Source organism: Schistocerca cancellata, chromosome 4 (assembly GCF_023864275.1).
Source record: "Schistocerca cancellata isolate TAMUIC-IGC-003103 chromosome 4, iqSchCanc2.1, whole genome shotgun sequence".
Classification (NCBI taxonomy): Eukaryota; Metazoa; Arthropoda; class Insecta; order Orthoptera; family Acrididae; genus Schistocerca; species Schistocerca cancellata.
Window position 1 is genome coordinate 632,014,865 of NC_064629.1, and position 144,179 is coordinate 632,159,043.

At 40.0% G+C, this 144,179-nt stretch overlaps 1 protein-coding gene and 1 pseudogene across 1 annotated transcript; both read left to right on the forward strand.

Moving 5' to 3' along the window:
- The first annotated feature begins 45,931 nt into the window (after positions 1-45,931).
- On the forward strand, positions 45,932-111,803 carry LOC126183831 (fas apoptotic inhibitory molecule 1). The gene is made up of 5 exons (XM_049926088.1): positions 45,932-46,068; positions 66,315-66,440; positions 89,210-89,432; positions 103,229-103,278; positions 111,411-111,803. Exons 1-5 carry the CDS (start codon positions 46,060-46,062, stop codon positions 111,561-111,563), a joined length of 561 nt encoding a protein of 186 aa, XP_049782045.1. The 5' UTR covers positions 45,932-46,059; the 3' UTR covers positions 111,564-111,803.
- LOC126185603 (5S ribosomal RNA) lies at positions 54,416-54,533 on the forward strand (annotated as a pseudogene).
- Positions 111,804-144,179: the final 32,376 nt, after the last annotated feature.

The following is a 144,179-nucleotide window of genomic DNA, read 5'->3' on the forward strand; positions in this document are numbered from 1 at the left end:
TGCGCTGTAGCTGCTGATCCTGGAGCCGATATTAATAGAACCTGCACACAATGTGCTGTCTGCACACAAACAAAGAAAGCAATTTTAACTGTTTCAATACGTGTGGCAGTAACGAGCCTGTTTTCACGGACCTGTAAGTGTACTGCACTATACTCCTATACACTGAGGAACTCATCACAGAACATGCACCAAAAAGCGCCTACATTAGGATTCTCCAACTTATAACAACTCAGGCGAAAATATGGAAAGCTGGTGATATAACGTCGCTGCAACTAAATTCCCTACATATTCCAAGTAAATTAAATTTTTCCCTCCCCTCGAATGAAATGAACATAAGGAATAATATCAATAAAACTGAGATATTTACGAATTAAAAAAAGTTAGGAAGTATAGATTTAATTTATGCTGCTGTGCACTGGCTTCCAGGCAACTACATTTCTCAATACGCAGTGACAGTGTGCTATGTAGTTCACAAATTCTGGACGGTTACGTTTATTTTTCTCACTATGTTGTCGATCTCTTAAAAGACTACAAAAAATTATATTTTGGAAAGAGCTGAAATCAGTTACAACAAGAAAATAAAATTGTAAGAAGAATGAAAGTTCAGAATTACTCTTACTGAAGTAAGGTGCTCAATAGGCAAGCTGCACGAGCAACTAGGCACACGCAGTTCACTTGTAGTTTTAAATAATTTGAGAAACATCTCAGACATTTTCTGACCATTGTCGAACGTCCGTGACCGATTCTGTGACGCTGCTTCAACAGCTCACTGATGTCAGGAGCAATAAAAAGTTGTCAAAATCACTGCTTGAATAACATTTTGGTAGTGCACATGAGCGTACTGGTTTCGGAGTGTTGTTGAAATAAACCCCTTTGTCAGTAAGAAAGCCAAGTAGCACTAATTCCAATCATCGCTTTGGTACGACTAAGAAAGCAGACATCCAAATCTACTACAGTATTTCAAACGACTTCCGTTATAGTTCAGGAACAGAGGTCAGTAGAATAACAAGCCCTTAAGATGTGATGGGACTCAGTTTTAACGGTCGTAGTGCCGTTCAAACACTATTAATCACAAGACTGAATGCTTGAATCCAAAGTGCAAACGACGGGGTCATCAGTATGCGGAACAATGGAAAGCCGTTTTATGGAGTGGAGAGTTATGGTACTTACAACAGGCTATGTAGACTTGTTACTTGCCAAGCTGATGGTATTTACACGAGTGTTCTGCTGATAGTGAAATTCAGTGGGAGTTTATGGTGGCCTTGAGTCGTTTCTCCTAGTTCGACCATGGAACATCAGTTACCTTTGAAGAGAAAAGACCAGAAGTATTAATAAAGACATCCTACTGTTCAAATGTGTGTGAATTTCTAAGGGACCAAACTGCTTAAGGTCATCGGTCCGTAAAAAATATTACTGCAACAGACTGAAATTGGACTTTTTTGTATTAGCATGTTAATGAACCTGTCCAAAACGCAAGGATCGTTGTATTTTGGCTTTAAAAAAGAATATAGATTTGTCGTACACGCCTGCTCAACGACTTGACCTAGACCCCACTGAACTTTTTTATATGAACCAAAGCTTCGGCAATGCGAAAAATTAATTTACCTAAAGACTTAACAACAGATTTTCACCATGCTCAAGAAGAATGGGAACAATCTTCATTTGGTATACAGAACTTAGTCTTTCCCACGGGAAAGGGGAAGTATGTAGGGCAGCATCCGAAGCTAAGTCGCCGAGCGTGAGAGCCTATGAGGTTGTGTGGTATACGATTTAGTGTAGCAGAGGGACATCATTCTCCAGTTCGAGTAAGGCCAGTGTAGTGTCTGCAATTTTTAAAGGTTATTCGGGATTAGACTTTGTCATAAGAACTGATTGTAAAATAATAATATGAGAATAATAAGTCCTTACGGATGCCTATCTACCTGCTAAGTAACATTGGTGGGGGTGTTGCACCACCTGACGACGAAGCGTGTGGAAGCACGGGGAGAGAGCCGAAATAAAATTTAATTAATACTTTTGATCGTAGATTCAGCTTTGTCTTCAAATTACGAGCCGACTGATATAGGTCACAGGAGAATCGGCCCAGTAGTTTAAAAGTCAATTAACTGACAATTAAATCGTGTCAAATGAATTTTCCACGGCCATTAAGGACCTCTGTAAGCTTGCTTAACAGCAGGATGCCGAGCTCGTGAAGGGATTATAATTTTTTGATGCCTGGCTTCATTAAAGTAGAATTTGTACAATATGGCGTATTCCTGAAAGCCAGTGTAGCCATTAGTATGAATTTCATTCTTCCAAGCTGTAGACTGCAGGCACTGCCTTGACGGGCCGCAACAAATTCATAAGGAGCCCCTGTTAAGTTGGCCACGGAGCTCCTTTTCTTGCCGGTGGAGGCATACAGAGTCGTTGGATCATAGTGCACAAAAATGATGGGGGGTGCAATCAACGGCCCACCTGAACTCACTTCTTAATAGGAGCAGGTTCGTGGGCATCGCCAGCTAGCAAGTTGCCGCCATTATGTACGGGTGTGCATGCTTCTTGCATCGGCAGCGGCTATTGATCGCGCGGCTCGCTACAGTACGGTCAGTAATTAGTTCCCGACGCGAAGCAATAGCGCGTGTACAAAATCGTAGGCGCGGGAACGCATCAAGTTTCCGTAATAGCAAAAGAAACCACCCATGCCTGGGTCAGTCTCCCCTATTCTCATGGCTGTTAGTGTTTCAATTATCTCTCTGCACACTCTCTAGTAATTAAGGGGTTACACCATTCATCACAATGACCGTAAATTGTTTCATTTTTAATTGTTCTTGTGTCTTGACCTAAAACAAGACTCGTTCCCGCCAGTTTCTTAGCTTAATTTGTGTGTAGTAACCGTTACCCACTTGTAACATACTCCTTCTTATTTAATGTATTATTCCGGGACAATATATGCAACATTTTACCAGATCTGTCTGTTTTAGGCTTGGTCTTTGGCTTCGCTCTATTGTCTATTTTTATTAATATTAAAATCCCAGTTACACGTGACTGAGTCAGGTGCCGGCTGCTGTCGGGACAGCAATAAAGTCGCAGGTTAAATTTAAAGTCGTCAGCTAATTAGGGTAATCAGAATCAATTTAATCATTGCTATCACACTTCCAGTTAATTTCACCATCTCACTCTATTGGAAGAATCTCCAGCCACACCCAAACAAGAAGCAAACAGCAGCAATTGACGTCCTATGGCTGTACGCCGTTCAGTGTTTTCATTTATGTACATGCCTTGCAACGTGCTGTACAGAAGAGATCTCCACACCCTCGTACTGTTACGTATTTATGGAGAGCCTTGCAGGATTCATGGTGTCAGTTCCCTCCACCACGACTTCAGACATTAGTCGAATCCATGCCAAGACGTGTTGCGGCATTTCTGCGTGCTCTCCGACAACCACGAGTAACTAGTGCGTCATGGTGACACTGCACAAGCTAAACCGTGACACGACATCACACAAATAAGTGATCACAACATACAGGGTGTTTCAAAAATGACCGGTATATTTGAAACGGCAATAAAAACTAAACGAGCAGCGATAGAAATACACCGTTTGTTGCAATATGCTTGGGACAACAGTACATTTTCAGGCAGACAAACTTTCGAAATTACAGTAGTTACAATTTTCAACAACAGATGGCGCTGCGGTCTGGGAAACACTATAGTACGATATTTTCCACATATCCACCATGCGTAGCAATAATATGGCGTAGTCTCTGAATGAAATTACCCGAAACCTTTGACAACGTGTCTGGCGGAATGGCTTCACATGCAGATGAGATGTACTGCTTCAGCTGTTCAATTGTTTCTGGATTCTGGCGGTACACCTGGTCTTTCAAGTGTCCCCACAGAAAGAAGTCACAGGGGTTCATGTCTTGCGTATAGGGAGGCCAATCCACGCCGCCTCCTGTATGTTTCGGATAGCCCAAAGCAATCACACGATCGTCGAAATATTCATTCAGGAAATTAAAGACGTCGGCCGTGCGATGTGGCCGGGCACCATCTTGCATAAACCACGAGGTGTTCGCAGTGTCGTCTAAGGCAGTTTGTACCGCCACAAATTCACGAAGAATGTCCAGATATCGTGATGCAGTAATCGTTTCGGATCTGAAAAATGGGCCAGTGATTCCTTTGGAAGAAATGGCGGCCCAGACCAATACTTTTTGAGGATGCAGGGACGATGGGACTGCAACATGGGGCTTTTCGGTTCCCCATATGCGCCAGTTCTGTTTATTGACGAAGCCGTCCAGGTAAAAATAAGCTTCGTCAGTAAACCAAACGCTGCCCACATGCATATCGCCGTCATCAATCCTGTGCACTATATCGTTAGCGAATGTCTCTCGTGCAGCAATGGTAGCGGCGCTGAGGGGTTGCCGCGTTTGAATTTTGTATGGATAGAGGTGTAAACTCTGGCGCATGAGACGATACGTGGACGTTGGCGTCATTTGGACCGCAGCTGCAACACGGCGAACGGAAACCCGAGGCCGCTGTTGGATCACCTGCTGCACTAGCTGCGCGTTGCCCTCTGTGGTTGCCCTCTGTGGTTGCCGTACGCAGTCGCCCTACCTTTCCAGCACGTTCATCCGTCACGTTCCCAGTCCGTTGAAATTTTTCAAACAGATCCTTTATTGTATCGCTTTTCGGTCCTTTGGTTACATTAAACCTCCGTTGAAAACTTCGTCTTGTTGCGACAACACTGTGTTCTAGGCGGTGGAATTCCAACACCAGAAAAATCCTCTGTTCTAAGGAATAAACCATGTTGTCTACAGCACACTTGCACGTTGTGAACAGGACACGCTTACAGCAGAAAGACGACGTACAGAATGGCGCACCCACAGACGGCGTTGTCTTCTATATCGTTCACATCACTTGCAGCGCCATCTGTTGTTGAAAATTGTAACTACTGTAATTTCTAAAGTTTGTCCGCCTGAAAATGTACTGTTGTCCCAAGCATATTGCAACAAACGGTGTATTTCTATCGCTGCTCGTTTAGTTTTTATTGCCGTTTCAAATATACCGGTCATTTTTGAAACACCCTGTATACAGCACGCCTGGGAGAGTTCTGTTAATCCGTGTGAGCAGGATGGCATGGCAAACAAATTTAAATTGCAATACGCATGGCCAAACCGTTGGCATATTACACTGAAGAGCCAAAGAAACTGGTACACCTGCCTAATACCGTGCACAGTCCCTGAGAGAACGCAGAAGTGCCGCAACTCGACGTGGCATGGACTCGACTGATGTCTGAAGTAATACTGGAGGTAACTGACGCCATGAATCCTACAAGGCTGTCCATAAATCTGCAACAGTACGAGGGGGTGAAGATCTCTTCTGAACAACACGTTGCAAGGCATCCCAGATGTGCTCAATAATGCCCATGTCTGGAAGTTTGGTGGCCAGTGGAAGTATTTAAACTCAGAGGAGAGTTCATGGAGCCACTCTGTAGCAATTCTGGACGTGTGGGTTGTCATTTGTTCTGCTGGAATTGTCGAAGTCCGTCGGAATACACAATGGATATGAATGGAGGCAAGTAATCAGACAGGATGTTAACGTACGTGTCACCTGTCAGAGTCGTATCCAGACGTGTCAGGGATCCCATGTCACACCAACTGCACACGCCCCATACCATTACGGAGGCTGCGCTAGCTTGAACAATCCCCTGATGACAAAATGGCTCTGAGCACTATGCGAATTAACTTCTGAGGTCATCAGTTGCCTAGAACTTAGAACCACTTAAACCTAACTAACCTAAGGACATCACACACATCCATGCCCGAGGCAGGATTCGAACCTGCGACCGTAGCTGTCGCTCGGCTCCAGACTGCAGCGCCTAGAACCGCACGGCCACTCCGGCCACCCCTGCTGACATGCAGCGTCCATGGAGTCATGAGGTTGCCTCCATACCCGTACACGTACATCTGCTAGATGCAATTTAGGGTGTATGCCTTATCTGTATCACTGTGTCACATTTCATACTGTTCCCAGGGCATCTGTTTGGAAATTTTTGGAAATTTGTGGTAAGGTCTTATGGGACCAAACTGCAGAGGTCATCGGTCCCTAAGCTTACGCACTACTTAATCTAACTTAAACTAACTTCCGCTAAGGACAACACACACACCCATGCCCGAGGGAGGACTCGAACCTCCGTCGGGGGGAGCAGCGCGGACCGTGAAAGGCGCCTAAGACCGCGCAGCGGGCATCTGTTTGTGCACGCATTATCGACTTCCCGCGTGTTGATTTGTGAACTGAAACGAGGCTCGTCTGACCAGGCAATATGTTGCCAGTCATCAACAGTCCAATGTTGGTGTTAACGGGCGCAAGCGAGGCGTAAAGCTTTGTGTCGTGTAGTCATCAAGGGTACAAGAGTGGGCCTTCGGCTCCGAAAGCCCATATCGATGATGTTTCGTCGAATGGCTCGCACGCCCACACTTATTAACGACCCAGCATTGAAATCTGTAGCAATTTGCGAAGGGTTGCAATTCTGACTCGTTGAATGATTCTCTTCAGTCGTCGTTGGTCCAGTTCAAATGGTTCAAATGGCTCTGAGCACTATGGGACTTAGCATCTGAGGTCATCAGTCACCTAGAACTTAGAACTACTTAAACCTAACTAACCTAAGGACATCACACACAATCATGCCCGAGGCAGGATTCTAACCTGCGACCGTAGTGGTCGCGCGATTTAGCAGCAGTAACCGATCCAACAACTTCAACAGACACTTGTTGTCTTATACAGGCGTTGCCGATCGCAGCGCCGTATTCTGCCTGTTTACATATCTCTGTATTTGAATATGTATGACTATACCAGTTTCTTTGGCGCGTCGGTGTAGAAGTTGGCCACAGTCAGGGTGAGATAGACTGGGAGTTGAAAGTTGTCCATTTCATGGCCTTGGGGTAGATTTCAAGAGAAAGAAGACATTCAGCAGCAGTAGATACAAGGTTTTCGAGGCATTCCCGAGATCATCTTGCCATAAGTGCCCAAAGATCTCCAACCAACACAACATCTACTCTGGCTATGGAAATAACAGTAGTGTTTGGGCCGTACATATCTCTTCAGAATGGTGTATCTACAGCTTCGAGAGGCTCCTCTGTATGGTCGACGATCAGCCAGATGAATTCCCTTTACACAAAAGCAGCGCGTGACTTTATGAATGTGATGAAGTGCTTTGCCCACAGTTAATATACCCAGGTATATTGTGTTAATTGTCCTGTTTACGGCTCAGTCACGATCTAGCACGCTCCTAGCATTGTCACTCCGTTAAAACATTGAGAATATTATGGAATGAAACTGAAACGAGGCGTGAATGTTTCCGCTCTCGGCAGCATGTTAGGATCACGTACGTCCCTACGCTTCTTTTTTTTCCCCACTGTCACGAGTGCTGTTTATATCCGTGTTATCTTGCAATCGTATGAGCGGCTTTTTCATGGTGCATACAGATCTGACTTCCCTTTGTTAGACTGTGATAACATAACACCACAAGCAGGATCTGGTAGATGAGTCCATATAACACACGGGCATCACACGTCTAGAATGGCCATCTCGTTTCCCAGACCTAAATTCTTCTGAACATACATGTGACTCTTCGTCGAGTGACTGCAGCCCAAAAATCGCTACGGCAGGTCAATCCTTGCTTCAAAGAGGTCACATGTCCAGCACTGTGAGGCGTTGTTGAAAATCATTCTGGATGGCCTACTTTACAAAATGAGGAACCATCGTACCACCTTCTGTATTTCTCGAGTTATGTAAATGAATGTAGTTGTCTAATAGCATGATCATTCAGCGTTGGAAAGGGCAGCAACCTAACAGATAATTATATACCACATTTAATATTACTGCCGGCCGGAGTGGCCGAGCGGTTAAAGGCGCTACAGTCTGGAACCGCACGACCGCTACGGTCGCAGGTTCGAATCCTGCCTCGGGCGTGGATGTGTGTGATGTCCTTAGGTTAGTTAGGTTTAAGTAGTTCTAAGTTCTAGGGGACTTATGACCACAGCAGTTGAGTCCCATAGTGCTCAGAGCCATTTGAACCATTTTTTAATCTTACTGGCCGTAGAATATTTTATTCATTTGACGATTAATGTCAGAGAATACCTGTATGCCAACATTTTACCTACAATGCGATATACAAGTCTTGAGGCTTATGTTATTCACCATGTACTTATTTCAAAAGTAGAGCTGTAGCTGAAGGTGTCAGTTTTCCAGGAATTACCGCCAGAAGTAAACCTTCAAGTTTCAGAGATTATCTGGATCAGTTCACTTCAGAGTCAACGGACGGCCTGTACAAGCTGTCTGGCACAGCTGTAGAGGACCAATAGTGTCAATGTTTGTAGCGCTACTATACTCTGTGTGCCAGGACGCCCAGACACTGCAATAGTAGCCGAAACATCGGCAGTTTTGTCACATCATGAAGCGGTACCACTCACAGAAGAATCTTATGTACAAGAGACCAATGAAGTTGGCTCAGGAGATGTCATCCGCGCCGAAAAATAACGGTAAAACTCAAATACCAACAATTCCCCGATACCTCTGACGACCAGTCACAGCAGGAGAACATAGTCTGGCAGCTGCCCTACTAGCCGTCCAGATTATCGGAAATGTTTTTTTTTTTTTTTTTTTTTTTTTTTTTACCATGGGTATCTCTGAAACGCTATTCTACAGAAGCTTTGTGTCTATTTCCTACACACACACACACACACACACACACACACACACACACACACACACTTCCTGTGACTCACTCAGATGTAGGACTTCAGCGATTGACGACCATCATGCAAGTGCAGGCGTGGAAAGATCCGCTACATCTAGACATTTCGTTAGATGGTGCTGGATGTAACACTCACAGAAATGTCGTCGAATTTCAGCAGTGCCATTCCTCTGGAAACTTAAGAGTATCTCATCAGCAGCATACGTGTGGAAGACTTCATTCAGACATACAACAAGATCCCACCATGTGTATCGCAGCAGCACTCATTAACAGAAACCAATTCCTATTATCTTAACTAATGATGTAAACAATTACCTTATTCGAATCTTCACTTTTCTATTCGAAGATAAACGTGACATCAAACGGCCAACAGTATAGTTGGTAGTCTGTTACCAAAAACGTCACCTCTGTTTTGTAGATGGAATAGGAGTAGATTTACCTAATGAAATGCCGCTGATAACTACAGGGAACTACCAAAAATATTCTTTTGAACAGACTTTTCGAGCTTCCTTCCCACAAAGTCTCCTACAGAGGTAATGCGCAGTCTGGAGGTACTTAACGTGACGTCTACCTACGACTAAAAGCACAATTAGGGAATACGTCCCTCATATACAAATTTTACGCTTTTGAATAGTAATTGAAGACCAGTTCATATTAACTTGCCCTCATATTTATCTTATGCAGTTATGAATGGAGTATACTTATCTTTCAAAATTACTCTACGCGTTGAGAAACGCGTGGAAGATAACTTCCCGCTCTACGTATACTCATGCGCAGTTTGAATCCGTTGCATTCATCCAGTGTATTTTGAATAGCGAAAGTATGGAGAAGTGGTCTATTGCTATGTCAACGCGAGTTAAACAGCGTGCTGTTATCGAATTTTTAACTGCTGTAAAAGCGAATCCTTGTGAGACTCATATAGTGACAACGCTGTTGATAGGTCTACTGTAAATCGTAGGGTAATAAGATTTCGTGCTTGCGAGCCTGGAAAAGACATAATTGTTGATGAAACACACAGCGGACATCCTATCACTGCCACAAACGATAAACATCCCAAACTCGTCGACGATTTGATGCAAAACAACTAGCGAATCACTCAAAAGCGTATCACAAACCATACTGGAAAACCAACGAACGTGTCAGTTTCATTATTGAATAATTTGGTTACCGTAAAATCTGTGCACGTTGAGTACCACGCCGTCTCACAGACGAGAACAAACACGGTCGATTGGACCGTTGAGAGAAGTTTTGCAGCACTACCATGACGAAGGAGGTGACTTCCTTGGCCGCGCTGGGTAGCCTTGTGGTCTTAGGCGCCTTGTCACGGTCCGCACGGCTCTCCCCGTCGGAGGTTCGAGTCCTCCCTCGGGTATGGGTGTGTGTGTTGTCCCTAGCGTAAGTTAGTTTAAGTTAGATTAAGTAGTGCGTAAGCTTAGGGACCGATGACCTCAGCAGTTTGGTCCGGTAAGGCCGTAACACAAATTTCCAAATTTCCTTGAACATTATGACGGGTGACAATTATGGGTCCATCATTACGGCCCAGAAGAGAAAAGACTTAGTACTGAATACTGACATTCGCCTTCTTCCGAGGTGAAAAAAATTTGAAACACAACCATCTTCTTTAAAAAATAAAAAAGGCTGTGTTTTGGGATGTTCATTGAGTTTATGAGACCGATTATCTGGTACGAGGGCCAATGGTACATACAATCTCTTAAAATACCTACAACGTCGAGTTGGTTCTGTTAGAAATAGCCTGGCGTCAATAATCTTGCAACGTGACTACAGTAGTCCACACACCTCGCGCACAAATGAAGAGGGTCTCCGAAACCTGAAGTTTGAATCGAATGCACACATTTCTTACTCCCCTGATCTTGCCCCTTTTGATTTTTCTTTTTTTCCTATACTCAAAAGAGATATCACAGGTATTCATTACACCTCGGACGATGAGGTGAAGGCGACTGTCAATTCCTATATTCGAGAAAAGTCGGAAAAATTTTGAAGTAGCGTGATGAAAAAAATTGTTACACATTGGCAGAAATGTCTCACTCTTAACGGTGACTATGCTGAAAAATAAATATATGATTTTAAACATTACGAAGCTAACGGCCTTGCCGCAGTGGTAACACCGATTCCCGTCAAATAACCAAAGTTAAGTGCTGTTGGGCTGGGCTAGCACTTGGATGGGTGACCATCCGGTCTGCCAAGCACTGTTGGCAAGCGGGGTGCACTCAGCCCTTGTGAGGCAAACTGAGGAGCTACTTGACGAGAAGTAGCGGCTCCGGTCTCGGAAACTGACATCCGGCCGAGAGAGCGGTGTGCTGACCACATGCCCCTCCATATATACATCCAGTGGCGCGTATGAGCTGTGGATGACACGACGACCAGTCAATACCGTTGGGCCTTCATGGCCTGATCGGGAGGAGTTAAGTTAGTTAAACCTTACGGATTATACTTTAACACACTTTTCGACCGAACTTCCTAATCCTTTTTGTTCGTGTCCTAGAAGCACGTGTGCATTATTTTTCAGCCTAGCCTCGTATATTGCCATTTTTGTTTTATTATTTTTATGTTTTACCTAATATTAGCCTACAATGCAATAAATCTCCAGAGCTTCCGTGGCAGTGAAAAGGTAAAGCAGTAATCACATCAGTCTCCACAGTGCTTTACTAGGCGGAGTCCTATTACAAGTGGTACACCGTCGCCTTTCTCCGACCTTCGGACCGAATTACCCAGCTATTTATAGGCGGACCTACAGTTTAGCGTGGGTTCCGAAACACGGTGTCACTCAGCATTTTTTACATCAACAAACACTGCCATAGGTGAAAGAAGTGGTAAGTGACAGGTAAAAGTTCTAGGATTGAACAGGGATCGAACCCGACACTTTTGGATTGTGAGTGCTCTGGCATTTCACCACTGAGCACGATTTCATGCAAAATGACTGGCGAAACACTCAAAAGTGTATCGCGAACCACACTGTAACACTGTAATATCCAACGAACGTGTCAGCTTCATTAGTGAACGATGGTTACTCCAATTATATACAGTTACCTCTTCATGTGATTTGTCTTATTTTGAAACACTGTAGCATTTCGCATTCTCGGTAAAAGGTTTCATTCCCTCATTTTTTGTCGTTGAAGGGGTTGTACCAACGTAGCTGTTTTCTTATGAGAAGAGCTTAGCTCTCAGCTCTTCCTTCGTTCTTCTTTAATAAAGTTATGCCTCATGCACTGAAGTCTGGAAGAGCCCTGGAGATATCTGGGCAGAGTGAATCATAGACTGACCTGCATTATCAGACCATAGCAGGGAAGAATATGTCTCTTCCTTCAGTTTGTTCGAGCAGCCCTTCAGTTTATCCGTTATTTGGAAGTAATCCTCGTTTGCTTGCAATCGCATCCTTCTCATCAATGGCGTAATACAGTTTGTTGCCGAGTGTCACTTCCGGACTTTTAAAATTTATATATTTTATAAGCAGTAGTAGTAATAGTGTACTACTATCACGTCACTTATCGTGCTTTTTGTACATTGCTCCATGTACATTGGGTGGGACCAAAAGAAGGAGAACAAATCGCGCTCGGAATGTAGCTAGTGTACGCACTATGTACTTCGCTTACACCTACTTCTACGACCGTGCATTGAAAGCGTGTGGCAAAGGGTATTTTTGATTTTACCAAATATTATGGTTCTTCCACGTCCCATTCACGGATGGGGCGTGGAAAGAAAGTTTGCTTTTACGCCCCTTGTAACAGCGGTTATTAGTGTAATTTTATCTTTAGGTCCTGAATCGTTGTGCAGGAGACTAAAGAGTATTCTTAGTTTCCATCCTGAAACCCGATTCTGGGAAGTTTTTGTGAGGCGTGCAAGGTTTTTCTTCATAAACACTCTTTCGCCACTAACACCTCTACTGTGCCATTGGTATCTTTGCATGCACTTGATGTCCCTGTTGGTCCAGTCTGTGGTCAATCCCACATTTTAGAGCAGTATTTCAGTGCTTTTTATAATCAGCACTTTTTGTACACTACCTTCAGTGTACCAGTTTTGTACCAATGAATCGAAGCCTGAGCTCGTACAGTCATTTAATATCTCATTATTATTCGAAGTTCTTCGTGTAACATGATTCCTTAACTGTGTAGTCAACTTTACTTTCCCCTACATCATTAAGAGCTAGCTGCAAGCATTTATAACAGGCAGGTATTTTTCTAGGTCTAACAGGATATTACTACAAATTTTATACGAATGAACTTCCTCATCGATGAACATATCATCTGCAAAAATCAAAAGATCGCAGTTAACTCAGTGCACCAGGAATGATCGTATTGGACCTGCATGGAACACACCGGATACAGGTACTGCTTCTGCGTTCGTCTCTGCCTGCTTCGTTGTACCTGTCATTGTTTTTTTATTCCGTCGTAACCTGGTTAGGTGCGCGATGCGATCGTATTTTCTTCGAAATAGTCGGTGTTGGACCGAATCGATAATTTTTCGGAACTCTAGTAGGAACCCATATAGCTAACTCCAGACAAGAGATAGAAAACACAAGGTGTGAAGAGTGGAATTTGAATTTCGGAAGATCATTGTTTTCAAAACTGCTGGTTTTCTTTGGGAAGGTCATCCTGTTCAAGGTGTGTCATTATGTGTGTTCTAAAATTTTCTTACACTTACATGTGAGTTAAATAGGAAGGTGGTTTTGTAGTTCAGTTCTGTTGTCTTTGTTGTAGATGGATGTGACCTATGCTTTTTCCCAATCACTGGGAATTGTTCTCTCCCCCAGGGATGTGCACCAAATTATATTCAAGGACGGAGCTAACTCTCTTGCGAATGTATTACCTGAACAGTGACTCTGCCGGGGCGCGCTACCTTATTTAATTTTAGCGATTTCCACTATTCCTCAGTTTTTGAACTATGCCGGCACTACTCGTCTTTGCAGCCGTAATGTAACAGCATGGAGGCAGCTTCTCCTGATTTTTTTTTTTTTTTTGAGAAATAGCATTCGAAGACATAACACAACATTTGGGATTTCGTTTCCCCATTATCTCCTTTACTTCCAACTTCGTCAATAAACGTCTGTGCACTAATTTTTATGTAACGGACACCTTAATTACATGACCAAAATTGTTTAAGGTTTTGGTAGAAGTCCTGCGACTACAAGATGTCTCACAATTCTAATTACAGGCTTCTAGGGTTTGTAGGAGGACTTACTATATAAAATTCTGATACCGAATCCATGTTCGAAAATGTACCCTTAGGATGTAAAATACGTTTGAAGATTGGCTCACTTTCAAATCTCCCATTTCAAGGTACGCACGCAGCGGAGATAATGAGCTCTGACCTGTGTGCTCCACAGGAGTCCAAGACATGGACAATGTTTCGAGTATTCGTCGCCAAGTTCTCTTGTATGCGACGAAGCAAGAACGCACCCAACGGGGCGGAGGGGAGGGGAGGGAGATCCACGGGGTCTGAATGCCCCCACCCCACCTAAATGAAATTGCACACTATCTAGCTGTCATAAATTTAAATTGGAAGCTATAAAGGGGCTATCAAAAAGTTTCTGTTTGAGAGCGTTGCTGCAGGGTACATGCAACGTAACGCGAATTCGATGCGCGTATATAAGCATCGACATACAGGCAAGGGATTCCTCTGGCATTCGTGTTCTTTCGGCATGCGTGAGGCAAATATGGAAACGTGAACTATGGTGATGTTATTACCAAATACATGTATACAGGACCAACTTGATGTTATTTTCTTGACTGTCGAAAGACACGGCGTTTGTCAAAAAGGTATCTTCAACCTGGTGCGTCGGTGGGACGGTTTGCCTGAGTGGCATACCAGTTCTGGACTGTACGGTCTGCTAACGGAAACTTTTTGATCGTCCCTCATATTTTCATTTTCAATCATACGACGAAAAAGAGATGCACACTATCGACAGACAACAAGGCTATCGATAGATTTAATAAATTTAAACTGCCGATATATCGATTACACTATCGGTTTTTGCCTGCCTTGCTTTATCCAACACCAACTACTGTAGCCGGCCGCGGTGGCCGAGCGGTTCTAGGCGCTACAGTCTGGAACCGCGCGACCTCTACGGCCGCAGGTTTGAATCCTGCCTCGGGCATGGATGTGTGTGATGTCCTTTGGTTAGTTAGGTTTAAGTAATTCTAAGTTCTAGGGGACTGATGACCTCAGAAGTTAAGGCTCATAGTGCTCAGGGCCATTTGAGCCATTTTGGACCAACTACTGTGCATTGTTGTCCTAACTTGAGTTCAGTTTTCGTTTCGTTAATCAGTTCAATTCTTACTTAAGTGCTGCCGTTTATTATGTTTGTGCTGTATGTTCTTCAGATAGTTTTTAATTACGGATAAGATTGTAACAAGAAAGAAGAAACCCCGATTTTTATTCGTCCACTAGCAGTATGATAAATTAAAAATATGTATGCACTAATTTCCTATCTGTAGCAGATAAGTGTTAGCTCTGGAGTCGTTATTTGGAGACTGGTAGAGCTAAGGGTTGAAATATTTCAGTATTTCACAAGGGAACGGATAGGGGAACAACATTGTAAATAATATTATTCTAAAATAAGTGCATAAAAATACACCTAGATTTGCCTGTGTCGCCCAGAAATCTCGTTGATCAACAAAAATATCGCCCAAATGGAGGTGGTTGCATTTCTATAAAAACTGGCTAAAAATGCTGTCATTATTAACCTAAATCTGGTCATCCATGTGGTACTCAGTTATGAAAACCGGTTTCGATACGGAACGATGGGGAGGAGTCTGTAGAGAGCAGAAGGGGTTTGTATTTACATATCTTGTGCACTTGGATGGGCTAGGACTCACAAGGTCCATTCCTTCACGAGACACGGAATGTAACAGTCTATCTCTGCTCAGCTGCAGATTAAATCGCTAATGGTGCTGCAGGGCAGGTTGGTCAAAGACAGTGCTAGGGGTTCTATCAGTCTCTAATTTTATCCTAAGACTGCGAGAGTGCTCTCTGACTCCCATTTGCATAGAGGTAGACCAATTATGCGCTATGGTCGAGGTGCTAGACGTACGTAGAGCACTGTGTGGTATACTTTGATGATGTATATGTTCGAGAATTAACAATGAATGGATGTACTACACAGTCACCTATCTACATTGGCAATCATACTCGCAAAGTTGAGAATCGGCAGTTTAGCGACGATACTGACATTGGGAAATATGCAGTCGCATCATTGATCGGTGTTGAAATTACTGTAAAATTGCTAAAATTGTTTGCACTATCAACTGCGATGCTTATTATTACAGTACATCGACGGTGTCTTTTCCATTCCATCCGTCCACTGGTATGCTGTTGGTTACCACATAATGATTAACTGACATCGTTTGTTTGAGATGGAGAAAGAGTGTTGGTGGAGGGGCAACACCTTCTGGGGATGGCTAGGACCGAAACAGTGATAGCGTACGTGACTGCAATATGAGGAATCAGTTGAAATGGAATGCAGAGCCATCAGCCATTCTGTCACTGTGACAGTTGAGTTTAAATGTAGAGATCATCAATCACCTTCGGACTGCAGTTTGGAAACGCTCCACAACACCGCCAAACTCTTCCAGTTTCCTTATGTTGTAACTGTCTTATCTAAAATCATCCAGTGTGTGTGGTGTGTTAGGGTAGCAGTAGTAACAACATGATTTGCACCCTGCGACGTCTGGTTTTCTGTGAGAGGCAATGTATCAGAACGTGCTATTGTCAGTTTAGGACCTGACACAGACCTCGAAGTCGTGGCAGAAAAAACAAAATGTATGGCAGTGTACAAAGCGTGTTACAGCAGAAAAAAAACACTGTTTCAAATAACGACACAGGGTCACAGAGAGCGTCTCTTGCAACTTATAGTATAGTTTGTGGGATACGGTCATCCCTCTACAGTACAGGCGATGGAACTTTACACTGGTGGATCAATACCTGCATATTTAATAGGAACGTCACATGTGCTCGATGTCGGCACACAGACAGTATTTTTTTTAACATATGGGAGGAGAGTAATGCAGTAAAAATCTTATCGAGTTCTCTTCGGATGAAGTTAGTGGAGCTTTTATAGTTCGTAATTTTTCTCTGTTGGATGGTACAGAATAACGATAGCATGTTGGGGTGATAGATGTGAATGGGCCCTGAGGGACACGGATCTGCTTCGGACTGCAGTAGCTGTATGTAGTTTGGGGACTCGCAACAATGTAGTAGCAAAATCCTCGTCCTTCTCCCAGTTCCCATACTGTCTTTTACATTACCTCGTGTTGCAGGAGCTGGCTATGTTTGGCGCTGACCTTACGCATTGTACACTGTTGGTGGGGCTACGACAACATGTTCCCATTTCCACCGAATGGACGAAACACGGTCCTGTCGCACTAACTCAGGTCACTCTGTTTCTACACGTGTTGCAGAAGGTGGTAGATATAGTTCTCTCTGACGTCTGCTCAGTTCCGACCTAAAATGAACTATCACCTGCGCAAAGCCACAGAAATGGCAGCAGTTGGCGAAGGCATAGGGGCTATCTAAAATTTTACTGCAGCAGACAGGTTCGAAAAAGGTGTCTCCTTTCGAGATATGAGAGTGTCAGAAATATGATTCACTTGTGGCTGTAATTATTAAAGGAATTCTCCATCGGATACAATGCAGATATGTGGTTGACTGGAGAGACTTGATTCCAAATCATAGACATCATTTCTACCAGAAAGCGTAGCACTAGAGAACTGGGAAACTAGTGTACATTTCTTACGACCTCAATCAGCATACCATCTACTGTTAGTGATCCTTCTCAATCAATCATCACCTATAACTCAGTGGATATATCGCAGAACTTCTGACATGGCATCAAGACAGAATGCGTTAAAAATACTGGAGAAATATCAAGCAGCGGCATGACGGAGTTGTAAAATCACTTCCTAAATTTGGTAATTTTATTACGAGGTTGCACCATCGGTGACGTGTAACTCCATTGTTGGTCTGAAAATATACGCTCTGGCGATCACTGTCTATATTCAGAGTTGCGGTACTTGTCTGGAAAAACCACTTGATTCGGAGGTAATGCCATACCTCGATTTATATAGCCGGTATAGCTTTTAACATGGATACTTGTCTGCACCTTTAGAACCAAGACCGCGTCTGACAGTAACATATAGTAGTTGTTGCGATCGTGTTTTTTAACATCTGGCGGTTTGTAAGACGATTATGCCTCTCTTTCTAAGACACAGTGGTACCACTCGTAAGAAAAACTTACGAAACATATCCACCCATCGCTGATTTTGTACATCTACATCTACATTTACACTCTGCAAGCCACCCAACGGTGTGTGGCGGAGGGCACTTTACGTGCCACTGTCATTACCTCCCTTTCCTGTTCCAGTCGCGTATGGTTCGCGGGAAGAACGACTGTCTGAAAGCCTCCGTGCGCGCTCTAATCTCTCTAATTTTACATTCGTGATCTCCTCGGGAGGTATAAGTAGGGGGAAGCAATATATTCGATACCTCATCCAGAAACGCACCCTCTCGAAACCTGGCGAGCAAGCTACACCGCGATGCAGAGCGCCTCTCTTGCAGAGTCTGCCACTTGAGTTTGTTAAACATCTCCGTAACGCTATCACGGTTACCAAATAACCCTGTGACGAAACGCGCCGCTCTTCCCTATCTCCTCCGTCAACTCGATCTGGTACGGATCCCACACTGATGAGCAATACTAAAGTATAGGTCGAACGAGTGTTTTGTAAGCCACCTCCTTTGTTGATGGACTACATTTTCTAAGGACTCTCCCAATGAATCTCAACCTGGTACCCGCCTTACCAACAATTAATTTTATATTATCATTCCACTTCAAATCGTTCCGCACGCATACTCCCAGATATTTTACAGAAGTAACTGCTACCAGTGTTTGTTCCGCTATCATATAATCACACAATAAAGGATCCTTCTTTCTATGTATTCGCAATACATTACCTTTGTCTATGTTAAGGGTCAGTTGCCACTCCCTGCACCAAGTGCCTATTCGCTGCAGATCTTCCTGCATTTCGCTACAATTTTCTAATGCTGCAACTTCTCTGTATACTACAGCATCATCCGCGAAAAGCCGCATGGAACTTCCGACACTATCTACTAGGTCATTTATATATATCGTGAAATGCAATGGTCCCATAACACTCCCCTGTGGCACGCCAGAGGTTACTTTAACGTCTGTAGACGTCTCTCCATTGATAACAACATGCTGTGTTCTGTTTGCTAAAAACTCTTCAATCCAGCCACACAGCTGGTCTGACATTCAGTAGGCTCTTATTTTGTTTATCAGGCGACAGTGCGGAACTGTATCAAACGCCTTCCGGAAGTCAAGAAAAATAGCATCTACCTGGGAGCCTGTATCTAATATTTTCTGGGTCTCATGAACAAATAAAGCGAGTTGGGTCTCACACGATCGCTGTTTCCGGAATCCATGTTGATTCCTACGTAGTAGATTCTGGGTTTCCAAAAACGACATGATACTCGAGCAAAAATCATGTTATAAAATTCTACAACAGATCGACGTCAGAGATATAGGTCTATAGTTTTGCGCATCTGCTCGACGACCCTTCTTGAAGACTGGGACTACCTGTGCTCTTTTCCAATCATTTGGAACCTTCCGTTCCTCTAGAGACTTGCGGTACACGGCTGTTAGAAGGGGGGCAAGTTCTTTCGCGTACTCTGTGTAGAATCGAATTGGTATCCCGTCAGGTCCAGTGGACTTTCCTCTGTTGAGTGATTCCAGTTGCTTTTCTATTCCTTGGACACTTATTTCGATGACAGCCATTTTTTCGTCTGTACGAGGATTTAGAGAAGAAACTGCAGTGCGGACTTCCTCTGTGAAACGGCTTTGGAAAAAGGTGTTTAGTATTTCAGCTTTACGCGTGTCATCCTCTGTTTCAATGCCTTCATCATCCCGGAGTGTCTGGATATGCTGTTTCGAGCCACTTACTGATTTAACGTAAGACCAGAACTTCTTAGGATTTTCTGTCAAGTCGGTACATAGAATTTTACTTTCGAATTCACTGAACGCTTCACGCATAGCCCTCCTTACGCTAACTTTGACATCGTTTAGCTTCTGTTTGTCTGACAAGGGGAGGCCGCCAATTGTGAAATTCAGATTCGATTCATACTGCGCATAATAAAAGCTCATGACCAGAGGTGTAATGTGGCAAAGCACCAAGATGCACTTCTCAGCCGTTGTCGAGAAAATCGACAGTTAAAAGAAACCGTTGCGGTGAAATACTCCCCACGATTTATGAGTTCCTACAGCGTCGTGGCGCAGCGGTAAGCGCTCGGGTTCGTAATTCGAACGTTTGACTTACACTATACGTATTCGTTTCGGAATATCGTTTCTACGTCTTCCGTTAACTACACGTGTAAACATTATGAAGACAATTAACAACATTTGTGAAATACAACTTTGTTTGCGGAAAACATAATCATGTTCGAAGTCGCCAGTTTTTCCACGACAAACGGCTTCCAACAACTTATTATATGCATAATTGTTGCAACTGATTGCCGGGAATTTTATATATATATTTGAATTACAAAAAACAAATACTAAAAAAAAATTGCATGGCGGGAGATTCGATTCGGCGACCTTCGGATTACAAACCCGAGCGCTTACCGCTGCGCCACGACGCTGTGGGAAATCATAAATCGTAGAGAGTATTTCACCGGAACGGTTTCTTTTAACTGTCGATTTTCTCGACAACGGCTGAGAAGTGCATCTTGGTGCTTTGCCACATTACACCTCTGGCCATGAGCTTTTATTATGCGCAGTATGAATAGAATCTGAATTTCACAATTGGCGGCCTCCCCTTGTGAGAGGTTTTGGCTGCCTTTAAACTTGGAGTGAAGCTCTCTTTGCTTTCGCAGTAGTTTCCTAACTTTGTTGTTGTACCACGGTGGGTTTTTCCCGTCCCTCACAGTTTTACTCGGCACATACCTGTCTAAAACGCATTTTACGATTGCCTTGAACTTTATCTATAAACACTCAACATTGTAAGTGTCGGAACAGAAATTTTCGTTTTGATCTGTTAGGTAGTCTGAAATCTGCCTTCTATTACTCTTGCTAAACAGATAAACCTTCCTCCCATTTTTTATATTCCTATTAACTTCCATATTCAGGGATGCTGCAACGGCCTTATGATCACTGATTCCCTGTTCTGCACATACAGAGTCGAAAAGATCGGGTCTGTTTGTTATCAGTAGGTCCAAGATGTTATCTCCACGAGTCGGTTCTCTGTTTAATTGCTCGAGGTAATTTTCGGATAGTGCACTCAGTATAATGTCACTCGATGCTCTGTCCCTACCACCCGTCCTAAACATCTGAGTGTCCCAGTCTATATCTGGTAAATTGAAATCTCCACCTAAGACTATAACATGCTGAGAAAATTTATGTGAAATGTATTCCAAATTTTCTCTCAGTTGTTCTGCCACTAATGCCGCTGAGTCGGGAGGTCGGTAAAAGGAGCCAATTATTAACCTAGCTCGGTTGTTGAGTGTAACCTCCACCCATAATAATTCACAGGAACTATCCACTTCTACTTCACTACAGTATAAACTACTACTAACAGCGACGAACACTCCACCACCGGTTGCATGCAATCTATCCTTTCTAAACACCGTCTGTACCTTTGTAAAAATTTCGGCAGAATTTATCTCTGGCATCAGCCAGCTTTCTGTACCTATAACGATTTCAGCTTCGGTGCTTTCTATCAGCGCTCAATATTATTTCGTATCGCCAGCAATCAGTTATTGGCGGAGTTTTACACTCAGTAATAGGGGTGGATGATAGGTTTGCCTTGAGCATCAGGCTTATAAAGTATGTGTGTGTGTGTTCCAACATGTACAAATGAAATGACTATGCCCACTCGTAAGGAAGGTATGGATTTGAAATGGAATACTGTGATAGCAAAGGGAAAAGTATGTCAAGTCATAAGAATGGTACAGATATTTCTATTTCCAGGGCCACAACCATTAGTAGGATGTATCTCCGACACTTCGCTCATTGTCGAGTGTCGTCCAGTGAGTCTGCGATCGTACACTCCTGGAAATGGAAAAAAGAACACATTGACACCAGTGTGTCAGACCCACCATACTTGCTCCGGACACTGCGAGAGGGCTGTACAAGCAATGATCACACGCACGGCACAGCGGACACACCAGGAACCGCGGTGTTGGCCGTCGAATGGCGCCAGCTGCGCAGCATTTGTGCACCGCCGCCGTCAGTGTCAGCCAGCTTCCCGTGGCATTCGGAGCTCCATCGCAGTCTTTAACACTGGTAGCATGCCGCGACAGCGTGGATATGAACCGTATGTGCAGTTGACGGACTTTGAGCGAGGGCGTATAGTGGGCATGCGGGAGGCCGGGTGGACGTACCGCCGAATTCCTCAACACGTGGGGCGTGAGGTCTCCACAGTACATCGATGTTGTCGCCAGTGGTCGGCGGAAGGTGCACGTGCCCGTCGACCTGGAACCGGACCGCAGCGACGCACGGATGCACGCCAAGACCGTAGGATCCTACGCAGTGCCGTAGGGGACCGCACCGCCACTTCCCAGCAAATTAGGGACACTGTTGCTCCTGGGGTATCGGCGAGGACCATTCGCAACCGTCTCCATGAGGCTGGGCTACGGTCCCGCACACCGTTAGGCCGTCTTCCGCTCACGCCCCAACATCGTGCAGCCCGCCTCCAGTGGTGTCGCGACAGGCGTGAATGGAGGGACGAATGGAGACGTGTCGTCTTCAGCGATGAGAGTCGCTTCTGCCTTGGTGCCAATGATGGTCGTATGCGTGTTTGGCGCCGTGCAGGTGAGCGCCACAATCAGGACGGCATACGACCGAGGCACACAGGGCCAACACCCGGCATCATGGTGTGGGGAGCGATCTCCTACACTGGCCGTACACCACTGGTAATCGTCGAGGGGACACTGAATAGTGCACGGTACATCCAAACCGTCATCGAACCCATCGTTCTACCATTCCTAGACCGGCAAGGGAACTTGCTGTTTCAACAGGACAATGCACGTCCGCATGTATCCCGTGCCACCCAACGTGCTCTAGAAGGTGTAAGTCAACTACCCTGGCCAGCAAGATCTCCGGATCTGTCCCCCATTGAGCATGTTTGCGACTGGATGAAGCGTCGTCTCACGCGGTCTGCACGTCCAGCACGAACGCTGGTCCAACTGAGGGGCCAGGTGGAAATGGCATGGCAAGCCGTTCCACAGGACTACATCCAGCATCTCTACGATCGTCTCCATGGGAGAATAGCAGCCTGCATTGCTGCGAAAGGTGGATATACACTGTACTAGTGCCGACATTGTGCATGCTCTGTTGCCTGTGTCTATGTGCCTGTGGTTCTGTCAGTGTGATCATGTGATGTATCTGACCCCAGGAATGTGTCAATAAAGTTTCCCCTTCCTGGGACAATGAATTCACGGTGTTCTTATTTCAATTTCCAGGAGTGTATTATTTAATTTTAAGTACAGTGATAAAATATATATGTAGCCGGTTTTATAGGAGGATTCTGTCTGGGAGTGCGTGGCGGGAATGATTCACGTTTCCGACTAACGGCAGGAGCTGCCCGAATGGAAAGGTCTGTTGGGATGCAGGAATGTAGCTGACTTAAGCGTGTCGTCCTGTAGACGACCGAATAGCGAACTAATACTTAGTATGTGTTGGACAGCTTCCGTGATCGCTTGGAAATCTGAGAAGATTCAGTGTGGACGTGTGTTTATGCTGGACCATTATTCCCTCCCATGTAAATTGTCTGGTTGACTACTTCTGCTCATTTAGCGCCTTTATTTAGTTGAGAGAACATCGATTGTAGTGCGTGCATCTAGCAGGTGAAAGACGAGTGTAAGACACGTTTGCTGGTTCTCTAGACGCGAGAAACACCTTAGTTGACTTTGTAAATTATGGGGATGATTTGGAATCACCGACATCGGTATTCGCGAGTGGAAATTTCAGTTCCCTCCATTTTTTTCGTGGTTTCACTTAAAGGTTTTCACAGACGGGATACGTTTCTAGTTACTCAGCGGTTTACAGCACCCTGCACCTCGCTAAAGTTTCAGGTTTATAGAGAAATAATTTCCGGTCTATATCTTCGGAATTATACTCAGCAAGCGATCAGTAGCATACTGCTATGTGCTTCATATCAAGAAGTAAATGGTATAATATTCTAGCAAACCATGTGAAAATAGATGTGTTCTTGTAATCCAAGAGTCTTGAGATGGATGTAGAAAGCAAGCAAGCAATCAAATAGGTTGGGGCCAGAAACAGTGATGCCTTTGTGCTGAGGGGAACCAACCCAGCCTTTGTACAACAGTCTTCGCGGTATATTTACAAGTATCTGGTGGTCGCTACTGCATGTCCTATCGTGAGGGAGGTATAGATTCAGCACATTGATAGCTGTAAGGGGATGAAGGTTTTTCTTACGTGGAAAATTATGTGTGCTATAGATACTGAGATTCGTTCCACAACCACTGCCGTAAAGGAGAGACATATCCAGTACATTGCTCGATGTCAGACTGTGGTAGCAATCATAATATTAAATTGTAGTTATGCTGATAAATATGTGCCTGTTTCCCAATATTCTCGTGAGTCTGGAGATGGCTGTAGAAAGCACAGCACAGCAAGCAAGCACGTCGGGGGTGGAAACAGCGTCTCAGCGGACGACTTTGTTCCGAGCTGGGGCTTGCCCATTCTCTGTACACCGGTTCAGAGAGTCCGAGAAAGCTTCTCGCTTATGATGATTTGGTCTCACAGCTCCCCTGGATGGTAACAGAACAATAGGTTAATGCTCAGGAAGGGCTGAACATCAGGTTAAGACACCCAAAGCACAGTGCCGAACATTAGGTTATGCAACATGTTTGCCCCTATGTAATTACTTCTTACAAGACCTACATCTTTCCAAACAGCACAGAATAATGAGCAAGAGAAATCCAACCCCAAAAACAGATTTTTTAAATAAATAAACAATCTATCTTTGAACTTCCTGTTATGAGATCCTTTCTCTCCACCACAGAACTACCAATTTCGATACATTCCATACACTGCTTTCAATCCCATAAATTGTTTAAATAAACAATATTTCACACATTTTCTAAATTCTTTAAACAATATTCCATACACTGCAATCGACGTTCTCACAAATTCTTTAACTAAACAAATAAACTATATTCCATATGCTGCCATATAAATAATTAAGCAATATTCTATACATTGTCTAAATTGTTTAAACAATATTCCATAAACTGCAATCGAATTCCCTGCAAATGACCAATCAACTGAGTCTTTCTCCCTCCAATTTCCAGGGGTGGGGAGTGGTAGGGGTTGCCAGAGGGGTGGTTAATTAATTGATCAATTTAATTAAGTACTCAATCAAATTGATGAAAGTGAGAGGGGCTATTCTTATAACTCAGACCTGAAAATGTACCTGTAGCAACAAGGAGGAGGGGTTGGGTTGAAGGTTTTCTGAGGGGTTGGCTGGGGAGGGGGGGGGGAGCAATAGGTTAAGGACCTGTCAGTCAAAAGGAAGGATCCTTTTAACAGAACAATAGGTTAAGTATCTGTCAGTCAAAGGAGAACAATAGCTTTGCCCCTGAGTGCATACCTGCCCTTGATGTAGGCAACCCACACTAACAAAACGCAATGGTGCTCTTGTTGTCCCACTACTCTCCTGACACTAAAAGCCATATTAACATTGGAAGGCGCCTAGCGATCCTCATTTTGAATTATGATTCTGTGCATAAAGATGGCCCTTAGACAGTCTATTGTGAAATGTCTTATTCACAATATACTTGGAGTCCACCCCCGGTAGCTGAGTGGTCAGCACGACAGAATGTCAATCCTAAGGGCCTGTGTTCGATTCCTGGCTGGGTTGGAGATTTTCTTAATACAGGCTCTGGGAGGTCTTCCACTGCAGTTGGCCCTGTACGTCGTCACACGTAGCAGAGATGGCCAGAGCAAGTGACCAGAAAACCACATTGCGACTGAAGATGTCACTGTTTCTGAAGTTCGTATTTTGAACGGTTTTCTTGCATTCATATTTATTGGTTACATTTCAAAAGTTTATAGAATTATTTTCTTTGATTTATAGGAAACAATGGTGTTTTCATGAGGTATGCGTAATTTACACATTGTGACTGAACTCGTTAAAGTAACTAATTTACTTAGTTTGTCCTTTGTTCCAGATTTTAGGGTAATATGGCAAAAAGGACGTTAGATTTGAGTAATGAAATGAATGTCGAGGAGGTAATAAGGTTATTGACAGTTGATGATGATGAGGATCCAGTGCTAAAAGCATATTTAGGTGAAGAAAGCAGTATTGCGTCAGAAGTAGAAAAGAATTATACGGCTACTGAACCAGAGTATACTGACAATTTTGACGATATAAATTTGTGGTAAGGTTCTATGGGATCAAACTGCTGAGAACATCGCTCCCTAGTCTTACATACTACTTAATCTAACTTAAACTAACTTGCACTAAGGACAACACATACACCCATGCCCAAGGGAGGACTCGAACCTCCGACGGGGGGAGCCACGTGAACCGTGACAAGACCCCTAAGACCGCGCAGTTATCCCGTGCGGCCTGACTATGCAGAGGCTTTAAGGAAGAATAAGAAGACAAAATGGACCAGGAAGGCACGGAATAGAAAGTGCAGAGGACCTGAATATATTCTCACTTACCTTCCAGGGGTCACAGGAGCAGATAGATCGGGCCAAAACCCCAGTTGAGTGATGGAGTCACTTTTTCACTAACAGCATGCTTGAAATTATTGTGAGATACACCATTCAATACATGGAGGGCATCAGGGGGAATTTTGCTCGAACGAGGGACATTAGGCCAACATGTGTGAGTGAAGTTTGGTCGTCTATTGGTTTACCGTACGTTGCAGGCATCTAAAAAGGAAATCGTCAAAGTTAGGAAGAGCTCTGGGGTCGCGAAAACAATGGAATTGAAAAATTTGACAGGTCATGAGCCTAAGACGATTTAGAACAGAACCTTGATCAACTACTTCGCTACGTTGATCGCAATTCCCGAGAGCAAAGGATAAAGTATTACAGGGTCCGTCTGCGGAGGTGCAGCGTCGGTCGTCTACGTTTTTGTTAACGCTATCGTTCAGTTCACCTACCTCGATAGGATTCTGGCCGATGTCCCTTCACTCTGTGGTAGCAGATACGTGCCAGGCAGCGTAAAAAAATTGGTTCAAATGGCTCTGAGCACTATGGGACGTAACTTCCGAGGTCATCAGGCCCCTAGAACTTAGAACTACTTAAACCTAACTAACCTAAGGACATCACACACATCCATGCCCGAGGCAGGATTCGAACCTGCGACCGTAGTGGTCGCGCGGTCCCAGACTGTAGCGCCTAGAACCACTCGGCCACCTCGGCCGGCGCAGTGTAAAGCAGCGTTGATGAAACCACCACATAATACCTACCACACAGAGGCTGCGTAACTCTAGTTGAATGTCAGTTCCTGAAAGTTCATGATTAAAAAATCTGGCATTCGGGGTCTTCAGTCTACTTGCAGAAAAGCGTTTAAAATTAGATTACTCTGCTTTTTATTTATATTGAAACACATGAAATGGCTATCAAGTCCGCATTTAATACGGTAAAACGTTATCATTCAAAGTTCACTCTCCGTGTTACAAGTATTCACTCGAAAAGCTACCAGAATTTTAGTAAGTCCAACCGTACTAATTTTCACATTCTACCAGTCACAGACCCACAACTATTCGCGAGTTAAACATTCGGGCGTTCCAGTGGTCTTCTTCGTAAGAAGTGCTCGCCAAAATATTCCGTACAGAGCAGTAAACACGCCACGCGGAGTTGTTACTACAAGCAGAAAGTTCACCTCTCAAACTATTTAATTTAGAAACACCAAAGTTTCATTCAAATGTTCGTAACTCCAGTCGCTTCAATCACGATATTTTCGAACCGAAATTAGCTCACTATTTCCTCATCTTACAGAGTATTTTTAAGGAGCGATCTGTCAGCGTGTTATCCGTAGACCGGATAGCAAGCGACTCTTCTCGAGGTAGTCTCCTATATGCCCACTCCTCTTTTCGCACGGGAACAGCTTAATTCTGATTGGCTGTTGATCTAACCGACCAATCAGAACGTTCCTTCCAGATCATTCAAGCGGCAAATCTTGCCTTATCCAATTACTAATTTGATAGTAATTAATGCCAGTAAAACTTCAAGTTCTTGTATTTTGTTTAATCAAAATAAACGAAGTGCGAAATATTCTTCAAATTGATAAATAAACTTATCCCGCCTCCAACTTCCATTCTGGCTACTTTTATACAAAAGTAAGCACACATCGACATACGTTACCTATCCTCTCAATCATCCTCACGCACTCACACAGCAAAATATAATCAGATAATAATTTTGACTGATTTTTGTATTATATGCCTCACAGTGACTAAAGTTTTAAAAAGAAAATTCTAATTAATTGATTTTTATGCACTGATAACTTTGGAATGGCTTCAAATGATAATGAAAGTCAATCTGTTATTCTTCATAACATGGTTTTAAAAAGCAAGCATAGGTTTTAGGAGTTTTAGGTAATTCTCTTTATCTCCAAAACTATGATTAAATAAAAATCTGTAATTTTGACAGCATCATTCCATTAATAACAAAAGGCTGTGTACCAAATTTGAACAAAATCGAATAATAACTAATATGGATTATTTAGATTCGTAGAGGGTATGAATCTTCGTATCGACTGAATGTTACGCTATGCAGTTCTCATGGCAGGCAGCGTCAGCTGTGCTGTGAGCAAAGCGAAAAAAAACGTAGCCATCCTGCAACCACCTTACTAAACGGCTGCCTGCCTTACTGCAACGAATGTCATCTCGTGATAACTTGCTGCGTTACAGGTCCTATTAGTGAAATCTTTGAATTATTTGTGGAGAATTGTCAAAAGAACTATTCTCTTGGAAAAAAACGTCACCAACGACGAAATGCTTCCAGGTTTCAGAGGAAGAAACCCTTTTTGTCAGTATATTCCCTCAAAACCCAACAAGTTGGGAGACAATATGGTCCTAAAAATTTGTCAGTATATTATATAAGACTTTCAGTATACTAAAGATTTGTTCCCGTAAAGCAAGCCCAGTCTTATCTGAAATGCGTAATGCATTACTGAATGAATAAATGTCGTGCGACTAGGGCCTCCCGTCGGGTAGACCGTTCGCCGGCTGCAAGTCTGTCGATTTGACGCCACTTCGGCGACTTGCGCGTCGATGAGGGTGAAATGATGATGATTAGGACAACACAACACACAGTCCCTAACTCAAGGCATTTTTGCAGAATGATTGAAATATGCAATTGCTAAACCCCTCTTTAAGAAAAGGTGACAAAAGAGATGTCAGTAACTTCTGACCTGTTTCAGTGCTGACATCGTTTTCAAAATTTTTGAGGTGATGTATTCTAGACTAGTATCTCATCTTAGTGACAATAATATCCTCAAAAAATTACAGTTTAGGTTTCAGAAGGGTTGCTCTACTGAAAATGCCATTTACATGTTCACATACCAGATTTCATGAGCATTAAATAATAAAATAGCACCGGTCAGTATTTTCTGCCACCTATCTAAGGCATTTGACTGTGTGAATCACAGTATCCTCCTGAAAACTGAAGTTTTATTGGACTGATGGTATAACCAAGCAATGGACAATGTCATATTCAATCAAAATGATGCAGAAAGTTGTACTTAGGAATACAGCCAATATAGGCTGGGGACATGATTCTGACTAGGAAGAAGTCACGTATGGGGTTTCCCCAGGCTCGACCTTACGTCCACCATTGTTCCTCATATACGTACACGGTGTTCCATCTAATATACAACAAGCAGAATTAGTTCTTCTTGAAGATGACCCTAGCATTGTAATAAATTCAATCATACATACAGAAACAGAAGAAATGGTAAAAGACGTTCTTAAAAGTATCATTGACTGATTTGTTGCAAATGATCTCACCCTCAATTTTGAAAAGATACAAGATTTTCAGTTCCGCATATCTGGAGGCACTGCACCAATGATAAGTGTAGCATATGGCGAGGAAATAAAAAATAGGATACAAACTTCAAAATTCATAAGTGTCCATACTGATGGGAATTTAAATTGGAATAAGCATATTTTGGAACTACTAAAACGACTTAGTTCAGTCACCTTTGCACTTAAAATCATTGCAAATCTTGAGGAGAGACAAATCAATAAGTTGACATATTTTGCCTATTTTCTACCAATAATGTTGTATGGAATAAAGTTCTGGGGTCACTCATCTTTAGGAAACAAATTCTTCATTGCACAAAAATGTGACGTAAGAACAATACCTGGTGCCAACGCACGATCATCTTGTAGAGATATGTTTAAGGAGCTGGGCATGCCGACTACTGCTGCACAGTATGTTTATTCCCTCACGAAGTTTGTTGTAAATAATCCACTGCAGTTCAAAAGGAACAATGCTGAACATAATTACAATACCAAAAGGAAAAATGACATTCATTACTCCACATTAAGGTTGTCTTTAGCAAAAAATGGAGTTCACAATGCTGCAATAGAAATTTTTGATCACTAACTCAGTGATCAGTGTCTGACAGACAGCAAAGTCAAATTTGAAAAAAGAATTTCTATTCCTGTAATGTGATAAAGGTGGTGAGTAGGACTCACAACATATGTATATCTTTTTTCTTAAAAAAAAAACTTAGAAACATTCATAATGTAACCATATGTACAAATTAATTTGTGATGTGAATGTGAAATGACTCGTTCCACGTCATTACGATCTATATTTCTTTTAGCATCGTTGAGTAGAAAAGTATTCATTGCTCAAAAACGTGTAATCAGAATAATTGCTGGAGCCCACCCATAGTCACCCTGCAGACATCTATTTAAGGATCTAGGGATCCTCACAGTAACCTCACGGTATATATATTCACTTATGAAATTTGTTGTTAATAATCCAACCCAGTTCAAAAGTAATAGCAGTGTGCATAGCTATAACAGCAGGAGAAAGGATGATCTTCACTATGCAGAGTTAAATCTGACTTTGGCACAGAAAGGGGTAAATTATGCTGCCACAAAAGTCTTTGGTCACCTACCAAACAGCATCAAAAGCCTGACAGATAGCCAACTAACATTTAAAAATAAATTAAAAGAATTTCTAGATGACAACTCCTTCTACTCATTGGCTGAATTTTTAGATATAAATTAAGGGGGAAAAATAAAATAAAAAAACTACTTAAACATTAGTGTCATGCAATATTTTGTGTCATGTAACATCTTGTACAGACATCTTTTATTAACCTGACACGTTCCACATCATTACGAAGTGTCGTATTCATGATCTATAGAACAAATATTAATCTAATCTAAATCTAATCTAATCTAGTGCAAAATGATCTATGGAACATGAAACTAACTAACTCAAACTGTTCGCCCTTGTGGATGCAAAACTGACCTACATGTACGACTTGAAAGTGTACGCTGGTACACAGTCTGGAGTGAGCAATAAACCACCTGACGTCACCAGACGAATAGTTCAGCCCTAATTGGGAAGTGGACGAAATATCACGTCAGACAATTTACCGATTTTGCGCCTGTTGATGAGCTGGAAAAGCATGAGCTCGCCTACATTGGTACAGTAAGGATAAACAAGAGACAATTGCCTCAGCCTCTCTGAATGTGGAAGGAAGGTAGCAATATGACAGTATGTTCTTGTTCTATGATGGGAAAGCTCTGATATTTCACATTACAAGAGAGCAAAGAAATGTGATCCTTGTTTCTTCCTTTCATGATGACAATGCTGTTGAACCTTCATCTGAACAGGCGAAGTGGCCAGAGATCATAACTTGCTACAGCTGCACAAAACATGGAGTGGATACTGCACACCAAATGTGTACAATATATGATGTATGCATAAATAACAAGGTTGGCCTATGGTAAGCCCTTATTCGATGATGAATATGGCTGGGATCAACTCCTTCCTCGTCTGTGTAGGCAATGATATAGAGTCATTGCACAGAAGGGTGTTCCTCAAAAAATTGGCTTTCCCAGAGCTGCAGAGTAGGAGCCAGAAGAGACATGGGATCCCCTCCAGCCTCCAAATCCACTTTAGGAAATTCAAGTTTGGTAATGACAATCATAAAGACGGACCACCTTTCAAGAGGCGTAGGTGCATGCCCGGAACGACTGAAACTGGTTTGAGGAGGCTTACCATGTCCAGTTGCGCCAAGCCAATCTGAAATAAACACGCAAACAACGTCTGCGATGGATGCAAAGTTGAAATCCTTCCAATTTTTTTCTGAGGGGCCTAAGTCCATCGAATCTGAGGAGAACTGAGCTCATTAGGATCAGGCTGAAGTGCCTACCTCGTTTTTTGTGTTTTCTTTTAACATTTAGGGTCACCATTCAGTCCAAATTTTGAATGAAGTACAGTGGAGAGCTCGAAAAATGGTTATTTTTAAAAGCCTGTGTTTTGGACAGTAAAAAACTCTTTCTTTCAGTTCTTTTTTTAATCTCTTACCACAGATCCTAAGGAAGGTAACTACGAAGAAACATCCCCCAGATCCAAAAGGGATTGGAAGTTAGGACTGTTAGAAATTGTGTGCTTTTTTGGCACATTGCAAGCGAACGAAGTTACAAAAAGGTTGCGACTGACGGAAGGCTAAGAAGGATGTGCTATTTGCAATATGCTAGAAACTCTACATTCCAATAACGAAGCTGATCTGATATTCTGTGCACTCTTACTTTGTTCATTAAGCAACGGTGCAGAACTGTTCATTTCCCAAATTAAATGATCCTAGCTCTTGTTTGAGAAATGAGGTCACCCTCTTATCCATTTTCCTGGGCAAGTACGCTTTTGTACTTAATTTTATGCTCTTTTCACATTGGTGAACACTGTTGCAACAATCGCGCCATAATCACTGATCCTAGTCGCTATGTGACAATCCTCGAAGAGAATGAATATATTCGCCACAAACGAGATAATTGCGATGTATTTGCATCAAGGGTAGTGTTCCAGACTAATGGTTCTAGACCGTTTTCAAGAAAACCTTTTATAATAGTTTGGTAGTAAGTTTTGTGCCATTTGCCACTTACAATACCTTGCACGTACACTATCCAACAAGGTAAAAATTCAAATGAAAATTTTTTCTGTGCTGCACAAGGCTAAACTATTGGTCAAAATTCGCCACTGTGTACGTTTTGCAGTGTGAGGTAAGTAAACAGGCTTATCAGTTATTAATAAAAGATGTTGATAATGAAGCACATACTACAACATCTCATTACTTGTAGAAGGTATAGAATACAAGTACACACAGTAAGAACTTTAATGAATCCTTCTTTATTTACCGCAATTTACTTCTCAACAAAAGCGCACAACACAGGCACGTTTTTCACAGCTAGACAGTAGTAAAACGAAGATGCAAAGGATATACAATATAATGTTCGACGTCTTGGTCGTTGACTGATACACTCGTCACATTAGCCCCCCCCCCTTCCCCGCCCCCTCCCCCCCCCCATTTTGGAGAGGTCCACTCTAATAAACGAGACACTGTTACTCTGGAAACCTGTAACACCCTGGACCTCACGGTACATGCATTTGGTATATCTGCCAGAACAGGTCTGAGGGGCGGGAGGGGAAAGGATATCCGGCACGAGAGGCTGAGGAAGATTGGCCGAAGGATCCACGCACCAGGGGGGGGGGGGGGGGAGGGGAGGGGGCTTGTAACTCGGTAAACGCCGGTTTCAGGTGGTCAACTGAGACTGTGACATGATTTTCGTTTTCATCAACTATGAAGGTCTTGGTAAAAATGTAAATGTCGTGTGACTAGGACCTCCGGTCGGGTAGACCGTTCGCCGGGTGCAAGTCTTTCGATTTGACGCCACTTCGGCGACTTGCGCGTCGATGAAGATGAAATGATGATGATTAGGACAATACAACACCCAATCCCTGAGAGGAGAAAATCTCCGACCCAGCCGGGAATCGAACCCGGGCCCTTAGGATTGACATTCTCTCACACAGACCACTTTTTTTATCTCATTTTGTTCGTTTTCGTTCGTTGCATCTGGTCGGGGCGGACGTCGCAAGACACCCGTTTCAGTTCGTCGTTGATTGATTAACTCAGTTTTTTCTTACAGAGGGCAGCTAACCAAAAATGGTTCAAATGGCTCTGAGCACTATGGGACTTAACTTCTGAGGTCATCAGTCCCCTAGAACTTAGAACTACTTAAACCTAACTAAGGACATCACACACATCCATGCCCGAGGCAGGATTCGAACCTGCGACCGTAGCGGTCGCGCGGTTCCAGACTGTAGCGCCTAGAACCGCTCGGCTACTCCGGCCGGCGGCAGCTAACCCCCTGACGTAACACGCTGAGTAACTGTGCCGGCATCCACTCAGCTACCGGGGGAGGACAAGGTCTTGGTGTTACGGGAAATCACAGTAAATGGTCCTAAATAAATAGGAGCCAATGGCGGCCTGACGGTGTCGTCCTAATCCATACCTGAGGGCAAGTGAAGAGATCTTCACAGAAAAAGATTGGTCGAGAACGGTGCCGCAGTGGGGGAGGAGAGAGTAGCACGCGCTTTGCTACCTGCAGCTAACGCAGAAATTGGCCATACTCGCCTGTTCCCCAGTCACTCAAATGGGATGAAGCAAAAAATTCATCGTGCACCTTAAATGATTCGCCGTAGACTAAATGCACTGAAGAACACCTAATATTGTCATTTAATACGCTGCGGAGTCCCAACAGAACCATAGGCAAAGCAACTGCCTAGATTCCACCGTGGAACGCCAAGGCAGCCTTCAGAGTACGATGCATACTTACTACCATCCCATTCTTACAGGGATGGTAGCTCGTAGCTTTAAGGTTTTGAAATCTGTCATACGTAACAATTCACCAAAAAAAAAAAAAAAAAAAAAAAAGTTGGGAATCAAATTGACGGCCTCTTTCAGATGTAAGTGCTGTAGGAATACTGAACAGTGCAAACAATGTGGAGATGATACCTCGGGCAACGGTGCAAGCAGAAATGTCAGACACTTGGCATGCCTCCGGCCACCCTGGGACGCCTCCCGCCACCTCCTAAACCTGCCACTTAAGGTGACGACGAAACGCCTCCGAGCGGTGTCAACATGAATGTGGGCAGAACGACCTGTAGGGGTGGGGAATGCATCTACAAGACAGGTCGTCTGGCGACCAATTTTGTTTTTCTGGCATGGTATACAATTACGCGCCCAGCACTGCCAATCTTTCCGCATTCCTGGCCACACCACTTCGGAGGCCACGAACTTAGCAGAAACGGTGACGTTAGGATGTGACAAGGCGTGCAAAACATCGAAGATGGTGCTCCGCCAACTTAATGGAATAAACGGGCACAAAACATTTTGAGAAGTGTCACACCGTAGATGCGACTGGGAACCCTGTATTGGCATACGTTCAGGTTTCAGACTAGTGGATGCGGGATCGAGCTGAGACTGTTGTAAAGATGCATCAGAATCTTGGTCTTTTGCGACAGCTGTCTAATTAATACACATCTAAGATGTAGAACTGCGAGATAAACAATCCGCGACAATGTTGTCGGAACCAGAGATGTAGCTGGCATCAGCAGAATATTAATATTACGCAGCAAGGAGCTCTCTGTCAAATACACTCCAGTTTTTTTGCTGTGTAGCCAGACCGTTTTAAAAGAAGACCAGTGACTGCCACACTAATGATACTAATTGCTGGAGTACTGCCGCAACAGCCGTATGGCTGGCATCAACAAAAAGAGCCATCTGGGCACCGGAATTGGGGTAGACCAATAAGACAGTCTTCACCAAAGACAGTTTCACGGACTTGAAAGCCTCGTCGGCCAGACTCGTCCTGGGGACTTTTATGACACCGAAGGTGTATTTGCCCTTTAGCAGGTCATTGATAGGTTCTATAATTTCTGAAAACTTCGGCAGGTGTCGCCGGTAATAATCGGCCATACCCACAAACCTTCGTGACTCCTTGAATGTGATGGGAAGAGGCATCTGCAAAATATCTGAGACCCTCTGAGGAGTTGGGGAAGTATCATCTCCTGATACAAGATAACCCAAGAAATGCACTTTGTCCTTAGCAAAATACACACTTTCCTTGTCAGTTTTAACGCCGTATGCGTCAAGACGAGAGAAAACTGCATTCAAATGGGAACTATGATTACTCATACAATCAGAAAAAAACATCGTCCAGATAGCAAAAAACGTGGCTTAAATTGTGTAGAATCTCGTCCATAAAACGCTGCCACGTCTGAGCGGCGTTACGAAGACCGAAAGACATCACGTTGTGTTGAAATAGCCCAAAAGGCGTCGTGACAGCGGTGTTGTGCTTTTCTGTCTCTGCCATTAGAATTTGTGGAAAAGCCTTAGTGCAGCCTATGACGCTGAACACAGAGGCACCTCCTAAAATGGTTGTGAAACCCAAAACGTTCGGTATTGGATACCGCTCTGGCGTAGTGCGGGGGTTCACTCCCCTACAGTCATCGCACAAACGCCAAGACTTTTCCTTTTTGAGAACCATTTGTTAGGGGGCGGCCGACGCACTGTTTCGTCTATTAACATTACTTCGGAAGAGGCTTTAGCCGCCCTTAACTTCTCCGGAGGTAGTCGGTGTGCGCGGAAAGCGAAAGGTTATCGTGTGAGTGTGGTGGACGGTGGAATGTTGCCGCTGACTCAGTGCCAATACCAGGTCCGTAATCGCAGGGAATTTCTGAAGCAACTGCTGCGCAATGTTGTTGGTCGGCTGGGCAGGATCAATGGGTGCCGCCATTAAACCTCGTAATTCATCCTGAGCCTCATACAGAGCTTTCTCCACATCAGCGATCCGCTGCTTGAGTGTATCATTGCGGTCAGCTAGGCTTTTTACAGATTCTTCTTCTTTGAGGAAAAGTTCATTGAGATGAGTAATCTCCTGCTGTAGTGAAGTGCATTGCTGTTGAAGTGAAGTTCGCTCCGTATAGTTTTGGGGAAGAGGTAACACAGACTTCTTGCGGTGTGCGCTCCGCAGCGAGGCGTGCACGGAGTGAGTAGAAGTTGTTGCGACGCGGGAGACGCGGAAATCTTCATGCCTTCCGATCCCGCAAGACCGCATCTGGTGTCCGACGCGGGAGGGTGCCTGGTTACAGCCAGAGACTGCACAAGAAAATGATTACGGAGGTCCGTAGACAATGAAAAACATTTAAGAAAATCAGCACTCAGCATGGGGCCAGACACGTCGGCTTGTAATAAAAGCCACGAAGGTGAAAAACTATCGGCCGGCCGGTGTGGCCGAGCGGTTGTAGGCGCTTCAGTCTGGAACAGCGCGACCGCTACGGTCGCAGGTTCGAATCCTGCCTTGGTCACGGATGTGTGTGATGTCCTTTAAGGTGACCATCCGTCCCGTTTTTTCGGGACAGTCCCGATTTTTGTGTGCTGTCCCGAATTTTTTCAAAGGTAATTCGGGACACCTGTTTGTCCCGAAATTAACAATCATGACCCAATTTGTCCCGAATTAGACATGCATTTCACCTGTATCGGTATATTTTATTATTAGTTTTAGTTATGGTGGGAAATTGTTTGACAAGAGGGTACGACAAATTGTCGAAACCGTTACCAAACTGTTTCTACTGTGCAAACACGTGTTGGCCGCAGCTCGAACAGCTAATGGGCAGTCAGAGACCACGGCAACTGGGAAAAAGTCGCACTCGAACGCATTGGCGCAGTCGAAACGGTTGTAACCGTAACGTGAACAGAAGAAGGAAGAAATCTGCATATTTTCTGATAGCCATGGAAGAGGCAGAGGAGGTTTTATGGCAAACATGCAGACGAAATACAAAGTAACTCGAACAAGCGAACAGTAATATACGCTCTCGTTGACTTTGGCGTCTCCAACGCAGTGTATGCTGGTCTCTAGAATACTACCATTTGTCATCTGTGTGCACCATATTATATCAGATTCAATTTTGTGTTACGTCGTGTTATGGTATATTACGTTTGATAAGTTTAGTTATTTTTCCTCGTCAATAGCAATAACAATACTTCTTCGCAAGAATGAGTTCAAAGAAGCGCAAGTGCTCTTTCAATGAACAATTGCAGAAAGAATTTCCATTCAACAGTGACATCAGTTCTTCGGACTCAAAAGGAAATGTGAGGTGCAACACATGAGCTTCTAGTTTCTCACTAAGTCACAGTGGACGTGGTGATATACAACTACATTTAAAAAGTGACAAACATAAAAGAGCAGTCTCTGCAGCAGCGTCTTGTGCAACATTAAAGTCATTTTTTACATCAGAGAAACTTTGTGGTCAGGAGGAGAGGTTAGTTGCAACTGAGGGAGTTTTTGCGTATCATACAACTCAGCACAATCATAGTTTCAGTTCTATGGACTGTACATCGAAGCTTCTTCAAGCGACATTAGAGTCTAAATTTGCTTGTGCACGTACAAAAACAGAGGCAATAATTATGAATGTGTTAGCTCGTCATGCATTAGATATGTTGCGACGTGATTTAGAAAAAGTGACATTTATTTCACTTCTGACTGATGCATCTAACCACAAAGAGATTAAGGTCTTTCCTATCCTCGTCAGATATTTTGATTACAAAACTGGTGTAAAAGTAAGATTATTACAATTAAAATCGTTGCCTGGGGAAACATCTACTATTGTGAGTGGCTATTTAACAGACTGCCTCAGAAAAAAACAGCCTAGAAGAAAAAGTTGTTGGACTGTGTGACGATAACACTAATTGCAATTTTGGAGGTGCTGAAAGGAAAGGTCAGAATAATGTGGAACTCGGTCATAGACTGATAGGGGTTGGTTGTGCTGCTCATATACTGCATAATACTGTTCGAGCAGCCTTTGATATTTTGCCTGTAGATACAGAAATGGTAGTTTCCAAAATACTTCTGTATTTCAAATAAACACTGTGAGAGTTGAAACTCTGAAGGACTTTTGCAGCTTTGTTGAAACAGATTTTGCAATGATTTTGGGTTATGCTCAAACAAGATGGTTAGCACTGTTGCCTGCAGTTGAGTGAGTCATCAAAATGTTTAAACCACTAAAATCATACTTCCAGTCTGAAAAAAAGTGTCCATTGTTACTTCAAAACTTCTTTCAAAACCCTTTGTCTGAAGTATGGCTATACTTTGTACACAGTCAGGCTTCACCATTTCATGAAGCAGTTAAAAAAGTTAAAGGACAGACAGTCACTATATTTGAAGTGGCTGATTGTATTAGTAAGTTGAAAACTACATTGCAGTCCAAAATTGAAGACCAGTTCCTTCCCTCAAGAGTTAAAACAATTCTTGAAACTCTTGAAACAGAGGTAGGTCTGCTTCCAGCAGAGGTAACGAGTTTTCATTGTGCTGTATTATTTTTCTATGAAACTGCTCTATCCTACTTAAAAAAGTGGACTGAAAAAAGTTTCCACAACTTGGACTGCTACAATTGGGTTACCTTGAATCAAACACCTGTATGGGATGACATTGAAAGAACTTCTTCTCTAGTTAGCGAAACTGTGCCATATGTTCAGTTTGCAGGAAATTTAATGTATGATGAGTATGTCAGTGTCAAACAGTTTGTCACCACTGAGAAAATCATTGAATGGACTGCTAACAACACTGTTCCAGGTCAAAGATGGGTTGAGATTATTTCTCATTTCAGCCAGAATCATGTGCCATTCTCAAATGTACTCAAGCTAGTGGAGTTTCTTTTCTGCCTTCCTGGCACTAATGCTGCTACTGAAAGGGTATTTTCCCACATGAACAATATATGGACAAGTGACAAAACACAGTTGGCTGTAGAAACCAAGAAAGCAATGTTAGTAAGTAGAATAAATTATGATGAAACTCGTGTCGAGTTTTTTCATATGTTGTTGAAAAACACAGACTTGATAAAGAAAATTCACAGCACCGATAAATACAATTGCCCTGATCACTAGGTATTAATAAAATGTAAATGTGCTTTTCTTTGTACCAAATTTAATTGATTTTTGTATTTATTACATTTAATTGAAACCTTCTTCTCATATAATAAATAAATAAATAAATATAGCCTATGTTGCAAAATTTTTAATGTGTCCCGGATTTGGGCCTAGGAAATATGTTAATGTCCCGAATTTGAGTCTCGAAAAAATGGTCACCTTAGATGTCCTTAGGTTAGTTAGGTTTAAGTAGCTCTAAGTTCTAAGGGACTGATGACCTCAGCAGTTAAGTCCCATAGTGCTCAGGGCCATTTGAACCATTTTTTGAAAAACTATCCCGCAGATTCAGTGTCATATGCCTCCAGCCAAATATCTGAATTGAAGATCGATTTGCAGCCGTTAGTACAGGGACGGCGCAAAATTGAGGCTTGTCCTTCGCGACCCGAGGAACAACACTCATCTTCAAATCTGTGTCGACCAAAAATTTCATTCCAGACGTCTTATCCAAGACGAACAATCTTGAAGATTCAGATTTAGCAGAAACTGTGGCATTATGCATTTCAGGTAGGCGCTTACTGGTTGTAGAACGGACACGCGTGCCTATGCGCGTCCGTTGTTTTCTTTGGGAACCCGCACGGTTGTGAACGTCGAAAGCATTGCGCCAAAAGTGTCTATGGAACCAACACCATTCGAATTTCCGTGGCGGCTGCTCACCGCTGCGCCGCATGCTCCTTGGGCTGCCATCTGCCAGCGTGGCGTTGAGTCTTGCCACATCAGTGAGGATTTGCTTCATAGGTGTCTCTGGCGGCTGCTCGGCCGAGTGCCTAGCGCGCGAAACATTACTCGGCGCGCCAGATGCGCACGGCTCGGGGCAGTTCTCCGTAACGTCACCAATCGCTGCGCATGAATTAACCGTTTTATAACATGCAAGTGCCTTTAAAGCCAGTTAATCCACAATTAGGTCAGGAAATGCGGACTAAACTCCGCGAACAGCCCGCGGGAGACGACGTAACCAAAATAATTTCATTGACTTTTCTGAAAGGAGTTCGGGACACGCCAGTGCACGAAGCAGGCATAGTAGCTGGGAGGGCGATTTACCGTTACTAAAATTGCTGTCCACAGTCTTTTGCAAACAAGATTCTGAGGACACTAGGAAACGCTGATAAACAATTTTTCTGAACACCGAAAAAGAACAACGATGCAGAGTATCCTCCACTCAGGCCCGAGTATAAGAAGGGGTGGGGGGGAGGGAGGCAAACCGGGGTATCTGCCCCGGGCGGCAATTTCATGGGGCGCCAAAATCATATTCTCGAAGAAAAAAACCTTGTTTCACAAAGCGCCTAAAAACACGTGCCGGCCTCTGTGGCCGAGCGGTTCTAGGTGCTTCTGTCCGGAACCGCGCTGCTTCTACGGTCGCAGGTTCGAATCCTGCCTCGGGCATGGATGTGTGTGATGTTCTTAGGTTAGTTAGGTTTAAGTAGTTCTAAGTCTAGGGGACTGATGACCTCAGATGTTAAGTCCCATAGTGCTTAGAGCCATTTGAACCATTTGAACAAACACGTAAAAACGCCTAACCGGAGACTAAACGCAGGGTAACTAAATCTGTGATTCTGGCAAGGTTAGAGAAGTTAACCAGAATAAGTTTTGACAATGGCAAGAAAATTTTCAGAATTCGTGTTGACAAGCTTGTTTGTTAGAACGAGGAAGGAGAAGAAACGGCGACATCACAAATTATATAGAAGATTATGACGATTCCTAATTTTTATCAAAATTTTGTACTGCTACCACTTTTCGATCTTATGTTTGGGGAACTGGAGCGTATGAATATGTTAAAGTATTTCGTGACATAAAACGTTTTGCTTGTGGTAGGCCTAATAGGCGTTTGATATTGGTACTTATTGAATTATACTCTGTCGTGTTATTTATGCAAATGAGGTTCGCAAAACGACCATTTGTGCCAAAACAGTCTCGCTTATTTGGCGTGTGTCACAACTGCTGCAATATTAGAAAGGCCTATTTCGTTTTACCTAGCAGACAGTGGCAAAATATACGTAACCAAATCGAGAAAGCACACTAGTCTTGGGTACTATCCTTGTTAACAGTTTTTTTCAGTATTAGACAACTACATTTTGATTTTTCATGTAGCAAGACGTTTGACGAACTTTGATGAGGTAATAGATCCTTTCGGAGAAATGAAAGCACGCTGTGTAAAGCTGTAGCGAGACTAGATAGAAAAAATGCTGGGATCTAAGGATTGAAGAAATGTGTACTGTCTTGCTTGTCTCTTGTCTTTACTGGTAATATGATTCCTATATTTACTTTTATGTCACACAAAAGAGGAAGTTACTAGCTAATAGGCCATAAAGAGTGAAAATTTTCTGAAGAGTTCTTATTCTCCAGGCCACAAATAATCTAACCCAGTACTAATGTTTTTTTTTTTTTTTTTTTTTTTTTTTTTTTTTTTTTTTTTTTGAGAGAGAGAGAGAGAGAGAGAGAGGGGTAGGATGTCAAACCAACCGACTGGGAGCAGGAGATGCACCACAGGGCATTTTAATTTCCACTGTCCCGAATATAAGTTTGATAGCTTCCATTACAAAATATACACATTTGAAATACAGTGACGTACGATACAAGAATACTGTGTGAAAAGGAGTTGCATTGCACTTTTGGCACACTTAAGACCAAATAATATTTCTCACATTTCCACGAACATATGTGTTTTATATATCAAACTCTTCAGAAAGATGTGCACTACAAAATGAAAATTTTTTGAAAATTCGATCGAGAGGAGTGTTGGGTGAGACGGGCGGGAGGAGGGGGGGTGGAGGGGGGGGCGCCACTGTCAAGTTTTTGCCCCGGTTCAGAGTTATCGTAGATCCAGGGCTGCCACCACTCCAGGTTTCCATTACATTAGCTGTCCCATGTGTAGTAACTATGGATGAAGCACATCCTTGTACAAGTACTAATGTAACGCCTTTGAGTGAGGACATCATCACTTCCTTGTACGATCTTTCCTTTTCAATGAGATGTGAAACTGAACGATATGTAATTTTGAAGAAAGGACGTCCAAGCGCCGACGTTACACCTTTCTTCAGAAAGATGAGTTCAAAACACGTACATTCCAAACTTCATGGTTTGAGCAGTTTTGCAATAATGCTGTCTCAGAATGCGTAGCTTACACGAAAACCTTAAGAAATGAAGGTAAATTGATAGACTTTTTAAAATCCATGAAATGCACGACTAATTCACAACCTGAAGCTTACAAGAATAGAGTTGAAATGATGGATTGGCAACCCATTGATGTCAACAGGGCCGGCCTTAGCATCCAGGTGCCCCGGGCGAGTCGTCCAGTTGGCGCCCTTTATTGTATAAATAGCGAACCTGGCAGTGCTTTGCAACACGGTATTTGACTGTTTTCTAGAAATCGTCTTAAATGGTTAATGGCGTCATCTTATGATCATAACATGGTTTTTTCCATCGTAAATTTGAGTATTTTATTTTTTAAAATGGAAATGAAATCCAAATAATCTGAGAGCCCGCTAAGACGCTCCATGTGAGTCTTGTGTAGCCTGTGACGTCAGTCCAGCATGCTGCTGTCGCTGCCGTAACAGTCAGTATAGCTGTGATATATTGTTTGGGCATTCACGTTTTGGGAAATTTTCTAAAAATATTGCGTAGTACTGCACTGTACAGCTACAAAAACTCCAGAAAATTGTTTTTGCGTGTTCCAAACAAAGAAAAGATGCGTAAAATGTGGTTGAAACAGGCTCGTATATCCCAAATATTTCTTTTCTTTTCTGAAGCACCCCTGTACTAAAGCGAACAAAACAAAACAAAAATTATTCAAATTGGTCAAGCCATTTCTTTGTTTTGGTGAGACTCACAATTATTCAGCCACGAAAACATGACCGCTGCCTCCGACTCTTACTGACAATTACTGACACGCGGGTGCAAATCGTAGCGCTGCCAACATATGCAGTCTAACAAACATTGTGTGGCGCTGTATTATTTCAGTACGTTAGGGGAGAATTCTCTATGAATGAAGTGCACGCATTGCATGATCTATTAATTAATGTACATGAGTCATTAAGTCACAAATATTCGATATAAATACATTCGTATTAATTAAATCATAATGTAATGTATATTTCACAGTCTGTATTTTCTTTTATTTGGAGCGACCGGTAGTTTCTGTTGTGAACGAGAGATGGTGCGGCTGCATGGGCTCTTCCTTGTTGCAGTTCTTGAAACAAATAAGAGAGGCGCTTTGGTAGAGCCCGTGCTAGCCCGCGTCAAACATGGATGGTTGCAGACAATACGAAGATTGCATTCAGCATGATTTCTCTTCTGCTACCCCGAATTCATCGCGCATTCGTGAGATTAGTGACGTATGTTGAATGAGACTGAATAATATTTTAGTTTCGCGAAATGGGTGATTGTAAATTGTATTTTTTTTTTTTACATGCGTTTAGTACGTGGCGCCCCTTGGGCCCCGGCGCCCTGGGCGACCGCCCGGGTCGCCCCACCCTAAAGCCGGCGCTGGATGTCAAAATATAAATAGGTGTATTTCGAGGTGTTGGATAAAAAAGCTGCTGTTTCTTAACTTAGACGATACTACTCAGTTCGCCAATTATGCTCAGTATTTCTTTGTAGACGGCGTGGATTCATTATCACAAACGTCGCTCGCAGTTTCGCGTAGAGGTGGGAGACTGTATGTTCTTCTCAGCCTAAACAAACATTTCACTATGTCAGTTTGGAAGACGTAATCAAAAGAATGACTGAGAATGAAATGGACCAAATTCTTCCAGAAGCTTTCAGACTTGTTTGTCTGATTGCTACCATTCCTGCAACGAGTGCTTCAGTTTAAAGGAGTTTTTCTTGTCTTAAATGCGTAAAAATGTATTTGACGGACAGTATGGCCCAGGATCGCTAAACAGCTCTTAGTTATACGTCAGTACCAGTACCGCGAATACTTGAAAGCCGAGACACATGGTATGACGATGTCATCAAAATATTAGGGAAGAAGACGGATCGCTGGGTAACTTGTTTCGCGAGTAACAATGTTCAGACGCCCAATATACCATTTCATCTGTAAGTGAAAGTGAGTGTCATTATTATCATTATTGTCTTTCTTTTCTCAGACGTTACGTCTGGTCAAAAATGAAAAGTGACGCGGACCTTGATCAAGCGTGACTTCCTTTTAACTGTACGGTATATGTTACATTGCATTTAGCAACTTTCGGGTAATTGAACATGTATCAATAATTACAGATTTCTGTAGTTGTATATATACGTTTGGATGTAGCTGTATTGCGTTGATGTACTGGTGGATATTGTGTGGTATGACTCCTGTAGTTGATAGTATAAGTGGTATGATGTCAACTTTATCCTGATGCCACATGTCTTTGACTTCCTCAGCCAGTTGGATGTATTTTTCAATTTTTTCTCCTGTTTTCTTCTGTATATTTGTTGTATTGGGTATGGACATTTCGATTAGTTGTGTTAATTTCTTCTTTTTATTGGTGACTATGTCAGGTTTGTCATGTGTTGTTGTTTTATCTGTTATAATGGTTCTGTTCCAGTATAATTCGTATTCATCATTCTCCAGTACATTTTGTGGTGCATTCTTGTATGTGGGAATGTGTTGTTTTATTAGTTTATGTTGTATGGCAAGTTGTTGATGTATTATTTTTGCTACATTGTCATGTCTTGTATTGTTATTATGTCTTGTATTGTTATTATTATTATTGCCGGCCGGTGTGGCCGTGCGGTTTAGACGCTTCAGTCTGGTACCGCGTGACCGCTGCGGTCGCAGGTTCGAATCCTGCCTCGGGCTTGGATGTGTGTGATGTCCTTAGGTTAGTTAGGTTTAATTAGTTCTACGTTCTAGGCGACTGATGACCTCAGAAGTTAAGTCGCATAGTGCTCAGAACCATTTGAACCATTTTATTATTATTATTATTATTATCATTATTAGTAGTAATAGCGGTAGTCGCCGTCATCGTCTTAGTAGTAACAGTAGTAGTGGTGATGGTCGTTATGCCAATATCAGCCACTGGTGAAAGGGCGTTCGTCTTCTTCATGTTTAGCTCGGTTTGCTCGCTCACACGGAAGCAGGACGCTCTCCACACAGAATGTTGTATAACACAAGTTTGCCGGACAGGTGGGTGGAGGCAGAATTCTAAAGCAGAATATTGACCAGCCCTGAGAACGATCAATATGCGGTGGCCTACCTGTAAATGTTACAGTTGACCCACCTGGCTTGTTCATGAACACGCAACTCAATAATCGGTCGTGTTCGCCGTCTTGCATTGACACTGTGGCTGTTGGGGTGAACTGGAAGAGCTGTTTAAAACATCGAACACGGTGATGAGCAAGGTGTGTACCTTAGTCTGCAGTGTCATTCACCCTAGCAATTTACAATCTGTTGTAGCTAGACGACAGTTTCTTTACGAAAAGTCTGACTGTGAGCTTAATTTTCGTATTTGGTTGCATTTATTTCTCTTTCATATTGAAACGTTATAACACGTAAGAGATATAAATCTTATACCCTACGGCTGCTAACACACGAACTTTTGATGGAGACTTGGTTAAGCAGATGTTTGTAACGGATACACATACCGTACTGTGTTTTTTGTACTGTTATGTTAGCAATCAAGCAAAAAAAAAAAAAACCACACTTGTATAGTCTACATACTCTCATCTGTAGTACTTATTAGTAAAGACATACGTTTTATAGCGTTTCATAATCTCGTCCGTAATATTTATTACCTAGTAAAGACGTGCACTTTATTGAGATTCGCAGAGTGTAGGTGTAATTGTGGAAACAATCTCGTGACAAATGTGACACGTTCTGTCCTACATCCTGGCGATGCGCTATCGTCAAGGATCCATGGAACTCCAAAATAAATAAATAACTTTAGTAACTAAGTAATAGCTAAATAAAATAACTTTAGTAACGTATAAAGTTCCTCTAAATATGACGACGCAAAATCACTTCCTTCACACAGTGACAAAACTGTACTCATGTTTAAAATGTTATCACATGTATCGAAAGAAACTGTACCAGATTACCTTATATGACAACTAGTACTATTATTTCCCATTAAATCTAATTAAAGAAACACCTTTAGACCAAAGATTCAAAATATCTTTACAGAAAAATCTGTCTCTTCAGACTTAAGTTTACTAAACAGTAGGTAGATAACATTTTACTGGTAATGCTTCTTTTGCCATCCATGATATACCTGTTATTGTTTTAACGTATTAATATGGTATTTGACTTCATAGACAGCACAATAAACACACACAAAGGGAATACTTATTTCTCAGGACGACAAGTATGCTGCTTTCCGTATCTTTTTTTTTTTAATTGACGCCTTATCTTTGACACATTCCATAATGTTACTTTACAACAGATACCAGTTTAATTTATGAAATGCATACAATACAGGTACAGCCTGTCAGGCTAACTTTTTACCAGGCAGGCTATCTTTGTACTGCCAACTATTTTCCTTTCAGATGGCTGGTGTTCCACTTACTGGCATTGATTTCTTCTAGAAGTAACAGAAACAGTAAAACTTACTTTTACAACAGAATAATGCCAGCAGGTGGAACACCAGCCATTTGAAACAAAAATATTAAGTACTTCAAAGATACATTGAGTGGTTAAAATTTACGCTGATTGTCTGTAGTGGTGAGTTAATTAATTTAACTTAATACATTTTTGTTGCTAAGAGATTTTTTGTACTGATTGTTAAAAAGGAAAAAGTAGCAATAAAATGCTTCAATGCTTCACTTGTAAGCAGAAAGAAATTGATTCAGATTCTGGTCCAACCATGTTGATTTTTATTTTCCTTGATGACGGAATCAAGATAAAAGAAAAGTATCGCCCTGTGTGAATACTTGCTCTCTAGGACGAAAAATTCTGAACATATGATTATAAATTTATCATCAGTGAAACAAAGACATTAGTTTCAATTTTTTAAGATATGCTTTAGGAGACCAGTTCTTCCATTTTAATACTTTAATATTATAAACCATGTTAAATATGTAACACGTGTGTATAAAGAAAAGATTGGAACAGCCACACATAAGAAAAATTGTATTCTTATCTTGCTTTTTGACACCAGTTATTTTCATAATATACAAGACACCAGTCGAGGTAGGCTTACCGTACTTCCATTATGGAAGTCTATACTTCAAATTCTTCTCTGGCTATCATCATTTCTTTTTCCTGTCTTTTTCTTTAATGAGTTCTTATTAATGCATGGTGTTCCTTCAACTAGGTCTTGGCGTATTTAATTTTCTACCTTCATCCAACTGAACTAGTGTACACTCCAAATGAACTTGATGTTGATAAAATATTAAACTGTAACTTACCTTTTCTGTTTTTGAGGTCCTTGCATCCTTAGAATTTTCCCATATTGTTGGATGGTTTTCTGTTTTTTCAAAAATTCTAACATTACAGCAATTACTTTTTCTTTCTTTATGTTGTAATGCTGTATCAGCTCGTTTATTTTCATTGAAGTTACTATTCTTTATTTATTTTGTGTTCTGCTTATCCATGTTGTGAATATTTGATATGGAACATGTCAGTTTTACACGTCTGGTGTGGTTACAGTCTATGGTATTATGTAAATAGCACTAATCAGTTTCATATTAGAATATCTACAACTTAGGATCTATTCCAGAAAATTATATTTTACATATAAATAAATATTACATAAAATTAATCTATTAGGAAAAAATAAATATGTTTCCAATAATAAATAGGCAGAAACACATACAAGGATCTGGGAATGTGTCTGAGACTTACAGATACATGGCTACTATACACTGTGGCTCAGGAAGTCTTCAGTTATATAAAACAACCCACTACAATAGGAAATGCCGTAGGCTTTTTTGAACAAGAGCTTGTCATCAACTAAACACAATATTTGAGAAGGGATGGCAGTAAAAATCTTCAGGTTTGCATATTGGTCTATTCTTCTAGTATCATGACAATGATACTCACTATTAGGTTTAAAAAAGAGCATTTTTCCCTTTTGAAACACATCAGAGAGAATATGTATCATGTACTTGATTTCAGAGTTTCAAGTTCCTTAAAAAGATTGACTCCACTCATGATTCTTATGGCTCTTTTCTGTACGTATAGTGCTTTTGTAGCTAGTGGCTGATTTCCCCAAAATATTATACCATATGGCATAATGGCAGGAAAATAATCATATAAGTTGACTTAATGGTTCCGACATTTCTATAAGAGCAGTCAAGGCGTAAAGCATAAGCCACTGAACTCAGTCTTTTGAACAGACCCAGGATGTGGTTTGATCCATTTAATTTGCTATTAGTATGTAAGCCCCATTATTTTGAAGCATTCATGCTAGCCATCTGCTGGTCACCTAGTTTTCCTCCTATTTCCTCATCTTTAGACATTTGAATATAGTTTGTTTTAGTGTAATTAACAAAAAGACCATTTGTGTTAAACCAGTTCACAATATCCCTAAAAACCTTATTGGCTGACACATCAAGTTTGTCTAGTTGCTTATCAGTAAGTAGTATCAGTAAAAATTATGTATTTACAATTATCTGTGAAAGAGGTAGATCATTAATAAAAAAAAGTAGGGGGGCCCAGAATTGAACCCTGAGACACTCCACATGTGTTGGTATCCCATTCTGATAATATTGTGATACCTACTTGACTGTCCAGTATAACTTCTTGTTTTCTGTTAGGGAGGTGTGAATCAAACACTTTTACCTAGATATGTAGTTTTGTGTAAAAGTATTTAGTGACTGATACAGTCAGATGCTTTTGATAGATCGCAAAATATTCCAAAAATCATCATTTATTTGTTGTTAGACTCCAAAGCATTGGCAGCAAATGGAAATATTCTATCTTCTGTTGATAACCGCTTCTGAAATCTGAACTGACTTGCTGATGGTACTATGCTCACTAGGGTGCTTGCAATTGTAGATTGCATTACTTTTTCTAAAGCCTTTGCAAAAGCTGATCAGTAGTGACACTGGTTGATAGTTAGAAGTATTTGCCTTATCTCTTATTAATACAGTGGTTTTACAACTGATATTTAAGCCACATGGCTGAGTTTGCCTTCTTAAATGGTCCATTGAAAATTTGTCAAGGGATTCTTCTTACATAGTTGCCAAAACATTAAAAATTTACTAGTTATGCTGTGAACTCCAATAGAATTTTTACTTTTCAAAGATTTAATGAGTTTTTCAATTTCATTTATAGTGACTGTTGTTACTTGTATCTGTTGAATCGTGCTAAGTACACTGGCTTGCAGAAAATTCAAGGTTTGATTTATGTAATCTTCAACTGACACAATAAAATCATTTTTGCCATAACCCAATTTAATTATTACTGAACATTTGGCTGCAAGCAACAGTGAGAATGGCTTCAACAATACCAAAAACGTTTCTTTGTTTATGTAGTGTTTTTCTTCTCTGCACTTTATTCTTAAACCCTTACCATTCACCCATTATTCCTAAATAGCGAACATAATCCAACTGTGTATTTCTTTCAGTATATTTAATCAGTTGTGAATACAACCAACTATTTACTGCTACATAATTTTCCTGTTTCTGTGTAATATAAGACTAAGTCTTGGGTAGCATGTTTATTTTTTCACTAAATACAGTATTACATTGACAAAGTCTATTGATGTTATCAAATTGAGACTGGCTTTTAATGAGAAACATTTTATGGAAATTAATGTACAATGAGGCAATGATCTCCTTATCTTTCTTAGCAAGTTGAACTTTTATAAATGTATTGAGTTTCCAACTGGCTGAGTTTGCCCAAAGGGTGTGATCTTTCAATTACTTTCCTGCGTGGAAAACCAAGAACTTTGGGTTACACTGAGAGGCTGTCCTGAGCAGACATATTTGCTTAAATAAAACTATTTCTGTCTTCAGCCTTAAATTTAAGGAGTGAAGGTGACAACTCACTGAATAGTGGTGGTACAGAATTGTTGACAGGCATATGAACAAGACTGAGAACTTTGCTAGCTTTCAGATGAATCTTTCTTCAGAGCTATATACATACAGGAAGAATGGTCCATATTCAGAGATATGACAGGAATCATCATTTGAAGCAAAAAAATTCATATGGGCAAGGGCCCTATATTGAATGGTTTCTGAGACAGAACACATTTAATGAGCACTGTCATTTATTTTTTGTATTATCCAATGCACTACCAGGTTTACACATGTGTAGGAATTGTTAAACATTACAACAAAATATCCATTGAAATATATGGGTTGTAACACATTCACCCCCAAGCATCATCATACATATCACATTCCAGTTTTTGTATGGTTCATAATAAATGTTTGAATTCACCATAGTTTCAATGTATTTGTGCACTCTTGAGAGAATGCATTGTTTTGATTGCCTGAGTGTGTCTAGTTTCTCTAATAAAGGCAGCAGCATCTACAATGTGACCAAGCAGTTCATCTTGCTTATTCGAATTTCATTTGTACAGTTTAAACTTCATCCAGCCCCACAAATAAAAATCTAATGGTGTAAGGTATAGTGGCCTTGGTGTCCAATTAACTGTACTACCACAACCAATCCAGCAATTAGGTTAAATGTGGTTGAGATGTTCCCTCACTTAGCTGGTAAAATTTGTGGGGGCTCCGTCATGCTGGAAGTACATCGCAGTCCATGTGGCAAAAGGAACAACCTCAAGGTGTTCATCAAATAAATTTTCCAAAAAATGCAAGTAATTCTGCCCTATCACTTGCTCTTCTAAAATGACTGGACCTATTGATATGTTATCAGTCATGCCACACCACACAACCAATGATTCCATTCCATGTAAATGTGGCTTTATCATTGAATAGTACTGATGGAAGAAAGAGATAAAATTGAAGTTGTGTGGCATTGCCACTAATGTGAAGGTCATAGACACACTGTATGTCAAATGGGTATAAGTTTTTCATATGAAATGTTTGCCATACATGTGTTCATGTGACATTGATACATGCAGAAAGTTGCTGCGTACTGGTAGGAATACACTTCACCATTTCAACAATGTGATGCTGTTCCTGCACAGGTTTTTGAACTACATGTTCAGAAGAAAAGTGGAACTTGGGAAGAATACCTATTTCATCCAATGTGCTGAAAACTGGTAAACATTTTACGATAAGGAATTTGACACGTCAGAAAGCGTCGATGATACTGTTCATCAGCAGCAGGAGCACTAACATCACAGAAGCCATAAACATACAACTTACATTCATATTCTTCATCAGTGTACATGTGTGACATTTTGCCAGCATGTGTACAAACACAGTTAATCAATGCTTCTCCTTGACACACTCTCAATCCCTCTCATTGCTTCACTTGAAACACATCATGAACAACTATGCATTCAGCAGACTAGTTTAATGGCAGAAAGACATCTCGAGCAAAGAGGTTAAAAGCAATGAGGTATGTTAGGCTAGAATAAAACATCAAAGAGGTTGTGCAGTAAGACACATTTGTGAGCATCACTAGCCCAAAAACAAATGTACATTAAATGTGTTTTATCTTGGAAACCATTTGGAATAGGTCATATGTCTACATGAAGTTTATTGCTTCAAATGAGCATTCCTGTCATATTCCTGTATGCTGACCATTCTTCCTGGGACACCATGTACCAGGTGGCTATAATTAAAGTGCAGCTGCTCACAAATGTCCATTGTGGACCATAGTTATTGTTTGGCAGTGAAACTTGGTAGATATGATAATGAGTTAATGCAGAACTGATTTATGGTTCAAATGGCTCTGAGCACTATGGGACTCAACTGCTGAGGTCATGAGTCCCCTAGAACTTAGAACTAGTTAAACCTAACTAACCTAAGGACATCACAAACATCCATGCCCGAGGCAGGATTCGAACCTGCGACCGTAGCGGTCTTGCGGTTCCAGACTGCAGCGCCTTTAACCGCACGGCCACTTCGGCCGGCAACTGATTTATGCTGGGAAAAAATTAGTTCCAGTTTTGGTCACTATGTGCAAGTCTAGCACTGTACACTGTTTGTATGACAGCATGACAACCACACTGTCATTTGACAAGCCGTAACATGAGTGAGCAGTGCAGCTATCAAGAAGAGAGACCGTGTGCTGTTAGTGAAACTATTTTTGTGAACGGCAGCAATTAGTGCTACATTGAGAGAGTATTGTTGACTGAAAGGTCTGAGGAGGGGCCCAATATCTTTAAATGGTTTAAAGAAGATGATAATGAAATTCAAAAACACAGATGATCCTGTGTGACATATGGTAGAGGAAAAAAGAAGACATTCTATTCCAGTGCAAGTTGTTGACAAGGTTGCTGTTGCCGTAACTAACCAAGCAGCACATGTCCCGGGTAGTTCTAGTACTCATGCAGTGCCATGAGAACTGTCCATCCCATGGTCAGCATTATGGAAAGTTTTGCAGTTTATTTTACACTAGTGCCCATACAAGAACCACAGGGTGCAGCAACTGAAACCTTGTGATCCACAGCAACATTATGAATTTCCTTTTTGGTTTCTGGTGTGGACTGAAATTGATGACATGTCACTGGGCAATATTCAATGGAGTGACAAGGCACATTTTACACTACAGGGTGCAGTGAGTACACCAAAATGTCGAATTTTGGCTGCTGTTAAACAATATGTTGTGCATGAAGATCCACTGCACTCACCGTGGCATGCACTTATGTTGATTCACAAGCTCCTTTATTCTTGGCCTATTCGTCTTTTGAAATAACACAGACAGAGGTTCCATCAGGTGTACAGTAATGTCTGCATGTTATCGAGGTGTCCTTGTACAGCATGTGTTTCGTGCTTTGGAAGAGTGTAACTGATGGGAATCACTGCCTTCATGGAAGGTGGTGCAACATCTCATGTTGCTCATCCTGTGAAAGGCCTGCTAAATACAAACTTCAAGGAATGTGTTATCTCCATAGGTTTTCCAGATGCAATTGTGTAAGATCACCTGATCTGAATTTGTGTGACTTTTGGCTCTTGGGATATCTAAAAGAAGTGCATTTACCACAGATGTATTCTGTCCCTACCTGATCTGAATTCAAGTGTAGAGGATCATGTTGCTCAAATTCCACCAGAACTGCTGTGAGCAACTGTTGATCACATTGTTTTACAGATGCAGCATCTCCTTGACATTTCCAGTGCTCATATTGAACAAACTGTGCAGGTGGTGGTTAATAATGAATTCAAAATTATGTCTTTCTCACTTGTTTGACGTTTTCTGCTCATGTCCCTTTCCTAATCCATTACATACTAAAACATTTATCTATGTCTTTCTTGTATTCACAGTGCCAGATTTGCACCTGGTGTCCAAAAGTAGAATTAATTTCTTTCCAGTGTAAATCGGTTTCACATGAACACATTAGACTATCTACTCTACAATACTTATCGCACACACTGGACCTCTGTGACTAGCTGCACTTTAATTATAACTGCCTGGGATATGAAGTCAGCCGGGACAATGTCACAATGTGTGTGTGTGTGTGTGTGTGTGTGTGTGTGTGTGTGTGTGTGTGTGTGTGTGTAAGAACTTTCCTGCAACATTTATGTTCCACTGTGTACTTCCATTATCATATTTATCTTCAGGTTTCATTGGTTCAACCAGTTAAATTGGTTAAACTTTTCCCTTGTAAGCTATATAGGAGTCCACTGGAAAAAAAAGTCTTTTATGGAATGAGTCTATTACTCTTATGGCAACAGCCTTGCTACAGTGGATACACTGGTTCCCGTCAGATCACCGCAGTTAAGCGCTGTCAGGTGTGGCCAGCACTTGGATGGGTGACCATCCAGGCCACCATGTGCTGTTGCCATTTTTTGGGGTGCACTCAGCCTTGTGATGCCAATTGAGGAGCTACTCGACTGAATAGTAGCTGCTCCGGTCAAAGAAAACCATCATAACGACCAGGAGAGCAGTGTGCTGACCTCACGCCCCTCCTATCATCACCTGAGGATGACACGGCGGTCGGATGGTCCCGATGGGCCATTTGTGGCCTGAAGATGGAGTGCTATTATTCTTATCCTTGTTTCTGTGGCACATGTAATGAATAAGAACACTACTATAGTACAAGGATTAACATCATTCAGCTTCACTTACACACATGAAATGAAAATGAGACAACAAAGATAATGGGGATTTATTTCCAAAATCTAAAGAAATAGAGGTGAGCTTTAGTATGCCGCTCTATTTATTAAAGGTCATATTAACTTATTTTCATGCTTCTCAGCATTCCTGTACTCTATAATAGCAACCTGCATCAACTCACTTCTTAATTGTTATCTGGAAACTGCCAGTTGCAGAGTCTTTGCTACTAAGTTTAAGATGAATTCTGTAAATATGACAATCATTCTGAGACCTAGTCTTGTAGTAATGAATACATCTAACACTGATAAGTAGTTTACTTTGAAAAACATCATAATTTCATGTTTATAATAAAAACATTCTTCAAACTACATTTCTGTTTTATTGTTTATGTTAAGTGATTTTATTATTTTTATCAAGTTAAGTTGAGTGCCACAACATTAATTACAAATCCCAGCAAGTATTGCTGCATGTCATACTTACATCTTGAATTTCAGTATTCTGAATCCCTGTAAAAATTATGCAGGATGACTAAAACACAATGTTTCAAACACTACAGGTTTATTCCTACCTCTAGGACATTTAATGGACAGTAACAGAGTAGTGGTAGCCCCCTTTTCACCCCAGACAATAAAAGAAACATTTGTCATCAGTGTTTGTTCAGCAGAGGGAAGAGAACTGATGCCATACAGGTCCTTATAATAAGATTGTACATTGGTGTCCTGCATTTTTCCAAACCTCTTCTTACTGTCTTAGGGCATGGGGGCACAAGATTATTTTGACTGTGGTATATTTATCAAGTGCAGATTTAAAAGTTCACAGTGTCTTTGTATTATTTGGGAGAAATTAGCTACCATCTCATTCATTGCATAGTCAACCATACACCATGAAAACCTTGTTAATATGCACAATATTTAATCATTAATTCATTCATTTAGTCATCATGTTCTGTAGACCCCATCAAGAAGGAGAACCTACAGAGATGTAAAATGAGTCACAAACTTAAACAGTATATGGTACCATATTAACAATAAACTGTCACTGCAGGTCTACTGCTTAATCCTGTTCACACTTATGCTGTCTAAATTTAATCATGTAAATAGGAAAGAAAGCTGCTACTTTGAGAAAAGCTACTGTCACCTCAGTTATACTATACATCTGAAGTTTATCTGCTATTAACAGCTTGATATTTACTTGATAACAATGCTACACAATGAGAAATGCCTCCAAGGGCATAACACTCTGAGCTGAGCTTCTTGGTTAATTTATCTATCTTCCAACTCTATTTTAACTTGTTATCCAACTGTACCCCCAATGACTTTCAGTATATGACCATTAATGTCTCACTACCATTTTAACAGGTCTTTATGGCTGGTTTGAAATTGCAAAATATGAGTGTTTGTGAGAGTATGGCCATTAGCTGTGATCCACTTGTAAAAGAGTTCAGCTATTAACTTCTACAGTTGAACTTGGACCCTCAATTAGTATGCTTGTGTCAGCAGCAAATATTACAGCTTTTGAACTTCCCTTTAAAATCACTGGAGGATCATGTGTGTGGGTTAGAAACAAGAGTGGGCTTAGTTCTGATTCTTGTAGCACTCAACATGTTATGTTTCCCCATGCTGAGTTTAGTTTCATACCTGTAACAAAGTCTGTTAATGAGACCATCCGCTTTGTGCTATGAAGATAACACTCCATCCTGCAAGAGGGCTACTGTTAATGCCATAATACTTTAGTCTGTCAGTTAGAATTTTGTGATTTGTATAATTGAAGACTTTAGTAAGGTCACAGAATATATGAAGAAGGTAATTTTCCTTATTTCCTTGTTTAGTTCTGTTTGCACTTCATTTGTAAGGTTTTGTATTGTTTTCTATTTGGAGAATCCTTTATAAAAGCCCAACTAAGAGGCAGTTAACAAGTTCATGCCAGTATTTGATCATAGGTCACTTTCTCAGGAACTTCTGAAAAGACTGAAAGGAGTCTATACTTAGTGTTACCATCCTTTCTTAGCTCCAGTTTTGTAGATGGGTGCTACTACCGGTACTGCAGTTTTACATCTGTCAGGAAATATGTCCTGAGTCACTGATTGCTTACAACGATAAATTTAAGTTGATCCTATCAAGTCAGCAACTGATTTTAGTATTCATTAAGAAATGAAATTATAGTCAGCAGAATTATTACTTTTTAGTGGACTTTGCAAGCTTCTCAAAAGTTACATTTTTGAAACTTAAGTCTGTTGGTGGTGCATGTAGTGTCTGATGAAGTAAATCTAATGCGTCTGTATTTGGTTGTTTAATACTGGGTGCAGTGTTTGCTGCCACAATGATGAAGTATCATTGAATTTGTTGCCAATGATTTGAAAGTGTCATCATTTCTGCCAACATTATTTTCTGGATGCTCAGTTTCATTTGGGTTACTATTTTTGTTTCTTTCTTGTTTAATAATGTTTTACCTTATTCTTTGCATGTTTTACTTTTCTAACACAGTATATACAAGGTATGTTCACAAAGTAAGTTCTGTTTGGTTATATAAAACAAACGTGTACAGATACAGGAAAAATATTTATTGCACAAAAATCTACAACTGTTAAACTACTTTTCTACATAGCTTCCAAAATTTTGTAGGCACTTGTCATAGCATGGCACAAGTTTTTGTATGCCTTCTTCATAGAAGGTTGCCGCCTGTGTATTCAACCATGTGGTAACATGTTCTTTCAGCTTGGCATCATTGTTGAAGTGTTAACCTCTGAGGACAGATTTTAGGTGTAAGAAGAGATGAAAGTCACTAGGAGTGAGGTCCAGTCTGTACAGAGGATGATTGTGTGAACCAGTTCATCAGTGACAACAGACAGCCACTTCATTCTTCATCATGCACTTGATCACATCCTTCATTGAACCGTCTGACCCATCTTCTAACCATTGAATCACTCATAGCAGTTTGTCCATAAATCTTGCAGATTTGACAATGAATTTCCTTTGGTTTAACTTTTTTTGCATTTAGAAAACGAATCACAGATCTGATTTCACACGTGGCGGCGTTTTCAATTACAGTTGACATTATAAAGAAGTACTACAAAGCACATGTTGGCAGCAGTGATCTGGAAATAGTGTACATGTCTTCTCCTTGAGTCAGAGTAACTACCACACATGCTCAGAGCTTGATCGTAGCACTGCTGTGGATAGAGATAGAAAAGGAACTTACTTTGTGGATGACCCTCATAAATACTGCTTTTTTAAAATGACAGACTGGAGGATTTTACAAAACTGGTGCTACCCCTAATGGAGTTTCAAATCTTGACAACAGTCTGTTCTCTAAGTTAAGCAGATCTTTCTCTCTTCCTAACACAAGGCACTCTAATCCCAGCTTTGGCAGGTGATCACTAAGATTTTAAGTCACTTCTGTCAGTGCATTTCTGTGGGTCTCCTAAATCTGTTACTATTTGGAATGAATGGAGAATCATATCATCTAAAAATCTCTCATAGGCACCAAAATTACAGTCAGGTAGATGGCTATCAGTTGTACAAGTCCAGAAAGTCACAAGACTTTCAAAAAATTTGGTTTAAGCCTTCCCTGACACAGAACCAGATTCGATGATCAGTTCTGGGGTCAATGCTAGAGGTTATGAGCTTCACTGAAATTCTAGGAGTGAGGATAATCTGCCCAACCTCCCCTGTCAGTCACTGGAATGATAAAAGTACGATCTCAGAGCCCAGATGCCAAGCATCATCTGCTGCTATGTGTGTCACAGTATGTAGCAGGTTCCAAAGCTGTTCCCTCAGTGGCCATCAGAACAGCATCTTCAACATGTTTAATGAGGACTCATGTGCACAACTAAATGTAGAAGGTGATATTTTTATCTCTTGCTGCAATTCTTCTTAGGGGTGCCATTATTTGATGTACGTTAAAACTGCTAGTGCTTAACTGATTCTTACCCTTCTGTGCTTGAATCCCCCAATACAAGACACACCATGCTTCTCAACACATGAAGTGCATTGCACTGGGATAGTTTCAGTTTCAGTGGGAAACAGTATCTTGAATGTATTGCTAAAGGGGATGGGTATAGAAGCTTGGGTATAGAATCTTGAGGTCTTACTGTTCCCTGCATTTCTTGTGCAGGACCAATAGACCTGCTACTAACATGCCACTAACAGTCAATTCAACAAGTAGTTCAGCAGGTATGTACACTTTCAAAATTGTTTTATGTTTTAAATTTAGAAATTCAGATGCTTAAAAACAACTGTTTTAGTATTAATTTATGTTCAATTTGCATTCAGTCTTTTAGCAGCCCTTTTTTGGTGGATTGCTTATGATCTTAGTGGTCATGGTAGTGTGGTGGTGGTAGTAGATTTCATTTCAAAGCCCCTTTCAAACACATTTCTTTAGACTGGATAATGACACTTATTATCAGAAAAATTGCCATAATCATATAGCACTCACTCAAGACATTTAGAAAAACCTAGAGCTTTCTTTACTATGATGGAATTAAGGAAATCATAAAATAAACTATTGTAGATCACGTAAAATGTATAGTTCACTTGCCTTTCTTGCTGTTGCATGAGAAAGACACAGTCTTAATCACTGCTCAAATTTTCAAAAGTGTATAAGCCATGTGAACATTTGTTACTGTCAAAACTTTTCATTCATTGCTAGAAATAATTAAAGTCATCAAAAGATCAAAACAAATTGCAAAATGATTTAGAAAAGATGTCTGTATGGTGCAAAAATTGGCAATTGTCACTAAATAACTAAAAGTGTGAGGTCATCTACATGAGTGTTAAAAGAAATCTGTTAAACTTCAGTTACCTTATAAATCAATCAAATCTAAATGTCATAAATTCAACTAAATACCTAGGAATTACAATTAAGAACAACTTAAATTGGAAAGAATGCATAGAAAATGTTGTGGTAAAGGCAAACCAAAGATTGTGATTTTAGAATACTTAGAAGCTGCAACAGATATAGTACGCTTGTCCATTCTCTTTTGGAGCACTGCTGCATGGTGTGGTATCCTTACCATATAGGATTAATGGAGTACATTGAGAAATTTCAAAGAAGAGCATCACATTTTGTACTATCAAGAAATAGGGGAGAGAGTGTCACAGACATGATACAAGATTTATAGTGGACATCATTAAGACAAAGGCATTTCTCATTGAGGAGGGATCTTCTCACAAAATTTCAATCACCAACTTTTTCCTCTGAATAAAAAATTTTTTTCTGATGCCAACCTACATAGGGAGGAACAATCAGCATAATAAAATAAAGGAAATCAGAGCTCACACAGAGTCCCCGGTGATGGGGAACTGTCCACAACCTGCTGCTCGGCAACATCCAGGTGGAAACACAAAAGTTCGTCCCTATTGAATGCCAGATCAGGACCCATGGGAAGGCGAGACAGTGCATCAGCATTCGCATGTTGAGCCGTCGGCCGGAAATTAATCTCATAATATAAACGAGACAAGTAAAGAGCCCAATGCTGGAGGCGGTGTGCAGCCTTGTTGGGAAGTGACGTTGATGGATGAAACAAGGAAACAAGTGGTTTGTGATCCATAACAAGATGAAATTTGGATCCATAGAGAAAAACACCAAACTTATGTAGAGCATAAATATTGGCCAAAGCTTCTTTTTCAATTTGAGAGTACTTTCGTTGGGCATCCGTGAGCGTTTTGGAGGCATAAGCAATGGGTTGTTCAGAACCGTCAGAAAAACAGTGTGCAAGGACTTCACTGACCTCGCATTGAGAGGCATCTGTGGCAAGAACAACATGTTGGCCAGGTCGATAAGTGGCCAGGCACGGGACCTGTTTCAGCATAGTCTTCAATTTCTGGAAAGCCGTTTCGCATGACGCAGACCAGTGAAAAGGCACATTTTTATGCAACAGACGATGCAACGGCTGAGCCACCGAAGCAGCAAATGGTAAAAACTTGTGATAGTATGCTATTTTCCCCAAGAAGGCCTGCAGTTCCTTAACAGATGCAGGGTGAGGAAGGGCATTGATTGCAGCGACAGTTTGCTGAAGAGGACGAATACCATCCCGAGAGAGTTGAAACCCCAAGTACATGATAGATGCCTGAAAAAATATTGATTTCTGAAGATTACACTTAAGACCAGCAGTCTGTAAGACATGAAAAAGTGTGTGGAGATTTTGAAGATGTTCGTCAGTGGTAGAGCCAGTGACAACAATGTCGTCCTGGTAATTTATACACACAGGGACAGTGAGCAATAATTGTTCCAAGAATCGCTGAAACAGAGCAGGGGTGCTGGCAACCCCGAATGGCAATCGTTGGTATTGATAGAGGCCGAAAGGCATGTTAAGGACCAGAAAATGCTGGGAAGCAGCGCCGAGAGGAAGTTGATGATAAGCTTCTGACAGGTCAAGTTTAGAAACATACTGGCCTCCAGCAAGTTTAGTGAACAATTCTTCAGGTCGAAACATAGGGTAAGTGTCGATAAGGCATTGAGCATTTACAGTGGCTTTGAAATCACCACAGAGACGAATATCACCATTTGGCTTAGCAACGGCAATGACAGGAGAGGACCACTCACTCGAAGTGACAGGAAGCAAGACCCCTGAAGCAGTGAGATGATCCAGCTCCCGTTTGACCTGATCATGAAGGGCCACAGGAATGTGCTGAGCCCAAAAAAACTTAGGCCGAGCAGTGGGTATGAGTGTGATATGAGCTTCAAAGTTGTTTGCATGGCCTAACCCAAGAGAAAAAAGGGACAAAAATGTTGTCGACAAGGAATCCAATTGAGCATAAGGAATAGCATCAGAGATGATATTGACAGTGTCATCTATGGAGAACCCAAAAACACGAAAGGCATCGAAACCAAAAAGATTCTCCACATTACTATGGTTGACCACAAATATGGGAACAGCACAAACAACAGATTTGTAAGATACCTCAGCATCAAATTGTCCCAAGAGAGAAATCTTCTGTTTATTTTAAGTCCATAATTGTGTAGTGACAGGTGACAGGATTGGAGAACCCAACTGAAGATACGTCTGAGAATTGATGATAGTGGCAGCAGAACCAGTATCCACCTGCATGCGAACATCTCGACCAAGTATTTGGACAGTGAGGAATAACTTCCCTGAAAGGGAAGAAGTACAATTGACAGACAACACAGAATCAGAATCAGCGTCATGTTCATGAACATCATGTATGCGGTCGTATTGGCAAACGGATGACATGACCCTTTTTTTTGCATTTGTGACACACGGCCCAACGTTGTGGACAATCTTCTCGTGAATGTTTCGTAAAACACCGCAGACATGAAGGAAGTTGCCGTGGGTTTTGCTGCAGTTTCTTAGAGGTTTGCTTACAGTTAGGCCGAGGCTGTGCTTGGGAACACACCACACGCTTCGTCAACATCGCACAGAGGTTGTATTTCCCCGACATTGCCCCATGCCTCTATTTGCACTCCAGCGGCACGAGAAATTTCAAAGGACTGAGCGATGGATAGGACTTCAGCTAGAGTCGGATTTGCCAACTGAAGGGCACATTGCCTAACTTCTTTGTCAGGCGCCGATCGGATAATAGCATCCCGTACCATGGAATCGGCATAGGATTCTTTGTGAACTTCAGTAACAAACTGACACTTTCTACTGAGGCCGTGAAGTTCAGCAGCCCAAGCGTGATAGGATTGATTCAGTTGTTTTTGACAACGATAAAAGGCAACACGAGAGGCTACCACATGCGTTTGCTTTTGAAAATAGATGGGCAGAAATGAGCACATTTCAGCAAAGGACAAAGACGCAGGATCTTTCAAAGGAGCCAATTGCTACAACAACCGATACATTTGAGGTGAAATCCATGAAAGGAACAGAGACTTATATGTTTGTTTGTCCACAACATGAAATGCCAAGAAGTGCTATCGAAGACGTTTTTCGTAATCAGACCAGTCTTCTGCCATCTTGTCATAAGGAGGAAAAGTATGTAGAGACAATGACGAGAGATGCCGCGACGAAATCACAAATCGCATTTGTGAGAAGCGTTTGCTGTTCTATGAGACCTTGCAATAGTTGCTCTAAAGTAGCCATGGAAACATGTGTGTCAATGATGGAAAAGAAAAATCCCATCCCCATCACCAATTGTTATAACTTCAAGTTGAACAGATATATTTCAAGGAAGACGCAATACATGAAAGTCACAGATCAAGTAAACAGAGTAAGACGTGTGTACACTTTAACAGTCAAACCATAATTGAGTCCAAGTCTAGCCGCCGCTGGCTGGCTGGCCGCTTAGGTGATGCTGCTGCTGCATGGCTGGCAGACAGCGCCGCATGTAGAAGACGCGCGTAACTGTGCGGCGGCACTTTGAAAGATCGACGAGTCACAAGACGAACATGCATGCAAAGAATGCACAGGCATGGAAATCTTGCATGTGCATTGATTTTCAGGTAGATGGCAGATACCATCAGTCGTACTTAGCCACCAGCAAGGTTTAACCACCTGAAGATGTCAGACTGTTGCTCCGAAGCAATGTGGAATTTGCACAATGTCATCTGATGGCAAACCAGATGCCATGGCAAAGTTTCTCTATTCAGAACACTCTGCTACGGAATGAAATGTGTTTTCTGGAACTATTTTGGGCTTTTCCCTGGTATTTTAATTACATTTTAACACTTCATTTAGGAATATTTTCCTGGATTCAAGTTTTTTTAAGGTGTAGTTAAGCTTTGAACCAGTCTGTATGATCATATAAGTCTATAGACTATGTGCTGAATATTAGTGTAGTGATACATGAAAGTACAGGTGAAACATCCATACATAGTAAGGTATGTAGAGAGGTAAAAGAAATACGATGCCTAAAAAGGTTACAAAAATATACAGTCTTTTCATAATCAGTTGGTTTGTTTCACAAACATGGTGAAATATGAGGTGTTAAAAATAAGACTGAAAGCAGATCTTCAGAATTCTTCAGGCATATTAGAATGGATGAAAGCCATTTTGGTATACCTGAAGATTCTGATTCATAGTGGTATTTACAGAGTAAAATGTTTGATTATGCACCAGTAATGGAAAAATAAATATTCAGAGTTGATTAACAGATGACTGTAAACCTCTTTCTAACCAATGTGTAACTTGTTTCTCAATGCTTCTTGAATAGCTCACTGAACTTATCCAAAACCAATGTAGTGGGCAAGATAATTCTCTGACACAGTTTACACTTAAATATGGTACCTTCTGACCGGAATACAGAAATATTGTCATCTTAAATGGTTGGACATTTTATAACAACAAAAAATAAATAATACTGGCACACTAATATCAACTAATTTGGCACTGAATGAAGTAGAATGAGGGAATTCAGGTGAGTGAAAAACTTACTGTAAGCATCATGTGCACATTGAGTGATGTAATTTGTAAGCTGAGAAGTAGGTAGAGACTGGTATCAGAAATGATGTACTTGTGGATCAGGCTAGGTGGGGACAAATGGCATTTAAATAATAAAATAAAAACAATCAGTGGAAAAAGCAATGCAAACACTGTTATTTCACTAAAGTTTAAAAGTTTACCTGATTTCTTCAATTTAATAATCAATAAAAGGAGTTTAGAATTTCTTAATGTGCTAATCTGCTCCCATTGATAGTATACTACAGTTCCAGTAGAATGAAATGCTCTTTCTTTTCTAAATATCAAGTACTGCACAGCCTTCAAAGCACTATTACCAGGGCAAAATTTCTGATAGCACATCTCACTCAATAAAACAGGAAAGTGGTAACAGTCATGCAGGCTGAATCTATGTAATAATGTAGATGTAAGATTTGAAAGCATTATGATGTAAAGCTTGTATGGTTTTAAGTTGATAGTGACTAGGAGTATTGTTATGAAAGGGTGGAATGCCACATGTTAGCATTATATGTAATTTAGATTTGACAACATAATAAATATGATGAATGGGTTTTGAAATAATTAAATTGAGAAAATGGAATAGAACATAGCCCCTGTCCACCTAAGTCTACTTGACTCCAGAAAACAATGGACTACTTGATTGGAAACTTGTCCTAGATCAAGACAGTGGAATGTTTCCACATTATTGTTGATTTCTGATTTTAACAGGTTTATCTGTTTTTCATCATCTGCCACAATATATAGCCAAGACATTTATGTATTTTGTGAAGGCGTTATTGACTTTCATGATATATAGCCAAGACATTTACGTATTTTGTGAAGGCATTATTGACTTCCATGATCAATTTATTGATGTTATAGTTATTGAGCATTTCTCAGAATTTGAGACATTCTCTGATTCAAAAGAAGCAATAAATATTCTATGAATACTGTCTGATACAATTGTAATACCAATTTGTTTCATAGTCCATTAGTTGTTGCAGGTGACTAGTATGATTTTGAGTAATATGTGTTAATGCTTTCCCAATTTGTTCATCTTCAGTTGACTCATCTCTGTGCATGAATTCCCTATGTTATTATTTTGCTGTATAATATGAAGGTGTGTGTTTCTTCAGTGTCTGCATAGTAGTACTATCATTGCCTGACATAATATACATTGCAGACATAGACATTTTGATTCAAACTAATTTTTATATTTCATATTGATTTACAGTTAATAACATTTATCACAAGCTGTCACTGTTTCATATACAGGGTGTTAAAAAAAGGTACGGCCAAACTTTCAGGAAACATTCCTCACACAAAGAGAAAGAAAATATGTTATGTGGACATGTGTCCAAAAATGCTTACTTTCCATGTTAGAGCTCATTTTATTACTTCTCTTCAAATCACATTAATCATGGAATGGAAACACACAGCAACAGAACGTACCAGTGTGACTTCAAACACTTTGTTACAGGAAATGTTCAAAATGTCCTCCGTTAGCGAGGATACATGCATTCACCCTCCGTCGCATGGAATCCCTGATGCGCTGATGCAGCCCTGGAGAATGGTGTATTGTATCACAGCCGCCCACAATACGAGCACAAAGAGTCTCTACATTTGGTACCGGGGTTGCGTAGAGAAGAGCTTTCAAATGGCCCCATAAATGAAAATCAAGAGGGTTGAGGTCAGGAGAGTGTGGAGGCCATGGAATTGGTCTGCCTCTACCAATCCATCAGTCACCGAATCTGTTGTTGAGAAGCGTATGAACACTTCGACTGAAATGTGCAGGAGTTCCATTGTGCATAAACCACATGTTGTACTTGTAAAGGCACATGTTTTAGCAGTACAGGTAGAGTGTCCTGTATGAAATCATGATAACGTGCTCCATTGAGTGTAGGTGGAAGAAACTAAAATGAGCTCTAACATGGAAATTAAGCATTTCCAGACACATGTACACATAACATCTTTTCTTTATTTGTGTGTGAGGAATATTTCCTCAAAGTTTGGCTGTACCTTTTTGTAACACCCTGTATGTTAATACAAACTGGATCATGATTTCTGTGCCATGCTCCGTAAGGGGGATTGTGGAGTATCAGTGTAGATGTAAATGTTATGAACAGATCACAGCTAACATTGTTTTTATTAAGAGTGTGAATTTTGTTTCACAAGGAATCAGAACAGGCTTCTGGTGATCTAGTTGCCATATGGGATGTGCCTCTCAATGATGGAGTTCATAGGATTGAATTTGAACATGGCACAGCATCTGGTAAACGCATCGTAAGAGTTGATGGAAAAGTAAGTTCTTATCTTAATTCGAAATCTACAAAACCATGAACTTAAGGGAGATGCATGACTTTACTCTATCTTAGAGATGTTCTTTCTTTGCACATATTTTAGTTATTTCCTTGAATGTATTTTTACAGTGGTCTCAGGAATAGCTGAATGTTGTGTATCGTGTACATATGAGGGTGTAACTAACTGAGGTAATTATACTGAAAAATCTTCTGCCTTTCTGTAAAATCACAAAGCTGCTCAGAATAAGATTGCAATGTTTGTTGAAAATATGGTGCTTAATGTAACAAACAAATTAGAAAAAAAATGAAATACCCCATAAAATAACTAATGAAAAATGGGTCAGATAGATCATTTGTATCTTGCTGCCTTTTTTTTTTATTTACAAAGCAGGATAGATGCTGATAACTTTAGTTTAATGATCTATGCCAATTGATTGGTTGCTATTCAAAAGGAGCATACCCATGATCTGAGATAGGGGTGGGGGAGGGGGGGGAGGGGGTTACAGTGACTAGTGATACAAGAAACAACATCACAAATAGAACCCAGAGCCATCTGACATTTTCAGCTGTAAAGAGAACAGTGACAAACTGCAAAATAGTTTTGAGGTTTCATGATAAATGGCTCCATATACACTTATTACCAATCAGTATCCATTACATGTTACAGCTTTCTTCAAATTGATATATCTGTTTTTGTGGCACAGCAAGAATTCGAGTTCAGTAGGACAGCTACCCTCCTCTGTCTCTTGTTGCATATGCCCATATTGCTGTAAACTACACCAGCCTCTGGAACAGCTACTTGGGCTTCTCCACCAAATAGATTTCAGGACCAGTTAATGTACATTATATCATTCACTCACATTTTTAATGAAGAATTTCAGAGTTGTTATATCTACTATCATTTCCCATGCTCTCATATGGTCAGTACAAACTTTTTTGTTTCCAAAAACTTCATCATAGGAGCAATAAGCATGTGTACCACTGTAAACAATAGGGAAAAGTGATAGTTTTTGATAGTTTTCTGTTTATCTCCTTTGATTTTCCACATTCTATAAAGTATATTCATTTCTTCACAGCTATAGGGAAAACTATTTTTCCCTTGGTGGTCTAGTAACCCATTATTTTAGAGCATGCAGTTGGAAACAGGAAGTTATTGCTTTAATCTCCAGCAGCTAATGGGATTCAAACAGTTGTTTTGAGTTTTGTCTGTGGAAAAGTCTTGCATATAAATTTCATTATAAACTAAATAGTGGTTTAAATTTCATGTAAAACGGTTATTTTGTGAAAAATTGCAGGTAACCCCTTATCACAGAGATAAAGTGTTGAACATACCTGCAGAGTTGTATTGGTGAAATATTTCAGGGAAAACTTGGAGAAAGTTGCACATAAAGTTTCTGATCATGCTATGGTATTAGAGAGAGATTGCAACATACTAGCTGCAGACTGAGATATTCAAATGATTGGGGTGGTTAGTAAGGACAGGGATTTATGTGATATTGTTTTATATACCTTACCTGAAAATTAATTTTAGCACTTAATCTGAGAGTGACTCATGATTACCTGATTCTAACAAAAAATGCTAAGAAGTTTTGGTCTAGCAATAAGTCAGTAAATGGATGAAAGCCATCTATCCATTCATGACCATACTGGCATGAAAACTGAAGATGTCAGAGTGTAGGGCAGGATACTAAATTCCATTTTCTGAAATTGTTTCACTGAGGAAGACCACATTACAGTTCTTCCTTCCAGTTATCATATGAATGCCAAAATAATAAATATCAAGATAAGCACTAGAATAGAAAATCAAGTAAAACTACTCAGCTGAAGAAAGGTGACTGGATCTGATGGAGATACCTACATGATTCTACATTGACTATACAAAAAAACTTATTACTCAGAATTCTATCACAGATAACTGAATGAATTACGTGTGGCAAATGTTTGGAAAATGTGTAGATCATTGCCATTTCAGAAAGAGTCACTGGATAGTTGCATGCAACAACACATCAATATCAGTAATCTCAATCTGCAGAATTTTTCAAACTAGTATATTATTACCTTTCTGGGGATGAAAAATCTCATCTGTAGGAATTAGCATGGATTCTTGAAAGAAGAGTTTTGTGACACTCAGCTCATTCTGTTCTGCCACAAACCCAGAAGACAGTAACTACTAGTGTCAGGCTGATGCTTAGTTTCTTGACTTCTGTGAGGTATTTGGTAAAGTTCCCATTACCTCCAAATGAATAAAACATGAGCATACTGAATATCAGATCAGATCTGTGATTGGATTGAGGAGTGACAAGCAAATAGAACACATCATGTCATTGTGTTAACTTCAGAGTGGTGTTACTGGACCATTACTGTACAATATTTATAAATGATCCAGTGGTTAATGTCAGAACTTCCATTGGGTGTTTTTGGATTATGCAGTTCAACATAGAGAAGTCACAACAATAGAAAATTATAGTGAAATACAGAGGATTGAAGCTTGTGTCATGTTGACCATCAACATGAAAAAATGTAATGTATTGCAAATAGATAGGTGGAAAGAGTGGAAAGAATTGTTATTGTTTCATTACATAAAAAAACAATCCATTAGATGAATCATGGATTGTCACTCATGGAGAGTGAAATAAGACATAAGGATGGCAGTAGGTTTGCTTTATTAACGTCATTATTCCAGGACTCAATCATAGTGCATGAGGAGTGGCTTGGTGGAGGTGTCCAGTTACCTCTCATGTGAAACAATACATGTCTGGCATTGCTGACAGCACAAACAGTGGAGCCAAGTGTGGTGTCACTCGAATGCCACTGTCAGCAATGTCTCAGGATGACCCAGGAAAGGCTTTCCCATCCAGTGGTTGAACAGCGGACTCTGTACTGCATTCCAGGATGTCACTCAGGGTGTCAGAGTCTTGTGGTCTAGGCTGTGATATTGAGATGAGAATAATTTAGTTCACGAGTGGTTGAGTACTTATATGCTCCAGACTATGTTTGTTTAGGGCTTAAGGCACATACTCTAAACACTTCCATTGTGGCAAGTGAGGGCAGACTACTGTCTTTCCGCTAATGTATTGCAGCATTAGCTGTTGCTATACTGCACAGAGCTGCACAATGCCCATCTGCCATGTTTTCCTTCACAGTGCATAACACTCTTACCTGTTTGTGGCTGACTCTGTTGCAACTCACTTCCACTCTGGCATACTTTTTGACCAAATACAGTCGATACGGTATTTGCCCTCCTTTTTATCAATACCTGGCCCCTAGGTTGCCCAAACTAGATTATTCTTTACACTAGAGTTCCTGCTGACCAGCCCTTCTGGCCCTAATTCACTTCTTAAGAATTATTCTAACAACTGGTTTTATTAACAGTATCACTTAACCTTACACAATTCTACAGGGCCCCTTGCCCTGCTCCTTAATTTAAACACCATGGAACTAATTTCATTACTAGGCTTCTTGCACAATAACTTGTAATTCTATTTCCAAATTTACAAGCTAAAATGAATCAGTTGTCCTTAATATTGCCCCCTTGTGTGTTCATCTATATTCTCCTGCTTTTATGCTCAGGGTATCCAATCCACTGGAATCTGAATGATGGCTGGGTCCAAACTCAATCTTGTGCTCCACCTTCTGCATAACATAATAAGGACTACACTTAGCAGAACAAGTGCCACTGTGGTGGTTGGTATGACAATAGTTAATGTCATTTCTTTCTGGTACTTATTTTCCTTCTATGAATTTACTTGCTGCAATAAGATTTCCAGGGAGACTCATGACTCCTGCTGGTTTATTTGCATGTTTATAGACTGCATTAATTCTGGCCCTAGAGTTTGATTTAAGCTAGTTTTATTTGTGGCACATAGCACTTCCATGGGCTCCTCTGGCCAATACAAACAATGCTATGAAATATTCAGTTGAGTTAACACTGAAGTCATGGTTGACAGTCGGAAAGTAGGCCCCATTATTGCGTATGCTGTTCCATTTAATAACAAACCATTCTGGTTTAATTCTAGCCCCTTTGCTGGTGTAAGCTTCATCTGCTCAAAACAACTAGCCATTACTACCATTTTGTCACAGGTAGAGAGCAACCAATGGGTCTCGACATGCTGAAAGCACAATTCTGGTTCGATCACTTCTTTATTGCATTCTCTTGCCTCCTTTTGTCCCATTAGCAATTTCACCTCACAGGAATCCTGCCCCTCTCTTATTATCATATTCAAACTGATTGTGATTTCCCCTGAGTAGCATTTCTGTAGCTTTGCTTCCTCAATTTGCATGTCACTCCCCTTCTTTTTTGCAGTTAATAATAGTCATTGAATTTTTACGCTTACAAATTTTTTCATTTACAGGATATGCATGAACTATGTAGCACTTGGGACATGCTTGTTTACCTACTACTGGTACAGAAATGGAATGCAAACTTTTGCTTCATCACTTCTCACTTATACTGTGGCTACCTGGAAATGAAAGGTAAATTTTTGTGCTCAAGTTCTAGAACAACCCCAACTCCAGTGGTAGTTCCTTCTGTACTTCCCTTAGCTCATCTAAATACTGCTCTGGTGTCAACAAGTTTACCCCTAGCTGACCTCTTACAGCCTGCTGCACAGCCTCCCATAGTTCTGTTACTCTTCCTCGTGCTTCCCAAACACTATCTTTTATGGACTGCAATCATTTTTCATTATTACTTTCATAACTAAGACTTCTACTTCAGTTTTTAGTTCTCTGATATTCTGGTTAACTGCTTCTTCTGCAGCTCTGGCATTCCACATAACTTCTCTGGTCAGTTGTTATAGTGACTGTGTGTTATTCAATATGTCCTTCTCTAAAGTCGCAATCTGCATTGTGTGCCAATCACTCATGGCTGTGCTCCCTTGTACCCAGTGCTTAACCTCTTCTACAGTGTTGTTCACCCTTCAAACATTCCTCATCAGCAGTGCCAAATATTGTTTTCATAAGTTGATCCAACCACTCTTCCTTCTTGTGTGTGGAATAATCCAGAGTACCTGGTCATCTCACTCCTTAATTTCTCATATGCTCCATGTACTCTCTCACATACCATAGCACTTCCTTTGTGTAGCCTGTGCCTTTCCAACCCTGACAGAATTTGTTGAATGCTTCTTCCAATCTTTTCACCTCATTATGCATATCCCATGCATTGAATAACGTCTGTATCACCCAGCGATGACTGATGATCACTACATCTTCCTGCTTAGCAAACAGCACTCCCCCCTTCTAGGTGCTGGTTCTGCAACACTTCCATCCCAATGGAAGTCAGTAATCATGCTATGAACTGCATCATCTTACCTGGACCTCACCTATGACAGGAATACCCATTAATGTCCTCCCCCTTAAATATAAAAACAATTAAATGATTATCTACTAGGCCTTAATGCATACAAGTTACTCATTACTATTTCATCCACAACCTCTTGTTTATCTTCCGATACCTGTCCCCACACTCTCTCTTTCCAGTCCACATCTCCTATGCCTGGAATAACGTCCGGACTCCCTTGAAATAGTTTCATGCATAACTTTCATTCTCATTGGCAACTGAATCTTGGCATTTACTGGCGACGTAGTCTCTTGGTATGGCCCCTGCTACTGCATAAAAAACTTCTTTGTCTTTCCCTTTGGCTTCTTCCTGTGTCTCCAGTGCTTGTGCATACTCTATTGCAAATTTCCTTAATCAATCTGACAAATCCCTTAACAGAATCTCCAGTCTTCCCATTCTTCATTTTCAATATGTCAAATAGTGATGGCATTCTATGACCATATATTACTTCATATGGTGATAATCCAGTGTTTGTATGCTGCTTTGAGTTGTAGGTGGAGTTAGTGTCCTTCAAACAGGCATCCCACTTGGTGTGATGTGAGTCAAAATAATACCCAAGCATCTTCCTGATTGTACTATACACTCTTTCAGTTCTTCCGCTGGCTTGTGGATGAAGAGGACTCATCCTTAACTTTTTCACATTCAGTAACTTACACAATTCCCTGAATAGATCTGACATGTAGTTCATTCACTCTCCCTTGCTATTGTTTCAGTATCCAATTATTCACAAGTGCTTGTGCCACTGTTGCTTCCTACTGGTTTGGCATCATGACCATTTCTGCATATCTTGAAAAATGCTGTATGATTGTGAGTATGTACTTATCCCCCACAGATGTTTTATTGAGTCCCCAGAAATTTATATGGTGCTAATGCTTCAAGCATCCTCTGCAATGGGACTCTTGTTTGACACAAATCTGCTCTCTTTGTGCACTGAATGCAATTCTGCATGCACTGGTTTATGTGTGTCTGTCTATTCTTCCACCGATACCTTTCTGCTACGCTTCTTTTGGTAGATCTGCAACCCCATGATCTGCTAATATATGATAATGAGCTTCTTATAGCACTCTATTTCTTAGCTTTGCTGGCACCACTACCTAAAGTCCCAGCTTGGTTTCTCTGCATAGCAACCCATCCTGCATACAAAACAGTGATGCTTAAAATACTGCTTAATTTGTCATCCATTCTTTGTGCAGTTTGCCATTTCTTATGTTCATTGCCACAAAAATGTAATGCTGTTACTTTTCTACTAAAACCATCTGCATTTCTGTGCTGCTTCCCAGGTTCATTCATGACTGTGAAATCAAATTCACTTAGTCTTACTGCCTATCATGCCAACATACTGGAAGGATCCTTTAACCCCAACAACCATTTTAATGCCATGTGATGTGTTATTACTCTAAACATTTTACCATACTGAAAACATTTGAAATATGTGATTCTATAAATAAGGCTTCACATCTCTTTCTCTGTTGTGGAATAACTTCTTTACATGGAATTTAGTTGTCTTGATACTAGCCTACCAGAAGTTCTGCACTTTCTACCTCTTGTGACGAGACACCCAAGTGCATGATTTGATGCATCACATGATAAAACAAATTCTTTATTAAAATCCAGAAATACCAATATTGCACTCAATGTTAAAGCTTCTTTTTGCTACTCAAAAATATGCTGGCACTCTTCTGACTACACAAATGTTGTACCCTTTTTTAATTGTGTAAGTAATCTGGCAGTATCCACAAATCCCTTTACAAACTGGCAGTAATAGTTTGTAAATCCTAAGACTGATTGAAGCTCCTTTACAGATTCTGGTACATGAAATGCATGTACAGCTCTAATTAATTTTGGGTCTGCCTTAACACCATCTTTACTTATGATATGACTGTAATATGCTGCATCTTCCGTCATAAAATTACACTTTTCTGCACTCAGTGTTAACTTCACTCCTCTTAACCTTAGGAATACTTCCATTAATTGCAGCATATGCCATTCCATATCACTCCTATAGACAATTATGTCATCAAGATACATTAAACATTGCTATGGTTTTAGCCCTCTGAGTACTCTGTCCAACAATCTGTGAAACATTGCAGGTGCATTTTTTAAAATCCAAATGGCATTCTTCTGAACTGATAGTGTCTACAGGGTGCTGAGAACACTGTTTTGCATTGATCCTCTGGTGCAGCCTCTGTGTGGTGATAACCATTCTTGAAATCCGTTGTTGAAAATTATTTGCGTTGTCCTGAATAATCCAAGGTTTCTATGATGTTTGGCAGAGATGAGGTGTCCATAATAGTTTTTGTATTTAGGTGTCTGTAATCATAACAAAACTTATATTTTTGGGTTTCAGCCATTGATTATTTTGGCATGATGATTATTCCTGTTCCCCATGGACTATTACTTTCTTCAATTATATATTCATCTATTTCGTAGAAGGAGTTGACATTCAGAAATTCTTTTAATTTCTTTTTAAATGTAGTTTGGCTATCTGAGAAAGTTTTAATGCTCTTTGGCAACTGATCAAAGATTTTGGTGGCTGCATAATTCACCCTTTCTGTGCCAAAGTTGGATTTAACCCAGAATAGTGAAGATCATCCTTTCTTCTAGTGTTGTAGCTATGTACTTTGCTATTGTTTTTGAATTGGAATGGTTTATTAATAATAAATTTCATAAGTGGTAATATGTATTGTAAAGCTACTGTGAATATCCTGAGTTCCATAAATAAATATCTGCAAGGTGATCTTTGGTAAGCTCCTGCTATTACCCAATTACAAATTTTTGTGCAATGAATACTTTTTTCCTTAATGATAAATTACTGCAAAATATGATGCCATGTGAAAGCTGTAAGTGAAAATAGGCATAGTAGGCTTATTTACTAATATGTTTATCACCAACATTTGCAATAACCCTAATAGCATAATTAGCTGAACCTAACTGTTTCAGCAGATCATCAACATGTTTCTTCCAATTCAATTTCTCATAAGTGCACACAACCAGAAATTGTGAATATTCTGCCTTAGCAACAGACTTCTGTTCAAAGTCTATATTTATCAGTGGTGTTATGCCATTTACTGTGCAGAACTGTATATACTGTGCTTTCTCAAAATTCAGTGAGAGTCCATTTGTAGAGAACCACTTAATAATTTTCTAAAAGACATTATTTACAATTTCCTCAGCTAATTCTTGTTTTTTGGGTGAGATTACTATACTTGTATCATTGCAACAAGAACTAGCTTTGTATCTTCATGAATATAGAGTGGCAAGTCACTAATATACACTAAAGTGCCAAAGAAACCAGTACAGGCACACGTATTCAAATACAGAGATATGTAAACAGGGAGAATATGGCCCTGCAGTTGGCAATGCCTATATAAGACAACAAGTGTCTAGCACAGTTGTTAGACCAGTTACTGCTGCTACAATGGCAGGTTATCAAGATTTAAGTGAGTTTGAAGATGATGTTGTAGACAGCACACAAGTGATGGGACATAGCATCTCCGAGGTAGCAATGAAGTGCGATTTTCCTTTGCGACCATTTCATGAGTGTACCATGAATATCAGGAATCCGGTAAAACATCAAATCTCCAATAATGCTGTGGCTGGGAAAAGATCCTGCAAGAGCGGGACCAGTGACAACTGAAGAGAATTGTTGAATGTGACAGAAATGCAACCCTCCTGCAAATTAATGCAGATTTCGATACTGGGTCATCAACAAGTGACAGCATGTGAACCATTCAACAAAACATCACTGATATGCGCTTTTGGAGCCGAGGGCCCACTCGTGTACCTCTGATGACAGCGCAACATGAAACTTTACACCTCACCTGTGCCTGTCAACACAAACATTGGACTGTTGGTGACTGGAAACAGGTTGCCTGCTCAGATGAGCCTTATTTCAAATTGTATAAAGCAGATGGACATGTATGGGTATGGAGACAACCTCATGAATCCATGGACCCTGCATGTCAGTAGGAGATTGTTCAAGTTGGTGGAGGTTCTGTAATGGTGTGAGACATTTGCAGCTGGAGTGGTATGGGAACCCGGATACCTTCAGACATGAGTCTGACAGGTAACATATACACGAGCATCCTGTCTGATCGTATGCATCCATTCATGTCCATTGTGCATTCCAAAGGACTTGGGCAATTACAGCAGGACAATGTGACAGCCTATATGCCCAGAATTGCTCCAGGAACACTCTTATGAGTTTAAACTCTTCTTCTGGCCACCATACTCTGCAGACATGAAGATTATTGAGCATATCTGGGATGCCTTGGAACATGCCATTCAGAAGAGATCTCCGCACCCTTGTACTCATGGATTTATGGACAGCCCTGCAGGATCCGTGGTGTTAGTTCCCTCCAGCACTACTTCAGATATTAGTCGAGGCTATGCCATGTCATGTTGCGGCACTTCTGCGTGCTCGTGGGGGCCCTGCATTATGTTAGGCAGGTGTACCACTTTGGCTCTTCAGTTTATGTTAAGAAAACGATAAGGGAGCCAAGACTGAACCCTGCAGGACACGATTCTTGATACCTCCTAGTTAGAGGACTCTGCTGATTTTTTTCAGACTATCTGTACTGTTAATTTCAACCTTCTGCAGTCTTAAATATTAATTAAACAATTTGTGCATTGTCCCACTCATATCACAATGCTTAAGCTTATCTAGAAGAACTTCATGATTCACACAGTCAAATGCCTTTGAGAGATCACAGAATATGACAGTGAGTGATGTTTGGTTATTCAGAGCATTTAATATTTGGTAAGAGAAAGAATATATAGCATTTTCTGTTGGAAAGCCGTTCTGAAAGCCGAAATGATGTTTTATTAACACTTAATTTTTTAAAATATCTGAAACTACTCTTGAATACATTACTTTTTTGTGAATTTTGGATAAATAGAATACCTGAGATTGGGTGGTAGTTGTTAGCAACAGACCTGTCTCCTTTTTTATTCAATGGTTTAACAATAGCATATTTCAGTCTGTCTCGAAAGATGCCCTGTTTCAGTCAGCTGCTACATATGTGGCTGAGAATCCAACTTATCTGTTGGGAACGAGCTTTTAATACTCTCTTGGGAATGCCATCAGTTCCATGTGAGCTTTTACTTTTGAGTGAATTTATCTTCATAATTTCAGTAGGAGAGGTGGGTTGAATTTCAGTTTTGTCAAACTGCATAGGTATTGCCTCTTCCATATGCAGCCTTGCATTTTCTAATGAATAGCGGAATCCTGTTTCCTCTACATTTAAAAATGATTATTAAAAACTTTTTTCTGTTTCTGACTTTTCGTTAACAAACTTTTTATTGAGTTTGATAGAAATACAGTCTTCCTGCACTCTCGATTTCCCTGTTTCCCTTTTAACAATATTCCAAACTGTTTTAATTTTATTATCAGAGGTGATAATCACAGACATAATGCATATACTTCTGCCCCTTTTGAAAAAAATATATCCTTAAATTCTATTAAGTTCCAAAAGTAATTTTGCCATCTGTTCCCTATTGCATCCCTCTAGGTGCTCCACTTTTTCTTTTAGTGCAGTGTGAATGGCGTGCGGCGATTGTCCATGGCTGACATCCCTCATGTCCCGCTCTGCTTCTTTCAGCATATTCATATTAGCGATGAACAACCCCTTTGTTAGTCCAATGTCCTCTGCACTAAAATTATCTGTAGAAACAGATACCTTTGTTTCACCCTATATTTCTTGTATGGATACAATACCTCTTTTAACTAAGCAGCCTGCCTGATCTAGTACTTTATTCTCTTCTAATGGTTCCACCACACACAAAATTCCAACCAGCAAGCTAGTTCAACACTAACCCAGAGTGATTTACCAGTACCCTGCGAATCAACTCTTAGTGTGGTCATTTGTGGTTTAATCAGTTTGTATTTTGTGATAGACTCATCTCGTGGCATCTCTACACTGGCAATGGCTTCATCTAACTGAAACATTTTCCTATCAACTCCACCCTATCCTGCCATAGATCAATTATGATACAATGCCGATATAAGAAATCTAATCCTAGAATCATGTTGTAGCCCTCACTCACATGTGGCACAATCTCTACACATTATGTAAATTGAACCACATCCAGACAAAAGTCAATGTTCATGTAGCCCAATGGTTGTCATCTTTATCTCCCACTCCACGCCATCTGTATCGTGGTGGGTCCCATTGCATATATTTCACCAGAGCACTACTTGCAACCAACACATGCACCCTGTGTCCAATAATATCCTGCAAAAACCAACTATTCCTCTTATTTCATAAACCATCTCTCTATATGATTTCACACCATCCAGTCTTAGTGGGAATGACCACAGGTGGACCTGCGATTCTCGTTGGTGTTTAATACCTTATTCTTCCCTGGCCCTCTACCTCTAAAACTTCACTTCCTCTGAGGCTGGTGACACTGCCTCTTTACTTACCCCATTCATCATCATGTGAAACTTTTATACTAGCTGCAAACACTGTCCATTTGCCCTGCGTGCTAGTTGACAAATCAATCTCCTCACACTCTATAGCTAACTGCACTGCTGTGTGCAGATCCGTCAAACCCCCTGTCCATAAACAGTTGGATGCTGTGTTGGCCACAATCAACAGACATCAGGCTGCTGCCCTTGGCTGAGGAGGCATCAAGACACCTGAGAAAATTGCTTTGGCAGCTCTGGAGCTGTCTTGCTCTGGTAGCTAAGTGGTCAGTGCGACAGAATGTCAATCCTAAGGGCCTAGGTTCGATTCCTGGCTGGGTCAGAGATTTTCTCTGCTCAGGGACTGGGTGTTGTATTGTCCTGGTCATCATCATTTCATCCCCATCAATGTGCAAGTCACTGAAGTGGCGTCAAATCAAAAGACTTGCACCGAGCGAATGGCCTACCCAACAGGAGGCCCTCATCACACGACATTTATTTACCTCTGGAGCCTATAGCGTCAACTGAGATCCCAGATGCCAGCGCACCTTCTGATCTGCACATCCTGGCCTGTCGTCGCTTACCTAATGGTGCCAGCAAACATTGGCAGAGTTGCGAATCTTTGTGTGGAAGGTGAAAGCGGGTACCTGCCACTCTGCTATCACCCTACCTATTAAAAACAGGTTTGAGGTATTGCCTAATGCTGGAAATTCATCTGAGACAGCACGGGATGCCTCACCCATGGAGAGAGTGGGTGATCTTCCTGATAGGTCAGGACAATTGTAGAGGGTGGGATTGCTTGTCATTGAAAGCTCCAGTGATGGGCAGATAATGGGGCCTCTCAGGGAAAAAAATTGGCAGAGCAGGTAAGAAGGGCAGTGTCTACTCTGTTTGCTTGCTGGCGAGTCTCATCCAGGTAGTAGAGGAAGCTCTGCTGGCAGTAATTGAGCACACTGTGTGCAGTCACCTCTAAATCATGGCTCATGTAGTAACGAATGACACCTGCCAGCTGAGTTTGGAGGCCATCTTCAGTTCCAACAGGCAGCTGGCTGATTTGGTGAAAACAAGTACCTTCACCCACAGGGTGGATGCAGTGCTATCATTTTGCAGCAGCCCAGAGGAATTCTAAAACCAGAGGCTCAGATGATTCCACAAAAACCTTGGATGTGGATTTTTTGTCCTTCATTATTGGGTGGAGAATTGTAGGATCCCTCCCATCCTTAACCAGTTAGATATGAACGATATTCAGGAAGTGGCTGTAAGGTGGCAGAGTACATTTCTTGTGCACATGAGGGTTTCTTAGGACAAAGAAATCCCTCCACAGGCCCAGCGAGATGTGCTGTGATACTAGACAGTGTAGCATTGATCATAGCAGTCGGGAGGAAGAAAATGTTAATATGGTATTAATTAACTGCAGTGGCATCTATGTAAAGGTCACAGAACTAGTCTGGCATATAAACAATAACAATTTATTTATTTATTTATTTGGCCATGAGATCTTGTGGGTACCTAGAATGTACAGTAAGATGTTGGATACCATTAAAAACAATAATGTTTCTATCATTATAAAACATCATTAATTACCTGTGGTTATGGTACAAATTATTGGTACAGTATTAACATTGCTTCAGTGGTTACAGTGCTACTATGGTTCCAATGCATAACACTGGTACATTATTATTGGTATTGATACAGTATGACTTATAAAAGAATTATTTCGGGCTATAGAAGAAATGGTCCATTACATATGCCTTCATGGCAGCTGTGAATCCTGCAACACTGTTTACTGACTACGTGTTTTTTGGTAATTTTCTAAATATCTTTGTTGCGTGTATGTACATCTTCATTTTGGGTGAAGAGTGTGGGATTTTCAATCCCATACTGTTTTATGAATACTATGGTTTTATGTATGGGGGTGTGCTGGAAAGTAATTCCTCCAAATTTTTTATTCTGTTCCCAATATTGGTTGAGATATCACACGTAATGTATATTAGTCGACTTTTCTGCTTTTCTGACATGAATTGCAACCGTCTGCCACTAGTAATCTCCAAATTGTAGCATGTAACATAGTGGTGTGTAACATACTATGTTGCTCCATGAGTGGTGCTCAGAAAACTGAAATCATTAATTCAAAGAGTTCATCTACACATGGAGTACCCTCTTTTCAGCATGACAATGCCAGAACACATATGAGTGCTGTGACATCTGCAACGATCTAACACCTTGGGTTCACTGTCGTCAATCATGCTCCATACAGTCCCAACTTGGCCAAATATGATTTTCGTCTGTTTACAAAACTTAAAGAACACCTTTTAGGACTTAACTTTGATAGTGATGAAGTGGTACAAGCAGAGGTGAGTTTGTGACTCTGTCAAGAAAGTCAAACACTCTACAGACATGGTTTCAACAAACTGGTCTCTCATTGGCAGAAACATCTTCATCGCCAGTGTAACTATGTTGAGAAATAAATATGTAGACATGAAGAATAAAGATGTAGAATGTTAATAAAATTTCTTTTATTTAAAAATCTGTAAGAGTTTTCACATAAAAAATTTGGAGCATTTATTTTGAGCATGTCCTCATATATGCAAGCATGAAAGTGGAGAGATTTGCAGTTTTTGCAGAGTGCCTTGCAAGGTTTTCTGTGTGTGGTACCTTCTGTTTGTTTTTTGGATTCTGAATAACTTAATGCTGTTTGGAGAAGCTCCCCAGAAAATGACTAAACATTTGCATAGTACACACTTTCTAGGTAGTCTTTGCTGCAGCAACTTTCAAGTATCCTCATCACATAGCAAGATGTACTCAATTTTTTTGATGCGGTTGTGAGTATGACTTCTCCATCTGACATTATACTGGACCCAAAGCCCAAGAAACTCTTTTCAAAGCTTTGTTTGACTACTGTGTTTTTACAGTTTGTGTGACCATTTCCTTGGTGTTATGGTGGTTAAGTGCTACAATCCTTGATGCTAGTGAACTATTGCATAAATGTGTCACTGATTTTACTATGAGTTCACTACAGGTTTTTATCAGTTTGTCAGATATACCATCTACTTCAGAAGACTTGTTACATTTTTCACGTTTTAAGATTGCCAAGATTTCTTCTTCATTCATCAGGTGCAGAAATAGTTACGTAGCTGAGCTGTTGATCTTAAATGATGGTGCTGTTGCATTTTTGTTAATTGAGTTAATCTGAATGATTAGTTGCCCACTTATGTTTGTAAAATAGTTGTTGAAGATATATTCTACTTTCCTTGGGTCTGTTATTTTCTCTCCATCTTAACATAGCTTGATATTGGCATTTCTGATAGTGACATCACCTGTCTGTTATTTCACGACTTCCCAAGTTGTATATAAAGGTCATTTGCCTTTGTTTTTGCTTCCTTCACAACATTTTTAAGTATTGTCTTGTATTTTCTGTAGTAAGCATGAAATTCATCATACATCTGCTGTCTTTATAATATCATATAGTAGTTTTGTCTTTTTTGCTTGAGATCGTAATACCAGCTGTTATCCAAGACTTATTTTTTTAATGGAGCTTAGTCTATGTTTTTTCACTGAGAATGGAGTTTCATAGTAGTTAGTAAATATTTTGGTAAATATTTTACATGTACTCCCATGCTCATATGCTGCATTCCATGTTTTCTTAGATAACAGGTGTCTGAAGGTACCTAGGTTTTGTTCACATAGGATTCACTCTTCTTTGACTCCCATGTACTCCTATGCTGATATGCTACATTCCATGTTTTCTTAACTAACAGATGTCTGAAGGTACATATGTTTTGTTCACATAGGATTCATTCTTCTTTGAGTAATTCTGTTTGCATTTTGGTTTTGGATTTTTTTGGACAGCAATGTAGACCTACTGTCAATTATGGTCACTAAATCCAGTATTTACAGTTCCAGCCTGGAAGTCATTATTTTGCTCAATAGTGGTACATGTAGTTTTCGTAATTCTAGTGGGAGAATTTATATGCTGAAAGTATAATCATGAGATTTTGCTTTCCATTTGAGTTTTCCTGAAAATTTATATTAAAATCTGCACATACTAGTAGATTTTTCTTATTAGTGTTCAGTTGACTGAGCACAGTGTCTAGTTTCTCTAGGCATATACCCAAGACCCTATGTGGTCTTCTATAGGGGCAGACTGTAATTGTTTTTGGCAAAGTTGTTTCCATAGCTCAAATCTGAAAGTCTTTTTCCTTTCCTAGCATCTCTAAGGATTTTAAGCAGCAATGTTTCATGCTGCTTCTAACAAAAATGCATGTCCCACCATGGGCAGAGGATATTGTACAGAACAATGAGGATAGTGTTAATTCTGGTAGTTTTGTAACTGTCAGCATATCACTGCTCAACCAATGTTCACTTAAGCATACAAAAGAATCTTCCTTCAGATCATCTGACAAGAGTATTTCAAATTTGCCGCCCCCCCTTTTTTTGTACTATTGTCACATTAAGTTATATGTAATTGACCACTTACTACTAGGCCCACTTAGCAGTAGGAACAGAAAGCTGGCTGAAACCAGAAGTTTGTAGCAGTGAAATAATGATATTCCAAATTCTGACTGGGACTATATCATAAAGATAAGGTGAACACTGGGGATAGATGCATGTTTACGACCATAAAAATAATGTTAATACCTAGTGATATTAGTACAGATTCCAAGTGCAAATAGTTTGGGTGATTACAAGTGTTAATGTAGATCAAACATGGTGACTGCATACTTTCAGTCCCCCTATGTCAGGAGTAGTAGTGGCAGCTATATCATGGAATTATGCCTGCTCCACCAGCAACCAACATTGCTATCAAGTTATGCAGGCAGCCTACTTCCTAACAGATGACTGTCAAGGGCTACCAAGCTACATGCACTCACCAGATGGCAACCAAAATGTCAGCAGAGGTTTCTAGGCCCATGGTCCTGTGACAGAAGGTAAGACTGACTGTATCCTTATGCCAAGGCCTATACTTAGGCCAGTGCATAGGCCCTGAGAGGCCAGTTCACTCCAAGTGAGTTTCCTGGGCCAGACTCCAAATGCTTATGCCTTTCTTCAATCAGGAACTCACAATGAAGCCACCACAACAATGTCTCTGAGTGGACTTCTGTGAATTGTGGACTTTGTTTTTACCTGCAATGCACTAGACTTAACTATGTTTTCATCAGACTAGAAACTTAATACTGGACTATCCTTCATGGACTTTATCTTGAACTGAGTCTGAGTTCTCAACATTTTAACTTGGGACTGTCCTACTAGGACTTGAATGATATTGTAGCATAGTGGTCTGTGTAATTACTAGTTAGTAACATTTTCCCACAGTGTTTGCTTCATTCTAGAGCTCTTCTGCCTTTTGATCCTGTTTATGCTAATTCTTTCTTATCACCAGCCTTGTGCTGTGGTATCTGTTCAGGATTAACCTCAGTTTAGAGCCCTTTGTTTATTTGTTGTTAATACACACTCTGGTTCAAGAACTCTTGTTCAAACCAGATGAGTTTATTTTCTTCATGACTGTTTGAAGACTGTAAATACTTTATGATTGAAGGCAACCACTCATCAAAAAGCAGAAGCACTGAGTTGTTGATAGGCACACACTAAACAAGGAAAACTTGTTAGCTTTTGGAGTTATCCTTTGACGAGCTGGAATAAACTATGGTATGTGAAAAAAAACACACACACACACACACACAAAGCATAAGAATCTACATGGTGCCAGCTAGACTGACAATGCCAATGCTATTTTGTGGCAGGTGAACTGGTTGTGTTGGGGGTAGTGTTGGATGAGGTGGATAGAGGGAGAGGTGTTGGATGAGGTGGGTAGAGGGAGAGGGAGGTGGGAGGCAGGGAAAGGGCTTGGGGTGGATGAACAGCAGTTTGGAGGTGGGTGGCCAGTTTACCAACTTGGAATGGGGGGGGGGGGGGGGTGGCAGGTTTATAGGCTGGCATGGCTGTAGTGGCCAGTGGGAAGCAGCACACACTGAAGGCGATGTGGGAATATGAACTGGGAGGGGGTGACAGTGTGGAGGAAGGAGAAACTGTTTCAAGACCTGTTCCCAAGAAGGAAGATTGTGTTCTCCTAATTCAGTTTAACTTTGTTCATTGTAAACAACTGACTCTGATACATTAGTCGTGGAACATTGGAAGGAAAACTTTGAGACAATTTCATGTAAAATTCCTGCTCATTGTATAGTCTTAGGTGAAGCTTTCAACTGCCAGCTATACACTGGGAGAATCAAGTGATTAGTGCAGATAGTAAGGACAGGAAACCATATGAAATTATTTTAAATGGTTTACCTAAAAATTACCTTGAGCACTTAATAAGAGAGCCAAATAGTAAAGGTAACTTTTCAGATGTGCTGGTGAAAAAGAGACCCAAACTTTTTGACTCAGTTAGCATAGGACAGGGAACCAGTGATTATAAGGTCATTACAGTATCACTTCATGTGGCTGTAAATATACAGAAAGGTTGGAAGATCTTTGTGTGTAGCAAGAGTGACAAGAAACAGATTTTAGATTATCTGAGCAGTCAGCATGAAAATTTCAGCTCCAGCACTAACATTATTGAGTATCAATGGACAAAGTCAAAGACCACTGTACTGTATGCTTTGGACAGCTGTATGTTGAGCTGTGGCAGCTCATAGCTGCAGTCAGTGGGGATGCTGCTTCAGAAAATGTTTAGCCTTTGTTTTGAAACTGTGTAAAAGAAAACAACCTAGCATAAAAAGAAAATTTATTCAGAAACTTGATAAAATCCTAAAAGAAAAAAGTCAATTTTTTATTTATTTTGAGCTAGATTGTTACATTTGAAGCTTGATCCAGTCACTGAAAATGGAAATCCATTTTCTTGTTTTAATTTGCATGAAAGAATTGATTATTTTCTCCTTGGTCTCTGGATGATATCGTACAAAATAGTTCTTCATTGGACGCATTATAAGCACATTTAGTCTTTCCAAATTCATAGCAGTTTTTAGAAAACTTTTTATTCATTTCAATTGTTGTGTTGAAAAACAGCGTTCTGCCTCTCTTGTAGTTACAGGGACCAACATGAGAATTTTCAAGAGTTTCAAAACTTCATTAAGAACTTTGTCTACCTTTCCTGCTTTTTTTTAAAAAAAAAAAAAAAAGATAAATTTCAGCAGCTCAGTTAATTTGCAGTATTCATGAATATCAGACCTGCAGTATACTTCTAGTTCAGTTTCAAATTATTTTTTATCGATCATGGGTTATGCTTTAGTGGTCAGTACTATCCTTTATGCAGGATGTTCATTCTTAAAACTATTAAAACTAGGAAGACTTTTCTTGTTGAACATTTAGCAACTACTAAGTATTTAGTGGAAGATTATCTGTCCATTATATCAACACATATACTGTCACACTCTTCCTTAGCTGTTACCATGAGTATCTTTGAAGAATGCTCACAGTACTTTTAGTTTCTTAATACTAAAACAGAAGTTTTGAATATTGTTATACCTTCATTACCCTTAAAAACACCAATTTCTCAAGATTATCTGTGGTGCTAAATTATACAAAATGAGGAGTAATCTTTTGAAAAAGCTCTAACCAAAACCTGGAATTATCATCATTCAGGTATTTTAAAATTTCTATTGCTTCTGCCATGGTTTGATCTGCATTTGATATTCACCGCATTTCACCAGTGCTGTTTTATAATGGTTGCAGATTTTCATGAACTCTGTATGTTGAAGTTCCACCTTGTAGAAGATGGACATGGAATGGTGATGTCCCAATGCTTCTTGAGAATGGACACATATTGCAGTGATATTGAGAAGAATATTGGAATAACTGTAATGTTAGAGAAAAATATTTTTGTGTTTCATGTAATACTCCTGCATTTCTCATTATTAAATTAAGCATAATATGGAATGAAATGTGCATAACTAGAAACAGCTTTGGTTTTCACTTGAACTCCTTCTTTTTTGCCTTCCATGGCTTTGCACCACCAAATGTCTGAGCAGTCAGTTTTTGTCCATTTCCTAGAAGGAATATGTCCTATTATTCTAAAGTATGTGCCATTATTCTAAAGTATGTGCCATCTACAGTATGGTTTTCTGGAATAAAGAATCCTCAAAAGTGCTAAAATATTTCTTCAGACAATATGTACTGGAGAACGTGAACCATGTAAGTGTGATCCAAAACATATGTTGTGTCATCAGCAATGAGAGCTACAAAGGTAGCATTTCTAATTTATGTCCTTATGTCCTTTGTAGCAGGCAGTCAATTGTGTAATTCTGAATTGTCCCAAAAACACCTTTGAAGACTGCACTGGTTTCTAAGTGATTCTTACAATCTGAATGTAATTTAGATGCAAAAATTATTAATCCTCTAAATACCTCTGTATTTACTGAATTGTCTTTTTCATCTTGTCGACATGAGGGACTTGTAAAGTTTCCAATCAACATTATTCTTTAACTTCTCATGCTTTATAAATTTTTCTTTCATTTTTATTATAATTCTAAAACCATCTTGTGTCCCCATTACATCACCTCCAAACTGCAAACATGGAAAGCAAAACAGTACTTTTTTACTTCTCAGCTACAAATCCAACTATTCCATTTGAACCATTTGGAATTAAAGCTGCATACATATTTCTTGTTATTGCCTATGTCTGGCTGAGATGTTAGAATACCACGTTTTGAATGACCCCTTTTCTTAACTGTAATTTTCTCATAGAGAGACAGCTGTGAAAACTTAAATCTTACTTCTTGGGGATGCTAGACCATACATAAAGTTTTCTGTAAAACAAAAAAAAAAAAAAAAAAAACAAAAAAACTTAATTGAAAAGAATAGACGTAAGCATGATGGCAATCCATTTTCACACTTTACATCATTCAAGCAAATGATACATGGTTAAGCACAACACACGGAGTAAAAACAAAACAAAAACTACTTTCCACCAGCATTCTGTGGTCAGCTCTGTGGAAGTGACAGTGCTCCCTTCCCATTGCAGCCTCATGTGCAGCTCCCTATGTGCACATGTGCACAACAACCAAACACCACACCACCACAAATGCAAAGTGCACAGTTCCATACAAAGATTTTTTTCCATAAACTGAGAGATGGCTACTGACATTAAGTGTAGAGATTATATATTGCACAAGAACAATGAAATAATGAAAGTAAAAAGAAAAAGGTGCTGCAGCTCCACATTGCGTATATTTGAGCCACCACTGATACCGAGCAAAGTTGTGAGGGACAAAAAAGACCCCTCTCCCCCTGTGGTTCAGTAAAATTCTGTCTACTGACTTGACAGAAAATCCTACAAAGTTTCTGTGTTATTTTAAATCAGTAAATAAGTTGAAGCCGTCTGTGCAGACACTGTGTGACCATAATGGCATTGACACAGAGAATGATACAGAAAAGACAGAAATACTAAAAGTCTTTTTCGAAAACTGTTTCACAGAGGAAGATCATACTGTAGTGCCTCCTTTAAATCATTGCATGAGTGAAAAAATGGCTGATATCAAAATATGTGACCATGGGATAGAAAATCAACTGAAATGACTTGACACTGGACTTGATGGGATACCATTATGATTCTACATAGAGTTTGTGAAAAAATTTGTCCCACTTCTAGCAGCAGTGTAGAATAGGTCTCTGGGGGAGCAAAGTGTCCCTGATGATTGGAAAACTGTGCCAGTCATTTCCATTTTCAAGGAGGGTTGTTGAACAGACAATCAAAACTAAAGACCTATATCTCTGACATTAGTCAGCTGTACAATTTTGGAACATGTTTTATGCTAGCATATTGTAACATTACTGGAGAGAGAAAATCTCTCCTGTAGGGAACAACATGGGTTCTGAAAACAATGACTGTGTAAAACCCAAAAGTTCCAGCCCACTCTTTTTCTCCATGAGCCCCAGAAGGTGATAGACACTGGTGTCCAGGTAGATGCTGCATTACTTGATTTATGTAAGGCATTTGATATAGTTGTGCACTGCTGCCTACTGAAAAATGATACAGTGAAATTAGATATTAATGGTAATTATTCTTTTTTCTTTTGCTTTAGGAATGAAGTGGCAAAATTTGTTCGTATTAGTATAGCAACAATAAAATTAAAGTTAACAAACCCAAGGTTAAGTAATTTATATATATTTCTGTGAATGGTGAGAAACTGGCATAAACTAAATCTAATTAATTCATCTTAAACTGGCACACTGTCATCTAGATTGCTATGTATTCCCAGTGTTTCAGTAGATCCTAAATTAGCTATTTCACACTAGATTAAGGAAAAAAGTGTGCATTACAGTGATCTCATTTATACATCTAGGACTAGGTTAAGTATAGCAAAATGATCAATATGATGAAAAGGGAAGAGGTTTCCTACTATAGATATCATAATTGTCATAATATTCTCCTCTTGTTACTCATACTCACAAGACTCAATCATGAGACAACATAAAAATTACGTAGAATTGATCTCTTCAGCAATGAGAAACATGCAGAAACAAAAGTCTTCACCTAGACCAAGATTAATGTGAATATGAAATTAGTAGAGCATTTCTTGGTCCCTGTTTGTAAGCATTATGCACATCCAGTGTCCAAAAAGATAAATATAATATACAGGAGACACAGTAACTCTCATTAGTGAGGGACAATTTGGGAGAAGTAAGTAAGGCTAGCTTAGACTTCTGTCATACCATATGTGTTGTTTTCAGTATACTAACCTCTCAAATGGATATGCCAGTGAAAAGGCCCAGGGTACATCAAGTTAACACTCAAAAACCAATGTGTTACAGACAACAAGTAATGGTAATATCCCCAAATCATAGTCTGTGATGACAACTTGTTTTATTTCAGAGAAAAGTTAACTGGTGCCTTTTCATCTCTATTTAGGGGTTTCATAGCTTGCATAGGAATCAGTTTGTAACTTATGTAATGTATTTGCCCAAATTAGTATCTTGCAGAGGAGTTTCATCTTTCATGTACACCACTTTAATTATTTTGTGTACCTTTTTCTCTGTAATTTGACATAAAAATAGGGAAAAGTAGAAAATAATTTACATCTATTCTTGTTGATAGGAAATCATCCACCGTGACTGGATGTTTAAATTGGTTGGTGATGAAATATTCAACATTGGAAATGCTAGATGTGTGCTTAAAGTTATGCCAGCTGGAGCATTTTCCTTTTCTTATGAGCTCTGTGTAAATGACAAAAGCTACCAAAAGTTCACAGAAATACAACGAAAAACGAAAAAGACATGGCTGGTAGAGCTTGAAAGTGGATCATTCAGAGTTATTTTAGGTAAGTTAATAAATATATTACTCTAAAAATTAAACAACTGAATCAATTGAAAGAAATTTGAATTGTGATATCGTATCATTAATATCAGTGACTGCACAGGTTTTCTGGGTATAAAGTGGTTGAATTTATCAGTATTATAAAACTATGGTCCTGAGACTAAGCCGAAAGCTGTACTCTTTTGGTCATCCTTGTTTGAGGATATAAGCTTGTAAATGTTGGAACAGTTTTGCCAATTTAAAAATGAAAACTTGTTAATATTCTCTTTGTTGTACAGGCTGACTTTTAATTAATTAAAAGCATCCTGAAAACTGAGATTTGGCAGAGAAATGAGAAAACCTTTGGAACAGTGATTGTTTTCACCAAATCAGTGAACTCATATTTGAAGTAGGGATATAATTTAGTACTGTCAAAAAAATTTTCATGTAAAACAGGATGGATAGACCATGGAAGCTGACTTAAAGAGACTTTTACTTTGGAACAGAATGGTATTATGAGAACTCCTATTTACATGTTATCACATTATAAGAAGTGTTAATTGAACTGGAAAACATATTAGACTGTGTTCCATTGTAGTCTAAACCTTTTTCAGTGTGCAGTTACTTCAAATGATTCTTAGTCCTATAACCAGAAAATATATTTGAATCACCAAGAGGCATTTTACATTGTTCTGATCCATGAATGCAGTTGCAGTCAGAAATGGAGACAAGGAAAATTGAAATCTACCATCATCAGAGGTGATTTTGATCACTGACATTATGTAGAGTGCATGGAAGATCATGTTCAAAAATAAACCAATTCAGAAAATTCTTTTAATTGGAAATAACATCTACATTGTCCTGTGTATTTCATGCAAATTGAGTCTGGTTAGGGTCAGTGCTGCCTTTCATGATTTAGGTTCACAATATTGTCAAACAAAATAGTGCAGGATACACAAATCTCTTATTGTATAGGTTTGCCACTTCATATGAACAGGGTAGATATTTATCAACTAACAACACAAGTGAAGACCAAATTACTCCATGTAGCTTATAGTGAAGCATTACACATGTTACAAACTTGGGAGGAAGATCACTGTTGATAAGATGCAAGAAACTGACCCACAGTATTTGAGGAAGATGGAACAGCTATTAAGTTATCAGTTTCTTAGTTCTGGTGTTCAAGTCAGGATCTGATAATCTTGATTTAAGTGCTCTGTGATGCCTTAAATCATTACAGGTTAAACATACAAAGGACACTGAAAAAATTCTAAGGGTATCTTGTTTTACATTATTGCAAAAACAATGGTGTTTTTTGCTACAGTGAGATCTTTTCATGAAATTTCAGTCATCACGTTTCTTCTCTTAATACAAAAATATTTTGTTGATGCCCACCTCAACAGAGAGAAATGATCATCAAAAGAAAATAAGATAAATCTGAGCTTGCATGGAAATATTTAAGTGCTTGTTTTTCCCTTGCAGTGTGAGAGAGTCAAATGTAAGAGAAATAGCCCGAAGGTGATTCAGTGAACCCTCTGCCAAGCACTTAAGTATGGCTTGAGGAGTAGTCATGTAGATGTAGATATCAGGATTTTTCTCAGTAGGTTCATGACTAATTCTTCCCTTTTCTTCTTGAACTGATTTATACATCATATTTAATGCCAATTATGTTGAAAAGATTGTGGAGACAAATATATTTCTTATTATTATGAAGCATATTTTGTGCATAGAGGGTCTATACAAGGGCGATGCACTTGAGGACAATATTATGGAAATGGAAGAGGATGTAGATGAAGATGAAATGGGAGATACGATACTGCGTGAAGAGTTTGACAGAGCACTGAAAGACCTGAGTCGAAACAAGGCCCCTGGAGTAGACAACATTCCATTGAAACTACTGACGGCCTTGGGAGAGCCAGTCCTGACAAAACTCTACCATCTGGTGAGCAAGATGTATGAAACAGGCGAAATACCCTCAGTTTTCAAGAAGAATATAATAATTCCAATCCCAAAGAAAGCCGTTGTTGACAGATGTGAAAATTACTGAACAATCAGTTTAATAAGCCACAGCTGCAAAATACTAACACGAATTCTTTACAGACGAATGGAAAAACTAGTAGAAGCCGACATCGGGGAAGATCAGTTTGGATTCCGTAGAAATACTGGAACACGTGAGGCAATACTGACCTTACGACTTATGTTAGAAGAAAGATTAAGGAAAGGCAAACCTATGTTTCTAGCATTTTTTACAATTTGTACAGAAACCAGATGGCAGTTATAAGAGTCGAGGGACATGAAAGGGAAGCATTGGTTGGGAAGGGAGTAAGACAGGGTTGTAGCCTCTCCCCAATGTTATTCAATCTGTATATTGAGCAAGCAGTAAAGGAAACAAAAGAAAAATTCGGAGTAGGTATTAAAGTCCATGGAGAAGAAATAAAAATTTTGAGGTTCGCCGATGACATTGTAATTCTGTCAGAGACAGCAAAGGACTTGGAAGAGCAGTTGAACGGAATGGACAGTGTCTTGAAAGGAGGATGTAAGATGAACATCAACAAAAGCAAAACGAGGATAATGGAATGTAGTCGAATTAAGTTGGGTGATGTTGAGGGTATTAGATTAGGAAATGAGGCACTTAAAGTAGTAAAGGAGTTTTGCTATTTGGGGAGAAAAATAACTGATGATGGTCGAAGTAGAGAGGATATAAAATGTAGACTGGCAATGGCAAGGAAAGCATTTCTGAAGAAGAGAAATTTGTTAACATCGAGTATAGATTTAAGTGTCAGGAAGTCATTTCTGAAAGTATTTGTATGGAGTGTAGCCATGTATGGAAGCGAAACATGGATGATAAATAGTTTGGACAAGAAGAGAATAGAAGCTTTCGAAATGTGGTGTTACAGAAGAATGCTGAAGATTAGATGGGTAGATCACGTAACTAATGAGGAAGTATTGAATAGGATTGGGGAGAAGAGAAGTTTGTGGCACAACTTGACCAGAAGAAGGGATCGGTTGGTAGGACATGTTCTGAGGCATCAAGGGATCACCAATTTAGTATTGGAGGGCAGCGTGGAGGGTAAAAATCGTAGGGGGAGACCAAGAGATGAATATACTAAGCAGATTCAGAAGGATGTAGGATGCAGTAGGTACTGGGAGATGAAGAAGCTTGCACAGGATAGAGTAGCATGGAGAGCTGCATCAAACCAGTCTCAGGACTGAAGACCACAACAACAACAACATTTTGTGTAAAATTTGGTGATGAGCAGAGTGCTTATTGCATTATAGGGCACGTGAAACGATTTGAAAAAGAAACTCAATCAAGAAAATTTGATTGTGTCTCGTGACATGTCAAAGAAAACAGAAAGGCACTACGACAAAAATATTTCAAATAGTGAACAGTTCAATAAGTTTGTAATTAATTCTTTAGAAGTACCCAACAAAATCTTTCTACCTAAAACTTGCTAAACCAAACTGATAACAAATTTAAATAGATCAGTGAAGGCATAAAAATCCTTAGCACTCTGAAAGGGCTGTTACAAATAGAACTAAAATAAAAGAGAGATATTTTTCTTTATTGATTATATTATAAAAAAGAAAATCTAAACACTATGATCAGTTGCAAAGGACTGCACAATGCCAAGCAGCTATCATACTATCCTCTGCCATACGGCATCGTTCTGATCCAATATGGAGGTGTATGGAGTCAGCACACATGTTCCCCCAGCTGTTTTCAGCTTTCCAGACCTCAGAGATACTACTTCACATTCTGGTAACGCCTCAGTTAACATCACAAGGCTGAGTGAACTCCATTCCAGTGCTCCTACTAAATAAAAATTCATGGCAGTACCAGACATTCAACCCAAGTCCTCCACATGACAGTCAGACATGTTGCCAACACAGCTATGAGGTGTTTATTGTGCATGTTAAGCATTATAAATTGTATTTAAGGAAGCTGTGAAGGCAGCAAAGTAAATGTCAAATGATAGTTTAATTTTAAGACATAAATTGATTCAGTATTAAATCTGAATTTGGTGAAAAATCTGGTAACAGCAAAATTTCTAAGATTAATATTGAAAATGATGCTATTATAAATCCTGAAGAAGTACCACAGTGCTTCAATGAGTTTTTCAAACATGTTATATCAGAGTTTAGTGTTGCATATTACCTGAAAAACTAAATCACTTTGGGACTGATGAAAAGTTTGAGTATATTTTTGATGTATTGACTAATATATATGTATTGCTAATAAAGGCAATCAGACATCTCCAAAAAGGCAACATGTAATAACATTAATAATGGAAATATATATAACTTTAAAGAGCTGTAGGTTCTCCTGTGAAGCTGAGCTGCATACAGTGAGAGTCATGTTGTTGATAAAACAGATAGTCTTTATTGGTGATACACTCAGATAACTCACTGACACACAGTAACATTTGGTAACATTGTGCTACAGCAATGTATTTTCCTCACTGCAGTCTTCCGTACTAAGACTAATAAGTCTGTAGATCCATTGAGCCTCTGGGGTGAAGCTCTGAGTGTGGTTGCTAAAAAATTCAAGCCAGACAATCAGAGTTACACGCAGTGAGGTCATGTGTATTTAGCGTCCTCTGGCGGCATGTATTCATGCACCTCCCTACTGGAACAGCGGGTGATGTAAGAGCAAGCTCGCCCAGTGATGCAGTGTTGGGAGGTTCAAAAGTGGCATCTCCCATGTAACTGTGAGCAACACACACTGTGCTGGGTGTGTTTGATGAAGATGACTTTGATACTGCTATCACAAAATTCAGAAATATTTCAACAAAGAACATATAAATATTTTACTATCATTGAAAAAGAAAACTTCTGAATTTGATAATGGAATACCCACAAAAGTACTTAAATCAGCACATAAAATAAGTCAACCACCAGCTACAGTAATAAAGAAGCTTTTTGAACAAAGCTGTTTCCTAGATTTATCAAAATATGCAGAATCGAAACCACTCTCCAATAAAGGGCCAAAGGAAGGTAGAGGATATTATCAACATATCTCTCTTCTTTCTCCCTTGTCAAAAGTTATTCAGAAGCTAGCTGCTACCCAGATACAAAATTTTATTGTAAAACATAAGATTATTTTGAATAACCAACTTGGTTTCCAGCAAGAAAAAAATCTGTGGACTTTTGTAGTACCCAATTTAGGTTACAAAAGCCATTTATTAACTCTTGTTGAGAATGCTGAAACACAAAATAAATGACACTTTGTTCACAAGAGTTACTGATCCTGTGAATTGTCCAAGACTACAAATAAAAACAGATAGCACCACAAATTGAATTATGATGGCGGAAACCACTCATATGTGAGGTGAAAATTAATCACTTAAGCAAATAATGGTGTCACAGTCCACTGAAGCAGAAGAGTGGTAGGCCGTTGGCACTATACTCAGAGCCCGACCAGGCCCATTTGTAATGCAAACAGTCCAACAAATAACTACTGTAGGACAGATTCGTTGTGAGTATGTACACCATGGGGGTGAGCACATTCACTTGCATGCAGAAGTGAGAGTGGACCAGCAGCCACTTGACCTTAAACTGGCTTCCTGATAGGCTCACATGACATGCTAGCCAGAGACACTGAGTTGTTCCCTTCTCACAGTAACCACGGTAGATGTAGGTATGGCATATTGATAATGTGGCATCATACATTGACACATATGGTGGGATTACAAGATAGACACTAAAAATAACTATGTTGACAGTATAAGTATCTCACTAGGCAAGATTAATACAGTGACAAGAACCTGCTATGGCCTCACAAAGAGCTTTGATTTAGTAAACCACATCTTACTAGCCCACAAAACAAATGAATATACTATGAGGGACAGTTTATTACAGTGACTTACATCATACCTATGTAACATAAGAGTAATTATCTTCTCGAATACACTAAATTATCCTTTAAAATAGCAAATACGTGTGGCAAGGTGTCCCTCGGGACTCTATTCTTGGTCATATTTTCTTCCTTTTCTATCTTGATTATATGCCAGTCCCCATCAATTTTACATCAGTTATGTTTTGTAAAGCTACTCCTTCAGTTGTAGTAGATTAATTTTTATGGCAGTTGCACCATCAGACTTGAGAACAGCAGCTTTACATAGAGAACACACTTTGTTATGAAATAAAGCTGACCATGTGCCCAGTATAAATGTGTGTCTTTTTCAGATATTAAAGATGTTTAGTAGAAAAATGGAAAATGACACTTTGAAATAATAACAGTACAACTCAAATTACTTTGTTTTATCGTCCTTCTCGCATGTACCACACTTCACTAACAATACCTAAATTCATCCAATCTTGTGTTAACAGCTAAAAGCTCATTTCTCATTCATACTGAAGTAACCATTGCTATGTTGCATTTCCACATTACTTAAATAGGTAATCACTGATCATGGAAGTCTTTACATTTATTTTCTACTCTCAATATATTCCTCCATGAAAGTGACTGATTCATAAAGATGACACTGCTTCAACCATGAATCTCGTAACTAATTCCATGTGGCTGTCAGCAAAATAATTGAATTACTCTTAGTAATTTTCTCCTATAAAACAGCATAACACTTTCAAGTCTTAATTATACTTTCTACCAATTTCTTCATATCGTCTATCTGCGATGCAGCTGCACGTCGTTGCTCTGTCCAGAATCCCAACAACTCCACTGCACATACCAAGGTGATGCATGACCCCTACCACTGCAGCATTGTTGCATTATACCAGACAGCAAAGCAATGCTCCCTCCAGAGAAAAGGGCATGCTTAGCTTAAAAAGTTCCAGAATCCAGCAATAAGTAATGAGTACAATATTGCTGCATCATAACATCAAAGATAACAGTAATTCTTAGAGTTTGCATACTATAGATGAATTTAATTGAAACTGTGAAGCAGAATAAAATCTCTGACTACATATGTAACACTCTTGATAACTTAAAAACATGGTTCCAGGTGGACATGTCAAAAACATATGGCACAGTGTACAAACTAACAGTCAGAATGCAAGGAAACTGAAATAAGCTACCAAGTAAAGACATAGCACACATAGAAACTGTCATATTTTTAGAAGTAAATCCAGATCATTTAAACTGAAATATGTATACTGAGTACTTTTCAAGTACGTTATGTAGCTGTGCATTTGCATTGCAAATATTATCCAGTGCCACTGACATGGAACATGGAAAATTACTCACCACAGTATTTTTGATCAATAATAAGGTATGACTTAGTTTTATGGGGGAGGCTCTATTAATACACCATGTGTACTGAATCTCTAGAAACAACATATCAGACATACGTTAGCTGAATATTATTTAAAAAACTAAAACTTTTAAAAGTCCCATCCTTATACATCTATTTGATTGTTCATATAGCACAAGAAATAAAGACAATGTTGTCAAGGGCACCCATATGATAGTTTGTAAGGAGGGGGGGGGGGGGGGGGGGGGCTAGACTTGGGGTATGAAATATGGAATGTTTTTAATATTTGAGAAGGTGAATGGTGACGTAAGTAACCATAAAAAATTTCCAGTTCTGATCCTGTTAAAAACCGGCATAACACTGACTCAAATCTTTTTTTGTGAAAGAAAAACACCTGACTCTGACTACACTATATTTTTACCTTACTCTGGGTTTGGAAGGGGTGGGGGCAGGGGAGGGTAGTGTGCCCCCCCCCCTTGCCCCTGGACTTGGGCATCCTTGAATTTTATGCTTCCTGTTCATTGATTAAAATTATATGTTAAGACTCTTCCAATGTAAGGGAACATAAATTTTCGACAGCCTGAAACACAAGAACATTCTGAACATGAGGTTAGGTCTATTGAAAGATTTACATGATAATACAATACATAAATGTTACTACTCAGTGAAAGAGATCATAAAGAACAACTGATTATTTAAGCAAGGTGTCACTAATCATTAACTTTATTATGTAAATATAGTTGCACATTTAAAGGAAAAAAATAACTTTAGACTACTGCTCCATGTCATTAGCTATAATGTTATTGAAATTAATTATGTTACTAATTTCAAATGTGTCTGCTGTGTCCTAAACAAATGATTAATACAATATGCAGAATGGATAAATTGTTTAAAAATCATTTGGCATAATGAAAGACTAGTTTAAATGGTTTCAATGCAGAACTAATTAAATACAGGGAAAATGTATATAACAGCCTATCATAGCTTTATAAGTTTTATTGGAAGCAGCAAATTGTACCAAAATTTGGAGAATTGTCAGAAACCATCATTATTCAAGAAATTCAAGAAACCCCATTGTAATAACTATAGAAGTATAAGTGTATTTGGTACTTCATAACTGATTTATTAACAGTAACTTAAAAACAGTAGCACAGGATGTGCTTACAGTACTGCAAATGGCTTTTAGAAAAGCATTTTTCACTGGTAAATCAATATTCATTTTACACAAACTTATTGAAAAACAAAGAGAATTTTGGACAAAGCAATTAGAAAATATCAAAATGAATGTAAGGGTTCAACTGTTGGCAGATGTCTCCTAATCTGCATTAATCTTCATTGGCTAGCATCTGCTGATGGAATTACAATCTTCTCCAATAATATACAAGATAAAGTTCTATGAGTATAGAAGCTTCATGAAACAGTACCAAAGACGGAACTCCAGAATTCCATAGGAGAAGTATTTCATACAGTATGCAGAACAGGGGTTCAAGAATTACCCTTCAGCCATCACATTTGGAAAATCTCCCCTATAGACAAATATGAATATTTAAATGAGTGTCTCAATAATGCAACGAGCCATGTCTTAGGTACATCCACAATGAAGTGGTGTCTTTGGTGAGGCTGGACTAACATATGTTTAGAGAAGTGGGGTGTCATCCTCTGCAACAGTTATTGTCTTGAAGATTGACTGATCTGGCCTTGTAATATTAGTCTATTAGTTCTTAGTATGTTGGTCCTGTGGACAGCTAAAAGCAAGGGGGAACTACAGTTATTACATTTTCCAAAGAACTGCAGCTTCCAGGGTAAAATATTCTGGAAGTAAAATAGACCCCGAAATGGATTTCTCATTCTACAGGTCAGATTGTGGAATTGTAGATCACTTTACTGGGTAGATATGTGAAACAAAAATGGATCATTGTAAGTTAAATATAGTGGAGATAAGTGAAATGTAGTGACACAGAGAGCAGGATTCCTTGTGAGGCTGGTATAGTGTTGTCAACACAATATCAGATAGAGGTAATGAAGGAGTAGGTCTGATAATGAATAAGAAAATAGGAATGAAAGTGAGTTACTGGGAACAGAATAGTAAGTAGTTCATCACAACCAAGACACGCACAAAGCCATGACCCACCACCATTGTACAAGTATATATGTTTAATAGCTCTGCAGATGATGAAGAGATTGAAAAAATATAACATGAGATAAAATTAATTATTTAGTATGCTAGTGAAGATGAAAACTCAAGTGTAGTGGGGACTCTAATTTCATAGTAGGCAAAGGAAGAGAAGAAAAATAGTAAGAGGATATGGAATGGGAGAAAGGAACCAAAGGATAAGCTGCTAGTTATAATTCAGCAAAGAGCACAATTTAATAATGCCTAACACTTGGTTTAAGTATCATGGAAGGATAGTTGTTTATGTGGAAGAGACGTTGAGCACCATAAGGTTACATATAGATTATATAATGGTAAGAGAGATATTTCAAAACCAGATATAGAACTGCAAAATATTTCCAGGTCTTGATGTGGAAATAGATCATAATTTAATAATTATGAAATGCATATTACAGCTGAAGAAATTTGAAAATTATAGGAAATGAAGGTGACAGGATTTGTATAAACTGAAATAATCAGAGGTTGTTGAGAGTTTCAGTTGCAGCATATTCCTCCTGTTACTAAAACTGTACATAGTGCATGCAATAAAAGAAACAAAGGATGAAATTGTTGTAGTTAATGGTGAGATGAAGACACTTGCACAAAATGAACTAGCATGGAGAGCTGCAATCTTAGGACTGAAGAGCACAACAACAGCTAAGATTATTAAACTGGCAGGGGTTCATCAAGAAGTTCTAACAAAGAAAGAATTACAAGACTACAAATGGCATACAAGCCCACTTGAACACATATAATAGAAATTTCTGAATAAAAATGGTAAAACTGTAATATTATGAAACACTGATTGAGACAGAAGTGCTATACTTGTCTGAAACTATGATATTATGTAGCAGATGACAAATTATAAACAAGGAAGAAAAATATTGGAGAAAATCACAGATGAAGAAAACAATCAAACAGAATTCATCAGTTTAAAGGAAATGTTAATTCAATTAGAACACATTAATCACAGTTCTGTGGTCATTTACACAGAATGAATAACAACAGGATCACATAGAAAATTCTTAATTTTTTTAAGTACTGAAAGTTATAAGAGATTTATGATACTATCACACACACATACACACACACACACACACACACACACACACACACACACACACACACACACACACACCACATTCATGATGCAGGACTTGTCAAAACATATGAAATCATGGAATTTTCAAATTTATATTCAGGTACAAAATATAGACACATATAAGTTGTAATATTATGTCTAGTCTGGTAGCTTTCTCATCAACACACATTGACTGACTGTAATAAAATGAACAATATTCTACTTAAGTAAGTATAAGAAAACATATTTTTATGTACATACATACATATAGACAGACACAAAAGACACCACACGTGGTATCTGATAGGTTATTGAAACATCTTGATTGGTTTTAGTAAAGTAAGAAATATTCTAGTTATACAGGAGGAACATTAATAAAACCAACAAACTTCAGGAACAGATTCCTGGCTGGAAATGTGGGATAAAATGTCCTATGAGCATATGTTCAGAAATGCATCACTGCCACGAAGATGCCACTAATGAATGAAAGTTCCTCTGACCATGTGCCATGTGTTCCTTGTGTGTTGCAGGCTGTGTGATTGACACAGCTTACTGCAAGTAGCATAATGGTGTTGTATTCATGTCAAGAACAAGCCAAGATGATGTTTATGTACAGCCAAGCAGATGGAAATAGTCGAGAGGCAGCATGGCTGTAACAAAACAAGTACCTTCACAGACATTAATCACATCACTCAATATTTCAAGCCCTTTTTTGGCATTTGTATGATCATGGGTCCTTTCAGACAGATGAACATGCTGGGAGGTTGTGGATTGTACATACACTAGATTTGGATGACCTGGTTCTACAGGACATTGAGACAAACCTTAGTACAAGCTCCAGGCAAGTGGCCTGTTAACATAGTTTAACCCAAAGTACAATTATGTGTATTCTGCATGACAACCACTAATATCCCTATCACCTGCAATGAGTGCAGAGGTTATCAGCAGTGAATCCTCACTACAGGGAAGAATTTTGTTGATGGTTTTTGCACCAGACCATCACAATTATGGGATTTCTGTCACCAGTCCTCTTTACTGACAAACCATTCTGCTGCTTAAAGTACTCTGTGTCAATCACACACCCTGCAGGACAAAACGAATACATGGAATGTGGTCACAGGAATTGTAAAACATGCTGTCATTTGCCAGCACCAGCTATTGTAGCAACAGTGCATTTCCGGGCACATATTCATAGGACCTTTTGTCCTCAATTACCAGTCAGGAGTCTGTCCCTGCAGCTTGCCAGTTTTATTAATATTCACCCTGTATATGTACACAAATATAGAATTTCAGGTCCACATACATGATGCAAAAGACACATAACTACACACATTAACCACAGGAGTACATTCATAGAAGGAGTTTAAATTTATCTAGATATACTTTGATAATTATAAGTTTATAAGTATGGAGTATGTATTCTTTCTGAGTATAACATATGTACTAAGGTGTGAGTCAAGGCTACTGTAGGTTATCTGATATTTAATTTTATAGTATATAGACTTCATCAGCTTCTCTCACATCTAACAATAATATTATTTTCTATAAAAGTGAAATACATGGAAGTGGGTGTACTATGAAAATGGTTTACTTGTCTCCTAATATTGCAAGAAAGGCCTTTATGATGAATACATAGAACACCATTTCTAATGCAGCTGTTTAAGCACTATATTATCTGTGCTGATAGCTCACTCACATAATTAGTTTATGAGTACATTTTGCTGTTTATTGCATTTACTTTACAGGTATTTTGCTTGCAACTAAATGAGGTGTAGCAAGTAGATACCTTATGGGTTGCGAAGCAACTCAAATTGCTTGATACGGGCAAGTCTTCAGATCCAGATTGTATACCGATTAGGTTCCTTTCAGATTACGCTGATACAATTTCTCCTACATAGCAATCATATACAACCGCTCGCTCACCGATAGATCTGTACCTACAGATTGGAAAATTGCGCAGGTCGCACCAGTGTTTGAGAAGGGTAGTAGGAGTAATCCATCGAACTACAGACCTATATCATTGACGTCGGTTTGAGGTAGGGTTTTGGAGCATATATTGTATTCAAACATTATGAATCACCTCCAAGAGAACGATCTATTGATACGTAATCAGCATGGTTTCAGAAAACATCGTTCTTGTGCAACGCAGCTAGCTCTTTATTCGCACGAAGTAATGGCCGCTATCGACAGGGGATCTCAAGTTGATTCCATATTTATAGATTTCCGGAAAGCTTTTGACACCGTTCCTCACATATGTACTAAGCAACTTATAATCAAGCTGCGGGCCTATGGGGTATCGTCTCAGGGACTGGATTCGTGATTTCCTGTCAGGAAGGTTGCAGTTCATAGTAATAGACGGCAAATCATCGAGTAAAACTGAAGTGATATCAGGTGTTCCCCAGGGAAGCATCCTGGGACCTCTGCTGTTCCTGATCTATATAAATGACCTGGGTGACAATCTGAGCAGTTCTCTTAGATTGTTCGCAGATGATGCTGTAATTTACCGTTTAGTAAGGTCATCTGAAGACAAGTATCAGTTGCAAAGCGATTTAGAAAAGATTGCTGTATATTGTGGCAGGTGGCAGTTGACAATAAATAACGAAAAGTGTGAGGTCGTCCACATGAGTTCCAAAAGAAATCCTTTGGAATTCGATTACTCGATAAATAGTACAATCCTCAAGGCTGTCAATTCAACTAAGTACCTGGGTGATAAAATTACGAACAACTTCAGTTGGAAAGACCACATGGATAATATTGTGGGGAAGGTGAGCTGAAGGTTGCATTTCATTGGCAGGACACTTAGAAGATGCAACAAGTCCACTAAAGAGACAGATTATACTACACTCGTTCGTCCTCTGTTAGAATATTGCTGCGCGGTGTGGGATCCTTACCAGGTGGGATTGACAGAGGACATCAAAAGGGTGCAAAAAAGGGCAGCTCGTTTTGTATTATCATGTAATAGAGGAGAGAGAGTGGCAGATATGATACGCGAGTTGGGATGGAAATCATTAAAGCAAAGACGTTTTTCGTCACGGTGAGATCTATTTACGAAATTTCAGTCACCAACTTTCTCTTCCGAATGCGAAAATATTTTGTTGAGCCCAACCTACATAGGTAGGAATGATCATCAAAATAAAATAAGAAAAATCAGAGCTCGAACAGAAAGGTTTAGGTGTTCGTTTTTCCCGCACGCTGTTCGGGAGGGGATTGGTAGAGAGATAGTATGATTGTGGTTCAATGAACCCTCTGCCAAGCACTTAAATGTGAATTGCAGAGTAATCATGTAGCTGTAGATGTAGATTTTAAAGTTATCATTTGTACTCTAATTGGTTTTTGCTAATATGTTTTTCAAATATAACCTAATTTATTTTCAGAAAAAAGTACACTAGATGTTTGGGCAAATGGCGAGAATTTGGAATGTACTGTAAGTCATATTTTGTCTTTATTTCCTGTTTTTCTGTGTACAGAACTATTTTAGAAATTTAATTATCAATAAGTGCTTTCTAACTTCCATATTCTAGTTTTCAGCAGTAATTGAGTATTAACAGAAAATTGTAATTTATTTTCATCAGTTTACGTGAATATGTGTGCTTCATTCAAAATTTATAAATATATATTTAACAGTCTACAATACAGATGCCACTACACAGCATGACAGGAACATCTTATCCATTCTTGGTACCCTTATCTTATGTCTCGGATTTTTCGGAAAGGTCTTTTATTATAGAAATGTTACCAGCACAGTTCTGTATCATTTGGTGCAGCCATAAATATTACTGAAAACTTTCATACATACTTCTAGAACAGATAGAAATGTAATAAAGAGATTTGAAAACACAAACTCCATTTTCATTTTGTAGTAAGGGAATATTTATAACTGCAGTAGAAGTCTATAGTATGTAATTTATTTCTTCAAGGGTAATTTTACAATAACATAGGATTTACCAGTTTCATAGTAGGGAAAATGTGTTATATATACAGACATATAGATGTGTTTAATGAGGAGGGGACAGATGGTTAATCTTGCTGTTGTTGATGGAATCATCCCACTGTTTGCCCAAAGTGATTTAAGAAATCCACAGAAAAATTAAATCATGATGGTGAGGCAGAGCATGATTCCTTATCCCCCAGAACTGAGGTCAGTTTCTTAACAAATGCACTACCTCATTCAGTTTAATAGAGGTGTACAGTATTCTCACATTTGTACATACTTGAGCAAATACTGATCCTAATGGATTGCCATCATGGTACCTATTCATGCCTCACAGTAATTCATGATGTGTCAGATATATGAACTATAATTTTAGTAAAGCCACATTGTACAGTGTCCTGTATTTTTCATTTCATTTGCCTGCATCTTCATTTCGTTTGCCTTCATCTTTAATTCTGTTACAATGTTAACAAACAATGGTATACTTATTTTGTACACACATTAATGTGGCCCTTTTATTCATCTTTATTGATGTTTGTTATTGTCTGTTAACCTTTTTAAACAAGCAATGACAACCATGAACTGTAAAGATGATGAAATAGCAGACACTTATTTTTGAACAGCATAATTACATAACTGTTTGTAAATGAAAAAGACATGCAAATTATAAGAGAAATAAATGTTATTCAAAGCTAGGCATCCCACACTAATGACTGCAACCTGAGGATGACTCCATCTATATGGTTTGAATCATACTCTTTAAATGTTGATATTAAGTATATACCTAAAAGCTGTAGGAAAATACGGAATATTTTCTTATAAAATATCACATAACAAATCAGTGCAGTTTATCAACATCAAAGTATGCTGTGTGACCAAGTTACAGAATTTGTCTGGTGACTAATGGCGAACCTTTGTGAATGTATTATTCAGATTTGTGCCAACAATAACCACAAAAGCTTTTCAAAAATGCAGTAACCCTTTTGAATCAGCCAGTGGTCACCATCATACTGCCTAAAGCACATGCTGCTTTGGTGAAAAATTTCCATTACCTTGTGCATTCATAAAAAAAAGTTAAAACAACTACAGCTTTGAGAGGCGTTTATACACAGAACTCTACACCACCTCAAGATATGAATGCAAAGGTACAGATATCACAATGAATTGACAGCATTTAGTTTCAGTGTGATGGATGTAGAAGAATTATGTACAAAGTTTAAATGGATTGTAAATCATACTCTGGAGAAGCATGTGCTGAGTAAGTAGATTATGGATGGAAAAGATCCACCGTGATTTTAAAACAAAATTTTAAAAAATGCTGAGGAACAAAAGGTTGTTGCACTCTTGGTTCAAAAGAGAAAGCAGAAATGATGGCAGGCAAAAATTAATAGAAATTTGTGCATCTGAAGAAAGATCAATGTGCAAAACTTATGAAACTACCACTGTCATACCTTAGTAATAGATCTTGTTGACCTGAGAAAATTCTGGTCCTACATAAAATTGCTAAGTGAGTCTAAGCCTTGTATCCAGTCACTTGTTGACCAGTCTGGTGTGGCAGTAGAAGACCACAAAAGTAATGCCAGAGTTTTAAATCTTGCATTTAAGAAATCATTCACACAGGGGAATCATACAAACATACCTTCATTTGACCATCACAGAGACTCCTGTGCAGAGGATACAGTAATAACTATTGCTGGTGTAGAGAAACAACTGAAAGAGTTGAAAGCACGTAAGTTGCAGGCCCGGATGTATTTCCAGTTTCGTTTTACAAACAGTACTCTACAGCATTGGTCCCTTACTTAGCTTGCATTTATCACAAATCTCTCACCCAGCACAAAGTCCCAAATGAGTAGAAAAAAGCACACATGACTCCTGTATATAAGAAAGGTAAAAGAATGGACCTGCAAAATTGCAGAGCAATATCTTTAACATTGGTTTGCTGCAGAATCCTTGAACAGTCTCAGTTCAAATATAAATTTCCTTGAGAGGGAAATGCTTCTGTTTGCAAATCAGCATTGTTTCAGTAATCATTACTTGTGCAAAACTCAGATTGCCTTTTTCTCACATGAGATTCGGCAAATCATGAATGAAGGGCAACAGGTGGATACCATGTTCCTAATTTCCATAAAGCATTTGACGTGGTGCCACACTCCTGACTGTTAATGAATATACAAGCATGCAGAATAGGTTCCCAGGTATGAGAATGATTAGATTTTTTTTTTTAGATTAGATTTACTTTCATTCCAATTGATCCGTAGTGAGGAGGTCCTCCAGGATGTGGAACATGTCAGAAAAACAACAATACATGACAAATATTTACAACTAAAACAAATAAGCTAATGTACCATTCCACAGATCCCAAGTGGAATGATCGTCATTTTTTAATGAACACTAAGAGTCATTTTACAAATACTAATGCACTGAATTTAAAATAAAAAAAGTTTTTTATTTATTTATAAGGTAATAAACATGTAATACAACTACTGAAATACTTATCTACAATGAACACATTACTACACTGAAATGATGCAGAAGTTAGATTATACTTACACACAACCACACACACACACACACACACACACACACACACACACACACACACACACAGACACAGACACACAAATTTTCAGTGAACACATTACTGCACTGAAATTGGGCAGAAGTAATGTTGTACTTATATACAAATCAGTTGGTTTTACTAAGAAATTCATCAATGGAGTAGAAGGAGTTGGCCACCAATAAATCCTTTAGGCTTCTCTTAAACTGAATTTCATTGGTTGTTAAGCTTTTTATGGCTGCTGGCAAGTTATTGAAAATGTGTGTTCCTGAATAATGCACACCTTTTTGTACAAGACTAAGTGACTTTAAATCCTTGCGAAGATTATTCTTATTTCTAGTATTGATTCCATGAATTGAGCTGTTGGTTTGAAAAAGTTATATATTTTTAATGACAAATTTCATTAAGGAATAAATATATTGGGAAGCTGTAGTTAGTATCCCTAGTTCCCTAAACAGGCTTCTGCAGGAATACTTCTTAAATAAAACAACCCTATATGTTGTTTTCAATGGCGGGTGTTCATCAGAGACAAGGGTATTGTCAGGAGTGACCTACGGAAGTGTGATAGGACTGGTGTTACATTTTATATACCCTGTCAGACAGGGAAAGCAGCAGTCTGTGGCTGTTTACTGTGGTGTATGGGAAGGTATCATCATTGAGTGACTGTAGAAGGATACAGGATGACTTAGACAAAATTTATATTTGATGAGATGAATGTCAGTTAGCTCTAAATGTACAAAAATATAAGTTAATGCAGATGAGTAGGGGAAAAAAACCATAATGTTTGAGTATGGTGTTAGTAGCGCATTGCTTGAAACAGTCACATTGATTAAATATCTAGGTGTAGCATTACAAAGCAATACAAAAGGGAATGAGCATGTAAGGACCCTAGTGGGGAATGGTAATGATTGACTTTGGTTTATTGCTAGGACACTAGTGTGACCTATTGTTAAGTACTGTTTGAGTATTTGGGATCTGTACTAGGTTCCATTAAAGGAAGGCATTGAAGCAATTTAGAGGTGGGCTGCTAGATTTGTTACCACTAGGTTCAAATGACACGCAAGTATTATGGAGATGCTTCGGGAAGTCAAATGGGGACCACGGAGGGAAGGTAACATTCTTCTCGAGGAGCACTACTGAGAAGATTTACAGAACTGGTATTTGAGGCTGAATGCAGAACAATCTTATTGCCGCCAACATGCATTTCACGAAAGGACCTTGAAGATAAGATTAGAGAGATTAGTGCTCATTTGGAGGCATATAGACAGCTATTTTTCTCTCGCCCTATTTGCGAGTGGAACAGAAAAGGAAATAAAAGAGTAGTGGTACTTACAGTAGCTTGTGGAGTATGTATATAGATGTAACTGTAGATATAGATGAAGATGAAGCAGATGGTGTGGGAATGGGGGAGGCTGTCCAAATATTGTGATACATAATGCTAAAAAAATCACCATTTTCTAACAGTGGTGTTTACTGATATAACATAGTTGCATTTTTGTATGAAATAAATAATTACTGCATTGTGGCCAAACACTCAAGGAGAAAGTAGTCTGAGCTGGAGAGAGAGCCATGAGCTCTTTCACAAAAAAATATTTTTGATATGTTACTGGTGAGTTAGTAAGTGAAATACAGTAATATTATATTAAACTTACATCATACTGATACTTTCAGCACAACCAGTACTGATGAAATGTTTTTTAGAATATCAATAAAGGAGTGGATTTGAATCTTCAGCTTTGTGTTAAAATCGCATGACATTTACTGCTATAACATGAGTAGATTCAGTGGCAGAACAGCTCAAGCAGAAGATAACACTTCCTCTGGAATCCTCTTCATTGTACAGTGTCACTAGTCTGTACAGATGGCTGCACTTATTGTGATGATGGATGGCCAAGTTTATTGCTGCTTTAAGTAAATTACTCAGACTTAGTCTCTGTGATTGTTGGTCAGCTGTCAGGTTTTATATCAGATTTTTCACATACATTTTTCTGCACAGATTAAAGACTTGCCAATGTGTACAGTGATGTACCAAATGGCAGAAGATCAGTTTTTCCAATTGGCTTCAGTTCAGTTTTGATTACAGTGAGGGATGAATACTTCTTAGGCAGTAAATAGGTACTCACAATTTTTGCACCATTGAGTGTCATGAGCAGTCCATGCTGTCAAAATGTATGGCTCCAGCAGAGGTACTTCAAGGCTCAACACAACGTTCCCACTTGTTATTTCAAGAAACATGTTTATCCATGTGTTACAAACAATATTCAGTAATTCATCTTCTCTACCTTGATTATTTGTCTGGCATGCATGTATCTGCTCCTCCACCTGCTCCCTAATCCCCTGACACCCAGCCCCACAAAAAAACACCCCATTTAATACATTTGAGTTTTTTATCATTCAATGGCCTGTTTACGATATTACTCTAATAGGCAATACTGATGAACTTAGATGTAACATCCAGGATCCAAGTTAGATGGAATGCTGTTCCTCAGACACTGAAACCTCATCTGGCTCAATGTCAAGAACTGTAGGACTTCTTATATCAGCATTTGGTGTGAAATACTCATTTTTGACATGTTAATACTCTGATCATTTAATTTTTTTGTATCATTGTAAATCGTATGTCAATTAAAACTCATTAATTTCTGTTGAGTCCACCACAGGGCTTCAATTTTAACAAAACATTGTGTGAGGATAACATCAAACAAACAACAGTGTATTAGAACAAAGTCAAAGCAAACTAGATTCACTTTCTCTTAGGACTCAGTGTAGACAAGCTGAATGGAGGCAGTAAGAGATACTGAAATGGGATGAACAGATTTCTTAGAACTCATACAGGAGACACTATTTAGCAGTAAGGAAATTTTAGTTAAGTTACAGTGCCACATTATTATGAATCTGGAAGTTTATTGGCCAAAGTGACTGTCAACAGAATTTACAAGGAGAAGTCATTTACAGTTGTGTGTCTGATGTGATAGAGTAAGTAGTGAAATAAGATAATGGACTTATCAGTTAAACACAGTGTCTTTGGATGTAAACTAAGTGAGGATTCTTCTGGACACTTTTAGTACCTGCAGTGAAGCGTTCTAAGTCACAGTAAAGTCACACTAGTACATAATTGTTACCAATATTTTTTTCTGTATACATACTGAAAAGATTTTAGGTCTTCAATTTATATTATGGATGTCATTGTCTCCCAGTTACATACAGTTTGCAAGTTAGACACCTAGTCTAGTGTTAGTATCAATCACTCTTTTTAATATATAAAAATATCATATATGATGTTGTAGTGCTGAACATGTTTGGAATAGCTGTTGATGTTCTCTCAGTGATTATCAATTAGTCCAAATCACACATGTAGGCAAAAGGGGCTGTAACAATGACACAGAACAGTTGACTATGTAAATGTAATAACTCAGTAATCAATATTTGATTAAATGCATCAACTTTTAATTGAGACTAGAAGAACAATGAGTCAAACTTGGCATGATGGTGAGAAATCCATTTCACAGTGCCAAATTAAAAGAGATGCTATTGCTCGAGCAACACTCCTTTATACTAAATATGGAAACTGAGATCCCACAGTGTTCCCTTGTGTCAGAAATACAAACTTATGATGTCAAACAGTGGAAAATTCAGGATGGACTACGACAATATTATGAAAAGGATAGTTGCTACTCACCATATAGCGGAAATTCTTAGACACGGATGGGTGCAACAAAAAGACTGTCTGAATGTAAGCTTCTGACCAACAAGGCCTTGATTGGAAATAGAAAACACACATACACACAATCACAGTCTCTGGCTGCCTCAGGAGTGTGTGTGTGTGTGTGTGTGTGTGTGTGTGTGTGTGTGTGTGTGTCGTATGTGTGAGTAACAATAGATTAAAGAAGTCTTGTGAGTGAGGGCAGTTGCCTAGAAGAGACAGAAGACCCAGGGTTACTCTCCTTGAAATTTAAAGGAAAAAACCTTCAGAAACTACTGTTTTAAGCTGTTTTGATACTTAAAAATATCAAACAATTGCAAAAATATGTTTTATATTAGACAAAAAAGTTTTAAATTTCTTGAAATGTGTAGCATTCACAACCTTTTTCTAAGTAACTTTTGTCTTTTATATAATTGTTAATGGACAGCAGCAAGCTCATAAGCCTTTTGTTAACACACAGTTGATAAGTAAGTTAAAAGCAAATAAACTGAAATTAGAATAAAATACTTTTAAAACTGTAGTTCTTAATTTGTTCACAACTATATTTTTGCCAGTTTAGTTCATAAATGTATTTGTATGTATATTTTGAAAATTATAATTGTAAAGCATGCTGCTTTGGCAGATCAGGAAGCCCCGCTAATATTTGGCACCCACAATTCAACCAGGAGGGGGAGCACAAGTCACTGGTACAGGTTGTACATTCTCTTGGGCACGTAAAGTAAGACGGCTTAGGGAATACTGAATTAAATGACTAAAACCACTAACCAAAACTCTAAATTCACATGCTTACCATTGGTGCAGATTACAAAAATTACCATTTGATTTTAATTTAGTTTCAACTTTTGTAGGGAGTGATTGCCCGTTCTGCCCCCCCCCCCCCTCCCCCCCCACCACCCTTTAATCTGCCCTTGCCTGTGTGTGTTTTCTGTTTATGATGAAGGCCTTGTTGGCCAAAAGCTTACTTTCTTACAGTCTTTTTGTTGTGCTTATCTGTGACTGAGTATCTCCACTATATGGTGAGCAGTAACTATCCTTTTCACAATATTGTCAAACTTAGGGCGTTAATTATATCAAAGTCATGTTTTACTCACAAAGAATGAGTTTCATTGAGTACAGTGGATTTGAGCTTAACCTTGAAGAGTCACACTATGCAGTGAATTCAGAATCAGTCAACACCAGTTCCCTAATACATAGAAGAAACGTTAACTTTCCTAACATTTCAGATGATAAAAATTTCTTAGTTAAGATGCAAGTCTAAGGCCCAAGGGTATCCAGTTCATGCATTAAAGTATAGAAGCCCACAGGATTACATTAATTTCTGTGAATTCTTGAAGTCTGTTTTTCCATAAACCCTTATGTTTTCAGCATGAATTTGTAGAAGATGGCAGTGAAACTCTATTTTATCTTGGAGGAAGACCAGCATGTATTAAGACTGTGACAAGTGGAAAACGAAAAGAAGGTATTGTCCATATCCTTTTTGTGGATGGGAATATTATTGAAGAAAACAATTCTGTGTAAAGCTTCTGATAGATACTAGTTTTTGAGCTTACAGTTTGAATGTCAATCTAGAAGTGCCCTTAAATGTCACTGTTTCTGAACCACCTTCATTGTATGAAATTAAAGTGAATATTTTGTAATAAAAATTTCTTGATTATATAAATGACCAACACAATTGTAATCACAAATAAACAAAGATGCTTGCCACTATGTGCCTTTTGCTGCCAATGAATAAATGAAAAATGTCAGCACATATATATATATATATATATATATATATATATATATATATATATATATATATATATATATATATTGTACTTATGAAACAAACTGTTGTTGTAAATACATATAATTTGTATATTCACTTTTAAACACAGTTTTAAATAAAATGAGTAATTTGTATGAATATATTCATTTATAAACAATTTCCTCTTAGTGTTAGCATGTACTTTTTTAAAAAGAATTTGATAATGTCCTATTGACTCCTGTGAATGCATGGTGTCTGTTCCTTTGAAAGAACAGACATCACATAGGTCCTGCAACTGTGAAACACTATATGTAAATTGAAGGGAGATGAATGCCTTCAGTTGCAGTAGGACATTAAGCAGAATCAGCAGTGACGAGTCAAAAATGTGTACCAGACCAGGATTCAAACCCAGGATCTCCTGCTTCCTAGGCAGATGCAGTAACCACTGCACCATCTGGGACACAGCATCATCGCAACTGCACAGAGTATCTTGGTATGCCTCATGGTCGATCCACACTCCAACCAAGCACCACCTATCCACAGTCCCTGTCCATACTTTTCCATGCATTCTTGTGGGGTTATTCTTTATAGTGACTTCCTTCAAAATATGGTGCCTGAAACTTGATTCTAACCTAAAAGAGGTACCTCTCTGACATCAGTAACCACAGGGATCCTGCATTGTGTGATGGTGGCCCCATACATTTCCTGCAAGAAGTTCAGCCAACCTACCTTTCCCTCTCCTATTCAGGTGCAGGCCATGTCTAGTATAACCCCATCTCCCAATTGTGGCAACGAGCACTGCACTTACCAGGAGTACCGGTATGAAATGAGCGTTAAGATACAAGTGTGTCGATAGGGCCTTAATTTTTTTTTATTTGGTTGGTATGACATCTGTCAAAGATATTTAGTATACATCAAGTCATGGAGCAAACAACATCATATGTTTTCATCGTGTTAACAATGCCAAATTTTGTACCAGAAAGTGATGATTTGCGGAAAGCATTAATTCTTTGTTTTCATTTGAAAAAAAGTGCTGCAGAGTCGCATCGAATGCTTGTTGAGGCATATGGTGATCATGCTCTATCAGAAGCAACATGCAAAAGATGGTTTCAACAGTTCAGAAATAATGATTTTGATATAAGAAATGAACGTGGAAGACCACCAAAAAAGTTCGAAGACGCCGAATTGCAAGCAATATTGGATGAAGATGATACTTTTGAGTCAGAAGCAAATGGCAGCAATACTAAATGTTGCACAACAAACAATTTCTGACCGTTTGAAAGCAATGGGAAAGATCTAAAAGTGTGGAAAATGGGTGCCACATGAATTGAATGAAAGACAGATGGAAAACCGAAAAACCATTTGTCAAATTTTGCTTCAAAGACGTGAAAGAAAATTAACTTTGCATCGAATTGTTACTGGCGATGAAAAATGGATTTATTTTAAGAATCCTAAACGGGAAAAATCATGGGTTAATACGGGACAACCATCAACATCGACTGCAAAACCAGATCGATTCGGCAAGAAGACAATGCTCTGTGTTTGGTGGGATCAGAAAGGTGTGGTGTATCATGAGCTTCTAAAACCCGGTGAAACTGTGAATACTAATTGCTACAGACAACAAATGATCAATTTGAACTATGCATTGATCGAAAACAGACCAGAATGGGCCAGAAGACATGGCAAAGTAATTTTTTTACACTACAATGCACCTGCACACAAAGCAAAACTGGTTCAGGATACAATCAAAACACTTGGCTGGGAGCTGCTACCCCACCCGCCGTGTTCACCAGACTTGGGCCCTTCTGACTACCATTTGTTTTCATCAATGGGACACGCATTGGCTGAGGAACACTTCGATTCCTACGAAGAAGTCGAAAATTGGGTACTGATTGGTTTGCTTCAAAAGACGAACATTTCTATTGGCGTGGTGTCCACAAATTGCCAGAAAGGTGATCAAAATGTATAGAAAGCAATGGTCTGTACTTTGAATAAAATGTTTTTAGCTCGAACAGTCCACGGGTATACTGCCGGTTCATAGTGTCCAACGGGCACAATATTTCGGCAATCAAACATGTCACCATCGTCAGGTGCGCTGTCAAACTGAGCTCCTGAGGGCGGGCGGCCGATTTAAATCCCCGCGGGCCGCTCTCTTCGCTGTCCACGCCCGCGCGCCAGCGGTCCCGAAGACGTGGGTGTCAGCCGCCCGCCCTCAGGAGCTCAGTTCGTCAGCGCACCTGACGATGGCGACATGTCTGATCGCCGAAATATTGTGCCTGTTGGACACTATGAACCGGCAGTATACCCGTGGACTGTTCGAGCAACAAATACGCGGGAGAAACTGATGAACCACATCAAAATGTTTTTACTTTTCATTTCAAAACTAGTGTTTCATTTTCACAAAAAAAAGCTCATTTCATACCGGTACACCTGGTATATGAGAATTCATTTCAGACAGCAGTAACCTGCTCAACTCAGACTTAACATGGCTCACAGCTGTATTAACCCAAGGCTGGTCATGGCACTCCAGGGCCTCCTTAAAACTCACATTTGTGTGTAGTTGCTACTCCTATTTTATCCAGGTCACCTCTAATGCTGTAATTACTGTTCTTGGCAAGGTTATTTCCTGCTCCACCTACTATAATAACCTGATCCTCTTTGCCAAAACTTTTGCACAGTTTTCTTACATCCTCTGTCACCTGGCTAAGACTAGCACTTGGCTTCACAATACTTGTGACCTGGTATCCTGCTTCTAACTCTTCCTGCACCATCTGGCCTACACCCCTCCCATGACTACTACCCAGCAGCAAGACTATTTTCGTCCTACTCTCTTTTGGTACCAACCTATACTGAGTTTCTTGGCTAGAAGCCTGCTGCACCCTACTGTAACCTACAGCTGTATGAGGCTCTTTCCATCCTACTTCAGGCTAAATTTATTCAATATTGATAGCTCAAATGTACAAGAAGTACACATGCCTATTAAAATTTTTTATTGACATCACACTAGGAGATGGACTACAATGGGCCCACTGAATTGCAACTAACTAAAATCAATAGACTGGTCAGACTCTCTTCAAAATGTTATGATCACAAGTGCTTTCAGTTTTATCTCCTATTTTCAACTGAAATAGACTTCTATTTTGCCTGCAGATTTCTCGAAATTTCAACACATTGCTGCGTATACACTGTAAATGCCTTCACGACCTACTTTATTGACAGCTTATGCTGCAGCTGGGGCACATAGCGCTGCTTTCATTCTTGTTGTGATTTCTCTTGTGTCATCATTACTGTCATTCTAGATTGATGATACAAATAAATTATTCGGTACTTATTATAGTCTGTCCCTGAAACTTCTTTGTAGCATCTCATTGATGTTATTTGTTCCACCTCTGCTCCCAAAGTAAAATAAGATAATAGTTAACCCCTTTTTTGTCAGAGTTAAACCCAGACACTCACATCTGAGCAGCTGTAGACAGTAGCCATGTGTGTGTTTGTGAATCATGCTTTTGCGTGTGTGTGTGTTTCTGCTTCTGAAGGAGAAATTATGTCTGAAAGCTAAAAGTTTAGCAGTCATTTCATTGTTTCTGTGAGTGATTCAGTGCCTCCTCTATGTGGTTAGTAGCAATCTGTCTTTTCATATTGTCATTATTCCATCGTGGACTTTCCTTTGGTTGACTCTAAAGGAGTTCAGCCATCTTAAGCCTGCATGGTGGTATGACTTGTCGTAGTTTCTATCTTTACCTTGCAAACACCCTTGCTAATGGACAGTAGTATATTGTTTTACACATTATGTGGCTTGAATCCACACTTATCAAACGCCTATATAAATTTTTAGAGAATACAGTGACTTGTTTTATGCAAAGCAGCAGTAATTCACGATTGTGGAGAGATGCAGGGCATCGCAAAGCAAATATCCATGCACACAGCAGTAATGTGTGATTATGAGAATTGTCATCAACAGATCTATAAGTGTCTTTTGATTATGAATGAAAAACTACTTATGTTTAATATTCTACAATGTTTATTATTTATAAACCAGTTTTTGGCTGTTACATCACTGTCAAGGGCAAGGATAAATATGTGTGGTTGTGAGATGTTGCAGAATATTACATCATTGCCATCATTTCTCATTCATAATATATACTATATTATATCAAGGACCAATGGAACAACCAGTAAATGCAAGTATTTTTCCCGTACTGTGCTACAGTGAACAGTCTGCATCCACAAGGTATGCTTTCCATGAAAATGTCCAAAAGTTTTGTGGATATGTGATTGCGTTTCTCCTTCAGTGCAGTTCGAAAATTTGGTAGCCTTGGATCTTGGCATCTTCTGTGCAATACATTCCTTAAAAGACCTCTACGCAAGCTCTATAGGAATCAGGTGTTTTGAATATGAAAGGCATTTTACTTGTTCAATGCTCTCAGTTGCCAGTGTGTCGTCAGTGTGATTGATTCTTTAAGAATGATCCTCAACACTTATGAGAATCAAGTCATAACCCTTCTTTGCAACAGCGCTTTATTTTCTGTGATCCTCTAATAGCAACAATGGAAAAAATGGTTAACAGGAAAGCTTACAACAGCATGTCCACCAGCGGGTTCACGTCCTGCTGTATCCAGATTTTTTTCACCTTTGCATTTTCTAATAGGTTGTGCACACTTTCTTGTTAAATTAATACAAATAATTTCTTCAATACTTGATGTTATGTAAATGTAAGTTTCATCTTCATTTTGTATGTTAATGGCTATGGTAAATTACCTTCTAAAAGGAACTGCTGGGACTCAAAAGATGACATGAAAAACTCGGATTTGTCTTGGTCTATGAAAAGAGACAGATTTTTAGAAAAATGTAGGTTTCTTCACTGCACAGATAACACTAAGATCGATCATAATGACAATGCATCCAAAATCCGTCCAGTTATGGAAATGTTGAAGAAGCATTGGATTGAGAAATTCATACCTGAGGAACACCTGTCATATGATGAATGTATGGTGAACTACCTTGGCCGCCTCATGTGTAAACAATTCGTCTGTCGTAAGCCTATTGGATTCAACTATAAGATTTGGTGCCTCAGGATGGATGGATATTTGGTAAATTATGAACTCTATCAAGGGAAAGGTCCAACAGAAAATGCCATCTATGAGCAGTTTTTTGGCAAGGCGGCAAGCCCATTACTTCTTTTATTAGATGAAATCCCCGAAGTGAAGAGAGAATGTTGCTACTGGTTCTATATGGACAACCTATTTTCAGAGGCATATCTCTTTAATTTCTCAAGTACTATGGATACTCTGCCATCAGTACCATCAGAGAAAACAGAATTCTAAAATAATGCCCACTGGAATACAAAAAATCATTTTCCAAGAAAGATCGTTGACATTTTGAGACAGCAATAGAGAAGAATGGTGGGTTATTGCATGAGCTGTGGCTGGACAGCTCAGTTGTCACAATGATCTCTTTTCCATGTGGTGCTCAAGAAGTTGACCAAGTCAAGAGCTTTTCACAACTAAAAAATCAAAATATATTGATTCTAGGACCAAAGCTGGTAGGAAAAATACAATACATATTTGGGAGGCACTGATAAGATGGATCAGAATCTAGCATGCTACCATAATGGAATGAGAAGCAAGAAATGGTACTGGTCTATCTGTACATGGATGTTAGATGTTCCCATACAAAACAGTTGGATTTTGTATAATAAAGGAAGAAACTAAAATATTTCTCTTCTGGAATTCAAGAGGGAAGTAGTAGCAGTATACTTGCAGAAATATCAAGCTTTATAAAAAGAAGCCAGAAGACTTTCTGCATCAAGGGCATCTTCTGACAGTCGTTGTATAAGATTCAATTAGATTTAATAAAACTGACCACCTCGTCCAACATACAAAATGAAAGAAGAAAAAGACGTGTGCTCCCAAGGACTGTAAATCTATTGTGAGAACAATGTGTTCCAAGTGTAAGTTGGGATTGTGTATAGATTGTTTTATTCCGTTTCATGTACAATAATACTGAGTTGAAGTATTTGATTCTTTTAGGCATGTCAATTGTCTTGTGACATAAAACATCAATTTTATGATGAAGAGTTTATATTAAATTTATACAAACTTATTTATTTTGTTGAAGTAGTAAACCATATAAATTTAGGTACTGATAACGCCAAGCGATACTATATGGCAACATCAAATTTCTCGCTAAAGGCAGTAATGACGTTGGTAAAAACATTAAGTTGTGTAATTTGTGCCTTGTAGAGACACAGTAAAACAAAAAACAAAAAAAATTCAAGAAAAAATAAATTCAGGTACTAATGGGTTGACATCTCCATCCAATGGACGGATCACTATCAACAGTGTCACATTCCCTCAGATCGTGAGACAGTGCACTAAGCTGAACAGATTTCATAGAGAAAAAACCGGGACACTTATGTTTATACTTTACACTTCAGCCCACCTTTCTTGTCAGTTATCGTGATAGTATTTTGAAATCAATAATAGGCCTATCATGATGAAGATGCTGAAAAATTTATGGCAAGATTGTATCTTCATTTTGTGAATTAGAAAAGAAAATGTAAATACATACACATGAATAATATTCTTTTTGCAGAAATAAAGAGACAAAACAATATTCCTTTTGATTTTAATACTCACATCAAAGAAAGTTTTGCATCAGCCTGGTTCACAAAATTCCTGAAGACGTTGAAGATGGGTATTGTATCACAGACTCAGTCCTTTTGACTGTTCAAAGATGTCACTAAAACCGCCCAAAGATGTAAACAACTATGCATCAGCAGCGCCTGTTAGACGGAGGGGTCCGACAGCCGATCAGTTCCAGTCATTCCACCAGGAAGGAGGCACACGGCTCGTGTTGTCTGTAGTTCAGTCATGTCTAGACGGTCAATACAGCGGTTCGATCACATCTGCAATGTTTCTTTGTGCCAGGAAGGGCTCTCAACAAGGAAAGCCTCCAAGCGTCTCTGAGTGAAACAAAGCGATGTTGTTTGGACATGGAGGAGATAGAGAGAGACAGGAACCGTCGATGACATGCCTCGCCCAGGCCGTTCAATTGAATAATGCTTTTCATGCTGCCACAGGACATCGTGTTGCGACTCAAAACTATGTGCAATAGACTGCATGATGTGCAACATTACTCCCGACGTCCATGGCGAGGCCCATCTTTGGAATCACAACACCATGCAACGCGGTACAGATGGGCCCAACAATATGCCGAATGGACCGCTCAGGATTAGCATCATGTTCTCTTCACCGATGAGTGTCGCATATGCCTTCAACCAGACAATCGCCGGAGACGTGTTTGGAGGCAACCCGGTCAGGCTGAACACCTTAGACACATTGTCCAGCAAGTGCAGCAAGGTGGAGGTTCCCTGCTGTTTTGGGGTGGCATTATGTGGGGCTGACGTACGCCGCTGGTGATCATGGAAGGTGACGTAACGGACGTACGATACGTGAATGCCATCATCCGACCCATACTGCAACCATATCGGCAGCATATTGGTGAGGCATTCGTCTTCGCGCCCCCATCTTGCACATCTTGTGAATGACTTCCTTCAGGATAACGACATCGCTCGACTAGAGTGGCCAGCATGTTTTCCAGACATGAACCCTATCAAACATGTCTGGGATGGATTGAAAAGGGCTGTTTATGGACGACGTGACCCATCAACCACTCTGAGGGATCTACGCCGAATCGTCGTTGAGGAGTGCGACAATCTGGACCAACACAGACTTGATGAACTTGTGGATAGTATTCCACGACGAATATAGGCATGTATCGATGCAAGAGGACGTGCTACTGGGTATTAGAGGTACCGGTGTGTACAGCAGTCTGGACCACCACCTCTGAAGGTCTCGCTGTATGGTGGTTCAACATGCAATATGTGGTTTTCATGAGCAATAAAAAGGTCGGAAATGATGTTTATTTTGATCTCTATTTCAATTTTCTCTATAGGATCCAGAACTCTCGGAACCGAGGTGACGCAAAACTTTTTTTGATGTGTGTAGCTTGGATATATTTTCTAAAATATTTAGTCATTTTCTATTTTAAACAGATACAATTCATTAATTCTAAAAGGTAAGAAACATTACTAGTCAGTAATCAGATATAAATTATGCATTTAATCCTAAGTTTCACCTTTTGTATATTTATCATAAGAAGGAATGGATCCTAGTAATGCCTTGTTAGAAAAAAGACAATAATAAAATTATCTGCAAGACATATTGAATTGACTTTTTACAATAGTAATAGCTGTCATTGTATAAAAAGTAGCACGACCTTTTTCGTCATGCTAGTACATGTTAATCAAACTAAAAACCCTTTCTACTGCAGCACTTGTCCCTTTCAAACCTGGCGCAAAATTAATAATTTTCTCTACATTTTCCAAAGAAACTTTTTTTTTAAACATCCACCTTTCTTCTATAGGCAATTACTTCGTTACCTAATCTCTGATATGCTGTTCCGTCATGTTTTTAACTTGTCCAAACTTATCGATTTGCGGATTCTCGTTGAACGCGGACAGAGGACTGTTATGTTGAGACAAAAATCTAAGATAAATCTGAACATAAGACCATTAAGGCAGAGTGTCGCAACGAATCCAAGGTAGACCCCGAATGTCCGAATACTGAGCCGATGATGATGATGATGCCTGGTTTGTGGGGCGCTCAACTGCGCGGATATCAATGTCCGTACAAATTCCCAACCTTTACTCAGCCCAATCTCGACACTTTCATGAATGATGATGAAATGATGAGGACAACACAAACACCCAGTCATCCTCGAGGCAGGTGAAAAATCCCTGACCCCGACGGGAATCGAACCCGGGACCCCGTGCTCTGGAAGCGAGAACGCGACCGCGAGACCACGAGCTGCGGACGAATACCGAACCGAGGTCCAATTTTTTATGTAACCCACACGGCCATCAAAAGTGTTTAGAATGATTTGAAGACCTCTTTTTCTGTAATAATTCCTTCCTCTACAAGATTTTTCAACAATTCTTTAACTACTGATGTTATGACTCTGTTGACCTTTCTAGAAATTAACTTTTATATAAGACTGACAATGAAATTAAACGTTTCAGTGCGCAACATATTTCGACTGTCAACTTTTAAATGGTAGCAACAAACACATCTACCTGATCTGCTAAAAATATCAACCATAATGAGAAAGAGCTGTTAGAGAAGAAATTTTTGCAAAATCTGAGGGCAGTTGTCACGAGACAAAAAGTATGACTTAAGTGCTTCGAAAATATCCAGGACCATCTTCAAGGCTGGAAGAAGAGAAAGACAACGTTTTTTGTTGTTACTTAAGGGGGCAGTGTATTCAACACCATTAAACTCGCAGAATTGTTTAAGGCCTGTGTTCTAACAGTAGGTACTAACTTTGTCCGCACAGTGGATCATCCGCCGACTAAGCCAAGTGCGGTATACATTGTGAAAACATGTATTTCTATAACGTTTACTTCTAGGAAATTTGTTTTTCATAAATATTTGATTAAATGAAATACATTATTGCAGGTCGCAAAAGACGCAGACACTTAGAAAGCTATTGATAAATTCTACTAAACACTCATAGACACTTAATGTTTACTTCTTCACAAACTTGTATAAAGGAAACTACTAAACTGAATGCGTTCAACGAAGTAGATACAGCGGCTTTTGGCAGCTGCTCTGCGATTGGACTACTGCTAACACCTTCAAAGAATACACAGAAAGCTCCAGTCTATCAACTTAACGTGACAGACGTTAGAGCTGCGTTAACACAATCTTGGATCAGATGCAATTTGGAAAAAAATTTTCTTGGTTAGGCAGGTTTAAAATTTTCACCTATGTTTAGTTTATACCTACACGGGGATATAATGAGTTTAAAAACGGATTGTTGCGACAATACCGTACAATTACAAGAAGTTATAAACTCAAGTTTCATGAAACGCAGTTTTGACGGATTTTTGAGCCGAGTCCATTTATGTTCAACTTTTACTTCAAGGTTTTGTGATAATTTAATGCTACTGTTCATTATATAAATCTTTGAAGCGCTGGCTTGACACTCAAGGGACTGGCTAATTAATGGTGGAAGTTACCGCTGAAGACGCCGGTGGTTGAGCAAATAGGAAGCTAACGCGCAAATAAGCGGATCTGTTCTAAAATGGGCCAGAGAATAAGAAAAAAGTTATGGACGTCATATTCAGATTTTATTGGAGATAAAAATAATGCGATAAAATCTTTTTATTCCTTTGAAGATATGATTAGCATGTAGCATTTTCTTCCTTTTCTCCGTGGAGGGCCCAATATTTCGCTGCATCCGATGCCCCAAACAGCGTAAATCCGTCACTACTTACAGCTTATTTTGGTGTACGATTTTCATCTATTCTCAGCTCATGACTGTATCATATATTTCTAAATTCATTAATTTTGCTTCTAGAGACTAGGTCTAGTTCGTCTCTGACATTCTCATTTCTTATACTGTCTCTTTTGGAGCAGCTTGTAACTGCACATTAGAATTTCATTTCTGTTTCTTGGATCTGAGATTCATCTCGATGTTTAATCACACATATCTCACTCCCAAACAACAGAGCTGAGATTGTCATCGTTTCCTAGTATGAAATTTGTGTTCATTTCCTGCGGTGTCTTCCTTGCATCATAAGTAATGTACCACATGTTTTGGAAAAACTTCCAACCTTATCTTCAATATCTCGGTCATACTTGTGCGTGACTTGTTCTAGCATCACATGACCGATATTGATTTTCGATCCAATAAGTCTTCCTCTAAATGCCATCATCTTAGTTTTTGACGTCGAGATATTGCAATTTTATCTTCCAGAAATTTTGTTTATGATGTGATTCGTACAAGTCATGTGGCGTTGTTAAAATGTCTTGGTCATCTATGTTAAGAGGCTGTTCGCTGTCGTAGCTGAATTCCAGTAGGCACTTTTGCTTTCTATGCCTCAGCCACTTCGTCAGTGCATAAAGTGAACTGATGGTAGACCGCAGCTTTGTCTAAGCTTTATTATCATTTACATTGTTGTTAGCTTTAAAACAGCGTTTCATACGCAAATACTTTTATAATTTCTATGATGCAGAATGGAAATCCTTTGTCAGAAAACATTTATCAGAACTTTTATTTGATAACTCTCAGAAACAAATTACACTGTATTTGTGCTATCTCTAACCGAAATTCTCTTGACGTTGTCAGAAACACACGGCTTGTAAAACAGGTACAGAATGGGAAGCTGGACAAATCTGAAATTCTCTCAAGCCTTTCGTAAATCACATGTTTAAACAGATTTTGGAACGTATGCATGAATACTGTCAATTATGTACATGGATCAGAGTAGGAAAGAAATGAACTTTGGTCATATGAACACACACAGTATATTTGGAATTCTCTTCTCATGTAAACAAATAACGTACCAAATCCCAATACCTTTCACTTTTGCACAACGGTGTACGTTAAGCCTCAAATCTTTCTTTAGATTTTGTTACTTAACAGTATTTTTTTTTTTATTCTTCACAACATTTTAGAGTGTATATGGAGTGTTGGGCAATATTTCAGCTATGTTCGTTCACAAAATAACATACATAATTTTCTGTATGTCCATCCTTTTGGCAGGAGGTCTCTATGACGACGGCCGTTTACTATTGTGAGAAATTAAAACACTTACACCCGTCCTTAAGATTTCATTTATTTTGTTGCAACCAGTTTTGGGGCTTCAGCGCGCCATCTTCAGGCTGAAGTTAATGCGGAAGGGGCTGACACGATTGTTAGAGTGCTGACACCTAAGTTTTCCCATAATCTGCGTATCCAGCTATGCTGGCCACTGATGCGATATTTATAGGGATCGTTCAACCCCTTCCGCATCAACTTCAGCCTGAAGATGGCGCACTGAAGCGCCGAAACTGGTTGCAACAAAATAAATAAAATCTTAACGACGACTTTGGGCGTTTTATTTTCTCACAATACATAATTTTCCTCCATTGCTTAAATTGATTCTCCGCGAAGACTGAATGTAGATCTTCATTCAGTTTTATCCCGAAAGTTACGCTTTATAAGCAATAATCTATCTGCATTGTACTTTAGGTAATATAGTAACTGTTTTTCAAATTGCAAAAAAAGATCGGTTGTAGCTCCGAAAGGGCCATATCACCACTGTGGAAAAAAAAATTTCGCGATTCTACTTCTGTATTCTCGCTTATGAATTGGTTCATACAGAAAACCGAAAACCTAGTAAGTTAATTTGCTGAAATTGGTGAAAGTCATCTTTACAAGTGTTAGGAAGAATAAGTTTCTGGTGCTAAGTAGCAGTGACGACTGTGGTATTAAATGATGTAACAGGAGGCGAGTACTAAGTCATAATTATATGTTTTCCTTCCTAGCTGTTTTATTATTGCTTTGTTTAATTCTGGGACTGATTATGGATTTCGAACAAGCCTTTTTCATCACAGATCAAAGTAGTCAGAGTACACAATTCATAGAATCTTATATTTCAACAGCGAGCAGCAAACAGAGAGTATCGTGCCGTGGTAGTTATTAGCATACTGTATTCTAACACATCTTTACAATTCATGTAGCAGCGATATGTTTCACTAACAAATTTTCACGGAAGAAAAAGTTGTTTGGGGCTAATTTGGTTGGCCTGAAGAAGTACGATGCGGACACACAATGAGTCGCGAATATGAGAGTGAGTTTTGGTGGATCTGTATTTCGTTTGTGTTTCTGGGCTATGTTATGACTTGGTGCTGATCAAATTATGTTATCACATAACCTCTTAATAAGCCTTTCCTGTGTTGCTTCTAACAGTCATATAAAATAACGAGAATTTTTCAAAAGATTCGTGACACATTATATCTGACCGTACGTATGAATATTTGTGGAGAGCCGCTAACGTGGAATGTGTTTATAAACACCAGCTGACATCAGCATCTTGTGTTTGGACGCTGACATCAGTGCGTCGCGTAGGCAGTAACTCAAGGAGTTCATCTTTCAGCGAAGCGCACGAAATCTAAGACACGCACCGTACTTAACATTCATGGAAAAGTTTCTGAGATTATTAGTTTCTGGAAAGCCACTTGTACGACGTAGGCAATATTTTTTTGCCACATTCCTCTTTAAAAAAAGTACTTCGATTACGATGCAAAACAAAATCTTCAGTTATTTGGTATATCGTTTTCGATATTACAGAAATAACGCAAACGGTACGTCGAATAGCACTTTAAAAAGAGTTTCGATGTCTAGCAGTATTAGAAAGGAAGGAGAAATCTACAAACTTTTCTAATATTGTGAGAGCAAGGAACGTTCCTGCAGTAACTCGTTCCTTTTCATTATGTATTATAGATTTGTTCAAGAAAGGAACCATTCTATTAGTACTACGAAGGTCGTCCAATAAGTAAGTTACCTATTTCATCTCTGTGCAAAACAAATTGTGCATGTAACATGTCAGGGCCGGTAATTTCGACTGGTGTGTGTTGAGAACGCTCACATCGGCTTATGATGCGTGCCGCCGTGTCTTGCCAGTATGGTGCCAGTTTGCATGGGCTTACCGAAGCAAAGTGTGTCCGCTTGTGAGATGCGCTCTGTCATTTGTTTTCCACAGAACAACAACTATCCGCTGTCGATATCCATCGGGATTAAAAAAAAAATGGTCAAATGGATCTGGTCACAATGGGACTTAACATCTGCGGTCATCAGTCCCCTAGAACTTAGAACTACTTGAACCTAACTAACCTAGGGACATCACACACATACATGCCTGAGGCAGGATTCGAACCTGCGACCGTAGCGGTCGCGCGGTTCCAGACTGAAGCGCCTACAACCACTCGAGCACACCGGCTGGCTCGGGATTTAACCTCTATACACATTGAAGTGGGAATGAGACCTGGGTCTGTCATTCGACCCCTGAGACAAAACTTCAGAGTATGGTGTGGAAGAAACCTGGCGAAAGTGCTCCAAAAAGGCAAAGGTCAGACATTGAACAGGGAAAGATATGGCAATCATCTTTTGAGACTGTCAGGGAGTGTTACTTGTTCATTATCTGCCTCGCAACACGACAATGAATACAGAGAGGTAATGTAATGTCTCGAGAAATCAGCGAGCTGCCATCAAAAGGAACGTCCTGGGCCTTTGTCTCGCAAGGTTCTCTTCCTTCATGGTAATGCTCGGCCTCATGCAGCTCGAATGACCCAGATGTAACTCAGACGATTCAAGTGGGAAGTGTTTCCGCAGCCTCCATATTGATCATATCTTGCCCCAAGTGATTTTCACATGTTCCCCCAACTGAAAGGTCATCTTGGAGGTAAGCACCTCAACACCGCTAATGAATTCACATCAAGAGTGAACAGCTGGTTACGAGCACAGGACCCGACCGGGTGCAAAACTGGTTTGGAAAAGCGTATGTCACGTTACTAAAAATTCTTCGACGAACATGGCGACTTTGTAGAAAGTAACAGAAGCACCGCACAATCTTTTCTTTCTTTCTTTTGCTACCGCCGTTATCCCGCATTGTGCGCAGGGTCGGCAGGGTTAAGTACGGATTTGGCATGGTTAATTTTAAGGGGTGGCCGGATGCCCTTCCTGCCGCCACCACATACCCCCCGGGATGGAATCAGTGTACCCCAGCTGTCTGCGTCTAGTGTGTATCGTGAAATAGTGTGAATGTGGTTCAAATGTCTGCGAGTCGTGTAACTAAGGCGGGACGTGGGGACCAGACCGGTATTCATCTAGGAGGATGTGGAAAACCGCCTAAAAACCATATCCAGGCTTGCCGGCACACCGGCCGTCGTTAATCCGCCGGACGGATTCGATCTGGGGCCGGCGCTCCTACCCGAGTCCCGGAAGCAGCGCGTTAGCGCTCTCGGCTATCCTGGCGGGTTAAACACCGCACAATATCAATAACATTGTATCAACATTAGTCCAGTCAACGAAGGAAAATCAGGGGAAAAAATCGTGTAGTCGCAAATTTTTGCAGAGAGCTAGGAGGGAGTGTCCTGAACAACATACCAAAAATCCTTAACGGCAGGGTGTGAGCCTTGACGTTGGGGTGGGTTTAAAGTTCACGTTTTTATGTTTTTCTCGAATGACTCGAAAACCGCGGTCTCTAGTGAAAATGTTTCTCAATACAAAAACAAATTACATAAAAAATGTAATAGTTTCCGCGTTGCGGGGAACTTAAAAATCGCAGAATTAAAATATTGTTCTAACTGTATAAAACCGTTTGTCTTTAAATGAGGTGCGTTAAACACAAATAGTAAAGGCGTGTACCACATCTATGCGCACTACAGTCGTGCTAAGAGATAAATTGTTTCCGAGGGTGTAACAGGGTGGAGGGGGCGGGGAGGGAGGATGTGAGGGATAGAAACGTAAGGAAAGTTAAAAGGAAGGAAGGAAGATTGGGTTTAAGGTACCGCCGACATCGAGGTCATTAAGAGATGGGGCACAAGCTCGGATTATGTCAAGGGTGGAGAAGGAAATCAGACGTGCCCTTTCAGAGGAACCACACCGAAATTTGACTGGAGCGATTGAGGGAAATCACCGAAATCTAAATTTGGATGCCCGAACTCGTGTTTGAAACGTCGTCGTCCCGAAAGCGAGCCCAGTCTGCAAAGCACTGCGCCAACCCGCTCGGTCGCAAAGAAAGATAGGTTGCCGGATTGTATTCATGCACTTTCCTCCTTCATATGTCTGGAAAGTGATTCCCCACTCAATCTACCCCGCTACGTCACAATACGGAACTACAGGGCTTTCACAAAGTCTTCAAGGCCCTTCACAGCGTGCCTTATGAATCACTGGTGACACAGTGTGCTGGCATACAAAATGTGTTATCACTATATGGAAAGAAGAGATGATTTACTGACACCATTAACATAATAAATGCATATGGACAGAAACTACGTAAGTGCCTGCACTCCCTTCTGCACGTGTTTACAAAGTGGAGTTATTTTTAGTTTATTAAGTGAGTAATATATATATATATATATATATATATATATATATATATATATATATATATATATATATATGCCACCACGTTCCTATTATTTGTAAAACAGTATGTTTCACAAAATACGTGCATGCGCCACTTCCTGAATTTCATCTAAGTCCCACTGCTGGTAAAACAGATATATTGATGAGCCAAAACATTATGACCATTTCATTAATAGCTTGTTGATCCGTCTTTGGAGTGAACGGATTCGATAAGTCGTTGGTAGGTTTCGGGAGGTATATGGCACCAGATGTCTACGCACAGATCACACTAATCCCGTAAATTACTGACGGGTAGTTTGCGGGCGCGGAGCTGACGTTAGACAGTGTCCCACATGTCTTCCACCGGTTTCAGATAAGGCGAATTTCGAGACCAATACATCAATGTGAGTTCACTACAGTGGCGGATACAGAAAAACCTCAAGAAGGGGGCGCTAAATATACCTTGAGCTCTCTTTACTTTTACCGTAATAAAAAGTTAGGTATGAGAAACTGTTGTTACGTTATTACTAAAAATATTGTTACGAGTCTCGTAACAATATTTTTACTGGGAAATTACTGTGAATTACTATTATTAATACTTCACAACCAACTTACCACTCTCACTCTTGACTAATCTTGACACTAGCACTTGCTACAACTAGAACTTTTTACTTATTCATCCTTCAGTCTTAATATATCTGCTTCTGAATGTAAACTAGCGTCCTATTCGGCGAATAGTCCATATTTATAACGCTACGTATCGAAAGTTCTCTGTACAAGAAAACAGTAGAATATTTGCGACTTTTCTCGAACAAATACCAGACAAAATAACGTATCGAAATCACTAGAATGGCCGCGACTTTTCTCGTAGGTCGTAGGTGTTGCTGTCTATGTGCTAGACAGAAACGTATAAAATATAATGTCGCGGACGCGCTTGTTACATAGGAAAGTAAAACTACTCAATAACTCGATTCAGTCGAGTTGACTGACGAAAGAAACGAACGAACAGTATGTGGGCTGACTGGCGGGGGCGGCGCGGGTGGCAATGCGGACGGCCATGCAAGGAAGGGGTGGGGGGCGCCCCACTGGAAGATGCTATCGCCTCGGAGAATATATCAAGCACTAAAGGATGCAGACGGTCCGCAATGATATTCGTGCAGTCCACAGCTGTCATGGTGCCTCCGATTACTACGACGAATCCCATGGAAGCATAGGAGACTGTACTCCAGAGCACAATACTGCCCAACAACAGTCTGCGTCCGTGGGATGGTGCATATTTCGAGTAGCTTAGCTGTTCGCCTGAATGGCGCTGTATTCGGATACGACCCTCGACTTGGTGTAACAAGGAACATGATGCATCCTACTAAGTAACACGTTTCCATTGATTCATGGTCCAATCTCGATGAGCTCATGCCGACTGTAATCATAACTGAAAATGGTGTTGGGTCAACAAGGGAGCATGCAGGGTCGTTTATTCAAAAATGTGTGTGAAATATTATGGGACTTAACTGCTAAGGTCATCAGCCCCTAAGCTTACTCACTACTTAACCTAAATTACCCTAAGGACAAACACACACACCCATGCCTGTGGGAGGACTCGAACCTCCGCCGGGACCAGCCGCACAGTCCATGACTGCAGCGCCTCAGAGCGCTCGGCTAATCCCGCGCCGCTGGGTCGTTTATTGCGGAGCTTCCTGTTAAACCATGTACACTGAACGGCGTGCTCCAAAACAGTTCTGCCTGCAGCATCATGTTGTGTGTTAACCGGGGACCTATAAACGACGGAGAGGCTCCGTCGCCGCCACAGCCGCAGTGGTCCACAACCCCACGACGACTACCGCAGTCCTCTTCACCCCTCCGCCGCCCCACACCGAACCACTCTTTCAGGGTTATTGTGCGGTTCGGTGCCCGGTGGACGCGTACGTGGAGAACTTGTTTGCGCAGCAATCGCCGACATATTGTAGCTGAGGCGGAATAAGGGGAACCAGCCCACATTCGCCGAGGCAGATGGAAAACCGCCTAAAAACCATTCACAGACTTGCCGGCTCACCGGACCTCGAGACAAGTCCGCCGAAAGGATTCGTGCCGAGGACCACGCGCTCTTCCCGCCCCGAAAACCGTGCGTTAGACCGCACGGCTAACAGGGTGGGCAGCAGCATCATTGTATTCTGTCGTCAGATCTGCCACAATCCGCCGCCTAATCTGCTTTAAAAAGGGATCAAACCTCCGACCTTCGTCTTCTGTGTTGAATCATGAACGTCCAACAACTTACCGCCAACTCGTGGTTTCACCTTCTTTAGATGCTGGCGACCGTAGCACTCGGACAGTCGGCCTGCTTCGCCGTTTTCGAGATGCTCCTTACCAGGTGCCATGCCACAACAATTTTCCTTTTGTTTGCGAAACGTAACGTCGCTAAAATGATTCCCCGTTCGTTTCTGCCCTCCGTCTTGTGCCAGCAACGTTACCAGGCGGTATTTAACCTCGAAGCGGGCAGTGGTCATAACGTTTTGGTTCATCAATGTATTACAGACTGTGCAGCCAAACTTCATGTTAGCTTTCTGATACGAGTGACCCGCTGCAGAAGTTTCGCTGGGAACCCCTTACACATTCTGCGTACAGTCCTGATCTCTTCCCAAGCGCTTTCAGTATTTTTGGAGCACCGAAGAAAAACATTCGTGGAGGTCGATTTGCTTCGGACGAAGAGGTGCGTTCCTGGGTTCCGTAGGCAACTGCAAACGTTTTTCCGTGAAGGCACTGGCTGTCTTGCCTGACAGTGGGATAAATGTTTTAACAGTTATGGCGTTTACTTTTGAATTAATAAACAGTTAATTTACTTTTATCCATCTGTCTCATTTTCGTTTGACTGCCCTTCGTATGAAAACATTGTAACTATAAATTACAAATTACTCGGAAAGCTTTACAATTTAAAGTCTCTGCGTACACTAGTGACAACCAGCTTTTGTCCACACTTCCACTTAACTAACTGCTACTACCTTATCCGTTTTGCAGTAACTGTTGTCCATTTACCATCGTCGAGAGATGGCACAAGAGAAGAAGGAAAATGATAAGTTTCGTGTACCATTTGTCTCCGTGTTCCGCTACACCCTGGTGATTTGGAGCGTTTCTGTGGCGAAATATCATTCTCAGTCCGATCGACCTTCGTCAGACAATGAGAAGATTTGGCTGTAGTACAGAAACTAATGAAATAAGTCTAGGGTTTCACAATAACGGTTATAACAGTTTGGATCTGCAACTGTCACTGTTTTACAAGACCACATTAATGCAAGGAACCTGAGACATACTGACATATAGGAAAAAGCAGACACGCAGAACTGGTAATAGCTTTAACAAACAAATAATAAAAATTGCTTAACAAAATAATAGTTCAATACTGACATTTTAAAGAAGGAAAATGACACCGACGCTTACCAAAAGTCAGACGTTTACCGATTGCAGTGTAACAGTTGTGATGCTCTACGGCTAGCACAGAGCAGCAGAACATTAGAAATAAGGGAAAAATCCCAAACAAAGAAGGAGTTATGCGAGATAAACGAAAGTTGGTAGGCGTGTATCCACATCTGAAAGATGACGTCTATTCAGACTTCGCGCCAGTCGCGTAAGAATGGCGTTAGTAGCGTCACTTATGAGGACGCAAATCAGGTTTGCTTTAAATACGTCCCGTAACGGTCGTGAGCATTAGTTACCATTGAGATTGGACGTAGTGAATTGATGTTAGTCAAGATTGTCTTTAAGACGACGAAGACGCCATTATCAACACTTGGCTACCGAGTTCGAACGAGGTAGTGTGATAAGACTATACAAGCTGGATGTTCTTTTCGCGATATTGCAGAAAGTCTTCTCAGGAATGTAGCCGCTGTATGTGATTAATGGCAGTGGTGGTCACGGGAAGGTATGTATGTATACATTAAACCGGGGAACTAGAAACTACGGAGAGGCTACGTCCCGCCATAGCCCTCGGTGGTTCACAACCAAACGACAGGCCACAGCAGTCCACTCACCCCACCGCCGCCCCACACCGAACCCAGGGTTATTGTGCGGTTCGGCCTCCAGGAGCGGTCTACTGCCTGTCGAATCTCTGGAATAGTTCTGAAGCGAATGCCACTAAGTGTTTCCTTCATCTTCGGAATCAAATCAAAGTCACAAGGACTTAATTCCGGCGGGTATGGTGGATGATACAGTATTTCCCAGTCCCATCGACCGAACAGATCAGCCACAGGTTGCGCTGTATGCGCCCGCGCATTGTCGTGCAAAATGATGGGTAGGTTGCGCAGAAAGTGTCGCTGCTTCTTTCGCGAAGCTGGACGCAGCTGATGCTCCAAAAACGAACAGTAATAGTGTGCATTGACGATCTGCCGTGGAGGAACGCAATGCGTTATGGTTACACCATAACAGTCGTACACGAGAATCACCATAACTTTAGACTGCTCCATTTGCACCATCAACAGAACAGGGTCTGCTGACGGTATACTATGCCTTCCACATCGCTGGCAACGGGTTCTACACAACGCTGGTGACTACTTTGAAAGACAGTAACAGGTGCAAACATGTAACTCCTTTGTATCGGTCGGGAATAAATAGTTGCCACTACTTAAGTTCCAACCCTCGTATATTTCAGTCATGATTTTAACTTCCCATTAAAGCAAGCAGTGCACATATGGGGTGCATCATAACTAATGGCGTAAACGGATACAACCGAAAGTACGCGACACAAGAAGCAAAATAGGCTCTAAATGCATACCTTAAGAGCTATGAGAACTTCTTCATTTTCGGTACTGTGAAACAAATCTCTTCTACTTCAAGCGATTCGCTCTCCATATTTTGGGGCGAGTAGTATAGACCAAAACAAGAAAAAAATGTCCAGTAAATATGGACTCTAAAGTACATATCTTAAGAGCTATGAGCACTCGTTCAGTAGATGTGTTTCACAGTAGCGAAGACGAGTAAGTGCTCATAGTTCTTACAGTATGCATATTGTTCATGTTTACTGGACTATTTTTCTTGTTTGGGTCCATATCATCTCCTCCAAAAATACGAAAAGCAAAGAACATTTTAAAGCACTTGTTTATTGAGACTCTTTTTCTTCTAACATCTTGTACTTTCAACTGTATGCGTTTACGCTCTTAATTATGATACACGTTATTTATTCAGTTATTAAGTCGGTAAAAAGGAATTTCTTCAACAAATGGGCTATGCAATTAAATTATTGTTTTATGTGCAACAAAGCAATACTCTAGTGCTTTGTGAAATTAACTCTTATTTTCATTTCACGAACAAAACAAAAATGGTTCAAATGGCTCTGAGCACTATGGGACTTAACTTCTGAGGTCATCAGTCCCCTAGAACTCAGAACTACTTAAACCTAACTAACCTAAGGACATCACATACATCCATGCCCGAGGCAGGATTCGATCCTGCGACCGTAGCGGTCGCGCGGTTCCAGACTGAAGCGACTAGAACCGCTCGGCCACTAGGGCCGGCGAACAAAACAAACTTGCAACTTATTAACCAGCGTACTTTATCACAAATGTAGTCACAGTCCTGCAAAGATAATTAAAGTACTGCATTTGCATTCACTTTTGTTTCTGTGAGAAAAGGACTTTCAGCATTCTCAGTGCATGAGCCATACTAAACTGCAATACAAAGTGATTATCACGTGACTATCGATATCTCATGTAAGCGCTCAAGTGCAGAAGTAAAGTCTTGTGTAAACACTCATAAAGTCAGTAACGATTAAATCAATGGAAATCCGTGGACATGCACATTGCATTACTTGTGAGACCAGGTGCGCCAATTTGTTACCACTTACTGTTCTAGGATGTGGCAAGCAAGTATCAAGTATAACCTTGACATAATCATATAATCTTGTAGAATAAAATTTAAGCATTGATACAAATAACCTCAAAGCTGAGCCACATTTTGTTAGAACAACGGAACATGTTGTCTTGAAAAACTAACACGAGAACTCTTCATTTACACTAGATACACTGTAAAGCACTGAAATATTCTTAATCTTTGTAGTTCTTCTGAACGCGTATATCGCATGATTCAACAGACTATTTTGCTGCTTGATGTGACAGTTGGGCTGCTGAAAAAGGTTGATTTTCTTCCAGTCCTGCATCTTTACTTCTCACACAATGTACAACTTTCGCATCAAATGAACAACAATGTAATGAGATGATACATCTGGATTGAGGAAAACGTCTTTTGGCAACACTAGAGAACGAACAGATGCACGAAATTAGCAGCGCATGTCAAATAAGGATTAATATATTGAAAATTTTAAACCAGTAATTTGTTGCCTAGCTACAACATTCAATCTCTGCATTATCTCAAATGTAAACATTTACTTTGAATATGCAATGCATAGCCAGCTGCTGTCACACCAGCTGCCAACAGTAAAGGGCAATAAGTTTAACATCAAATTCTGTCAAATAAATAGATATCAAACACTGAAACATTACAATCATTCAGGAATTGTTCAGTGCAACTTACATTCTACGTGTAAGACAGAAACGACGAAAAAAATGAAACACTCTGATGCGACACACATTACGATGTTTGGTGAGACTGAGTTCCGTGGACATTCTCAAAACATATTGCACTGTATTTTACTGATGTGCTACATTTCGTCGCAAGGCATTGATCCACAAGTTTTTCCTTGCACTGTTCTTCGTGAACTTAGATATTGAGAGTGAAAATATGTAAACAAATACGACGTTGCAGTGCCTGTATTATTCTGAAACGTAAAATAAGAGAAAGGCAATCACTCACCAGTAGTGGATCGATGTGGGGAGAAAAATAAGAGAAAACAGCATTCACACTATCTTTCGACCACTAGCTGTTTATTGCAGCAGTTGTACACACTTTCACACACAGCCACACAGCCACTCATATGCACTAACTAAACTAGTCTTGCAGTGGCCAAGGGAGAGTGCGTTTGAGTATCTGTGTGGTCTTACCTATTTATGTGTGTGCTACTTCTGGGAAAAAAGATAATGCTATTTCCTGCTATGCGTTATGTGCTCCACGTATCGATCTGCTACAGAAGAGTGGCAGCCTTTCTCTTGTTTTACTTAGTGCCACAATTACCCATACCTGTGCACATAGGTATACTCCAGTGTATGTTCAGTCCTAGTTAAATTCCGTCCAAGTGAAGGTTATATCGATCTACGATAAAAATATGTGTCGAAATAACCAGCAGAGATGAAGTGTAAGTAGAGAACTGATAGAAGTTCATATAAGATTACTTTTGCTTGGTTGCCATCTTTGGAGTCAGTTGCGTACTGGAAAACACGCTTATAACCCGAAATCTAGGTCATACAAAAATAATGTTTTCTGGAAAAAGACAAAAAAATGTTTCGCTTACTTAATACAATTTATACTAACAAGAAGTCGTATGTGAATCAATTAAAATGATTTTCATAATACATCTATAACCAGTACGATACATTTTCATTACCATAATATATCTGTGACAAGTAGGCTATAATTTCAGTTACTGCTACCATTACATCTTTTTTTATATCTACAACTTACAGGTTGCAATTTCAGTATGGTATATTAACATCACATGTAAATTACAACTTCAGTTTACATCTTTTCTACATCTGCAACACGGTAGATTACAGTTTCAAAACATTACATTCATAACCTGTATTTTACTGATAAATTAACTCCAAATCACCCGCTGTTGCACACACAGCTGCTGACTACCTATGTTGAATATGAGCCAACGCAACAGTGTTCACTTTATCGTCGTATATGAAGCGTTTGTCATCTTTCGTCGATAATGCCAATTTACGTTCCTCTGTAGTGGAAGCTACACTGCTGGAAAAAAAATTAGTGCACTCTTTTAAATGTATTCGATTCTCTCTAGATTTATTGTTGCAAAAGTACATATGGTGTACATGAAATGATTACATTTGCTGATCAATACCATAAGCACTTCTGAAGTACCAGGTACTGACCATACTGAAACACCCACATTAGCATGTGAGTTAGCCTCCACTGGTGGCAGCGCAGGCATTGGTTCTGGCATCCAGTCGATCGTACACATAGCAAATGATGTCCTGGGATACCTTTTACCACGCCTCCTCGACCTGTTCACGTAGTTTTGTAAGAGTTATTGACTGACGAGTCTCAGGAGTTACTTGTCGTTCCATCATATTCCACATGTGCTCGATTAAAGACACGTCCGGAGATTGTGCTGGCCAGTCTGCACGTCTTGCAGAACACGTAGAGTTTCACGGGCAGTGTATGGGCGAGCTTTATCCTGTTGGAGCAACACGTCACCTTCCTATTGCAAGAATGGCAAATAACGGGTCTAACAACAGTTTGCACGTACCGAGCGCTGGTTAGCGTCGCCTCCAGAAATAACAAAGGTGAACTTATCGCACCCCAGACGAACGCCCTCTCACCAGGTCTACGTCATACGCGCAAACGACCATCACTTATGTGCATCTGCTTTCATTGCTGAAGATCATGGCACCCCTTTCATCTTCCAAGTGATACTCTGACGGTACCAGTCAAGCCGTGAACGTCGATGCCGTGGCGTGAGTGGAAGACGGACTAGAGGTGTGTGTGCCTTACTCCCACTGCTAATAACCAGTTCGCAACAGTTCGTGTTGTCACGTCTGGGCTCACAAACCTCCTGTCTATGCTGTGGTAACTGTACGATCTGTCGTTGCTGCTCTTACAGTAGGACGATTGTGGTGGGTGTCTGTGCTGCGTGGACGTCCAGAATCTCATCAACGGGTGACAGGATGTCGCGTGAGCAACAGACGCAGCAAGTCCCACTTGGGTGGCAGTTCTCCGAGAGGACCATCCCGCCACTCGGAAGGCCACAATTTGACCCCTTTCAAACTCGCTCAGTTAGCTGTAGGAAGCACGAGCAAATCTCCGTGGCATGGTTGCCTGCTTGCTTCATACTTCTGAACCCGCCTTCCGGCTGTGAGCATTCGCTATTAAACGGTGGACAGAGATGACGCTCTAGTAACTGTGCCACTATGCTATCTATTGGCGGACGACGGTGAAACCATTATCAATACATTTACTGTCCCCGAGGTGGCATATGCCGTCATCGGATCAAAATCGACGTCTTCGTTCCAGGCGTACTAATTTTTTCCGGCAATGTATATGTAGCTAGGATCAAATTACGACTATATACTGAATAGCCGATTTATCAACAAAATTTAATACACATTCTCTGTAATCATCAGTGATTAATTCCTTAGCTGATGTGCATTTCACACCTTGCGCTCTACGCATTACACGGTTTGTTACAGTGCTGGAAGTGTACATTTTTGCTCTCAGCCTTGTAAATTCTACAACAATGTCACCTGATAAATCAGCTTTCACTACACACACTTTCTTCTTATCGACTTATCTTATTTTCAGGGTAACCCGATGTGTCAAACCAGCTGTGCACATCACAAATATTTGAGGCCGTTACACGATATATTATGCGATCCGTATCTGTGTAACACATTTTAATATTTTCTGCCATAAATTTCTTCAAGAGATCCCCATAATGGAAATCTACAAGAAGCGTTCTATAAATGTCTAAAGAAATCATTCTTGCGCCTATGGCTTGGTCAAAAACAATCTAAGTCTACTTAATTCCATGGCAACCAAATGTTCCTGAAGAACGACATTGCCCGTGAAATTCAGTCTTGCAGTCAGAGCAACTGTCCGTGTCGACCTTCCTAACGTGTTACTAGCTTCACATCACACATTTTCCGCACGTTTTGCACAGCAGAAACGTTACCACAAGGGCCGTTTTAGGAAATTGTTTTGAAGAGTTATCATCATTGTAACATGTCACCCATATCGAGTCTTAGAATTACTGGAAACATAATGAGGGTAATTACTTACCACACGGACAATAATAAGAAGAGTCTGGAACCGAGCGACTGCTACGGTCGCAGGTTCGAATCCTGCCTCGGGCATGGATGTGTGTGATGTCCTTAGGTTAATTAGGCTTAATTAGTTCTAAATTCTAGGCGACTGATGACCTCAGAAGTTAAGTCGCATAGTGCTCAGAGCCAACCAATTATAAGAACAAAGTAAAGCGCTGTTTTAGTGTGAGGATCCTTTATGGCCCTCAAACACTTCCAGATTCTCATTTTCCACACTGAAATAGCGCCGCAGAAACAACTTAAGGCAAAGGGTAATCTGTGGTGGAACTTACTTGTAAGGTGTGTGACTCGGATAAGAATTATCATTGTAAATTTTTGTTCATTGAAGAAACTGACATATTGTAACAGAGGAGTGTAACGGCCACACTATTCTACAGGTAAGTCTACCGGCTTAGGTAGAAGCGGAAATCGTCTGGCAGTGTTGATTACGTCGGCGTCTCCAATTCAGCTGCCGACTAAACCACAGTGTGGAGAGAAAGTTGGGCTGCGTAACTTTTTGCTGGGTCTCCGCTTCAAATTAAATGCGAATATCTGTGGAATTACGAAACGTTGATGAATAAGTTTCCTTAGTTGAAATTATGAAGTGAGTCAGGTGCTGGGGTACAAGACTGTAGGGTACTATATTAGTGGCTTCACGAGATTCCTGTAAATAGTATCGATGATGTGAAGCAGCTAATACACGCCTAGGCGGTGGTTCTACCACGCAGCTGCTTGATATTAACACGACGTATAACAGCTCACATATTCTACAGCGTAGAATACATAAACTATGAAAAAACTCACAGAAAAACCATTTTACAGGTATTCGAGATTAGAATGAGTTTGCGATTTACGAAAGCTATTTGTCTGTATTTTTGTAGCAAGTGTTGCGGCATTGTGGAGACATGTAATTCAGCACATGAAAGCGATATGTCGTGCCACTAACGATGGTATTTTCGATGACCGTAGGAAACAGAAGCCATTCTTATTGCAGAGTAGCTCTCAGCACGACGGGGATTTGGGCAGGAGGCATGCGAGCAGTTAGTCGGAGTCTATCAGTATACACCTGCACATTAATCACAGCAGTGTCTGTTACTTCGCCACGAGGATATTCAAGGAAATGTGTGTGTGTGTGTGTGTTTACTGCGATTTTCGTTTTGGTGATGACTGTGTTCCAGAAAAATATGTTGAAGCTTGTGAATGGCAGAACTGAGGAATGAAAAGAGGCAAATACAATAGCGCCCAAATGTTCTCCAATAGATGGTATTATAGGTCGCCAGTATCTATGGATCGTCAAAGATTACGATATAGGGCAACTGTTTTTGGTAGACAATAGAGCAGGCTACTCTGTTCCAGCAGCAATTAAAAAAATGATGAAACGAAAATGACTGAATATAAACTCTTCGCAGAGAATGTTTCTCAGACTCAATCCAACGGTTCAAAATTACTGATACTGACCTAGGCTTAAAACAGCTTTCATTGGCCAGCTATTAACTCAAGAACTTCGAATGACACGTTAGACGCAGACTTTCTTCATCGTTTCATCTTTTCGTTGACCTCAATAACAAAAGACTTACTGACAACAACACTCAATTGTAAGTGAAATCGAATATACTGTAGAATGTATTGAAATAGCTGGAACAATTTATTTATTTCACGTAACCTGTAAATTTTATATAACTCTTTAAAAAAATTACAAACTACATATGGTAAAGTAAAGATTCGAATACATGAATGCACAAAATTGTTCAACCAGTTACAAACCGGATTACGTTTGTCTTGTTTGTGGAGATTATTATCATCTAAATGACCGCAGCCTCCCAGATTACTATGCAGTCCCACAAATACATGACGTCAACTTAAACACTCTTCACAAGGAATTTTATCCGAAGATAATCCTCTCAAAAGATTAGTATCAAATTCTAACTGCGTACGAAAACAAACAAATATCAGTAATTATAAGTCAGTTTGACCTATATGAAGTTAATTTCATGCTAGATTGGTCAATGAATGCACCGGACTCTTTTCAAACATAGATTGACGAGGAACTGAAAGAAGAACATAAAGCAATACACTAACGCATGTACAGTTTGCCAGAAGAGTAAAATTACAAGGCCCACTAAGTCACCTGTTCGAAAATTCCACTTCGTTGATGAATGTTTTCAGATTGTAGATACTGACAAAGTGAGTCTTCTACGCACCAACGATAGATTCACTTATTGGTAACTTATACAAATAGATCCATCAGCAGAACATATGTTGGTCTTTTGGTAATATTGAAGCAGAGAAAGAAGGAGCAGTATATTTTAATTTGTGGGTGTCCTGATTTTGAAAGCCACAATAGACAGTGGCACGTCAAGGAACACAGATTCCGTCTAGTACTTTAATTAACGTATTGTGGAGCACATCCATAGTAAACATTATTACCACCTACCTAATAGCCAGTATATATACATTTTGCATGGATAACAGCAGCGACGCATCGTGGCATGGAAGCAATCAGGCCTTGATAGGTCTCTGGAGGAAGTTGGCATCACATCTGCACACACAAGTCACTTAATTTCCGTAAATTCCGTGCAGGGTGGCGATGAGTTCTGACGCCACGTTCAATCATATCCCAGATGTGTTCGATGGGGTTCAGATTTGGCGAGATTGTAACTCGTCATTGTGTTCCTCGAACCACTCAATTACACTCCTGGCCTTGTGACATGGCGCATTATCTTACTGAAAAATGCCGCTGCCATCGGGAAACATGATCGTCATCAAGGGATGTACGTCGTCAGAAACCAATGTATGATACTGCTTGGTCGTCATGGTGCCTTACACGAGCTTCACTGGAGCCATGGACGCTAACGTGGATATTCCCAGAGGATAATGGAGCCGCCGCCAGTTTGTCTCTGTCCCTCGTTACACATGGCAAGCAGCTGTTCCCCTGGAAGGCGACACATTCGCGCCCTCCCATCGGCTTGGTGAAGAAGGTATCGGGATTCATCAGACTATGCAACGCTGTGCCAGTGCGCCAACGTCCAGTCCCGATGGTCACGTGCCCATTTCAGTCGTAGTTGCCGATGTCGTGGTGTCAAAATTGACACATGCGGAGGCCAATCGTCCGGTGCGCTGTGTGTTTAGGTACAACTGTACTCTGCCCAGCATTAAATTCTGGTGTTAGTTCCGCCACAGTTGCCACCTGTCATGTTTTACCAGTCTGTCCAGCCTACGATGTCCGACATCTGTAATAAGGGTTGGCCGCCCAACACCACGACGTCTGGGTGTTGTTTCATGTTGGTTTCGCCACGTGTTGAAGACACGCATCACAGCACTCCTCAAACACCCGACATGTCGTGCAGTTTCCGAAATGCTCGAACCGAGTCTCTGGACCATCACAATCTGTCCTCACTCAAACGCGGCTTCCCCATTCCAGACACGGACAGCAAGCTCACTGATACTACATGCACCGTGCATGTTTCTGACTATATCATTCCTCGCCAGGTGACGCCTCTATCGCTTGGACGGGCTTAAACCGATAATAAGTCGGTGGTCATAATGTTCTGGCTGATCAGTGTATTAGAGATATTTGGAGAATAGTGCTAATTCTTCCGCCAGAGAGTTTCGTGGTGAGTAAAATTCAGCATATACTTAGTACTAGTTACATAATATATGGACGGTTAAACCAAACTTCTTCGGTAGTGCACCATTTTGTACCTTGCAACAGAAGGTTTTATGGTCCCCGGACTCGCACACGCATAGTGAACATTCGCGCGCCGGAGATCATCGCCATCAGTATCTCGTGTGTGTGCTTCGTTTTGTGTTTCGTGCAGTTACGACTCCACTGTTCACATGTGCCATCGCCGTTCTCCGTGTTTTGTGCGCCGTGTCCATAAGTGTTAGTGTTTTTATCGTCCAACGTGAACGGCTTCCTGTTTATTGTTTTTTTTGTACCTCCATTTTTTGCCCGCCGTTTTTTGTATTGTCTGTATCACCTCTATGTCATGTTATTGTTTCCACTTAAGGCTGAAGAGCAGCGTAATGTGCTGCTGCCAGCCCGCCTGTATAGGTGATTAAAATTACAATAAAGGAAAAAAAAGGTTTTATGCTATCGTACACTTGATATTTTCAAATGAATCGAGTTTGTTTAATGTCTTGGCAAGTTCTCCTTTCCTGAAAACGGAAATTTGTGTTAGTTCCCTACAGCTTCTATTTCCAAATGTTTCTAACTGTAACTGGTTTTTGGTAATACTTTTTCTTAATTTTATTTCACTTACAGAATATTACTGTGTAGCTGAGTAATAAAGTAACACACAGAGTATGGACAAGATTTTTTCACTGAAACAATTTTAAATTTGAAAAGATTATTTGTACCTAGGTACATGCGCAAGTTATATCTTGGAACAGTTTTGAACATTTGAGAAAACGTTACTTTGCCAGAGCAATTTTGGTTCAAAAATGGTTCAAATGGCTCTGAGCACTATGGGACTCAACATCTTAGGTCATAAGTCCCCTAGAACTTAGAACTACTTAAACCTAACTAACCTAAGGACATCACACACACCCATGCCCGATGCAGGATTCGAACCTGCGACCGTAGCAGTCCCGCGGTTCCGGACTGCAGCGCCAGAACCGCACGACCACCGCGGCCGGCTCAATTTTGGTAATTTCAGAAAAAGAACGCAGCACACCTAAAGCGAATGCTCACATTTCAGAACGGAACAAGAAAATACATTAATCGTCTCTTACAGGATAGGCTAGAGGTGAAATTCTGGAAAGCGTTCCAGAGAAATAAATAACTTTAATTAACGTATTGTGGATTTCTGGCGGAGCACATCCATACTAAACTTCTTATCAAATACTACTGACTTAATTCTTTTCATGTTTCTTGTCACCGCGTAAGGATAGTCGCACACTAATAGCAGATAGCAAAGAGTGCAAACGTTTTTCTCTAGTGTCGAACAAGTATTTCATTATACTCAAGAGGTAATCTAATTTCTACAAATTCATATTTGAACTCTTGTGCGTGTTCCCTCATAGAAAATGTTTTCGGGCAAGGAAAATGACGTATTCTTGGTTAACGTTTTGAGAAATATGACAATCAGTCTGCTTCTTGAGGTCTCTTAATGAACCGTATCTAAAGCGTGATTTGTTATGGCTTCCGGATTTTACACGGTCCACAAACAACGAGAGAGGAAGTGAAATGGGATACTGAGCAGCTACACAAGAGCTCCTTTCTAATGCTACGATGAAAGCTACGCGGTTGATATTCACTTGTGATGCCAGGCACACGGAACGCATACACATTGTGTGTGTGTGTGTGTGTCGACCCGAGCTCCTACAGCCTTAAGCCCCACACCTTCGACGCTGGCTCTGCGGCGGTTATCGTGTGTGGAGTGGTATTGCACTAAACTGTCTGACATAACGTAGATCCTCAGATTACAGACAGCTACAAGTGACATAAGAAAGTATGTCTGCGTCTAGTGTACTAGTCTCTCAATCAGTGAAAGAAATTAACGGGTTTAGCTTCCAAATGGAAAGATAAAATTTACACACTCGTATGAACTTAAACATAACAGCAAGAAAACCAATATGAACCGATTTCGAAACAAGAAAAGTCATATGATCAAAAACGGAAAATATGAGTAATTTATGCACAAAAATAAATGAGTGAAAAAATGGTTCAAATGGCTCTGAGCACTATGGGACTCAACTGCTGTGGTCATCAGTCCCCGAGAACTTAGAACTACTTAAACCTAACTAACCTAAGGACATCACACACACCCATGCCCGAGGCAGGATTTGAACCTGCGACCGCAGCAGCAGCGCGGCTCCGGACTGGAGCGCCTTTAACCGCACGGCCACCGCGGCCGGCTAAATGAGTGAATTTGAAACCAGTACTGATTACTGCTTATTTATACTCGGAGGGGAAAATAATAATAAGTTCGTCGACGAAGTGGAGTATGTCAACTTCAACAGTTTAAATGCCAGGTATATCACGCAGGAACATTATCTGATTGTTCACTAGTTTAGTCGTCATGTATTTTCCACTTTAGAAAGACTAGTTGTGTCTCTATTTGAGAATGTTCATGAAAATGTGCAATGTGTGTCTCTACAAAAACCAGTACAGTATTATTACAGTCAGTCTGATTTATTTTAATAAGTCAAAATAACTTCTAGTACATTCATTGCATCCCTTGATGGTTAATAAAAACTACAACCAAATTTTTTCGGAGTTTTCTGTGTCATGTCAGTTTAGTTATTGCCCCAATCTCTGAAAGGATCGTTTTTAGAGACAAGCCTTCATTCGTGTAAGCAGGAAAAAAAAACAGATTGTGCAACTTCAGTTGCTCAAGAAATTTGAAATGTACTGTAATTGAATAGTTAGCATAAGTGTTTGACCACTGTACTGGAGCGCTGACATGACGAAATAGCTTGTTTTTAAGCCCCCTTTCAAGGTAATGCAGCTATTGCTCCACGGCCTACTGATTAATTTTGTGGAGGAGTTAAGTATCACACAACTGAACA

What these genes read in the sequence shown, in the direction of transcription:
- LOC126183831 (XM_049926088.1), top strand. An exon ending in ATCATTCAGAGTTATTTTAG is followed by an intron (nt 89,433 to 103,228) that starts GTAAGTTAATAA and finishes ATTTATTTTCAG; the next exon opens with AAAAAAGTACACTAGATGTT. An exon ending in GCGAGAATTTGGAATGTACT is followed by an intron (nt 103,279 to 111,410) that starts GTAAGTCATATT and finishes TTATGTTTTCAG; the next exon opens with CATGAATTTGTAGAAGATGG.